At 40.5% G+C, this 131,928-nt stretch overlaps 3 protein-coding genes across 6 annotated transcripts; 2 read left to right on the forward strand and 1 right to left on the reverse strand.

Moving 5' to 3' along the window:
- Window positions 1-2,557: 2,557 nt before the first annotated feature.
- On the forward strand, window positions 2,558-24,545 carry GK5 (glycerol kinase 5). Its single transcript, XM_059479012.1, has 16 exons — window positions 2,558-2,689; window positions 3,755-3,848; window positions 6,842-6,917; window positions 7,334-7,427; window positions 8,422-8,553; window positions 9,561-9,636; window positions 10,277-10,338; window positions 10,426-10,499; window positions 10,819-10,879; window positions 11,987-12,113; window positions 14,799-14,903; window positions 17,243-17,328; window positions 18,543-18,646; window positions 19,968-20,027; window positions 22,222-22,355; window positions 23,430-24,545. Exons 1-16 carry the CDS (start codon window positions 2,558-2,560, stop codon window positions 23,564-23,566), a joined length of 1,554 nt encoding a protein of 517 aa, XP_059334995.1. The 3' UTR covers window positions 23,567-24,545.
- Window positions 24,546-29,489: 4,944 nt separating this feature from the next.
- TFDP2 (transcription factor Dp-2) lies at window positions 29,490-77,491 on the forward strand. Of its 4 annotated transcripts, none has more exons than XM_059479240.1 (13): window positions 29,490-29,721; window positions 40,725-40,818; window positions 46,587-46,653; window positions 53,647-53,750; window positions 56,959-57,080; window positions 59,480-59,527; window positions 60,561-60,723; window positions 61,252-61,395; window positions 63,595-63,663; window positions 65,310-65,461; window positions 69,729-69,895; window positions 75,142-75,247; window positions 76,137-77,491. In XM_059479240.1, the coding sequence occupies exons 2-13, from the start codon at window positions 40,777-40,779 to the stop codon at window positions 76,303-76,305; spliced, it is 1,353 nt and encodes a 450-aa protein (XP_059335223.1). In that variant the 5' UTR covers window positions 29,490-29,721; window positions 40,725-40,776; the 3' UTR covers window positions 76,306-77,491. The 4 variants fall into 4 exon arrangements, with proteins under 4 accessions (XP_059335223.1, XP_059335224.1, XP_059335226.1 ...); XM_059479239.1 differs by having other exon boundaries at window positions 29,491-29,721; window positions 61,249-61,395; XM_059479241.1 differs by lacking the exon at window positions 59,480-59,527 and having other exon boundaries at window positions 61,249-61,395.
- A 13,993-nt stretch (window positions 77,492-91,484) lies between these two features.
- ATP1B3 (ATPase Na+/K+ transporting subunit beta 3) lies at window positions 91,485-115,844 on the reverse strand. The gene is made up of 7 exons (XM_059479697.1): window positions 115,567-115,844; window positions 108,006-108,134; window positions 104,411-104,518; window positions 102,729-102,916; window positions 101,924-101,974; window positions 96,883-96,969; window positions 91,485-93,797 (listed from the first exon to the last, which is right to left on the reverse strand). The coding sequence occupies exons 1-7, from the start codon at window positions 115,673-115,675 to the stop codon at window positions 93,627-93,629; spliced, it is 843 nt and encodes a 280-aa protein (XP_059335680.1). The 5' UTR covers window positions 115,676-115,844; the 3' UTR covers window positions 91,485-93,626.
- Between the last annotated feature and the right edge of the window lie 16,084 nt (window positions 115,845-131,928).

Genomic DNA, 131,928 nt, shown 5'->3' on the forward strand with positions numbered 1-131,928 from the left:
GGGAGTTAGGTGTGCTGGGTATGTGGCAGTTCCATCTCAAGGTCTCTTGCATCATCCTATAAAGTCTATCTATTGCTGACTGAAACATGCCAAGTGTGATGACATTACTTATAAATATTCAGTTATATTCAGTATAAATCATGGTAGGGGTTTTGCTGTCCCTGCTAGCAGTGTAAGATCTTATTGACCCTGATGTTCTGCCATTTGATTGGTTTTACTGAATAACTCTTTCCTTTGCTACAGCATTGTACAGGTCCCTGGAGTGCCTCCACTCCTTCATTTGGTTTGATAAGCCAGTAAAATTAAGACCTGCCATGCTTTTCAGAGAGCAAAGCAGCTGAGGATTTCAGCAGAGAAAATGCAGAAGAATGGGACATGGCTGCTGAGGTACTTGGTATGTGACCCCAGGTGTGCCAGCTCCCTCTCTGAGCAGTGGCACCCCCCTGCCCTCACCCAAGCAGGAGGGCTCAGGGTGCTGGTGGGGGTTATGCAGGCTTGTGACCAGGAAAGTGTCCATGCAGTTTCACTTCAAACTGAATCTTTGTTGCCTGTGCTAAAATGAACTTGAGGCTTTTGTGCATATTAACAATAAGATTTTTCTCTGAGGGTGGCAGAGGTTTTGGATAGACAAAGAGTGCCTTGTGGGAATGAGATTATTTATGACCAATATAAACCAACACAGATAAGTCATGTATGGACATGCTCTGCACATATCAAAGCACATTGTGTCTTTTATTGCATTCCTTTTATGGCATAACAAACACAACAATAAGAAATTTGTATTTCATAAGCCTCTCATAAATTAAGCAATTTTAATACATGCTCTCTATGATTGATGATGACTAACATTATGTATGCATTGACACTTTGCAGGTTGGTTAAGGTTATGTTTTTCCACACATCTAAGTTCTTTGTTAACATATTAAACTGCTAGAAGAAATCAACTTTACATGGCCACTTCCATGCAATCAAAAGGGTAAGTGTTTGTTACATTAGGAGTTTGTGAAAGAAAAAGGTAACCTGCATCCATTTTCTTTTTGAAGTTTTGCTTAATCTTGCTGTGAGGCAGGCCCTGCTTGTATTGATACTGTAAAAGCACAAAGGATACCTTTTTTAGATAGATGCCTTTTTTTCTTAAGGCTTCTTAATTTTTGAATGTTTGTACAGGTTTTAGCCTTTTATACCAGTTACACATGTTGAATCTTATTGAGGTAGCTTTCATCAGAAGTTCTAAGTAATTATTATTATTATGCTGTTAGTTTTGATAAATTAGTTTGAAGAAAAGTACTCTTTGTCAGAATGTGAAGTACTTGGTACCTCTGTGACATACATCTATTAACTGTATGTCAAGAGATAGTCAAAGAGAATAAAAAGTCAAAGAGATTGTGATTTTGTAATGTGTTGTTCCTTAGGGAAGAGAGGTAAAGCGCTTGTTCCTTGGCTTTCTCTCTCATGTGTCTTCACGTCCTCATGATCTGCACCTTTGTCCCAGTGACCTCTGCGACTGCCCATGTGAGGTGAGAAGCCTCTTCTTACTGTGGCTTTCACTGTCAGTAGTATTCCTGGTTTAAAGATCCAGTAATGCCAGACTTATCTCACATAATACTGTTCATACTGCAGCTTTTTTCTAAGAGGGGCCTAACCAGAAGTGCAAGGGGGAAATATTTTCAATGTGGTTTTTTTTTTTCTTTTTCTGCTCTAATTAAATGAGTTTAAACTAATTGACTAGTTCTTCTGATTACATTTGAGTTAAAACAAATTTCTACTGGTACTGCTTTGGGGTTGAGCATTTTGAATTTTATTGGTTTACTGTTAATATTTCTGGTTGTTTCTGTTTGAAAATTACCCACCTAAAATTTTTTAAATTATTTTTAATAATAATAATTTTAATAATTTAAAAATTACTCATCAAGGGCAATACGGGAACATTTCTGTCACAAACTCTGTTTCAGCAGTAGTTTTAGATGCTGTTCCCTCTATAAATCAAACTGATGGCATCAGTGAATTGCTGCAGCTCATGACTTTGTGTAATTATGCGTAATTTGTTCATGGATACTCAGTGCCTTCAGTGACAAATCCCAGGGGAAAACATAGCTCGTTTAGGGTAAGGAGAAGTTGGGGTCAGGCACTGATCACGGGGATCAGCATCGCACCGTGGGCATCTCTCCCCGGGGCGCTCGGGGCTGAATTTGGCAAAGCCCTTTACACTTGGTGTTTAACTAAAAGCCCTTTTTTACGTGCATGTGGCAGATTTTTGTAGAGACTGCACAGACGAAACGCGAGGCTCCGCTTTCGTGTTCTTGCTGTGTCTGTGGGATCCAGGGGCCGGGGCCCGGCCCCCCTGGCCGGTGAGGGCGCGGCGGGCGGGGCCGCACCGCCCGCGCTGCTCCCAGGCCGCGGCCTGGCCGGCCGCCCCCGGCGGCGCCACCTGCCCGCGCGGCGGCCCCGCTGCCTGCCCGCGCCCATAGGCCGCACAGCGCCCGCCCCCGGCCGCCTGTGGCGGGCGCGGCCGCTCGGCCGCCCTCACTCCGCGCTCCGCGCCGGGCCGCGGCGGGCGATGCCGTGCGGGCAGCCCGACAGCGGGGCCGCCGCGGCGCGGTACGTGCTGGGGGTGGACGTGGGCAGCACGGTGGTGAAGTGCCACGTCTACGACCGGGCGGCCGCCGTCAGGGGTTCCAGCCACAGGAAGGTGAGTGCGGGCGGGTTGCGGGGTGCGCCCCGGTCCGGAGCGGGGCCGAGCGGCGGGAGCAGCCGGGGGCAGCACCTGTCTCGGGAGCCGGGAGGGGCCGAGCGTGCTCGTTGTGCCCCGAGCGCTTCCGACCTGCGGGGGGTGCCCGTCGGGGTTCGGCGTTCGCAGGCTCTCCGCCAGCTCGGCTGGTCCCGGTGCGCGGGCATCCCCTGGGGCAGGGCGGACAGGAGCGGCTCCGCCTCCCGAGGGGTGAAAGGAAACTCACAAACCCCGACCCCCGCGGCACCGCCGTAGCTCTCACCCGCCGTTACTTCGGCATTCACCCCCTCCCATCCTTCCCGGTTGCCTTACCTTCGGTCGCTTATCGACTAATCTGTCTGAACAAAACCACTGTTGTTAGTAGGGCATAGCTGAGATTTGTATAGGATTTACGTTTGCACGCGTCCCATCATGTAACAGCGCTGTGTGAAGAAGTGTCAGCATTAGAACGTGAATTTCAGGCTGCTTTTGGTTAGTAGTGGTTGTGATTTTAGGATCACGGCAATCTCCAGAATTAACTTTTTTTACTGTTGCCTATTGCAATGAAAAGCTTGCAGCGAGGAGAAGTGTAAGAAGTCTGATGGATTTCAGAGATGGAAAGGGCTGCTCTCGGTGGAGCTGACCCTCCCTGGCGCTGGAAGCTCGTCTGACAGGTGATCCCTGCTCTGCTGTTCTGCCACTGAGAAGCTCAGAGGCACCGACGTCAGAATTAAGCAATGCAACAGAAACGGCTTTCTGAGACACCTGCTTTCCTTTTTGCAGCTCTGGAAGGGGTTTTACAGGTTCCTTTTTTCCAAGAGGTTGGGACTTCCTTATTTCAAGGGGTTTGAGCTTCTTTATTGCCCCGGAACAGAGGAGGTCTTCTAGAGATCACACACCCACGTTGAACAATGTTTTAAAAGTACACTGTTGTTTCTACTCTTACAGGAGATTCACAAAATGAAGAACAAAACAAAACAACCCAAAGCCAAATGTATTTGCTGATTTCTAGGGATCATAATAAAGCTATTTGTGTTTCCCAAACAGGTAGAATCACTTTATCCTCGTCCTGGATGGGTTGAATTAGATCCTGAAGTGCTATGGAGTCAATTTATTGGTGTAATAAAAGAGGCTGTACAAGGTAAGGGCTTAAATTTGAGAAATTATTTATTTATAAAAATTAGTAAATTTAGTTACTTGGATAATAAAACTATTTTTAGCTGGTACTGAAAATCATCACTGGGCACAGGCCTATAACATGCTTTAAGGCCTATTCAATCATTATGTAAATTAGTGTTCTTCAATTACCTTTTTCCTTTCATTGGGGCCAGATTAGATTTGAAGTAGAAGCAATGTGAATACTTGATTTATGCATCAGTGCCAGCACTTTGTGGCTCCAGCTTTTTGTATATGCATCCTTCCCCAGTGTCTGTTCCTCCAGATGCCGCTGTGCAGGAACAGAGAGCTGGCTTGTTCCCCTTCCAGTGCCCCATTGTTCTACCACCACTTTGTATGTATGAGTGAGAATGAATGCAGGATGCTGCAGAGCTGGGCTCAGTTGATTGCAACCTGATATTCCTCCTTTTACCATTCAAACTTTAAGTGATTCTTACTGTCCTATCCTGTATTACTGTTCTTTTCTATTTGTACTTTAGCCTACAAATTCCTAGTGCTCCACACACTAAATACATACAACTCCTTTTTCTGACAAACCTCTGATGGGTTTTCCCCCTGCTTTTCTGGATGCTGCTCTAACCTAGTTCTTGCTCTCTACAACTTTCACAGCTTTTGTATTAATCTGCCTCCAGTGTTCTGCCATCCATCCTCGATCACCTGTGCCATGTTGATGCTGTAAACCTGTCAACTGGACAGGTTGCCTTCCCACAGTGCCCCATCCTCCTTCGCCTGTGTGTGCACATTGCACCCTTTCATTCAAGTCATTCAATTCCTCCTGTTCAGCCCCTCTTGCTTGGTCTCCAGTGTTGCTCTGCCTTCAGGCTTGGCTCATGGCTAAACTGCTTGTCCCTTCCTTTGGAAGGCTGCCTAAGGAACAGGGAAAGTAAATATCACCAGGTGTAAACTGAAGCTGATTATTTTGGGCTCTTGGTTTGTTCTGTCAGCAGCCACAACTATTTGGTCACAAGAACAGCAATGCCACCTCAGCCCCCAAAGACCTTCCTGTCTTCCTTCATTTCCATTCTGTGGGAAAAGTCAGGAAGCAAGACTTTTCAGCTAGTTTTAAAAAGGGAAGATTTCCTTGTGGCCAAGCTGCACCCATTGTTGGCAAGTCATTTTTAAGTGGGTGTGTAAGTAAGCATAACTCAGTGCTGTCAAAAGAAACAGTGCCACCCCTTTTTTCCAGAGGTCTCCTAGAGCAGGGCAGCTTCCTGAGTGGAATCACTGTCGGGTTGTTTATGCCAGCAGAGCTTCACCAGTGTTTGTGCTGACGCAAGCGAGGGTGTGGTAGCAGGGGCAGGAATGAGTGTCTGGAAGCAGAAGGAGCACAGTGACACTGGGGTTTGCAGAGCTTATGGAGCTAAACGTGATTCCATGCACGTGTGGATGAGCTGCTGCAGTTCAGTACCACCTGGTGGTGGAAACTTCTGGCTGCATGGTCTCAACTCTGTCTCTTACTGTGGCACTCCATCCAGAAGGCAGCTTAACTGAAAAATACCCATGTTTGTCTTTAGGTTTGTTTTTGTCTGTAATGGAAGTCAGCTCCACTTACGTGGGTGTCTCGAGAGTATGATAGCTAACACAGGGAAAGTGGTGGGACCATGCAGATTGTGGAGATGGGAAGGAGTAACACATGCCAGCAGTCCTTAGTGAGCTGTGAAAGTGCTTGAAAGCTCTGCCTTTGCCTGACAAAGAAATAGTGCTGTTCTCAGGCCACCCACTCCCAGGTCCCCCTCCTGTATCCTCCTGCTACCAGCAGCACTTGTGCAGGCAGGTGGAGCAGGTTGCCTTGTGAAAGCGCTGGTTTAATTCCCATCTGATGGAGGAACTGATAGCACTGCTGGCAGGAATGCAAGGAGCCGGTGTAAGGGCAGGGGCAGAAGCACAGGTAGAGTTGGGCAGCACAGATGTGCCCTTTGTCTGTGAAACCCCTTCTGTAATTGTCACTGAGAGGGTGCGGGGTGTAGAGTCTGCAGTACATGCTCACACAAATGAGCAACTTTGCACATGAAAATTAACATGAGAACACGTATGAGCAGGACCTACTTAACCTGGGACTTGTTCAAAGAGCTGGATTGAGAGCCCTTCAGAGTAACAGTACTTAGGACAGGGTGGGTAGACTGTAATTTAAGTGGAAATTTTTTAATGTGTGTTTTCTTGATGTAATTTTGCTTCTGTAAGTATGGCTGGAGGTAATTAGCAAGCTGACCAGAGTTGCTTTGAAAATAGCTATGGACATATTCAATTATTTACACTTATATTAGAAAAAATGTTCTGTAACAGTTACTTGAAGGTAAGGTTTACAGCAAAATTGGTGTGTACATTTTTGTACTTCTGACTTTAAAGTATACTTTGTTGCATTCAGTGGTACCTGATTTAAGCAAGATCTTTCTTAGGAATTTTTTAAACGTTGCTTAAGAAATATTTAAAGTGAGACATGTCATCAGAGTGATGCAAAAAGTTATGATGTATTCATATTTATCTATTTACTGCCTGCAGGATCAATCTAGTTTTGTTTCTTTATAGAAATTCTTTCCCTAAGTCTGTAAAGGTACTTTAATTGGGGCTTTTGCTCACATTCATCCATGTGAAATACACATTTTAATGGATTATGTGGACATGTGTCATCTGCCTGCCTGTCTCTGGGATTGTTCATATAAAGTATCAGCAGGCCTTTCAGAGGGTGGAAAGGGTCTGTGTGCTTTTGCAAAATACATAGGTTTGTTTATCTGCTTTGGAATCAATTGTCTGACTCAGAGCTCTCTAACGTTTCACTGCCCTTAACACTTAGTTGAACTATATGTAGCGATTTATATTCTCTTCTCATAAACTTTTTTCTCATAAATTACTTTCCTAAATAGTCCATAGGTTTTATAGTTATACTGAAGAAGTAATATTTTTCTTTGCTTCTCCAAATAAATTCTTTTTTTGTGATTGTAATTTATTTTTGGTTTTTAGCTGCAGGACTTCACATGAGGCAAATTGCTGGTCTTGGCATCTCCACCCAGAGAGGAACTTTCATCACATGGCACAAGTATGTATGTTGTGTATTCTTTAAAATGAATTTGTATTCATTTGTATTCATAGACCGGATGGCAGCAGGCTGTAGATGTGTTGAACTCAAAAGTAAAACTTGTCAAGTCACTCATGTTCTCTTGTGCTTGCACAGCCACACCTTAGAGCTGTTCAGAACAGATCGTGACTGTGTGGCCTTTTTGTTCTTTATGCATTGGAAGAGATGAATGCATATGTATTTTTAATTCTGGTGAGAAGTCTGACACTCCCAATGTCTGTATGCTGATTTAATAATTCCTCAAATCCACCAGGAGGATATGCAGTTATTATGTGAACTAACCTAGTTTGTTGTCCTGACTGGAAATGGAACATAATGTTGAATGTTTTGGGCAATTTGTGTTCTCTGGCTTTAATCGTTCAAATACTGTTTTTCAGGAAGACAGGGAAACCTTTTCATAATTTCATAAGTTGGCAAGACTTAAGAAGTGCTGAACTTGTGAATTCCTGGAATAACTCCCTTCTGCTGAAGGTAAAACTGCATTAATCTAGATATTGCTTGGATATATTACATCTGTTTAACTCTTATGACAAGTAAGGGCACTATATGGAATACTGCAAGTGTCCTGTTCACATGGTGATGTGATGTGCTGTAGCCATCATTTAACTGAGCAATGAACATTTCACTGAGTAATATTGGCATGGAAGATAGTTCCAAGAAATAAAGTGCAGTACTGGTAGCCTAAAGTAATTATTATGGAAAAAGATACCTGTAGGTCTAAGGCTCATTTTGTTACTTTTTAGTCTGTCATATTAAAACATGGAATGTTGACACCACTACTGCATGGATTGTGGATGTAGTTAGGTCTGGATTGGAAGTGGTTTGGACTTTTGGTTTCTTGGCTTGTTTTTTTCATGTACCCTTTGCTCTGATTATCTATAGGTGATACATTTTATGCTGTTTGTGGCTTGTGCTTCGTACCTTTAGAAGAGAAAGATTTGTGCCAAGTCCAAAACCAGAAGTTAGTTTTCCTCTTAAATGGAAACTAACCAGCGCAGTCACAATAAGAAATTAAATTATAGGGTTTGCCAGTTACTTCTTTTGTGAAAACTTGATTAATGATTAAATTTTGGTAAATCTATTAAGTCATGATTGAGCCTGTCAGCTGTAAGAGAACTTGCCCTGGAATAACAGTGTGTAATGCTGCCATCCACATCATGCATTGTGCTCACAGAGGTGACCAGTGTTGGCAGTGCAGAGCAGTGGCTGTCAGTGCTCCAGCAGAAGGTGCTCAAGCAGCCTTGCTTAGAGCAGCTGCTCTTTCCTGTGGTGTGTGTTGCAGGAAGGCTGTCTGTTGATATGAACATCCTTACATAATCCTGCTCAGGGATCCTCTAAAGGAGTTTTAGCTTTCTGAATGTAATGTCAGTAGCTTTCATCTGTGTTGTCATCCTTTAAAGGTAATTGATCAGTAACCTTTAAAGGGCAAGATGAAAAATTGAGTAACTGTTTTCTTTTGAAACAGGTAATCCATGTTATTTTTACAGTGCTTCATTTCTTGACTGGGAATGATCGATTTTTGGCACCCAGTTTTCTTACTTTTTCAACACATCAAGCTTCCATGAAGTTGTCATGGGTTTTTAAAAACATACATGAGGTAAGCTGGAAAGGGAAAAGCAATAGATTTCTTAATGGCTTGCAACTATGAGGTGTTCAGGGCCAGGCTGGATGGGCTTTGAGTGACCTGGTTTAGTGTAACATGTCTCTGCTCATGGCTGTGGAGTTGGAACTCTTTAAGGTCCCTTCCAGTCCAGGCCATTCCATGACTCTGTGACTATTGGCTGTAATTGCTTCAGTTTTGTCTTGCTCGTTCTTCTCAGAAGAAGCAGGAAGGATTTTTTCTGTGTTAATGTTCAAAGCCTGTCTACCTAAATAGTAACTTACATTTGTACAGATTTTCCCTCTCACTCTGGAAATGCGTAGTAGTAAAAAGCCTTCTTCATACATAAGCAACATAATAAAATCATCTTATTTCACTTGATACATTTATACAGTTAGTGATTGTACTTTGTTTTAAAGCTGTTTGCCCTCTGGTTTTGCATGATGATTTTACTTATTTTCAGTGAGACCTCTTCCCTTTCCATTCTGCATTATTCCAGAATGTTTTGCAGTTTCACAAATAACACCATACTGCACAATTCATTTTGCATTTTGGTGAATTGGAAAATGCATGTGGAATAAGTTGTGCTGGATTAACCTAGTGCACTAATGAGCCCTGATCTATGTGTTGCTATATTCATTGCTCTAATACTCACCATGCAGGACCTTGTTTTCTTTATCTACCACTGTTTCACCACTGTTACAATTGTAACTGTAAGTTTCTTTTCATAAGGCTATGATGCCCCTTCAGTGGAAGATCAATTGCTTTTATTTCCTTAGAAACAGCTGTAAAAAAGTGTTCTTATTTTCTGTTAGGAGCATGAACTTGTAGGATAATTTTAGTTAAATAGCCAACTCAGCCTTTTTAGAAGAAGAGTTTACAATCAGAGACTTATTTTCTGAGGACATTCTGATTTATCATGAAGACAATAATAAAAGAAATCAATAAATATTCTTCTCTTATTATACCCAGTTGTAATTTTTTATCATATATTTTTTTCCCAGGCTGAAGAAGCTGCCAGAAAAAACAACTGCTGCTTTGGAACGGTTGACACGTGGTTACTGTATAGATTGACTAAAGGTGAACATTACAGTTCCTCTTAAATATCAGTAAAACACACTGGAATCTAAGAAATTATGTTCATTACTTGTCATTTATATATCCTAGAATAGATACTTTTTTTGCAATTTGTGCTTTTGTATGTTCAATAAAAATTGTAATGTATTTCCTGTTACAAAAAGAACTTCTGAATAAATTATTCTTTGGGCCTGTTGGAAGGGAAATATTTATTCAGTGTAATCAGCCTTCTAAGAGTATAAGATTTAAAGAGGACTAACAGAGCTAATTGGTGTTGATTGAAGAAAAGTACCTGTGAAAGCAGAAGAACAAAGAATTGTTAAAAATGTGGAAGAATTACAAGTTTCTATTCTGAGTACTAATGCCTGAGAAATCCCATTGTGACTGTGATGCAGTTGGTGTGGTGCTGTTGGCTGTTCTAGACAGGTTCATGAGAGGAAACAAGGTAATTAATGTGTGCACAGTGTAGTGAGCAGCAGGTAAAATCTCTGTGCTCATTGTATCACGGTGATTTTGCTCATTCACACTTGATTTATATTTCATGGGAGTCAGTGAGCTATTTAAATATCTCATTGATTCCCATGAAATATCTTAAATATTTGGATGTCTAAAAATCTTTCTTTGTTCTCTGTTTTCATGCTAGGTTCTGTGTATGCTACAGATTACTCAAATGCCAGTTCCACAGGCATTTTTGAGCCCTTTACGGTATGTGCTGTCCCAAAGAATGTCTCTGCTATTTATTGTGCTTCTCAGATGCTTCCTAATGTTTTTACTTTTTCCATTTCACTTCAGAAATGTTGGAATCCCACTTTGTGTAATCTACTTTCTATTCCAATGTCTATTTATCCACCAGTGAGAGACACAAGGTAACTATGAAGACATAATTAAAAGAATATTATAACTGTTAAATTAATTGCTAAATTAATTATGATTAATTATTAAATACTAAATATTCTGCACAGGCCAAATACTACACACGTACACAAAAAATATTTTTACATGTAGTTATACCTTATAAGTATATGAAGTCCAAAACTTTTTTACTATGTTTCTTAAAGTGATAGTTTTAATGTTTTGCTTAAAATAAGTCAGTAGCATTACCTTTTATGTGTGACCCAGACCCAAGCTGTATGTACCTAGATTTCATTTTTACAAAAAGGTCATTTTAATGTAATTTGTTTTAAGCTTCAACTTCGGATCAACTGACTCTGAAATATTTGGGGTACCTATTCCAATAATGGCAGTGGTAAGTGAAAATATTTTCTTACATCTGTGTGTTTATATTCTGTTTATTTGGCTTTGATTTAGTACTTGCTTCTTTCATTAATATTCTCTATTGATTCTCTGTGATTTAGCTACAATAGAATTGATGGTTGAATTTTTCTCCAAAAACCCAGTCTACAACCTTAGGGAGAAGGAGGAGAAAGGAGCAAGAAGGGATTTCTAGAGGTTGAGGTCCACTAAGGTTGTGTGGCCACATGATTAAATTCTGAATGTAGGACTCTAAACTCTGGTAATGTGTGTATCTGGCTTAAAATCAGTTGTTCTGTGTAAAGTTATGCAAGAGTCCATTCTGGCTTGACTTCAGTGAGACCAAACTACTGTAGGAGTGTTTGCTAATAGATCCACTTGTGGTACCTTCTATGCCTTTTTTATTTTTTGCTAAAAATTAGTGGCAAATAACATGCTCTTTCCTCAGTAGTTAGAATTTGGATAAGAAAACCTAAAGTGATGATTTGGAGCAAAATCTGCTTGAATTGAGCTAAATGAAAAAATGTCCCCTAGCTAACATGAATTTGTCTTGTTTTAAAGGACTGTGGACTAAATCTAGCTGTAAATTTACTGTTTCACCAATGCAAAAACATAAGTAAAAATATTTAATAACCATAATCATGGTTGAAAAATGGAGCACAGAATAATTTGGTAGAGGAGGGGTATCAAGGAGAAAAGAAGGCAAGACTTCAATACTTCAACTTTCTATTTGGAGAAAAAGGAATTCAGGCCAAGCTACTCTGTTCTGCTCCTTGGGATTGCAACTGCCTGGTTTATCCTTGTTAAATATTAAACCACAAAATACTTCTTTTGTTTCCATAATGTTTTTCAGTGTTGCAAGGAGTCCTTCAGATACTTCACACTGTGAAACTTGGTGTAATTTGATGCCAGTGATAAAATTGACTGTTGTAATGGCTGCAATTGCTTAAGAAATTGTAAATGAGTCCTGTCTGAGTGCCCAGTTCCTGAGTGGTCACTTATATTCAGAACTCCAAAGTGTTTGCAGAGATATTTTCAAACCCAGCATTGCAGGTTGGTGGTGGGTAGCTAACTTGTCCCGTTGTTTTTGTTGGATTGACAGGTAGCTGATCAGCAGTCAGCCATGTTTGGAGAATGCTGCTTTCACCCAGGAGATGTTAAACTGACAATGGGAACAGGTGGCTTCTGGAATGTCAATACTGGAGAGCATCTCTTTGCAGCACGGGGAAGTAAGACTGAAGTTTTGGTTTCAGGGGATTTTATTCTTTCAGCTGTTCCTTGATAGCTGCTACTGCTGAGGATACACAAAAGAATAGCACAGAGCTGTGCTTTTCCTTCAGTCTATAAGTGTTCAAAAACAGCTTGGGAGTTCTTTAAGAAGGGAAGACTGTGGAAAGTTTGAATTTTGAATTCATTTTACATGAAGCAATGTAAATTTTGGTTATCCTAAAGTAAGCTTCTCAGGAAGAGAACTTAATTAGCATCATTAGTAATTATATCTGCTACCTGCATCCCTCCTGTTTTTTTTTTCCTTCACCTGTTCTTCATAGCAGTATTGTACAGGATAGGAGAAAAAAGGGATTGGTACTCTGGCTTCTCACATCACAATGTTGCAGTGAATCATTGCACGTTCCTCCCCTTGAGCCCTTAAGCATTGAAGCACATGCAAGGAGCTAATGCAGGGTTAGAAGCTATAGGTTTTCTTTTAAAATGGGCACCCCAGTGTGTTTCTAGTGTTTAAAACTTTGTCATTCTGAACATCTGTGGTCTGTCAAGTAATTTGTCAGAGATAGCTATTTGTCATGAGAGCAAACACTGAAGATGACACTGAAGTACATTTGCCTACAGTCTCTCTCTGTCTGTCATATTTTTAAAGAGTTACTAATTTCAGGATGTCTGCTGCTTAAAATGGAGTGAGGCTGGGGAGGAGGACAGCAGTGTGATAAAGAGAATTTCACCAGCTCAAGTCTTGAAGGACATTGGCAAATACATGAGATGTGTCATGTATAGGCATTCAATTGAACTGAATAGCATAGGCATTCAATTCTCTATGAATGCAAATGCTTTTTATGCTAATTAATTATGTCATTATTATGATATTTTTACTTAGGAAATAATACGTATGTAGTCTGTTAAAATGTAATAGCAAAAAACTTGCTGTAGAGTTTTTCTGTTTAGCTATGGTATTCTGATAGGAGTTAACATCTAAGGCAGTGCTGTGAAACTTTTACTGCTTTAGGCTGTTACTTTTGTTAAAATTATTTTCCCTAAGTTCTCTGGCTGTTGTGGGGTGTGGTTAGTGGGACAAGTTAAGTGCCTGCCTTTCTCAGTGCCCTGGGCATGAAATGTAATGTGTTCAATCTTTAAAGCTGATATATGTATTTAAGACTGCAAGATGAATCCCTGCAGCATCCTTGTGCAAGCTATTCATTAGCTGCTGTTCTAGTTCCTGGTCTACATTTAGCTCCTACATATAACAGTTCAAAAAAAAGAAAAATAAAGTAGTTCCTTCAAGGCCAGTCTGTCTCACAATTCAATGATGGAATCATGTTGTATAGGTTTAAAGCTCCCTCTGGTAGTCTGAGGGTTCTTAATACCTCTGGTCATGCCAAGTGTCATGGGGATCCCTTCTCTAGAGGCAGGGTTATGTTACCCTGCTAGAGACTCTGGTGTGAGCATCCTTAGGGAGGCCACATGATGTCTCTGTCCCCAATTAGCTGCTTTTCTTTAGGATCTTCAGCTCAATTAATTTTTTGGGCTTTTTTCTTTGTGGCTTTACTTTTAGTAAGAAGTAAAGATTTCAAGGGACACCTGCACCAGGATGATCTGGAGTTTTATATATATATATATATATATATATATATATATATATATATATATATATATATATATATATATAATATATATATATATATATATATATACACACACATTTCCCCTTCAAGAGACAAGTACAGACTCTAATCAGTGCTGCTGATTGTTCCTGCAGTTTCACTGGGACTCGCACACAACTCATTTGGACACATGCAAGCAAGCTGGAAATGATTCTGTGAGGAACACAAACATCAGCAAAGTCACTTTGAGAAAGCAGAGAGAGCCCCTAGATCCTTGTGGTGCTTTTCTGGTCCTTGTAGAGGTACAATGGGACTTGTTTATCTTTGTTGCATTTTCCATGATCTCTGAGTCCTCAGCAGGTCTCCATTAAGTATGGGCACTTCCTTCACTCCAACAGTTACTGTGCCTGATTGGGTGAGGTTGTTGCAGTGACCACTGACTACTGGGCTTCTTATCTAGTGACCTGAAAAGCCAGTTCTCTAGCTGAAGTGTAGGTGAAACTTGTTTTCTTTTTTGCTTTCTGTTTGAGGAAGCATTGCATATTAAACAGGGAATTTAAAAGTACATCACTTTCATCCTCTTCTGTGAATAAGATCTGTACTCCGAGTTTGTGTTACTTTTTTTGTGTGTATATGTCTGTTTCAGTTTTGTGTTTCCCATCTGAGAGACAAGCCCTCATGCTTTATCTTTTGGGGGAGAACACTCTTCCTTTTTAGAAACCCTTGGGGAAAGTTGGATGGACTTAAATAGAAAAACACTGATAAATTTTTAGGTATGCACGATTTCTTATATAAAAAATAAAAGGCACAGATAGATCTTCAGTTTAAAGGTGTTTTTTGGTAATTTGATAGCAATTTTTTAAGTTAACTTTGGTCTAACAACCTGTTACTCTGTTCTCTTGTTATCCCATCACTAAAGTTTTAAACAGTATATTTAACCTCTACCAGTGACTTCTTTAGTTTGAATTCTACAAAGAAATTGACATTTTCTAGGTGGGTTTATTGTGAGAGATGTTTGTGTATGTTATTCTGGAAATATTTATTTTAACTGAATGTTTTGTTTCCTGGAAAATAATGAAGGTCTTTATCCACTGATCGGTTGGAAGATTGGGGAAGAAGTTGTTTATTTGACCGAAGGCTCCATATCGGACGTTGGCACTGCCATAAAATGGGCTCTGGATATAGGTAACTTCTGTCATTTTACAGAGGGTGACATGTATAACTGCTTAAGCTGTTTTATGGGTTCATAGTTGTGTTACTGGATTTGATTTATTATTCATAAGAAAAGGAAGTAACCTTCATGCTTTGGACAGCAGAAATGCAGAGTCTTTTTAGTAAGCAATCTACTGAGGGTGTTTGCTGCAGGGAGTTGGGTTTGCACAATCATCTGCAGTCTCTACCTCAGACCATCCTACCTAACTAGGCTTTTATTTTCCTGAAACATTTTACTCCTCACTTGCTTTTGAGAGGGCTTGAGCTATACATCTCATAGCTAATAACAGGTTTGATTTATATGAAAATAACATGAAGAACTTTGCAAGTAACTGTTGCTTCATGTGGAAGTAATGTGCCTTTTGGCTGTTACTATTTTGTAATGAAAGGTTTTGCATTCCAGTTTAATGACAGACTATGAAAATACTAGCTATGTAGTAGGTGATGTTCAAACTTACTGATTGTTTATAGAACTACTGTTCTCAGTATTCTAATTCAAGCTTCAAAATTTACTTGACTTACTTAGAAACAGGGTATTTTTTACTAGGATGAGAAATAAGTGATTAATGTCTCAAACTTTGGACTGTCTGGGAAGGGTTTTCCTCACCACAAGATTCCACATTTCTCGAAGCTTTAGATGCATGTGTACATCTATGTGCTCTGGTATGTGCCCCTAAGGGTTAAGTGTGACTCAGATTGGTCCTCACATCTTGATCCAACGTTTGACTAAGCCTAGAGAGTAAAGCCACTAGGCTTTGGAGGAAGTGACTCAGTTCAGTACACAGTTCAGTGCTGCAGACTCCAGTGTCAGTGCTACATATATATAAGCTTGCTACTTCAGATTCCGTAATTAAAATGGGTAATTATCCATATGGAACTTATCTGTACTTAAAATGGATATTATTGGTATACGCAGAAGTATAAAGGATTTTTAGCTAGTCAGTAGAAAAATGATCATGACCTACAGTTGCTACTGTAGGAAAAAAAGGGGGGGAAGTTTTAGAGATGGGATAAATGAAAGGCAGGCTGCTTTAAACTCTGTAACAAGTAAGGCCTTTATTTTCTGAAAATATTGTTGCAGAGAAGCAGAATTCAGAAACTTTTATCAGCTTTAGAGAATGGAAAAACTTTAGCTCTACAGAAGGAATTGGGCGAAAACACAAGGTAAGCTAATGGCCTCAATAAGGGTGGTGAGGCCCAACATGGATGAAGATGAGACACAATAGTGGTAAAGGTTTGGAAATAGTAATTTCTGCAGCAAGGCAAACTTAATTTAGTAGACTTCGTTTAGTGGAATCCTATAACTTCTAAGAATTTTTAAGAAGTAGTAGTTTGTGGAATTTCAGCATGAAGTCAGTCTTAGTTACTTTTTGATTTTCTGTCCAGGCATAGAGGTACTATGTGTATAATTCAATAATAGCAAAGACATCAAGAAGAAAAAAATGTGATTTAGATTTATTAGTCTGAGCTCAGTAGAATCTATAGTTTTCCCACAAATTCATAAAGGTTACAAAGGTAAATTGAAACTCCTGATAAATTACCAAGATGGGCTTTTCAAAGGTAAGTTGAGCTAGATTAAACTAATTTACCTTTAATAGGAAAATTCATGTTTTTTAGACAAGAAAAAGCAATATCTCTCATGTACAGAAGACCTCTAATTTTCTGTAAAATCATGTTATGTGGCCGCATAAGGACATAATTTCTTAAAACTGTGGAAGAGGGATGTTAGTACAAGAGTTTCATGTGGGTGAAGAACAAGCTAAAAAGAAATGTCTGTAGAGTTATGAAAGGAGTCATCTGGCTGGACAGAGAATAAAAGCAGTGTTTATCCAAGAGGCATTATTGTGATAAGAGGTGATGTATTACCTCATGTGTCACTTGTAAAGATACTAAGAGTGCTGATAAAATATGGGTATTAAGGACTTTCTGTGTAGTTGTTAGGTGGTTGGACTGACAGTAACAACATGGGGGGTGGAAAATATGTTCTATGAATCTAAGGTTTTAGCACTCTTAGGTGCCATTATCATTCTTAATTCCCATTTATGTCTTGAAGATAAAAAGGCTACAGCACAGCAGATAGGAGAGGATCCTTTTGAGTTTAGTCTTCATCTGAATTTGGGATTCAATAATCTGAGTTTCGGATTATTGATGTGACTGGTGGACATGAAATAGAGAAGAGATTGTCTCCCTTAAAACATGTAGTTTGAAAACATTTAAAAGGAGTAATCTGACTCTAAATGTTTTTTCTTAGTGAAACAAAATGAAGAAATTGAAGGAAATAATAACATCCTACCACCTGTGTATCTTTACAGAACTTTTCACCAATGTAGATGAAACAGCAGAAATGGCACAGAGTACTGCTGATTCTCAAGGTGTTTGTTTCATTCCAGGTTTTCAGGTAAAAGTATTATTAATAAAATCAAGATTATATTTTAATAACCCAATTAGAAATTATTTTTTTACATTTTAAAGGTAATAATTTACATCTTATCACGGTATTTATTCTGTACTGTTGAGGTTCTTATTGTCTGTTGCTCATCACAATATGTGAAGGCCATTGTCATATCAGAATGGTTAAATGCCATTCCTCCCCTTGAGAAAAACCAAATATGAAAATCAGTGATGAACAGATAGACTGAATTATTTTCCCATAGTAACACAGACAACGCCTGCACACAAAACAATGACACAAAACAATGTCACAGCTTTTCTGCTATGAAGGGCAGAGCTTTCATTGAGACAATACTTCTAATCACTGTTACAAAATAATTTATTTTATTCTGCCTTTTTTCAAGGTGTAGATTTGTAATTCATCAGAATATTTTATAGTATCTAAATATTAGCAAGATTGCAAGTCCTGGTGTTATGAAAAGCAAAGATAATACTGTAGCCCTTCCCTGGGGATGATCCAGCTCAGTATAAGAGATTTCTCTCTTAGAAGTCTTAGTAACTGTTTGGCTTCAATGATACGAGCTCATCTCAGTGTGTTGCTGAAAGTTTGAATTAAGCAAGGTCAGTTTGATCATTCCCAGGACTAGTGGTTTTTTATGAAGAACCTTAACATCTTTACCTTACCTTTGTCTAAGTTCTGTGTGCTAATGGAACAGAGCAAAGAATTTTATTTATTCTTCAGATAGCCCAGCTTCCTTCAGTGTCACTGATAACAGGCTGTAGTATACATCAATAAAAGGTATTATTGTCCTTTCCAGTATTAGTTTTAAAAGTCAGTTCATCTTTTTTTCAGGAGTTCAGGAGGGGGCATGTGTGAAATCTTGTTAGAGAACAGCAATATGAGTAATATGAGTGTGCCCTGTCCTAGACAATTGGTGTACATTTTAAATGTATTTTAAAGGGAAATTGTGTGGATTAGTCTTTTCTAGTTTGTTTTATTTGGAAGAAGTCACTTAAATGTTTTGCTGTTGAAAGAAGCAATTTAAACTGTTTGCTGAGTAAGCCAAAATAACACTACATGCCTCTTACATATTGTTTTCAATTTTCTTCTTCCACTGCTGCCTGTAATTGTCGTAAGTTATTTTTTTCTTACTCTTTTACTTCTTTCACAAAAGCCTACAAATATTATTCACTGAATTCATGGTGACATCTTTTCTGCAGGTTTCTGGGGATGACCCATATTTATGTGCCTCTTTTATGGGGCTGAAACCTTCCACTAACAGGAACCACCTTGTTCGAGCTATATTGGAATCTGTAGCTTTCAGGTACTGCTTGCTAAATTATCTGGCTTCTGTTTTCTTATCTTTGCTTTTATTTAGATCAGCAGTGTTAAGTGGATACATGGGCTTTTGCAGTTTGTACAATACAAGTACACTGGAAAGGAGTTTTAGCTGCTTCCTTTTTTTAACACTTTACAAATAAATTTTTGTATATTTGTTAGTTTAGAGTTTTTGTCATTAAGTAACCATATCGAGATTCTTAAATAATGTTGTTTTCTGCATGTTTTGAAAGTGTTTTCTGTTTAAAGTTTGTCCTTCCTCACCTGACAGTGTTTTGTCAGAAACCGTAGTCCTCTCCAGCTGTGTTTAAAGTATCCTTGAAGCTGAAAGTTTTATATCAGCTTTTGTTTAAAGTTTGAAATTTTGGTGTTTTATAAAACAAAGTAATAGGCCTCTTAAAAGTTTTAAAATATGTGAATGGACAGCAGCTTCCAGATCTGTGAAGGCTAAAGATGTCACTGCTGGTCACTGCTGATGCCACATCAGTATGTCACTGCTTTGCCATCCCCCAGCATGGATTGAGCCTGGCTCACATTGTGCTGTGGCCAGTTAGGGAGCACTGATTGATTCCTTCCATGTAGTCAACAGCTTTGCTTTTGATGCCTTAGAGGCATCACTTTGAGCTTAAAAATCTCCTGCAAAGAGCTCAGAAAAGATGTCTGGAGCAGGACAGTATTCTGAATTGCTGCAGCTGGTTTCTAATGGATTTTCCTTCTGCATTATAAGCCTGAACATGAGATGCTAGATGTAATTTCTGAATTAACTTATGGGTGTCTTGAAAAGGATGTTAAGAATTTGTCTATCTGATTCAAATACTGCATACAAATAACTGGGAAAAAAGTAGAGATCCTTTGTGTGTAGATTTTCTCCCATTAAATGAAATGGTTTCTGGAAAAAGTCAGCTTGGAGGCTTCAGATATTCCCCTTACAGAATAACTGGATAAACTCCAGTTAGCACTGTTGGCCTACTTTCCTCACTCTAAGCCACTTGTTACACATCAACAATTGCATCTCTAGAAACCTATCAGTAACTTTCAGTGGGGAAAATGAACCTTCTACAGTGACTTGCTATAAAATGGGCCATGATTTAGCCATACTTTGCCTTTGCAACAGTGACAAAGACCAAACATCAATTTCGTTGGCTTTGGGTTTTTCATTTATGCATTCTAGAAATGTTCAGCTATTGCAGCAATTCTAACAGAACTGAGAGGCCTTTCTTGCCTTGCATTTATTTTCTGACTACGCAGATACTGAAAACACTTTATGGGATATATAATGCTTAATTCAACTAAATATTTTTTTAAAGGAACAAACTGCTTTATGATATCATTGTGAGGAAGGTGCACATTCCTCTTCGAACTATTCGGTGAGTTCCCCAGAACTTTTAAATTCAATATGTGAGAGTTTGATTTGAAACAGGTTTGAACTTCATTATGCATCTTCTCTTACTGTAAAAATTCTGCTATTTAGAAGTAGATGATTTCCAAGTCAAATGTTAATGTAACTTAAGCAGCAGTAGAGTGTACCCACAGCTATTGGCATTGGTGATGGTTAGTGGGGGAGTAATGAACTGCTCTAATTATTAAAACAAAAATTAAAAAGAAGGTATATCCATGTTTTCAGGTAGCACTACAGTGCTTATAGCAATGCCTACCACAAAGGTCATTCTACCCTTTGTCATCATTCTTTCATACTGACATTTTCTGTGCTAGGTCTTTCACATGCAATTTTTGAAGACTTTGGTTAGAACTGGTTCCTTTTGTGAGGGAAAGAGAGAGATTAGTTTTAGACATCAGTTTTCCTTTAATCTTTGAAGATCTATATCAAATTTAGTGAGGCAGCTGTAATCCCTAGAAAATGCTTGCACATTTAGCTGAATTAAACATTGCTGGAAGACCACATTTCACATTTTGGTAGGGACCTTCTCTGAGCACACGTTGTCAGAAGCTCCGGCCCTCTGAGGCTCAGAAAGCTCTGCAACAAAATTCCTTCCTCGGGCAGCCAGGGGTCAGCATGGCACTGCAGTCAGGAGCAGAGGTGAGCGTTCCCATCCCTCCTGTGCCTCTGCAAGGAAGGCATGTCAGAATCAGGCTCTCAGAGGGAAAAAAGCAAGAATACAGAAGTGGGAGGAGAAAAAAGTTTCTGCTTTCCATTGCGTATTGGGAGAGACAAGGCAAAGGTGAAAAAACAGCCAGGATTAGGGGTTTAATGAAAAGATGAAAAGTACCAGAACTTTGATTACTTAGGAAGCTTTTTAACATAGAAAATTGCATCAAAGAATTGAAAAGTCACATTAAAAGTGCAAACTCTTAAAAAACTCTTGAAATATGGGAATTATGGAAATACAAACTAGGGAGCATTAGAATTCTGATTCCATTTACCTTGCGAAATTAACCTTAAATTGTATGACCATGTTATTTTTTATTCATGGATATAAAATTGCAGTTTTATATAGTGTCTGTATTACTTAACTAAAAGCAGTAGCAATTTAGCTTGTGGATTAAATATTAAAACATAATGAGACGCACTCATTATGTGTGTGGGGTTCTCAGTAGGGTTGCAAACTGCTCTGCCATCCTTATGTCCACACATCTTTTGCATCTATCAATTACCTTTGATTTTTTGTTGTTGCTTTTATCCCATAAACTTATTAATTTCTTTTTTGGCTGTTTTCCTGTATTCCTTGTTCCTTCCTGATTTCTGGGCATTGTTTTGATTAGTCCTCAACAGGTTTCTGTTACTTCTCTTTGCTTGTCTCAACACCATCAAGGAAAGCTCAGAGAAGGAGCCCTCAGTCTTAATCCACATGTCCTATAACTAAAGAGTTTTATTACCTAGCACTTTCTACAGCAATAAACACTAGAGGTCTTCTCTGCACCACATTTGATAGAACAGCAGCTCCATACATGGCTGGTACTGGAGTACAAGAGCATAATGAATCTATCTAGGACATTTCAAAGATTGCATTTTGTTAGACTTATTTTATTTGCAAGAGTAATTACTTCGAAATCTCAGATGATTAAAGACCAGCACTGATAAGTTCTCGTTTTCCCCATTAAATTGGTCTCAAAGCAGGAAAATAGACAGATGGAAGCCTCATTCTGAACTTCCTCTTAAAAAGAAGCAACTGTGAAGGCATCTTAGGTAACTAATACAAAGATTTAGTATTGAGGAGAACTGTACTTTTCCAGATCTGAGAACACATGAAAGGTTTGTTTGATGTTGTCATATTGTGGTGGTAACTGTGTAAAGGATCTGTTATAAACCCTAATATTTCAGCCAAGATGATGCATAGTTTTAAAAGACAGAACTTTGAGAGCTTTTGATAGAGTCCTGTGTCCCTGTTTGCCTACCATTCCTCTCTAAGTTTATAAACTTCTTTTTTCTTTTTTTAGCACCTTGTTCTGTCCTCTAAATTTACCCATAAAGTGGAAATGCATTTGTGCATGAGTGACAGGAAGATTCATGCATAAGTGTGAAATACCAAACGTTGTTTTCTGAAATGCTGGCAATAAGCACTTAACACATTTTTTTAACTACTTCTTCCCTTCTCCCTGTAGAGCTGATGGAGGTGTCAGTAATAATAGTTTTGTCATGCAGATGACATCAGATTTAATTAATAAGAAAATAGAAAAACCTGCAAACACAGAAATGTCTAGTCTTGGTGCAGCTTTTCTAGCAGGCCTTGCTTCAGGTACGTAGACATCAAAAATACTTTTTTCCCCTATATAATGCATGTTGTAAACACAATAGAAAAGAGATCACACAAAAAAAAGGCATAACTTCAAATAATTGTAACCCCCCCCAAAGGATTACTTTAGCCATTTTGGTAGGAATCTAAGGTAAATGGTGTTTATGTTTCTCTGTACAATACCATTAGAAGGATGTATTGCTAGAGAAGAAGGGTGAGCCCTGTCTTTGCTGCCTCCTCTTCCTTGACTCAGACATTCCATGTCCATCCCCATACTGGTGCTGGCTGGGGAAGGACCTTGTGGCCAGGGAGCCACCGTGCTCACCTGCAGCTCTGTCACTCCCACTGAGGCTGTCTCCTGTGCTCTGTGAGCACTGCCTTTATCCTCTGAGGCTCTCACAGAAATGGAAGTACAAAATTAATTATTAACAGGAAAAACAGCTCTACCCACACAGAATTGTTTCATATTGTTAACCAGACTGAAAGCTATAAAGTGTTGACAGTTTTGCTTAATATGCACCTACAAAACATGTTTTTGTTGAAGTGCTTTGATCTGTAAATAATGCAAATGAAGGTAAAAACTATGTGCTTCAATAAGACTTATTCAGCAATTAAAAGTGCAAGAAAGCTGAGACCCTTGATAGACAAGAATGATTTAATAACATCAATTGATATGAATCTGTAACACCAGCTGTTTCTTGCTATTGATACAATTTTGAAGACAGTAGGAAAGCAGCTAAGTCTTGGTTTCTGTGGCCCTTCTTCATTGAGAAGGACCTGCAACCAAAAGCACTTTGTGGATGAAACCTAAGGGAGCTTCAGTGTACCAGAGCTGTTCTTTGGAAACCATCCCAGTTAAGCAGATGCGCTGTTGTCAGGATTCCAAACAAATGGATCCTACTGGAAAGGATTTTCACAATATTAAAAATATGCTTCTCTCTGAGAAAGTTGCTGGTAGAGTAAAAAGAAAAGTTGTCATTATTTCTTACTGTGTTTCTGCTTTGGATCTCTCAGATTAAAACAACTCAAAAATAACATATTTGCAGTTGAGCTGGAGAATGAATTTTCTATTTATAGGATTTTGGACAGACAAAAAACAACTGAAGAAGCTGAGGCGAGTAGAAGCAGTGTTTGAGCCCCAAAAGGATTCAGAGGAATACAGACCTGCTATGGATGCATGGCTGCAAGCAATGAAACACTCACCACACCGGTAGAAATTTGTATTTTAATTTTAGAAGAATTAAGACAGTTTAATCATATTTTATAACATCTTGACATGAACAGGACAGTAAAAAACCATAACTGAAATTTGTGATGGTGTATTATAAGTCGTGTGGTATTTCAGTTCCCCCCCTGCTGCTGGATTATTTACCATACTGTACTGAACCTTCCCATCATCCCTGTGGCAGCTGTGGTCCAGCTGCAGCATTTGTGTCCCTTCAGTGACCTCCTTTGGGTGGCCCAGCTGCTCAAATCCTACCATGTACTGCCCATGGGCCGTTCCAGCTGGGATGGGTTTTTCACTGAGCAGCTCCCCTCCCTTCAGATCTTTAAAATCTTGCTTGTGTTCATCATCCAGGAAGGCTAAAAGGCACATTGACTCCCCTAGGCATTGCTAAGAAACAACATGATTGTTGGGGCTGGGTTGTGAGGAATTCAATCGTGTACAAAGACATTGTTTGGCAGTAGCCTGTTACCACCTTTTGGTTGACACTGGGTGCTGTGATCACATTATTTGTGCACTAGATCAAGATGAAATACAAAAGCAAATAGGCTTTTAACACTCCATTTAAAAAATCCAGGATTTTTGTAGCTGATACTTTGTAGCTAGCTTGTAGCTCAATTTTTAAAAATTTTATAAAGACCAAAAGTAATTTTATCTGCAGTGGCCAGCACAGATACATTAAAACTAGTTCCAGGTATTCTAACTGGTAAATATCTGTACTGTTAGTATCTTCAAGGCCATTTTAAAATCCTATTATTAATAGCTAAAAGGGAGTAAAAAGTCTATTTTTGATGCTATAAATTACTTTTGTATTTTTTAAACGAATAAAATATAATTAAAGAAATGTGTAGTTAAATATTCTTATATAATTGCTTATTTCAAATACTTAATTATTGTAATTTTCTCAGGGTTATGTGTAAATCAGCTTCCAAAATGTAAAATGATTAAACATTTTAATTTCATAATAATACCAAGTTCAAGCTGTGGGTGATTTATTCCATAGACACTGGAGATAAGAAATGTTTACAGATTTAACATCATTGAAAGAGGGCTGAAGAACTATAATTCATTTTCTTGTGCTGATACACAGAAGGTCAAATCAGACACTATTTCCTTAGTTTCCTTCAACCATGTACCCTGAGTTGGAGCATCTCCTCTAGCTGTGTTCAGCCTCCATCTCATTTACTTGCCAGCCTTAGCTTAACGTGCCATTTTTCTTGTTCTTCTGTTACATTCTGCCCTTCAACCTGTGCTACATCTTGGCAATTTTCTTTTCTCGGGGTATCTTTCCAATTCTCCTTAACCTTCTTTAATGTGAATCCTTAAATGAAACACAGAAGTGTGTCTGCTGATATCTAGTAATATGCCAGGCTGCAGTGCCAAGACTCCAGTATTAAGTCCTTCAAAGAGATTCCCTCCACTCCTCCTCCTGCTGTAAGGTAAGATTCTGCAGTTACAGGATATGTGAAACAATTGGTTTGCTTTAACACCTGTATTCAGCTTGGGATTTTGCTCTGCCATCGCAAAGTCACTGCTAAAGAAAATGCTCATCAGCAGGAAGGCTCTCTCTCTTCAAGGCCAAGAAGGAAGGCTTTAAGTCTGGCACTCCAGGCAGAAGTTTGTGCCTCAGTCACTGCTATTCTACATTTTGTTCTTACTTCTCAGGGAGTTTAGTTTCATCAACATCTGCCTTTGATCACCTACTGCCCTTTTGTGGAAGGCTCCTTGATTAGGTTCTCTTGATAGCCTGGAGGTTTAGCTGGGCTGAGCAGGCAGTGCTGCAGTGCTCCCAGACAGAGCTCTGACAGGAGCTGAACCTGATCCTGTTCAAATCACTGCTGGAGGCAACTCTGCACCATGTGCCTGATGCTTCACTTCCATGTGGTCGTGGTTTTCACCCTGGACATGGCACAGCTGGAGAGAGAAGATATCCAACACATTATATATTCCTCTTGCTCCAGGTGGTATCCTAGAGGACGCACTCTGGATAACCATTTTACCACTGTCACTGTTTAATTTGAAGCAGGAATTTAAGCTGTTTTTCTTTCACTACCCTCAAATTTACAGGAGGGAAACTTCACTACAAATTAAGGATGTGGAAAGGCCTTGGTGTATTTACCAGCTGAACCTTTCAAATGGCCTGCAGAGCTGTGAGTTCTGTTGTGGAGAGGTTCAAAGTAGGGAGTAAAGCTTTGGAACAGAGGGGTGTCTGGAAGTCTCCCATGATGGACCCCCCTTTGGAGATCAGAGCATTTGCCACGGCTTGTGACGTGAAGTTGCCCAAGGACTGAGCAGACAAACTGACATTTTGAAGAAATTTGATTACTGATCAAAGTCTTTTGCTTATCTTTTACAAGAAAAATTTATTTATCTTCCCAGGAAGTCCTTAATGTGATATTATCTAAAAGTGGTACCGATTAATTGATAATGGATTTGTAATAAGCTTTGGATATATTTTTACAGGTGCTGTGCTGTCCCAATTTTTGCTGCACAGAAGGGGATTAAAACCATTTTAGAACCTCACTCATACTAACTTTTATTAAAAATATGACAGCTTTTACTGCTGTCTTTTTGCTTGTATGTAATTTTTTGTCTCAAGGTTTTTTTTCATCAGTTTGGAAAGTATATGCAATTTTACATTTTCTCTCAGCTGAGTTTGATAGTAAAGGTAACAATACAAAATTACAAATATTAACTAGTGTGCAGTTTTGTCATTTTAAGATACTCAATTGAGATTTAATGTTGTACTTGGATTGGACAGCAGTGCAGCTCATTGGCATGTGAAGTTTGGCAATTAGTTGAGATGTGTTAATGATCTCTGGGCATTCTGCCTTCACAGATCCCACCATGCTGATAGCAGATAACGTCATATCAGTTTGGCAGTTCATTCATAACATAGAGCTCTAGTAAATATGTGTGGACTGTGTGGCATGAAAAGTGATGCCTCATAATAATCCCTCTGTTGTTGGAGGAATCTTGCTACTATTAGATTAATTGCTGTATATTGAGAGAAAGGGCAGATGCAAAAGTCTCCAGATAGTTGAAAATACTATCAGCAGCTGTATGAATTTTGTTACATAGCTAAAAAAAAAAAATCAAGTCAGCTGTATTTAAAAGCTTGACCAACATTTTTGAGTACTGTTTTCTTTTAAGCAGTATTTTCTGCTCTACTCTAACAGCTAATTTTATGTAAAATTAATTCAGTTGCTCTCATTGGTTTTTAACAAGAGCATTTAGACTTGCTTTCTTGTCAGGAGAAAGTAAAAAAAGCAAAATACTGAGTTGCTGAAAGCCTGATACCTTCTACTGGCATAATCTCTGTAGCAAGATCCTTCAACTAGTCCTACTATTTCCAGGCTCGGGGCACAGCACAGGAGGCTCACCAGTTGAAGAGAAAGGTTAGAACCATTTCCTGCCAGTCTGTGGGGCTGTTTCTGGTCTGAGCTAAAGAGTACAAAGGTGTGAGCCCCTCTTGGCACAGAGGTGTGACAGTGAGTCACGGAATCAGCAGTGCTCTGACCCAGAGGTTGGGCAGTGTGTTAGTTTAAGGCTTCAAGGGGAGTCAGGGCAGGCTGAGCAGGAGAAAAGGGATGGTGGTGGAGGGGGAGCCTGTTTTGGGTTAATGTTTGTGCAGGTTATCACAGAGACCTGTGGGCTGGCAGGAAAGCAGTAAAACTAGCAAACACTGAAAAGTGATGTACTGTGAAAGGGAAAAGAGATGGCATCTAGGAGGGATCTGACTGGCCACGGGGAGCAAGATGTGTTCTAGGGCTGGGACACCAGATGGATTCTGGAGGGAGACACGAGAGCTTACTGCAGGGCAGGCGTAGCTGCTCAACCCACACCTTAGTGTGCCTAAAATCCCAATTCTAAGGTTTTTTTTTTCAATGCAGCCTTCATTCTAGGGTAAAATGTGGGATTTGTGAAAGTTCTGAAAGACTGTGCATCGGTTTGGAATGTTACATAAGTAGCATACTTACACTCATGCAAGTTGGTCATTGTTTCACCACCTTCAAACTCAACTGTGTGTGAATATATATGTATAGATGTGTGTATACAGAGTTAGTCTGCAATTTGCTGCTGAAAGCAAATGCAAACTACAGCACTGACCTTCCTTCTGTTTCTCCCTTTGGGGGCTATTTTTCATGTTCACAATCAGCTCCAGTATCTGACTTCAGCTCATCAGTGTTTCTTGCAAAGAAGTAAATAAACCAGTGAACCAAAAAGAGTTCTGTGAAGCCCAAGTGTCTTTATTGAGGCTGGGTTCAAGTATTTGTTTAGCTGTGGTAACTAATAATAGTGCAGTAAACCAGCCAACCTGGTTGTTTCTGGTTTGCTTCCTTTGGAAGGCAGTGTGTGCCTTCTGTCAGGGCGTGTGTCATGTTAGTGCCTGTGGCTGTACCTGTTAGAGGGGGCTCCAAGAGAATACACAATAGCTTGCATATTTCTGTTGCTTTTGTGAATGTATCTTGCTTTACACTGCCAAATATTGAGAAAAGGTCTTGTTACATGTCATGGAAGTGTTTTATAGAGGATGAAAAGAAATTAAAATCACAATCTGCAAATTCCTAGGCACATCCAAGATTTTCAGTTGTAAACTGCCCCATTGCAATAAATACAAAGGTCTTGTTTGCTAATATTGCTAATATTCCTTAGACTGACATTTAGGAACTTGATTTTATAGGCTGAACACCTGGTTTTTTTTGATGTTCCTTCCTTTTTTAGTGAAGGGGACAGGATTAAAAATGTCTTTCTAGAGCATTTAATGTCTGTAATGCAAGAAAAACAGAAGTTTATCATGTTTGATCTTGTATATGTATGATCTGCAGGGATCTAAAGCACATAAATAGTGTTTGTGTCGCCATAAAACTTTTGCTCAGCTTGCTCAGTGGCGTTAAGCTGCATTTATGTTAGAGAAGCATGCAAAGTGGGTAATGCGCGCCTTGGATGTGTGCCTGGCTGCACTCGAGAAGACTTAACAAATGTTGCATCGTTGCGTTGAATGGAACTAGTGCCGAGTTTATTTTTTTGCTCCCAGAAGTGCTTTCTATTTATATGGTCCTCTGTAAGAAGGCGTAACCCTGCTTCGTTGAAACGGTTTTTTTAGAGCGCTAAGGAAACGTTGAAATCAAACACTTGTCAAGGCTTTTCCAAGGCGCCGAGCGGGGCCTGGGTTTCTGCGGCGGCGGCTCCCGGCTCCGGCAGGGCGGAGGTGCGAGGGCGCGGTCGCTGCTCGCCGGCCCCGCCGCGCTTTGTTGTCCCGGGCCCTTTGTTCGCAGGGGGAGAGCAGCAGGAGCCGGGCCCGGTGCACGGGCGGCCCTGGCCTCGCTCTGCCGCCGGCTCCCGCGCCGGGCCGGACGTTCCTGCAGCGCCCGCGGCGCCGAGCCCGCGGCGGGGCTGAACTTTGCATCCCGGGAGCAGCCCCAGCAGCTCCTCGCAGATAAGCGGCACGGCCGGCGGCCGCCGCCAGCGCGGCGCCGCGCGCTGTGTGTAAATACAGCCAGTCTATATTTCTGTGTTTGTGTGTTTGTACGCTCCGCACCGCCCGCAGCACCTGGGCGCCGCCGGGACAGGTGCGGCCGCCGGGAGCCCTCGCGGGGATCGAACCCGCGTCCTAACAGCGGCCGGCGCGCGCTGCGAGGGAGAGGCGGCGGCCGCGGGTCCGGGCCGGCCACGCCCTTCCGCCCCGCCCTCCCCGGCCTCGGCCCGGTGGATTGGCGAGCGGTGTGTGTACACACACGGGTCCGGGCCAATGGCGCGGGGAGGGCGCCTGACGTCACGCGTCGCGGCAGCCAATGGGCGCTCCCGGCCGGCAGACGCCGCCAAGCTTGTGCGGGGGAGCAGGACCGGGTAGCGCTCGGCGCGGGGCGGGCGCGGGGGGGCGGCGGGGCCGGGCCGGGGGCGCTGCGGGCGCTGCTGCCGCCACGCACCGGGGGCCGCCCGGGGGTCCCGGCTCCGGGGCCTCCGCGCCAGCGGCGAGTGCGCGGCGCCGGCCCGGCCGAGAGGCGTCGTCGGCGCGACTGGATCGCTCCTTGCCGCGGCGGCTGCCAAGGGACCGTCGCCGTCTCGTCGCCTCAGCGTCGCTGTCTGGGCCCAGCCCGCGCTGCCGCCCGCCTTACCTTCCGTCCCTGTTCGGGCCTGCGGGTGAGCGGGGAGCGGGGGGCGGGTGTGGGGGGCCGTGAGGGGGAAGGGCAGCGCCTTTCTTCGGCGATCGGTGGCCGCCGCCCCCCCGTGCCCCGGGCGGCGCGGTCCCGCCGGCCCTGCCGCCCCCTCCCCGGTGCCCCGGGCAGCGCGGGCTCGCCCCACCTCGTCCCCCCCCGGTGCCTCAGGCCGGGCGGACCCGGGAGGCCGGGAGCCGGTGCCCGACACCTGCGGGCGGGCCCGGGCGGCGGTGACAGCCGGGGCGCCTCCTCCATTGTGGGGCTGGGCCGCGGCGGGCTGTGCGGGCTGCGGAGCGAGCGGCGGCCCGGCCGCGGCCCCGGGGCGGGAAGGCACCGGCCGGGAGCCCGGCCCTGCTCGGCCGTGCCCCAACTTCGTGTCGGGGCGGTTCTCACCCGCCGCTCTTATGGGGACAGGGTCAGTCCGGCACAACAACAACAAAACTTCCCTGCCTGCCTCTTCCTGGGAGTTCCAGGCCTGCCCGGGCTTCCAGCGGTAAAGGGCTCCGCGGCAGAGGTGAACCCAGTGTAAACACCGGCTGCTGCAGCTCAGCATACAAACAATGGCAGGAAAATACGGAATAAGCAAACTTCCTTGAAATGTGGAAGAAAACCGCAAATGAGAGCGTGCTCCCTCATTGAGTAAAGGGGGATGCCGAGCTGTGTATCACAGCTTGTGCTGCTCTCCTCTGGAGAAAGGACTTTGGGTTTCATTTTCTCTCTAAGTTCTTGATTTGACAGAGAAAATGAATAGTTTTAATTTATATGATATAATATGCCGGGTAAACATTTTTTGCAAATTATTTCTTGGTCAGTTTTCGTAATTCTGAAAGCAGTTCTATTCTTTTTTTGACTCTTAATTAATATGGCTCACAGTGACTGTTTTCAATTTCTATCACTGATGTAGCTTAATTATGTTGACTAAAGGTAGTAAAATGTTGGAGATTGTGTAGTGCTGTAACAAATTGCAACTTGATACAATCTTTGATTCAGAAATAATGTTATGCTGGTAAAAATGGATGCTGTTAAAAAAGAAATTAATATATTTTCTCTATTCCTTTACCCTTCCCAAATTCACCTCAGTTCTTTTGATTATATTATATCCTGTCATACACAAAAATGAATCTATATAAGTGTGGTGAGGACTGAGAGGACCAGTGTTCCAGGGCAAATGCAGACCTGTGTTTCACAGCCCATATTTATGCCAATGCTCTGTATACTCACCAGTGGTTTTTATGCAGTGAAGTATTGAATTTCAGGAACTTCTGATCAAACTAATGTGGAGGGTGTTAAATATAGCACTTTGAAAAATACATGGAGGACTAGGGAGAAGTTTGTGTTATAGAAAAGACTGCTGGAGAGGTGATCAAGAGGGAAAAAAGTCAACTTTTCTTTTGAAAAGTGTCTTACTGTGAAGCGAGTCTAGTGCCTCTAGAAGAGGACAGAGTAACAGGTCAAATGATTTAGTTCTATACTAGAAGAAAAAAATTATTAAATATTAATAGGATTGTCTCATGGGTGAATTCAAGAGTGATCTTATATTACTGTCAAATTATTTGGCTTTCTTTTAACCACTTCCTCTTTGCATAGCAAAAAGAAACCATTTGACTTGTACTATCTTAATAGAATTAATTTTACAGAAGACACACCAGTGAGAGGAATGCTGTTGATTGCTGCAGAGGGCTCTGGCTGGTGGGCTCCCTTTACAAATGGGAAGGTGCAGTTTTCAGAAGAGCATCTTGGCAGCAGCCCTTCAGTGTGAAAGGCACAGGCCAGTACCCAGCTGGGCAGCAGCAGTGCAGTTCTGCAGGGGGTGGCAGCAGGACAAGAGCATTCCTTATCTCTGGCTGCTCTTGTCTGTGCTGGACAGCACTGCAGAGACCTCTGGTGCATCTGGACACACTTCCTGAGCAGTTGTGAGCACCCTCCCAGTGAAGATCTTTCAGTAGCTTTGGCTAAAATTGTTAAAGGTTTAGTGAAGAAACAGGGACCCAAATTCCAGCATTCCATCCTCTTCAGGGTGTATGATGTTGGTGTAGATGTGCAGACCCTGCCACTGTGCCTTTGAAGGCTGAATGTGTCTCTCTAAATGCAATATAGAGTATAGAATACAGTGACTTGCATGGTATGAAGGGAAGCTCCTGCAGCCCATCCTGTGTAGAGAGAAATATTTAAATTTCTGTATCCTCATGTGGAGCAGAATGAGTTCTAGTCATAGCCAGTCTAATTCAGTTCTTGGAATTGCATTTCTTCTGGTGTGCTACCTTAATATAATGTTCTTAGGGCTGTCTCTAAAGAGTGATAATTTCTTTAATTGTTGGTTTTTTCGTGTTTTGAGTGTAATGGTGTAAGACTTTCTCCACTGCTTTTCCAGTTATATTCACTGTACATGCCTCTTGATGCACCAACAGTGAATCTTAAAATAGGGAAAATCAGCTGTCTGTTCTGCTGCAAGGAAATACACTTGTGGATTTTTTTGTGCATAAAGCCAAGAAACCACTGGAATCAGATGGGTTGGTCACAAAACTTTAGGTATTAAGTGAAAAACAGCCCCAATGTCTTGGTGTGGCAATGGGACACAACATGGTGGAGCTGAGGGCACAAATCCCACAATGTCTGTGGTGGGATCTGAGAAACCAGGAATATGCAAGGGAATATTGTAAGAGGAGCAGGTGTGCTAGGGAGAGAGAGTTTTGTAGAACTTCCTGGATTGATTCTTCATGTTGTTTGTAACATCCAGTATTAGAATGAAGTGAATTCTTTTTCCCCCCATTATTTGATTTGTAGACCATGACTCTTCTGCAAGGGTCTGAGGCAGTAGTAAGTGATCTTATTTTCATAGTTTCATTAAAGGAGCTCCTTTGCTCCTTGGTCTGATGTCCTGTGTGATAGTTTCCAATAAAGGGCTTTACAGACTGCTCAAATTTACTTTTATGCTTTTCAGTATTTATAGCATAAAAATCAATCTAAGCAAAACTGCAGGCCTACAATAGTTCAGTTTGTAAGACCACTGTAATGGAACAAAAGCACAGCTTTGTAGGATATCCTACTTCTGGTGAAATACAGAACAGTAATTAAATGAAAAAAGATGATGTTTGAAAATAATTTGAGGTCCAGCTATTCACTTAGTACTGTTGAAGAAACTCTGCCTTTCAGAACACGGTTTGCAAAATCCACAGCCTCCTGTGAAGCCATTTGTGAGGATATTTGTATTTACTGAAACCTAAAGCAACTCCTGGGTTTTTGTAGCACGTGAAAAATAATGCTTTAGCCAGCTCACATCCAGAATTGGCTGTCACTGTGGAGCCTGAAACCAAGCTGGGAAAAGATGAGTGGTTGGTTTTGTGAGTGTGCTTGGTTGTGAACTGCAGCAATTCAGGTGTTGGCACAGTTCCATTCTTTCTGACTTGATAATGTCCAAAAGAGAAGGCAACTTGATTTTTGGTAACTTCCCAAATCATTTAGATGGGGTTAGAAGGGGTTGTTTAGAGGTATCTTTGAAGGCATTATCCAGAATTGTCACAGCACTGGGATCTTCTTGGTTTACAGTCCATAGGATATTTGACTGACATGACCAGCCAGGTTTTAACATGACCTGTAGAAATCATCCACTTTATAAAGGTGATGTTGGCTTCACTGGTTTTGTGTTTTTTCAGTCAGTGGATGTGCCCTGACCACCAGGTTTTACACAAACAGGGGTCAGAGGAAGCAGTGATGGCAGCTGAGATTGCTTCTGTTCCTCTTTGCTAGCAGTGAATGGAGTGCCCAGGTCCAAACCATGGAATTTTTATTAACATCTAGAGACCAAACTCCATTTGGGAATGTAATTCTGGTCTTGCAGCTCAATTTATTTTTTCCTGTGGAGCTTAGAGTATGCTCCTGTTTGTTTTGTGTTTGGCAAGGCAGGTTTCTCCTGTTCCATCAGGTTCCTGCTGCTGCCAGATTCGTGTTGGTTTGGGTGGGAATAGCAGGTGATTCAGTTGTGGCTCACAACCTCTTTAGTGCTTTGTTGAGTCCCTCACTGACCTCTCTTGGGTGATTGTAACATCTGGCTGGGTGTATGGGAAGGTTAATTTGATAGGAATTCATAATCCATTTACCCATGGGTGGTGTACACAAATATGTTCTGTGTGAATAAGGGACCATTTTAATTTACTGTTTTCTTACTTCAGATTTCAGGGTGGGAAAAAAGAAAAAGTCAGAAAGAAATTAGCAGGCTGCAACAGGTACTCAGTGTCTTTAGGGCTGTGAATTTTAGTTGTGTAGAGGAATTCTTTGATTTGGTAGCAGCTATTATAATGCTGTTTGTGGGAATTAAAGCCAATATATCAGTAGCTGCTCATTAAGGCTTGTAAATGCCAATGCATTGACATACTGAAAGTCACTTGTGAACTGTAATGGTCATCCAAGAATATATGGTGGTAACATGACCAGTAATTATGGATGAGATTAGAAACTGCAAGTGAAAGTGAGCTTATGTCCTCAGAGTGAAATAAGAAACCGTGTGTGCATGGGCTCTCCATTTCTGGGAAGGAAGGAGTTAGGTAACTTCCTTTTGTTATGAACTTGACCTTGAGATTTGAGGAATGTGAGAAATATATTGCTGTTCTCTTGAAGGTGCAATCAGCTTATTGTAAATTTCAGTTTATTTAAAATTCGACTTGCAATTGCAAATACATTCCAACATTTTTTAGATCAATAAATTCATACCAACAACTAATAAAATTTCAAGCTGTGTATTGATTTGGTATAACAGCAGACTTCTGCTCTCTGTCAAAAGCAAATTATTAATCCTGCTTCTTGCTGAATAAGAAATTGAGGAAGCTGTGATCTGGAGACAAAAATATCCCCCTTCCTAATGAATTTTTGAAGCATGCGCACACCCCAGTGAATTCTTCAAAAGCACACAGTAGTCTTCATATGAACAAGCCATATGCAACCTGTTGTCACATTTCAATCCATAAGTAAACTTTGAGGGATCGTGAATGCTTTTTTCCAGAAATGAACTGGTCAGTCAGTGGCCAGGTCTGAGGGTGGGTCCTGTCCTGTGCACAGCCTGAGGTGGCCCTGGGAGCTCTCAGGGCTCACAGCATTTGGAAAACTTTCCCGTAGCCCCTGTCAGCCCCACTGTTGGAGTTGTGGCAATGTTGGAGCTGAGGGGGCTCACTGAGGGGGCCAGGCAGCCATGGGAGCTGCTGAGGGTGCAGCACTGGGAAGGAGCGGAAGGTGGAACAAGTGGGTAAAGGTGGAAGGTCCCTTGTAGCAGGGGTGGGGTCTCAGAGCAGTGCAGTATATTTCATTGAACTGTGCCCTTCAGGTAACATTGTGTGCTGTAATCAGTATTTGTGAGCTTGTTCATCACCAGAAAAATCCCTTTTTGCCTTTCTACCAAATTATTATTAAAGAAGTATGAAATTTTAGTAACTTTTACCCTTTGATGTACACTGTTAAAATCTTTGACCCATGCAAGAGTAGAGTTAAATAACGGCATTAAACTAGAGTAAAGCTTCTAGCAAACTATGAGGAAAATGGAAGAAATAGCTACTAAGTCTTCATAATCAAGTTTTTTGTTGCCATATAACTTGGTGATTTTTAATTAAATGCAAATGTCAAATTATCTTCTGTTCATTGAATGTTAAGATCCTTCCAGCTGCACAGTGTAGCCAAAAGTAGATCTCAACAGTGTGGTTAAACATTTCCATATATTTGTCAATACACTGGTAATTCTGGAAAATTTTAAATATCAAAATTAAAACTTACAAAACCAGGTTAATATCTAGAGCATTGTCTAGAGCATATCATACAGGGTATGGGCTGGTGTTAGGAAGAAGCTGGTGTGAATCTCAGTAGACAAAAAGATGTTGTTTTAAGCTGAGCTTGATTGAAAGAGGAGCCAATGTATTCTTGGCAATGCACAAAGACCATCTTACCATGGCATTTTACAGTCATCACATAAATCACTACATTTTTTTTCAAATGTCAATCCATTGTGAAAATGAAATTTCTTCAGGCAAAAATGTGTTTGTGAAAATACAGTGTGCTGTTTATTCTGAAAGGAAACTGTACCTGCTTCTTACTACTGAAGCAGGAGACTCCCAAGTGTTGTGCCTGTGTAGTAGTCAGCTATGGGCTAGGAACCCAGTGAGAGACCAAAAAATGAACTTATAGAATAGATTGTCTGCTTAAAAAAAAAAAACCCTGCAGCTAAATTTCTCCTAATTCCAAATTTATCTTGGTAGTGATAAAAGTTGTCTATAAATCTCAAAAAGACATTTTAGATCATGCTTGAAGTGTGCATGAGTGTTCCCCCCTGTGCTGATGTCCGGCCCTGTGTACTCTGTCTTGAATGACAGTAAGCTGGTTTGGGGAATTAAAGGAGCCTTCAAAGGTTCAAGTGCTTGGGAATTATTCCACATGTTTAATGAAAGTTCTCCTTATTTGGACAGTAAGAGACCTGCTCCACGCCCCTGATTTAGAAGGAAGCCGTGGGTGCTGCCCCTGTTGTTGGTCCTGTAGCTCAGTGCTGGAGCGAGCCTGAGGAGCAGCCAGCCCAGGCTGGAAATGGGACCCAGCACTGGGCAAGCCGCAGAGCTTGAGGGTCAGCATGCAGTTGAATGAATGGAGACCTTGAGCACTTTCAGCTAGGACAGGGTTTGAATCCAGCTTTGGATTTTCTTCCCATGTTACATGTTCTTGCTCAGACCTGTCTTCATTGCTGGGGTTCAGGATATTGAGTAGCCTCCATCAAACAGTGCTTCTTCTAGTCATGTATACATGTACAGTCATATACTGTGTGCATTGGTAGTAAATAATAGGTACAACAGTGAGTAAATACAATAAATAGTGGCACTAATTGGGCTGTAGCATTTGGGATCCACTCTGAGTCCCGAATGGGATCTGATTCATTTGTTGCCTCAGTATTTGCTACATTAAGTCCTTGAGGGGACATTTGCTTTTAGCAAACCACACGGGTTGGTGGATCTCCCTCATGGGGCTGAAGTGCTACAGTTTATACTCATTGAACTTGCAGGAATGCCTGCTCTGCTTTTCCAAGTTCTTTGTGCTGCGTAAACTTGAGTCATAACTACTGCTGTTGCCAGGAAGTGTCAGTTAATTTTTTCTGATGATACATTGGCATTTTTCTCGATCTTAACTACATGATGAGATCTTCACTTTCAGTTTGGGTTCAGGTAGTTTTATCTTTCATTTGGATCTAGGTTTGAAGCAGTAATGCTCATTTCCTTTTTGTGTAGTATAGTTGGGACAGCTGTGTTTTGGATTCACAGGCTGCAGCCTTTTAACTCAAGGTGATTAAACAATGACACTTAAACTGAATACTCTTCTCAAATTTTTTTATTTTTGTTAAAATTTTGTAATATCCTTCAGTGGTCAAGTCAGACTTGCTTTGCTCAGTCTCTCTAATCACCTTGTCTGTTATATACTAGCACTGTTTTGAAGGCATATGGTTCCTCACAGTAAAGGCTGGAAAAATAAGTTGTGATACCTGCCAGACCTTCATCATGCACGTCATGGTGGGAGTTCCTTTCAAGGGCTTCCTTAGAGCTACTTTCTAATGTTATTTTCAAAATAAAAATTACTGTGTGACAGCTGAAGGCGGTGACTTATTTCCCATCCTGTGTATGTGACTTGTTGAATAAATACCTTGGTTGGCTTTTTTGAAGAGCTTCATTGAGTGACAAGCTGGATGTTATATGGCATTCCTGTCTTGGTTTTTTTTAGGGATTTTTTTTTTTTTTTAAAGGAGTTAGATATTGAAACATGTTTTAGGAACAAGCTGGAGAAACACGTCCTGGGAGCAGGTGGATTTCTGATAAGTACTTAATAATTCTGAAATTTTACTGATCTGAAAACTTGAGACACACTGAAGCAGCATATGTGTAACAGGTGGTCTAAGCCATGGAGATGCTGTGCATAAATTAGTGGTTTAAAACTGAGCCTGTACTGATTAATAAGGAGTCTTTTTGTTACTGCTGTCTTCTGAAATCAGCCTTGTAATAGTTGAAAGTTAGTACTATGGAGAGGGATATGAAGACTATAAATTGCTTTCTTGTGGGAAGACTGGTGTTATACAGGTTTCTTTTTCTTGAAACTCATCACACTTTTCTCTCAGCTGACCCAGTTACCTGGAATAATTTTCACTTTGCAATACTGTTTATCAGGTAAATGAGGAAAGGCGCTCCTTAGTGGTGATAAAAATCATTCTGGTATACTAAAATATCTCTTTTTTCAAACCTTTCATGTGTTCTGTAAAGACTTTTCATCATAACAATTAAGGTGATTGTCCAATAGTTGTCTTCATTTGTAGATGTTTATACTGATGTAATATTACATAAATGGCACTTTCTGTGGGAACTGGCCTCTGGAGGAGAATCTGGCCAAAGAGGAGAATCTTTGCATGGTGCTGGTCCAGGTGAGGGTGTGACTTGTACTGATCAAATTTTAGAAGAGAAACCAGGGTAAGTTTGGTAAAGCAGAGAACAGACTGTTATGTTATGGGGTAATTTAAAAATAACACTGGACAATAGATAGAAAATAAACATAAAAAAGAATGCAATGTTATTCTGCAAATAACTGTTTTCTGTTTTGCACTTTGTTGTGCTGGGATTCAGCTTCAAAATCACCAAAACATCAGAATAGATTTGGCATTTAACTCGTAGCTAGAGTAGGTACAGATAAAACTCCTGTACTGTTTTGCTGTAACTAGAGCTTGATTACCTGGGCTTCTGTAAATTTCATGCTCAAACTGGCTTTTTAATATCAGTGGCATAAGTGATTAGAAAATATGTTCTAAAAGAAGCTACAGCTCAGAGTTTACAAAGTCAGGCAGTTTGATTGGCTCCTTGTACCATACAATATGTGACCAAAAGGCAGTTTTATGGGAGTGGATTATAAACCAAGACTTAGCTTATGAAGGGACAAATGTAGTTCAAAAAAAGCAATCTTTGTGTCTCATGTGCTCTGGGCTCTGTCTTTATGCACTTCATTTCAGTAGAAACCAGCTAAAGAAGAAAAAAGGTTGAGTTTTATGTTTTTCTGTCTGTGTGGTGCATGCACATGCAGCAACTGGGAATGAAGAAAATCTCCATTTTGAGGCCATCTGTGTCGGTTCTTTTGTCTGAACCTGACAAGAGGTCATGGCAGATGGTGGGGTCACAAAGTCTGGCTGCTGGGGCTTGACAAAATGTGTTCATAAAGCTGGAAGAATCCCAACTGTTCTTACTGGCTGAGGAGCATTGTGGCAAAGGACTGTAATAGTTTATGGACAATACCTTCTGCATCATTAGGCTTGACAGCAAATAACTTGTCATGATGAACCTAGTTTGCTTATCTGCAAATAAGTTAAAACTGCTCAGCAATTATGTTCTTAACTACATTTTATTGGAGTGAATTACTTGTAAAGCCTCTTAAAGAGAGGGAGGTCAGACTGCAACGGGAATTTTGGCCAGAGCTCCAGATGATGGATTTGGAGAGTTCATCTGCAGGGGTCAGAAATGTGAAAAAAGAACAGGCACCAAAGATCATAATTTTCAGATGCATTGCAAGAATTCAGTATTTGCTCCTTGCCATGACCTCTGTAGTTTATGGCTTCAGGTTTCAGGATTACTGCAGATCCAGTAGCTCCTTTCCCCAGGGTGGGAATAGATACCTCTTTGTAGTATCTTCTCTAAAGCCAGAGAAAAATTGGTATTATTTTTTTGGATGTTTTGTGGTGAAACTAAAATGTCCAACTTTTCACAGGAGAATGTCTTAGTAGATTTGTGTGGTGTTCACATGCTGGAGTAACTGCTTAATTATGGCTGCAATAAAGGGAGGCACCAAGGAAGATAAGTACAACTCGGGCAACAGGAAGTGGAGGACGCCTCTAAGTTGAATAAAATTATTTTCCACTAACAATTTAATTGATGTGATGTCTGAATAAACCAAGAAATGTGTAGAAACAAACAGCCTAGAATTTAAAATTCTCTGGGTTATCCAAAACTACTAAAGCAGTGATGGGAAGTGATGGTAGAGTTCCTCATTGGTTGCACACACTACTGGAACAACCCCTGGCACTTTCCTGGAGGGAGATGAAGGCACTGGCCATTCTCAAACTTGACATAGGTTAAAATACAGAGGAAATGGCATAAATTGCATCCTACTTATGTAGCTGGTGAGTTCTGCTGTAAATGGTCATGAATCCTCTTTGATAAGTGGTTCAGGTGTCTTCCTAATTTTACTGAATTGATTCCACACTTCAAAGTGTGAGCAGTTCTCTCTCTCTCTCATTCATCCAAATGCAATTCAAATGTCTTTTGTAGTCCATTTTTAAACTGCAAGTAATACTTATAAAGTACTTTCAAGGTACCTGAACAATTTATCAAGTTAATTCTATCTTTAAGATGGTTTGTGTTGACAACATTGATTTGTAACTTTTCTTCTGTTTGCTGTAAGGCTTCTGGAAGCTTTCATTTAAAAAATAAGTCACTTTAAACTATTTTTGGTGTACCAAATTTTTTATCTTTTCCTGGAATTCTAATATTATAATTCTAACTACACAGGCTTAATAAAAAAGCATGAAAATATTTAAAAGATTATTTAGAGCTGAATTCTTTTTTCTTGCGTGTTTCCTAAAAATTCTGAATGTTTTCTGTTTTTTTCTACACATATATTTGATTAAAAGCCTTCTCTGTTGTTGGCTAAAGAGACAGTGGAGAGAAGTAATTCACTTCACTTTTTAAAGCCAATCTGCATTAAATGCAAAAATTGCATGGTTTTAATTATAAAACTCTAGTAATGATATAACATGGTTTGCTAGCACATTAATGTAGTTCAGGCCTTTATGTAAGTTGGGCCTTATATATAGGATTTCATCTCTGCCTGTTCCAAGCAATGACTATTTTCAGAATCTCTGCAGAACCTGACTATTGTGGTGATTATTTTCTCAGAAGCTTGGGTTTCAACTAAGGTATTTCATTAACTGTCTTACAGGATGTTCATTTTAAAGATTCTGTGAGGATGAAAAAGGATCTCTTATGGCTTTATGAAATATAGAGCAATACTGTCTGACATGACGGCAAAAAATGTAAGTATGATCTTCCACATGTGTTACTGTTCATGTTGGCATTCTGCCACTCACTGCTGACTTTCAGAATTGTGTGCACAAATATAAGAAATCAATCACAAAGACCTTCAAGTTCAGAAATCCTATCTGATTTTTGTATACCACAAATATGTACCCATCATCTTCTGCAGTATTTTGATAAATCTATACTGGGTAGAAGCTCTTGAGCATGTGGAGTTTAGTTGGTCAGATTGATAACTGAGGCAATGTTTTATGCTGTTTCCATATTGATCCATGCAGGTCCCTTCCAACTTGAGATATTTTGTGTGTCTGTGATCTCTCTAACATTTCTTCAAACTTATGTGAAAGCTGCACATTTTGTTGAATCTTCTCACCTTTGCACCTCTGTAAAATCCTTCCACTGAGTCTGAATCTCAGATCTGAAGAAAAAATGGAAGGACTGCATATTATTTAGCTGCTGTTGGTACACTCTTGGTTTCTAGAAGGCTGGAGGCCTTCTGGTTCCTTTGCCTGCTCATTACCCAGCCTGCAGTGGTGTCTCAGGCTCTATATTTGACTCCTCTATCCTGAGTTCTGAGGAAGCTTATGAAATGTCTTAACATCCTGACCTTAATTTTCTGCCTAATTAGCTGTGCTTCCTGAGGTACACAGCTTGTGTAGAGAACAGTTCTGGTTAATCCTGGTGATCAGTGAGTTGAGGGTGACTTTGGGCCCTGGGCAATTTGCCTGTTGATATCCTGCATTCTGTTAAATCTGAGTGGGTTTAGGAGCCAGCACCACCAAAGAAGTGCCCCACAGTGAAAGTGCAGGTAGCCCAGGATTGTGCTCTGTTCAGTACCTGCAAAAGCTTTTGTGCATATTGGGTTAGATTGGTGCCAATGATATAGTTTGGTTAAATTAATTCTCAAGTGTTGGAAATTTCTGTTGGTTTTATTAAAAGCTTCATTTGGTGTGTGGTTCCAGACTTTGAGGTGTCTTATATCTCACTTTTTGACTCAAGTTTACCAAGACATAAAATAAACTGATGTGTATATTCAAAGCCCTTTGCTCATTATTTCATAGGTCATATTTATCTCTAGTCCAAATAAATAATTCTACTGATGTATGTGGGACAGCTGCACAAATCCAGGTCATTTGTGGCTTTGACCTTTTGTTTGATGCAGTCAAAGGATAAATACCAATCCAAATAAAATCCATGGAGTGCTGTGTAATAGTCATGGAGCGGCTGGAAGGGATTTCAGGAGCCCATCTACTCTGGGGTTTGTGTAAAGCTCTTTGACACTGAACCCAACTCCTTGGTGCTTTGCTCAGGCTCCATCAGGGCTTTGGGGTCTGAAAACCTACGAGGAGAGACGTGACATTCACTCTGGGTAACCTACTCTTGTTCTGAGTACAGAAATACAATTTTGTTGTTTACTTCAGTACAATGCTATGGTTACTTTAGAGGAGGAATATTTTATTGGTATGCATACTTTGAAATTTTGCATGTCAAAATGATGCAAACATAGTCAGATACCTAATATTTATGGGTTTATGTTTAAAAAAATCAGCTGCTGTGGTACAGATGGATGTAGGACTCAGTTTTCATGTTTACCTGTTCATGTGGTGGTCCTATGCTTTCTGTCATTGGCAGCACTTCTTAGGGTTTTCCCAACCTTGGTTACTCAGAATGGCTGTGGTTACTCAGAACAGTGCCAGCCCTGGTGTTTCCTGGTGCTGTTAGAAGGTCACAATGCTTCTGAATTTGCCGAGTTGCAGGGGTTAGATTCTGTATATGCCTGGGGGTTTCTGCAGCTCAAAATCTGTTTCAAATGTGAGGTTAATATTTGTTAGTGTCAGAAATTATCTGCAGAGTTGAGGGAGAGAGCTTCCTTCTGAGAGTACTTCCATAATTTTCCTTTATGTTGAAGCATCAAGGAAAGGAAATTTTAAAGTACTGGAATTTGAGCATCTTTCAGGAAACTCTTGAAGGGTTTCTGTCAAATGTGGAAGCTGCCACCTCTGCATTCTGCAATCACTGCAGGCTCAGCTGGGCATGTGTGTGCTCCTGCTGCATCCCAGCAGTGCAGTGAGCTGTGCCTGGAATGCCACAGCTGGAATTTCCACCTTGCAAGAAGCTGTGTTGAACAATCTCCTGTCCAGCCAGCTTGTGCTTCAAGCACATGCCAGAATGTTCCTGGAGACTGGATGTGTGTGCAAGATGAAAAACCTTCCCCATCACTGCTTTTCCTTCCTAACTCTGAGCATGTGGTGGGAAAATTATCCAGGCTGAGCTCACTGCTCATTTTCTTTAAACACCGGACCCTTTCTGGTAACTGTTTGTGGAATATTGTTTGTGGGGAATTTGACCTTCCTTAGAAAACTAATCCAACCAAAGAAAAGATGAATAATAAAATGCTGAATAAAAGTTCTCTTGGAAAAAAAGATGTTTATATGCTTACCATATACATTGTACCCAGATGTAATTCACATCACCCTGTCCAACTGGGTTATTTCATTCTTTACTAATATAAGAAAATGTGGGTTTTTTTCTTGCCTGTTTTGTATCTCCTTTCCCATTGGTCCTTCAGGTAAAAAGACACTAAAACAGTATTAACAAATGGAGGGAAAAAAAGAGCAAATACTGGTGGTAAATTTTAGTTTAGTTTACTCAAACAAATGAGTGGTATAACTTCAGCAAGTTTTTTGAATAAGACTGTTGGTTATTGATTATGAAGTTATTTGTCAGTGCTTCTCAGAGGGTGGCTCTTGCCGTAGATGAGGTCAGTGAAATGGCTGTGATGTTCTCCTTGGCACATTCAGCATGGAGGGAGGTTTCACTGCTGAGGGTGCTCACAGAGACTGCCCAGCCAGGCAGTGGAGAGGGCTGAGCTGCACGGGCTGCTTGTGGCAGCTGGCCCCTCCAAGACTCTCTTCCTTTCCCCTCGCCCTGTTTGGAAACTTAGTCACCTAACAGGAAAGGCAAACCCACCTCTAAGATATTTAGTAGTGTGCAAAGGCCTGCCAGGTCCTTTCTTCATCTTCCATCGTGGCTGGGTTCCATGGCAGAGTCCAGCTCCCACCATGCCCAGTATTCCAGGCACTCTGGGCCAGTGTTATAAAGTAGAAATATCACAGGAGCAGTACAAAAAGTAACAAATGATTCCAGTTAAGCATTGGATTGTGTACTGGTTTCAGTTTAGGAGTTGTTACAGTTCAAGATTCCCAAAAGCAATGTGTGGTCTGTCTCAGATAACAACGTGGCCTGAGACCTCTTGAACACTGAGATGGAATCCTATGAAGGTCTTGCTGTGCTGCAGTATTAGAATGTTCCATCACACATTGCTTCTTCTGAGGACTTAGGATCATTCTTCTGCAGGAGAAACAAATTCCTGTAGATCTGCCACATTTCTCACTTCAGTTCTCATAAAATTCAAGTTTGTTTTCAAGCTCTTCTCAACTTAGATACAAGGATTATAAAATTGAGAAAAGTGCTGCTCTTTATAAATGTGCTACTAGGATCATTGTAATGAAAACAACATATTTCTGTGCAAACTGAAGTTCTGTAACTTTGTGTCATTTGGATCACTGAAGTACAACATACACACAAAATCTTTCAGAGAATTAAATGTGGAAGTTACAATTTTTATTCTGACACTGTATATGTATGTCATCTTCAGTGTTTGATTAAAACACTGATCTGAATTAATAGGGAAATGTACAGTTGTAGATCTAGAGTGAATGTTCAATTGTGAACACATTCCAGTGCTGTCTTTGAAGATGTTCCTTTTAATCCCTTCTCTTGGAATGAGTTGAGGCCCATAATCTAACATGATATTTATCCCTGTGGACCCCTATTCTTTCCCTGAATTTAAAATTTCTCCTATTGGTGTTCTGGTTGCTGCAGAGGCAGGCAGGGCTCCTGGGAGAAGCTGACACTGTTGTTGCTGTGAAGGCAGCAGAGGTGTGAGCCAGCAGTGCAGCCTCTTGCCCTGGCTGGGCCTTGCAGAGCTTTCCCCTGTGCAGTTCCCAGCTGTGCCAAGCTCTGCTAAACATCTCCTCAAGAGCACATCCTCAGGGAGGAGCCTCAGTGGCCTCTCACCACACAAGGAGTGTTCTTGTGCCCATCACAGGAAATCCTGGAGTGCTGCTCTTCTCCTGGATGTGCTGCCAAACCTGCTAAGGAGACGTTGTGGGGTTTTTTTGTGTCTTCCTCCCCTTGCCCTGCTGCATCACTGCTGCACCGGTGCCACCTGCTGGGAGGCAGCCCTGCCGTGGAGGGACAGTGGGACAGCCTGTGACACAGCCCCTGGGGACAGCACAGAGAGTGGGACAGCCTGTGACACGGCCCCTGGGGACAGCTCAGAGAGTGGGACAGCCTGTGACACAGCCCCTGGGGACAGCTCAGAGAGTGGGACAGCCTGTGACACGGCCCCTGGGGACAGCTCAGAGAGTGGGACAGCCTGTGACACGGCCCCTGGGGACAGCTCAGAGAGTGGGACAGCCTGTGACACAGCCCCTGGGGACAGCTCAGAGAGTGGGACAGCCTGTGACACGGCCCCTGGGGACAGCTCAGAGAGTGGGACAGCCTGTGACACGGCCCCTGGGGACAGCTCAGCAGCCCAAGCTGGGAGTGAGGAGGCTCTGGCTGGGTGTGCCAGGAAGGGCAGGGAAGGGGCACTCTGACAGTGACAATGCCTGAGATAAACTGAGGGCTGTACTGAGCATCTCGAGGGGTTTGTTTATGGGAGCCATCGCTGAGCTCATTTGGGCAGTGTTCTACTATCAGAGTAGTGCAGCAACAGTTCATCTTCTCACATGTCTCCTGATGGGGAAAAATTTTAGTAGAAGTATTTTCAAGAGTGTCACAAAGCAGTGTGTGCAGATATTCCCCTACAAAAATTATCTGCTGAATACTGAGAGACTGAATGCTCATAGGAGATATTCTTTTGTCTTGTGTAGTTTATTTCAGTTAAGTTTAATTTACCTAAAATTAAATTATGCTCTGACAGGAGTATATTAAAATTCTTCAAGTGGCCCTAGCATAGGTTCCATTATTGCTACATACATCTGTAAAATAAAGCAAAATGTTTGATCCTTCATTATATGATTGCCTTCTTTTAACTTGGATAGTGGAACCCTTTGTCCCAATGATTTACAGAAGTACTCAAATTTTATAATATTTTAAAAAGAGGTTGGGATATGAAGGATTTCCCATCTCTTCCTTCCTCATCCAGGATGATCTTGTATTTTTCTGTACAAACTACACCTTCCTATGCTTTGTGTGCATGCTGAAGTCTGAGTTGCACTATTCTGTATCAGCTTGAAGTTTTCCATGTCTCCAGTAACTTCCCCTCAGTAAATCAGTGTATCTCTGAAGTTGGGAATGTGTTTAGAATGCATCAATAGTCACATCTCATACCTGTAGGCTGTGCAGCTTGGTACTGAGCAATTGGACATGGGCACATTTCTGCTGTTAGGGGTGGCAGCTGCTCCCTTGCACTTGCAGGGGATGGTGCCTTACACCATCATAGCCAGAATGGCTGCTTGGGTCATATGTAGTACACAGAATATTCAGGGTGGTTTTTAGGTAACAGCTTAGTTAAAAGCAGACTTTCCAAATGTCCTGGATACCTTGCCTTGAGTCTCATGCACTTGTTAGACTCTGCTGTCCATAGCATTATGCTGTTTCATTATGCAGAAAGTTGCTTTCATAATATTGTTAGTTTCATGTTAGAAAACATAGAAAGGTTTATCATATTTTAATACTTCAAAAATGTTTTATTCAGGTTGGTGTGACTTCCACAAATGGAGACTTGAAAGGATTTATAGATCAGAACCAGAGTCCAACAAAAGGTAAGAGAATTCTATTTGATACAGACATTAAGACTTATTTCACTGCAATATATGATTGATTCACATTTGGGTTACTCAGAATTTAAATGTTCAAAATATATTTCATACATCCCCACCTGTAGTTGTTTAATATCAACATGTAAGTGTCAGTAGCAAAGATGGGAAGGTCTTCAGGATTTCAGAGGGGAAAATAAGGTTTAGTAAAAATAATAAGAGGATAACATAAACCCTTTTTTTCATTCCTTGATGGTGAATAATATGCTGAATTTCCCAATTTCTAGCCCACCCTTAAAGTTTGCTTAATCTGTTGTAGTCAAAATGACAGAGAAGGCTAAGCATGATGTCATACTTCTTTCTAAATGTTCTGCACAATTTACAATAATAATTATGTTTTGTCCTGTCCTGTTTTATCTTAGCACTTGTAGATTAATCACTTTTGACTCAAAAACAATTTATGATCAGTCATAACAGCTATGGTATTGCAGTAAAATAAACCCCTTATCTATATTAGAAAACTCAAGGATTTGCAGTTCAGGAAACATTTCAATCAACCTTTCCAAGTAAATACTGGTGTGCTGTTATCCACTGCAATAATCCAATGCATGTAGTAGCAGGAAGGTTGACTTCTGGCTGATGCCATCAAACCTAAGAGACTGAAAAATTGAGACAACTAAACAGAAAATGGCTGGAACTACAGTATCTTCCTCGTTTTCTAAATTTTGCAGAACATGACAGACTGGTGGAGGCCTTTGAGAATTATTTATTGCACATTGTGCTTTATTGTTTTGTGATTATTGTGCTATGATGCTAGGGAAAAAGACTAAGTGCAACATTTTCAATAATTTCTGAAGCAAGCAATTGATTTGTCCAGAAAATAACTGAATAACTTTATAAAGTGTGGGTCATTACTGTTAGGAATATCCCATTCTTTGTCAGATTTTGCTTCTGGGATGATGGATGCATTATTACCTCCATTTTTGTATATTTTTAAAATGTTATGATCTAATGATTTTTTTTAACCTTGAGGTATAGTTAGAAATTGTTGCCACCTCTATTGAAATAAAATATCTTGTTCACAATGGATTACTCTTCTTAGAACATCAAATATTCCATAAAATCTGGAGAAACTTGTACAGGTACAGCCAGTATCTAAGCTGTCTCTTACTTTCAGTTTAAAATATCCTTTACTTCTTTTGGCATGTCCACTCTTGAACTCTGGAAATTAGGGAGGGGGAGAAAAACCCCAAACAGGCATTCAGGTCCCCTGTCTCTTTGTGAGCTTCCCAGTGAAGGCACTTTGGTTTCTTTGGGGTTTTGGTGGTGGTGGGTTTTTGTTTGTTTCTTTTTGGGGGTTTTTTTGTTGTTTTTTTAAATATACATTATTTAAATTAAATAATTTGCTGTAATAAGAATAAAGGTAATTTATTGCTACATGTCTGGGCCCGTTTATAATGTGCCTTCATAACAACCTTAGACTGAGGTGTGGTACATTTGTGATATGTTCAAAAACAAAGGAGAAGAGGGCATTTACTCTACTGAAAACCTTCTTGAAAGCATCAGATTCCAAGGACTAGAAATTTTTGCTCAAAAACAAGTTGCATTTTTCTTTTCTCTCCAAGAAGATAACTGGTGTGTGTTTGTTGTTTGCCCTGCCCAGCAGAGGGGGCCTGGGGGGAGCAGCTCAGTGAAATCCCAGAGCCCGGCTGGATGCCAGGGCACAGCCATGGGCACCCAGAACTGGGCACATCTGCTGCTGCTGCTGGGCCATGGCTACACATTCCTACCTTAGAGTGGCTGAGGAATTTTGCTGTCCTTAGTTAACACTTCTTTGTTACTGTACTCCCAGTTCCTATGAGTCGATGTGTTGTTCTTTGTTTCCTGCTGTGGAGGGAAAAGGGAGTCCAGGCACAGAGCACCAATCCTGCAGCAGGCTCCATGAGGGAGCAGCCGTTAATCACATCATAATTGTGGAGGCCTTGCTTTGGGTGGGAATCTGCACCTCCAAGACAACTTCACTGAACTTCATTTCAGTGCATCTTTCTATTACATAGTACCTATCTTTTACTAAGTCCTGACAGGGCTGGTGTTTTAAAAACTTGGTGCACAGGGCTGCTGTAAGAGAAGCACTTCATTGTATGCTTGAAGAGATCTGCCAAAATGACCAAGACATCAGCAGCAGTAATCCATAGCCTGTGCCTGGTGCTTTCAGATTCATACAGCTGTTAACTCCTGTAGATTTGTCTCTAATTGGACACTAAAAGGCTGAAATTGTACTGCTCAGTGTAAGCCTGAAGTACATTGAAAAACTGTCTGCCCCATTTTATTTATTTCTTTTCTACAGATCTCTTTGATTTCATCTCTGTGGAATTTTTAGAGTTAGGTTTGTAGCCCAGTAATTTGGTGCAATGCACAAATGAAGAAATGTACCAAGAAAATACTTGTGTACTAGTAATGCAATAATAATTCCATTTTTTCTATATGTTTTTATCATACTGATCTTGGAGATCAGTAAATTTACTGATCTTAGTGTAATAGAGAACCCTGAGGACACATGACATATATTATTCCAAAATATCCCAATGGGCTGCTGAAATCTCACAGCTCTGAGCTGGGGTTTTTGCCATCATTGTCAAGCTGTAGGCTGTATTATTAAAAATGGCTGTCATTGAGACACTTTTAAAAAGTGGACATTTGTTCAGAGCTCTGAATATGAAATCCAAATTACCACCACTTCCCTGGTGTTTTGTTTGAAGATTCAATGGGGTTTTTTGTTGCTGTATGCTTTGTGTGTAACCCCAGCTGGTTGGGCTATGCTCCCCATCAGCCATGGTCTCCTTCAAACTGGCTGTGACAGATTCTATAGATTCTCCAGTTGACATTGTTTCTGATTATCTTTGCAACTGAGCTGCAGACCTAACACATTTAGTTATACAGGAAAAAAAAATCATTAAAATTTATTCAGCTTCATATTTGTATAGGAGTGCATGTTGTTTATGAAATTAGACTATTTAGGGTGGCACATAATGATTTAAACTGAGTTTGGTGAGCTGCTTTGTGTGTGCATGTGAGCATACATGTACATAAACATGAATAACTTTATCTGTGACTGCTTGAAGCTAAAGATCATTTAAATTGATTTTTTCTTTTTGTGCACCATAAAATTATTGCACAAATGCCAGGAAGAATAATAGTTATGTAGCAATGATGGTTTTTTAAAATATGAAATTACAGCAAGACTGGTTTCTCTCCCTGAGAAGCAACAATAGTGGTGACTGAAGAATGGAAGAATAATTTATGTAGAAGCAAAGTGCTTTTGTTCTGAGAGAAACATACATATATATATATATATATATATATATATCCATTGGCAGATTCTTATTCTGATTTGCTTCAGTGCTAAGGAGGCTCAGTTTGGGATGGCTCTCTGTGTATTGCAGCTAAAGCCTCCCTATGAGAGTTGTAAGTGGGTTTCTTTCCCACGTGCTTGGTTTTCCATAGGTAAATGGGAATAATGACACTGACCTCCTTTGTGCCTTGAAAGTACTGCTGAGAAACATTATATAAGAATTGAGTATTATTATACAAATCATTCCAGTTTGATCCATCTGTGCTGACCTTTTCCTGCATGCAGTGAGATTACCGTGACTCAGGGCTGATGGGGCTCATTGTGTTCAGCTTATCACTGTACTCACTGCTCTTGTGCCCTGGGACATAAATCAGCGTAATCTTTTTTGTCCCCAAATGATGGGTGTTATTAAGACTTGGCATTTATTTAGAATTTGGTCATGTTTAAAGCCTTTGCAGTTGCTTTATGATAGTGTATATAGTTAGTTTGATGATATTTCTGCTTTCAGTTGAATACCAAAATCTGTTGAATGTTTTGTCACATCTACTTCCTCCTAAATATAATGATATAATAATAATCTTTGAAGCAATTGAGGTTACAGGAGTATTGGGACCATTATTCTATTTGGAAAAAAAGAAAATGGTAGGGAGGAATATTTTATTTGTAATTGATAAAACTTTACTATTTTTTCAACTGCTGACAAACACAAAAAGCAACCTCTTACTGTGAAGAATTTGGTTGTTCTTTTTTTCTGGCCACTGTGGATAAGAAATACCTCACTTATAAAAACAAACTGGTGTTTTTATATCTATCTGTATTTTAAAATCTACATATCCACATATTTATATTTGCCAGTGAAGAAAATTAAAGTTAGAACAAGGGCAGGGAAACATTTATTTGAAAACTTGGTCAATCCTTAAGATTGTTTTGACAGTACTGCTGGCAAATGAGGGATTTGTGTAGGGATTAGAAGATGAAAATCTTTTTTATTGACAGTAACTCTGGCCAAAAAGGCATTTAAACACACACCATATGTAAGCAAATGTCTTTTTAAAATCAAGATCAGGTCATTTGAATGACCCTTGTATTTACTGAAGTTACCCAGTGGTGCCAGTGTTCCATTATGCAGGGAGCCTTGTAAATGAAGGCACAGTGCAGCGGTAGCTGCTAATTAGTGCTTTATTAGTGCTTTTTCCCAGGCTGCTCAGTAAATCTGGTGGGTTTGTGTGGCTTTGGCCATGGGTCTGCATGTGTGTGTGAGGGAACATCCCTGCAATGTTCTCAGCAGTCACAGGTGCAGCTGGATGCCAGGGGTGTCACGGGTGTCAGGGGTGTCAGTCTGTGTGGCTGTGCCCAGTGCTGGCTGTGCCCAGGGTGTGCTGGGTGGCCCTGAGCCTTGTCCAGGGCTGTGAGCCCCACAAGGCCACTGTGGCAGGGACAAATGTGACAGCCCAGCGCCTCCTGCAGGCTGGCATCTGCAGCTGGAGGCAGCCCTGTGCTGGAGCCCTGTGGTGGGAGAGCTGGGAGCCAAAGCCCACATTTCACAATTTTACTGCACTTGGCCGTGTGACCTTACGCTGTCAACACCAGAGAAAGGAATTTATTTCTTTTCCCTGGTAAGAAAAGGGACAAGGAGAAATAATATGAGAGCTGATCATGGAGGTAGTGGGGTCAAAAGTTTCAGTTGCAGCAGAGAAGAGGAAAATTCCTACAGCAGTACTGGGAAGTGACACGTCATTGATGGCACCAGCCCGGAATGAGGGGACAGACGAGGTGTTGATGGAATATGCTGGCACAGCTTGGGAAATCCTGGGCAAAATCCTCTAGCAAAAGTAAAACTGGCAAGTGAGAGAACTCTTTTGAGCTCAGCATGGGAACACAGAGTATGTAAATCATTAATTACTGTCTTGTACTCTCTGGCACTACCTCACAAAAGATTTTTCATAACAGAGCAGATTTACTGGAGGGGGTGGGTTTGCAAGTGTGGGAGGTTTATATTTGTTTTTGTAGGTGAGTTACATGACTGAGTAATTTATTCATTTTATTGACTAGAGGTGCAAGCTGCTTCTGAAGATGTTTTCAGATACAGATTTGCCTTTTGGAAAATTAATATTTAGTACTAGTATTACTCCAGATGCCAAAAGAATCTACACAGAACATTAGAATATCCTAGTGTCAATTTGTTTGTATTTGTCATATATCTGTTGAACATTTCTTATGAAGGTGAGACTTGGCATAAATCTACATATTTTCTACTGCTCTGCTGTAAGATCCTTTTTCCTCTCAGTTGTGTTGCTTCTGCTTCCTGTTGCAGAGAAGTTAATTTGTTGAATTTATCATTTTTCAGTAACCTTATGGAAAAACAGGTATATTAAAATAAAATGTAAAAAAAGACACCATGATTCAGGACCAAGTGAGGAAAGAAAATTGGGCAGTGGAGGTGAAGAGGTGATGTGAGAAAAGACAGGGGAGCAGGGAGGTGTAACACCCCTGAGTCAGCTCGGGCCATGTGGGCTGAGCTGAGTGCTGGCTGGCTCCTGGGGGAGGAGGGCTGGTGCTGTGCTGCTCTGAAGGGAGCCGTCACCTCACATGCCTCAGCTGCTGGCTGCAGTGCCAGAGAACATCAGGAGCTCTCCAGGAACCTCTCGTTGTCCTCATGACCCCAGCCAGGGCCAGGCTGACTCTGGATTACCAGGCAGGGGCCTCAGAGCCGCCCTCCCCACGCTGGGCAGGCTGGTGCAGGAACAGGGGCTGGTGTTTGATTGATGGGCTCCCAGCTCTCCTGCTCTGAAACTGCCACAGAGAAAGGAGCTGCTGCCACCACAGTGGCTGTCTGGATAAGCCAATGTGCTCAGGGCTTGGAGAGGCTTGTGCACAGCAGTTTGAACACACAAGGAGTAGCAGTGGTGCTGCAACAGTTTTGATTTAAACTTTAATTCCAAATAATCGAAATACAAGATGCAATTTGGGATAGAGGAGGAGCAGGAGTATTTTGGGGCTGTCAGCACAGAGCTGCTCTTCTCTGTGGAAGGCAGGATGATTTAGATCCATAAGCAGTTTGGGATCACAGAGATGATAAACATCTTGGGAGGAGAACACCCTGCACTGGAGAAGGAATGGGAGACTTTATTGTGACATGCAGCTGCCTGTGACTTTAGGTGTGTTGTAAAGGCATCCCTTACTCCATCTGTGCAGTGGCTGGCTTACATCAGCAATGACTGTGGAATGCTCTGGGACAGTCAGATGAGGAATGGTTAAGGCTTTGAAGATTTATGGATGTATATTTCTTACACATGACTATGATTGTAAGTAGGATTTGTATGTTGGCTTCTTTTAGAAGTATTCTCATTAATTTTCACTTCTAATGCTGAGGAATGTCAGGCTGTGTGCTCTTTGTCTTAAGTAAGAATAAATTGTTTCTGGAAATAAAAGACATGTAATTTTAAAAGTAAAATAGTGAAGGTGTAGTTTTTTGAGGTGTCCTTGTGACATCTGCTGAGAGGTCTGGAGCTTACCTGAGGGTGTGTTCACAGCAAATAAAACAAAGCCAACCTGATTCCAGAGTGTTAGAATGGTGTGAGCATTTGCCAAAGTGTTTTTCACAGGTTACTAAGGAAGTAATTTAAAACTTTTACCATTTTTTTTAGGTAATATTTCAGTAATCGCATTGCCAGTTTCCAGCACCAACTCTCCCACTAAGATTTTGCCAAAAACCTTGGGACCAATCAATGTGAATGTTGGACCCCAAATGGTAAGTTTTGCAACCCCAGTAGTGCCAGCTTGTGTAACTGGCTGTGACTTCCTGGTGGTGTAAGACAGGAACTGCTGCCTCCTGCCTCAGCCACAGAGTGCCCCAGCCGTGTGGGAGGGAGCTGACCTGGGGGCGCAGCAGGCCTGGCCTGCCAGAAGTGCCACTCCCAGCAGTGCTTTTGGATGTGCCCTTAGGGGGTACCTATCTTCTGGGCTTTGGGTGGAAATTGAAACAGCTTTACCAGCTGACACTTAAACTATTACTCAAATGTGTATGAAGAAAATCCCCTCATTGTTGATATTCTTTGAATGATTTAAGTCATGTTCTCACCAGTAAATCTCCAGAATTGTCAGAGAATGTCTTTGATGTGTTGGTAGAAATTCTAAACTTGTTGAAACTACTCTTCTTAAAACTCTCTTTTCCTGTGCATGATAACTGTATTTGTATATTGATGTTCCAGGAATTTTGGATCTAGTTTTGAGAAAAAAATTAGATTTTCTGGTGGCCAGAGAGCTAAATAGGCAATACTGTGAACAGTTTCTAGTAACCTGATACCTCCTTGCCAAGCACTCAGCCTGAGAACAGAACCATTTGATGTGTTTCATAAAAATGGTTTTGGGCCTTTGTCACCTGAGCAGTGTTCAGTGGGGTTTGTCCCAGCTGGGCAGAGGGGCACACACCCCACAGCCACCCCCGTGGCACTCCCAGCTGGCAGAGCTCTGCCCCCAGCATTGGCCAGGGGCTGCCTGCCAGGAACAGCTGAGAACATCAGCGCTGATGTCTCACAGGCCTGTGCCCTGTGGCACTGCCTTGGAACATTCTGCCACTGAGGATGTGCCCTGGCAGTGCAATAAATAGCCCACAACAGGGAGAGCTCTCACTTAATGCACTTCCTACTCTTGTGACGGACTTCTCAAGCCCTGCTTTTGCTTTCAGTGAGCCCTGCTTGCACTTTAGGGTCTATGGCAGGTAGAAGTGGCAAAAGCTACCGTGTGATGTGAGACACACCATCTGTATTCTTTTTTTTATTTTTTATTCTTTTATTCTGCTGTATTCAGAAAACATTTTCTTAATGAAATGCCATTAATGCAGGCTTTCTAAGAGATCCAGCATACAGCTGTGCTGTGCCAGGCTGTTTGAAAGCAAACGAATGCTCCTGAGCTCTCAGCAGTGGCAATTTTAGCGCTCCCTCACCACCTGCCTGTGTCAGCAACACCCTGCTTGATGAATTAATTAATTCATGTAGGCCTTGTTTCCCCTCCGCGGGTTGCAGGCCCCGGTGCCGCTGCGGCTCCTTGGAGCAGCGCGGAGGCTCCGGCGCGCAGCCGAGCCCGGGGCTGCCCGCGGTGGCTCCGGGGCCGCTCGGCGCGGGCACGAGCGCTGCAGGAGCGGCCGGGAGCCGCCAGAGGGCGGCGCGGGCCGGGCCGGGCTGTGCCGAGCCCGGGGCCGTTGGCAGCCCCGGCCGCAGCCGCTCCTTGCAGCGAGCCCCGGAACACCGAGCGGCCCCTGACAGCTCTGCCCCAAACACCGAGCGGCCCCTGACAGCTCTGCCCCGAAACACCGAGCGGCCCCTCACAGCTCTGCCCCCAAAACACCGAGCGGCCCCTCACAGCTCTGCCCCCAAAACACCGAGCGGCCCCTCACAGCTCTGCCCCCAAAACACCGAACGGCCCCTGACACCCCTGCCCCAAACACCGAGCGGCCCCTCACAGCTCTGCCCCCAAAACACCGAGCGGCCCCTCACAGCTCTGCCCCAAACACCGAGCGGCCCCTCACAGCTCTGCCCCCAAAACACCGAACGGCCCCTGACACCCCTGCCCCAAACACCGAGCGGCCCCTCACAGCTCTGCCCCAGGCCGGAGCAGCAGCCAGGTGACAGGATTGACACCTGTCCTGTGCCTGCCTGCAGTGGGTAAAGGCACCTTTGGTTCTCCAGTACCAACAGGAAATAAATACATACCTGCACCTGTGCTTTGGTTTCTCAAAAATTCTCTTTTTCCTTGGTTCTGTCAAGCTGTACATTTGCAAACAATAAATGAGATAAATTTATGTCTTTAAGACAAAAAAGACGTGTATGTATTCACAACGTGGTACCAGGGGGGATGTGAAGTAAAGCTCAATAAGCTAAGGAAATGGGGAATTCTTCACATACCATTTTTCTACTTGTCTAAACAATAGTGATTGATACCAAACAAATGCTGTATACTTATCTCGAGTTTATATATATATGCATATATATGTACGCACTTGCAGTACCTATATATCTGCTCTATACTTACAGCATATGCTTACAACAGTTAGTTACCTGAGTGCCTTGGGAGGCTTTCACAGCTGTTGGATAAGTTAAATAGTAAAGGAAACCACAAAGTTTAGTACAGTCACTACTCCAAATGTCACTAATAAATGGAGTAAAGTAAAACAAAGTTTAAAATATTAGGTAAGGTATAAAAGTAGAAAGCACTGTCCAATAAGGTTTGATTTGAATCTTACCATAATGCAATCAAAATAATTAAATTTGGTTTATTTTAAAGATAAGCTTTATCAATACTGTTTCATTTTAAAATATTATTTAAATTATTCTGGTGACCTACTTTGAAAAATTAACCTGGATGTGATTTAAATGTTGAGACTAGGTGTTGGTGTTAACCAGTGTACCTACAATTTCACCAGGTTTGCATAAATGTAAATTCTATCTATACCATAAAGACTTTACATTGAATTCTGTAGGTACAATTAGTTGCCAGAGTGCCTTGGGATCTTGTGATTGCTAGAAACTGCAGGGAATGCTTTGCCTGCAGCTCAGATTGTCTTTTGTATAGACAATTACAAGAGACAAACCCATTGGAAAGAAAGAAGGCTGTATTGATTACATTGATCAAGAAGTTGCCTAGATGTACTCATGAAGAAACAGTTGGGTGTCTATAGGTACAGATCTCTGTGCCATACCTTGGAATTACTTGGAATCATTTGTCTGGTTCTTGTCCATGTGAATAATGCAGTAATATGGTACAACTAATAGGGAACTTGGCAGCACTGTAATGGCTTTGCTCTATGAAGATCTTCTGGTGCCATCTCTTCTGTGTACTGTGACTGCTTCTGGTACAGAATCATTATTACTTTTCTTAGTGCAATGCTTAGTATGGATTTTGGGCTGTATTTACCTCTGTTTTCTTTAGAGAGCTGTGGTTTTTCTTGCTAAATTTTACAGATCATAAGCACCCCCCAAAGACTGGCCAGCTCAGGGAGTGTTCTGATCGGGAGTCCGTACACCCCAGCTCCAACCATGGTCACACAGACACACATCACAGAGGCGTCTGCCTGGGGCCCAGGGTAAGGCTTTGGTCTCTTTGAGGTGTCTGAGCACCTCTTCTCATCTTTTCCATTATTTATACTGTTGAATCTATGCTGGCTTACAGTTTCTACTTCTTGCACAACTAAATGGAGTATGGCATGTGCTTTTCAGACTGGGAGACACTTCTGATGTCTGGAGCATATGAACACAAATTATAAGCACCAGTTACTTCACTGTCTGGTTCCTGGTGAAAATGGAGGATCACAAGGACTCCTGTTAAAAGAAGTCTTTATTTTTTCCTGAAGTTCATGGTGCATCCATGTAGCGCTGCTGTTCAGCACAGCAGCAGGTGCCTACAAGGGGAGAGACTATCAAAACACTTCAACAGGCATTTAAGAATAAACTCTTAATAGAACACTTTGAATATAATCAGTGTGCTATTTTTATTACTATTCTACATTAACAACAAGTTTCATGGGGTTCTGAGGTGCTCCAGCCAAACATGACTTTCTTTATCTCATCTAATTAAATCTGGTCTTTACATTGTTTCTTGGTATTTTGTTTTAATATCAGTACTGCTGAGCTTAGCTGTCTGAAAACAGAAATGTAGTGCTTTGCCACTGAAAAAGTAATACATTTCTGCATCTAGATTAATTTTTCTAATCAGTGATGAATGTCAATATTACCTTTTCAACAGTAAAGATGGGAAATGGAACATCTAGGAGAGCAGGAATGAGAGTGCAATATTTGTGCCTTGACTTTTCTCCATTTTACTGTGTAAGCAAGGTCTGTCATAGGTTGTACTTCCCAATTACTGTATTCCTCCCCAGAGAGTCAATAAACTGCAGGCCCAGCACACAGTTTTTAGGCTGATTTTTTTTTTCCTAGCTGAGTGTTCATTTCCTGAAATACCTACACTTAGTTCTGATTTTATTTGAGAAAGTAGTTGTCAAAGATCACTTTTTTCTGCACATTTTATGAAAAGTGGAGGCCAGACAGAGGTTCTTTTCAGTACCCAGAAGAGGGACAAACTCTGCTGTCTGGTCACAGCTTGCTGAACCAGAGAATTGACAGCCCTCACTGCCGTGCAGTGGAGAGCATTCCCAGGGCAGCCTTGGGCAGTGCATCAGCCACCACCACCAGGCAGCACCGTCCTGTTTGTGTGCTGCCCAAGTCCACACACGGGATTTCCAGTGAGCCTCATCCACTAAAAGGCTCGAGCTGACTCCAGACAGAGCAGTCAGTAGTGATACATGCAGGAGTCCATACAATGGGCCGTATTTTCATTTGAGGAACAGAGCTAAGGAAGGGTCTGTGGTATTCCTGAACTGAGATAGCAAGCCATTGCTGAAGACACTTCAGAAGACAGCTTGCTTTACCTATTGTTTACTTCACAGACTCCAAATTATTTCCAAAAGGAGAGGAGCAGGTTCACTGGCAGGACTCAGCACAGGCTCTGGCAGCCTGGTGTGCAGAGCAGGGCACAGCTCTCACTCACTCCCTGCTGTCCCAGGCCCGTGCCCAGGGCAGCCCCCAGCCCAGCTGCTCAGCCCCCAGTTAAGCACCATGGACAGAAATCCCTTTGGTGCTGCTGAGGGAGGGGCCTGGTTGTGCACTCTGGATCACACAGCCAAAGTGTGCTGGCTCTCAAGCCCAGCTTTTCAAACCCCTCATTTTTGTTTAGCTGCCTTCCCAGCAGTGGCAGGTGTTGAGCTGTAGGTCTGTGCTGGGAGCCCAGCTTTGGAAAGCACAGGGACACAGCGTTTCCCAGCTCAGCACAGCTCTTGGGCACTGCCTGGGGCTGCTGCAGGGAAAGGCAGGGCTGGAGAGCAGCTCCTGCTTGCTGTGGGGAATAAACTGGAGGAAAAGAATGGCCAGTGATTGCAGACTGCTGCTGCTGCTGCTGTTCAAAATTCATAGCAGCTGCTTCTTCAGAGTCTTTCTCCAGCTCTGTATGCATCAGCTCTAACAGGAATATGTTTAGTGTTTTACCCTGGGTTTTGTTTAAAGATTCCTAAACATTCACTGGCTTGAAAATATAAGATGTATCTTATGCACTGTTTCAAGACATTTTTCTTCCATATGGAGGAATTTTAAATAGGAATTTTCAAAGGAGCCCAGCTTTTTCTTTTTGATGGACTTTGGACATCAAGCTCACACAGCACTTCCTGTAGTTCCAGGTGAAGTGACTTCCCTCAATGCCTGTGGGCAAAGCATGGTAAAATTTGGAATAGAATTTGTCTGGCAGTGTGCTCTGACAACTTCCTCCACAAGTCCTAACCACCTTCCCTCAAATTTTGTCAAGCTCTGTGTGTTGTATTTTTCCCTTTCAGTAAACATGTAACAGCAAACACTAGAACCAGCTAGGTCCCATATACAGTGATTTTAGTGGTCCATAATGTTATTTTCAACCTAAGTTTGAATTGTCTTGTCTTAGGGAGCGAAAACGGACTCAAGAAATTATAGAGTCAGATTTTTCAGAAAGGTGAGTGTTACTGAATGTGTATGTTGTGTATGGAGTCATACCTGCTTTACTTCAGATTTGCCTTTCATAAAGATAAGTGCCCAGTTCCTGCTTTCAGCAGTTTTCACTCCTTCACATCAAAAGTGTGTTGTGGTTTTTTTTTTTAGTCTGCTGATGTTCCTTTTTATTCTTTTTTGTTCATTTTACCTGTATTCTGTTTTCTTTGGTACATTCACAATTTTGAAAACCATTCTTGTTTTTTTAATAGTTTCTTTAGCTTTTTACTGCTGATGGGGGCCCTTTTTCTGTAAAATAACAGCTCTCCCTGGAGCACATTGTCAAATGAAACCATGAGACTGATTAAAAATAAAAGGAAAAAAGAAACAAAAACAGCACAGCTGAACTTTTTAAAGGCTTCTATTGAATTACATATCCAGATCTAGTTTGTGTGATAAAAACAACTGCTCTTTCTATTACCATTACCTTTTCTGGAAGAAGGTGAATGGCAAATAACCCTGACAGTTTGCCAGTTCTTAATTTAGCACCTTAAAATCCAATGACTATGTACTTACTCTGCACAAAAGAGATTCTTGTGTCTGTTCTATGATGGATGCATCATAGAATAGATGGATGTATAGGTCTATATACTGTGATGTATATGTGTGGATATATTCTATGATGGACACATTTTAATTCCCTCAATGACCAAGTTTAGTATCTCCTGCTGTATATTACACAGGGAGGTTTGAGCCTTTCTATTTTAGGCACACACATGAGAGCTCCACATAGACATAGCTCCCAGGTACATAAGCACCCTGGGAGATTCTCCTCTTTTTTTTGGTTGTTCTTCTGTGAGACTACCTGGAGATGAATTACAAATCCATTTTAAGCATCTTCCCAGCAGCATGTGTTCAAATGCTACCAGTGTAGAAATAGTCAATTTATTTTTCATTTACATAGTCCAGATTTCTGTTACAAAGTGCAGACCTTTTGCTGTGTAACAAAGTACCTTATTAACATTCAATGTATTAAAATAATACTTTTCTCTTTTCAGTAAGAGAAGCAAGAAAGGAGATAAAAATGGGAAGGGTCTGAGGCATTTTTCAATGAAAGTTTGTGAAAAAGTTCAACGTAAAGGAACAACTTCATACAATGAAGTCGCTGACGAGCTGGTATCAGAATTCACAAATTCTAACAGCCACCTAGCAACAGATTCAGTAAGCAAATATGTGTTGAATTTTGTTATACCAATACAGGTTTGTCTGTTTTATCATGGAATTCTGTTTCTGCACTGTCCTGCCACAGTCCATACTCTCCTTCACTTAACTAGTTCTCAAATATAAAGACTTACCATTTGAAATCTCAAAATACAGAATTAAGGTGAAGAATTGAACTCCCTCTAAATTATAAACAAAGTAGAAGAATCTGACAAAATAACTAACTTTAAGAAAAGGCTACTCTTGTACATGTGGTCTTGTCAGGCTTTTCAACTGTGCCAGACTTACCATGATGGAATTTCCTGCAGAGGTGCTTCAGGAAGACTTGAAACTTCCATTTGCAACCAAGCATGCTCATGTGGTGTCAAGGGGTATCACAGGTGAAGGATTGTGGTTTAACACCACTCTGACCAGAACTGCCATTCACCATTTGAGCTGCTCCATGTCTGTGGAGGATGTGTTCAATTGCTTTTCCTTTTTTATTTCAATTCTTTTGTGGTAATTAGTGTTGTATTGTTTTCTTAGCAGGCTTATGATCAGAAGAACATTAGACGGAGAGTTTACGATGCGCTCAACGTCCTGATGGCAATGAACATCATTTCAAAGGAGAAGAAGGAAATCCGATGGATCGGCCTTCCCACAAACTCAGCTCAGGAGTGTCAGAATCTAGAGGTACATGGGAAATTCTGGCTTGTTCCCGTGTTCTGATAATTGACTTGCTCTTCTTTAGAAGAGGGATTTTTTTTCTTAATTTGAACCTGATTGGTTTTGATGCTTGTGCACTATGGAAATACAAATTCTGATATTGGAATAAACTGAAAAAATATGTTTGTGTATGCTTAGTTCGGTTTCATTTAGTATACATTATATTTAGTTTTTTTAAAAAGCCAAGCTGTTTACCTTACAAAAATGGTCATTGGTGAAATCAGGGATTATTTTTAAGATTAAAGTCTGTCATACCTTGAAATAACCAGAAGAAAGTAAAAAGAATTTATGGTTCAGTTATGCGTACAAAATGGTTTCCATTTAAAATGAGACCAATTCTCTGTTAATGTCTGTACTGGGAAATATAATTCAAAGGGAATTAAATTGAAAAAAATTCCTGCTGGAATGTCAGATACTAGTTATGATCTGCCAGAGAAAGCAAGAAGAAGTTTTACTTATCAGTTATTTTCATTATTTTTCCAGCAGACTAAGAGTTACAGTGTTTTTTGCAGGGATGCCAGAATTTATGTGCACAAATGTTGCCTGTCCTTCAGGCCAAATGTGCTATAAATAAAAAGCACAAATCACTGAATTTACTGCAGCCTGCTGTAATGGCTGTCTGCAAGTACATCTCTATTTGTGACACTTGGACATTAGGTATCTTAAAAGGTGGGTGGGTGCCTCTGCAGTACAGAACAGTTCTTTTTGTGCAGGGTCATTTACATCAATTGTCTTTCTAGATGTGGTAAGAGAAAAGCTTTTACTGTCGTTTTCCATTACAGTGACTTGAAAAATACATCCACATCCAAGGAGAATGCATGTGTTCAATCATTATGCTCCAAGATGTTTTTTTTAATTCTAGATAAATCTACATTTTGCATGCATTCATGTGAATGCATTGTCTCCAGTATAGGCTATTGTTACAAATATGGAACTTGAGTTTCATTGTCTCATCTTCAAGAATCATATGCAATTCACTGTTTCAAGCTGTAATTACACATGCACAAATTGGAAGCCAGCCATGTTTTTCAAAAAATGTTGCTTCCTCTGACATAATAGAAAAGAATGTAAAACAAAGTTGCATTTTCATGGTGAAATCAGAATTAATTTTGCTTTTAAGGCTGTATAAAGTGGCAACTGCTCTTACAATGTAAATCTGTAATAAGATTACCAGTACAAAAATCACTGCAAAAGAGCTTGTTATATAGGAACCATGCCTGAATGAGAGCTGTACTGCTCACTGGTTTTAAGAGTCACAGCACAGAAAGCCAACTGAAGGATGCATTTTAAACATTAAAATGTGTGAGGAGGAAACCACCACAGAGCAACCTTGCAAATAAGATAGAGAGGAGTTTGGGCCAGCTAAGATTTAAAATACCACATTTTTTAGTTTCAGAGCTTGAATGAAAAGGTAATTTAAGAGTTTAGTATTTTGGGAGCCAGAGATACAGAGATGGCACCAAAGAGGATGATGAGCAAAAAGCCCTTTCAGCCCCAGTGACTGTTGTCCAGTTCTTCAGCATTGCCCCAGAGGACGCTGCCAAACACTGCTGTACCTGCAGGGTGAGCTCTGCCCTGTCCCAGCCCTGCATGTCCCAGGTACAGCAGCCTGCCCACATCAACCAGCAGTAACTGAACTGCTGCAGGAGCTGTGCTCCCACAGAAAATGCCCTTTTTGTTGCTGCAGTCTTGTCAGTTTAGTCAAGTCTCAAACAAAAAGGGGAGGTCACTGGGAGGATATAGGTGATCATAAGCCCAGCCTCCATGTATTTATGTCTAGTGGTTTGCAGCTAGGAGAACAGTGGGACATGCACAATTCCAAAAGAGTGGAGAGCAAAACGGCACCAAATTGGCACCAGATTGGCACCAAATCAAATACTTGCTCATCCTCTTGAGCAAGTGTTTGATTTGGTGCCAGTTTGCACTCAGTGCAACACAGAAGAGGCAGAATGGGAGGGACATAAAAGTCTCTTGTAATAATTAAATCTTTACTGGACTTAAAACTGTTGACAAAGAAAGACCTTTCAGTCTGCCAGACCTGTTTAATGGAGAAACTCTTATGTCCATGCAATTTGCCCCCATTTGCAGAGAAAACCAGTTCAGTTTGGCACAAGGGAGTGGACAAGGTAATTAAGGATCTTGATGCATTTACATTTATCTTTTAAGATAGAAAAGCAGAAGCGGATTGAAAGGATAAAACAGAAGCGAGCCCAACTGCAAGAACTGCTACTGCAGGTATGTTTAATTTTAATTTTTTTCCCCATAAATGAAAATATCAAGTGTAAATCCAACATGTTAGACCTTCTGAAGTTCTTTCTAGATTTAACTAACAGCTGTGACACACTAAGGAGAAAAGTTTGACCGGTGTGACCTTTCTGGATTCTGGTAGGGGACCTCCTGCTGACACTCTGTGGTTCAGTTTTGCCTGCTGTAAATCAGCACACTCCATCTGTGTGCCACAAGCTTTCCTAGGTGTTCTGCTGAAGCCCTGCCAACCTCAGTGGGAATAGGAATAAGTCACAAGTCCCCTTTGTTGACTCTAAGTTCCCTCAGAGCTACCCTGAGTCATTATCCAAATTTTCTCTTTGGTCTAAGCTATGAAGTTCACAACAGAACTTGTGTAAATGTGTGCAGAGTTGTTTTGGGGAACGTAGACATTTCTGGATCTTGAGTGGAAGGCTGGCAAATCCAACACCTTTACTTTCTGCCCCATACCTTTGAGATTACTTTTAGGTTTAATTGCTGAAATATATTTCAAATGCATCTTGTTTATAAAGTAACATTTTATAAATATAGTTATGAGCATTCCTTAACATTCTAGTCTGTGCTGACTTTTAGTAATTTAAATGTAATCAAATGATTTTATGAGATTTCAGGCAACAAGGCTACACTTTATTGCTAGTCAACTACAGTGATACAGTTTTCATGTAATTGATACTCACTGAAACTTTCAAATATCTGATGCTTTTCTTTGTTGGTCACTAAAAGCTGTTTCTCCACTTAGGGTACAATTGGGATTCTATCATCTGTCTGACCCAATACAGCAGCAGTTCCTCCAACAATAACATGAAATTACACTAGTGAAAATAAGGCACCTCAGGCCCTCTTAACTTTTAGTCCAAATATTGACAGAGTTGATTTCCTTACTTTTCACAACTGTCATTATTGCCCTGATTGTGTTGATTGCCAAAGGATTTGCTAGTCCTTTGGGATTGTGGCTATCCATCTTTTTCCCCTTAAATGGAATAAGCAGTGCCTCAGGTGGGTAAGTTCACTGACTTTTAGTCCCTCAAATAACCTAAAATAATTTCCTAAACGCACACATTTTCATACATGTGCAGTCAGATATAAGAAACCAGCAGGCAGAGAGTGGTGTCACAAACAGCATCTGCTTAATACCTTCCAGAGGAGAGAGAATTCTTTTGAGAGGGAGAAAAAGGTGATGGATGAGAAGGGAAAGAGAATAAAAATACAGATATGGGAAGTGGGGGAACTTCTGTTTCAGTGTAGGTATCTCCTACCCTGAGGCAATTACACAAAAAAAGTACCAGAGAAGACCTCTGACTCCAGAGCCTTTTCAAAGGCATTGGGGAAGCATTCTCCAGCATGCCTTAGTGCTCCTTTCTTGTTTCTTCTCCAGGGAATATGAGGGGAAGCAGTCAATAATAAATGTGTGCAAAAATTGAGTTTAACTTCTGCTCCTGGTGAACTTCACTAGTGCCAAGAGAAAGTAAGGCCACAACTCACTTTTGACAAAAAATTAGTGAAGGTATTGAGAGTTGGTAAATAAGACATTATGGTATAAGGTTTCATTTCCTGGAAACACTGATGTCTGCTCTTTTATTGTCAGTGATCATTTTTTTCTTTCTTTTATTTTACAGCAAATAGCATTTAAAAACTTGGTACAAAGAAATCAGCAAAATGAACAGCAAAATCAAGGCCCTCCATCTTTGACCTCCACAATACAGCTGCCTTTCTTAATAGTCAACACTAGCAAAAGAACAATTATAGACTGCAGCATATCAAGTGATAAGTGAGTGTTTGTGAAATTAATTTTTATTATTTTATTTTCTTTGTGGACTGGAATTTTTCCTCAAACAAGTGAGGGAAATTTTTCTCGTTTACTAGAAGTAATTATTGCATTTACGTTTGCAGCCGTCACTTCAGGGGGTTGCTTGTTGTTGTTTTCAATATTTAATGCAACTGCAGTAATAATATGGATGAGTTTATTAACACTGCCTTACAATCTCTAGTTAAAACAGGCTGACTTTTACTATTGTAAAAGGCACTTCAGGCTGACATTTCAAAGAGCATTCCCTGCACAGAAGAAATAACTGAATGAAACTGTTTACTAGGAGAGCACTACCTTTTAAAGCAGCCATGTGAATTCTTACTCTTAGTATGCCATAAAAATGTACACAGTCAGAAATACAAGGTTACCCATGTGACACAAAAGTAACATACTCCAGGTGATGATAACAACTTTGAAAATGTTTTTTAACAGCAAAAAGTTCTTTGAAGGAAAAGATACAGAGATTTGTAATGCTTTGTGAGCAAACTGCTACAGTTGCATTCACATTCATCTAAAAATCTTCCAGTTACATAATTGTGGGTGTTTGTGCTTTTCATCCTGTGAAAATATGGCTGAAGTTTGAGGTGCTGTTACCTTAACTGGTAATCTGCTCACAATCAGTTTATTAGCTGGAAATAGCTGGCTTTGCTCTAATACTGTAGATTACAGATTTCTCTCTGTGGTATGCAAATCCTGTACTGAACTTCAAGTCAATTACACAGCAAAAATAGACAGACTCTAGTAACCCATGCACCAGCATGCAAAACAGCAATTAAAAGCTGATTTTTTGTAGAAAATTCAATGAAGTTCAGTATATTCTATCACAAAACTTGTGGAATGCTCCCAAGAGCACTGCAGTTCAGCAAGTTGGGAACTTTAGGATCATTTTTGATTTAGTATAATTATACCCTTATTCTGTAGTCTCATTTTAAAGGTCTTCCTGCTCTTTTAAACAGGACTCTACATTTAGGTTTGAAGTTGTTAAAGAGTTGAACAATTTCATACTGACACTTCAGAACTGCTGTTTTGAGCTGTCAGAGATTAATCTGGCATTTGGGATCCAGAGCAGTGTAACGCGCTTCTGTGCTCTCCAGCTGTGTGAAAACACTCCCTACTAAAAGTGAGCACACCAAAATTATTGTTGTTGATACTTCAGTTTATATAACTCAGCTGTGGTAGTGTGTCACCTGGAGGTCATTAAGTGTACAACCCAAATTAAGCCAACTTTCCACTGGGGTTATTATTTGTGCAACTAATTAGTGGCAGCAGTAATAGGTAAACAGTGCCAGAAGCTGCTCTGTTTTAACCACTGTTACACTGATCTGCTAAATAAGGCAGTTAGCAAAGGTGGTTTGGTGATTTCCCAGTCTGTAGTTAATTGGGGAGTGTTTCTGCTGCCTGACTCCATCACTGGTCAGCTTGAGGGCTTGCTCTGCACTTGGTTCCAGACTGAATCCTTTTTTTAAGGGGCTTCCATTTTCCTTTCTTCTCCAAATAACATTTATATAAAGTACTGCTGTTAGTAAGTCCAATGAAGAGCCAAGCTCACAGCATTAGCTACTCAAAACTGTAGAGGAATTACAAAATTACAGAGGAACTTCTACAGAAAGTAATTGCTTTGAAATGTCGTACATATAAGGGTGATACAGTATCAGAAGGAAAATAGGTGTGTGTCCTCTAAGTGTTTTCCTATGCAAGAACAGCCAAAACAGAGCAAAATGTCTCACAAATAAATTAAAAAAAAAAAAAAGAGAGAGAAGTTATTGGGCAAGTTTTGTTTAGGGTTTGAGAAGGCAGATGGGTGCCAAGCAGCATGCTGGGAATGGCATTTCTGAAGCTGGAGCGGGAAAAGCAAAGTCTTCAGGTAATAAGGAAGTAGTTAAGAACTAATTTTAAAGATGAGGCACCTGAACAAGTAAGTCCCATTTAAACAGGAAAAATTTATTTAGTGTATATGGTACTTCTGTATAAATGCTGTTGGTCCTAGAAAAAAAAAAAAAAGAAAAAGTAGCCAGAATACCTTGTTGTAAAGAAGCATTCAGACACAATAGATGTATCAGAAACTTGGAAAATTAGAACATCTCTAAGAGGAAATGCAGATTTTGTACAGCACTGGAGATACAGTGCTGTATATTAGCAAGAACATGTAGGAAGTGGCCTCTTGTACCCTTACAGAAAGAATTGCCTGTAGCAGCAGAAAATCCAGATTAAAATCACTGGTGATCAAATTTGCACTTATCATGGGAAAGGGGCTGGAAGTGTACCCAAATTTTGTATACACAGTATTAATGGCCTCTGGACCTGCCTTGTATCACTGAATAATAACATGGTAGCCCAGCAGATAATTCCTGTGAGAACAAAAGTCGATTTCTCAGTAACAACTGAAATCATGCTGGGAATTACCAGGAAAACCAGCAAGGACTACAGTGTAAAGTTAGATGCATGTAGTGCTTTATATCTGGAATACTACACTCTCATGTTCTTGGGACAAGTATGGCATAACCAAGAGAGACAGGAGGGCAGCAAGAAGGGCTGAGGCTGTGGAAGGGCTTTGACAGAAGGAGCAGATGGGCTCTTTGGCCTAGAGAGGAGAGGACAGTGCATTCCCAGGTGTCTCAAAAGTCATGAGTGATATGGGAACATGTATAGAGAACAGCTGCACACAGTTGCTTATTAAATTGAGAGACATTAAGAGAAGAAACCAGGTGATGACAAAAAGGTTTTTGTAACACTCTATGCAAGTAGTAATATTTGATTTTGTTCATGGTAAAAGTTTATAGTTCAGAAGAGGATCATGTTAAGTGCCTGAAAGAAAATCTTCAAAAAGCTGTTAACAGCAAAATGGAAGTGTAGGGATTTCCTGTATCAGTGACTGCAGGCTGCTGGAAACTAAACTGGGGAAATACTGAAGACTGTAAATTTCTCAGTTTGGAAACTTGCTGGCAAAGGCAAATAAGTTGCCTTCCTTTCTGACATCCAGTATTTGGCCACAGCACATGGGAGAAGAATTGCAGAGCTATCAATAAATGCAGCTTTTGATGCTGTGCCATAAATTGGAATTGAGTTATGAGTCAGTAATTACAGCTTGCTGGTGGTAGCTTGGTATGACACCGAGCTGTGCCAGTTTAGGCAGCAGCGATGTAATTGTACAGGTTGAAATGAAAATGGCACATCTTATTTTCCTTCTTAATGTGATTATGCTGAAATAAATAAAGGTACATAAACAATAGGTTTAACAAGTAATATGGTATGAGTAACAGAAGAAATGCTGTGTATAACTGATAATTACACCCAGCACAAAACATTATATTACAAATTAAAAATTCTGTGTATAAACTCAAGAACTGTAAAGCTTCCAAGTTTCCTGGTTCAGGTATAAGAAAATCAGTATTAGAAAACAACCTAGCAAGAAAATTGACATGTGACATGAGCTTGGAGAGATAATGGAAGACCCACCAGTGAGTTATCTTTTAAAGACTGTATCTCACAGATGAGTTGCTTTTCCAAGGATAAAGGTTTTGTTGGCAGGACAGGAGGTACTGGGAACTGAGCCTTATTTTACAGACCAGAACTGTCCAGGCTTTTAATACCTGTGATGACAGTGTAAGACCAGCCTAAATGCCCCTGCATTTCTTAAAGCTGTCTGAAGTTTATATCTCAATTTCCATTTTTATATGCAGTTAAAAACACTTTAAAAGTCCTGCAGCAGAAACAGTGGATTGTGAACACATATGACTCTGAACAGACTGCTTTTCTAGCTGCATCCAAAGAAGCAAAATTATACCAAAGTAAATAGGTCAGTTCACAGGAGGAGTGTTGCACATTAGAACAGAAAGTGAAATGTGAAAGCAGAAAAACAAAATAGTTATTTTGGTGACAGGGCTTCAGGTGACCTTATTGGCTTTAGTGCAAGTGAAGGTTCATGTTTAATTAAGGCCTCCCTCTTCTCCTTTGAATCTACTTAATGAGGTAGAAAATTTTAAACTTTGTTCCTGCAATGGTGAAGTTACTTTAATTGAGAATGTGCCATTTTAAACCTGTAGGCATGCCAGTCACAGAAAAGAGAAAGCATTTCTTGCACTTCTCTTTCCTTGAGGACCCCTTACAGAAAACCAGGACTTCAGGTGCTTACTTTAGTACATGCCAAAACCATCAGAGAAAGAATAGGCAAGAAGAGCGCAGCTGTGCTCTTTTCAGAACCATCTCACTTTTAATTTTTTCCATGCAGATTTGAATACCTCTTTAATTTCGATAATACTTTTGAGATTCATGATGACAGCGAGGTGCTGAAAAGAATGGGAATGTCCTTTGGGCTCGAAGCAGGCAAATGCTCAGCTGAGGACCTGAGAACTGCAAAATCACTGGTGCCAAAAGCTTTGGAAGGCTACATCACAGGTAAGTGAAATATTGTTTCTGACCAAATCCATAACCTTACTAAACTGAAGCAAATTTAATTATATTAACTTACATATGTAAATTTCAGGGTTTGTGGGATTTAGTAGGGTTGATACATGAACCAGTTGTTTTGCTGTTAATTTTGGAAGGTTTATCTTAATTGTCCTTAATGCACACTGATTTATAACAGTGTGATGTGTGAGCTGCATTATGAAGAAATTATTTTTTAAATAACTAAGTTGACACCAAGAACAAATTTTTATGTTAGTATTAATTCTGAGTAACTGAATGTATGGAGGAGCAAACTGGAAGAAGGCAGCTCTTCCCAAGCTGAGGAAAAGGAAAGAAAAAAGAGCACCTTGAGCTGGTTGGGTGTAATCCCTCAGAAGCCAGCAGGTGCCACCTGAGAACTGAGCTTCTCTAAATAAAGCAGGTCCAAAGCCTTCAGGACAGGTGTCCCAGGCAGGGGCTTTTACCTGCCCTGTTTGAACAGTCGTGCTTAGACACAAGACCAGAACTCCTTCAGTCCATCCCTGGACTAGAGCTGCCACAATTGGCTGTCACTTCCTATAGTTACTGTCACTGTGTCCTTGCTGCACTCCAGCTTTAACTTAGCCCAGCATTTTCTCAAGTTTACATTTTAAATGGCTTAACATTTCAAACTACATCAGATGTGCTTATGTTTATTAACATTTATCTGTATTTTCCTGGTTCTCTTGTCCTGTGGGTTTTAAAACTAAAATTTCCTATTTTATTTTTGATCAATTTTGAAATTGCACCTGAAGTCTTTATAAAATGGCATTCACAACAAAAAGAGAAGTTGAAAGAATTCTTGATTTGTTCCTCACAGGTTCACTCAACTCAACATTATTTATCAGCATGTGATTTATCAGCAGTGTGAAAAAGGGGAAAGGAGCAGAACCCATGTCCTTTAATAGTGTTGCAATGTTGAAGTTACTTAATTGCTCCCATGTGTTGAGGATCAAACTAAAATTCCTTTTTCATTTTAAGCCTGCATTAATTTACCTCCAGGGAATAGGGTTTCCTTACATTTGCAAAAAACCCAGTGTCATGACACTGTTTACTGAGTACTTCCCTAGTAGCAAACCAGCAGCCTGGTACCTGTATAGAGTTTAAATCATAGGAAATGCATTGATTTTATTTTTTACTCAAAAATCATAAAGGCAAGTAATGTACTCTTCATACATGGGTTACATTCAGCTGTTTCAGCCTCTGTAAAAATTAGCTTAGAAGTATTCCTACTAGTATATGTACTTTAAAAAAAAGGTACTTTATTTTACATACCAGTACATGTATTAATTTTAAATGTTGATTCTATCTGTTCCTTATTACGTAATTGTGCTACACAAATCTACAGTTAAGAGTATGAATTGCCTAGTGGTGGTTTCTAATTGCAGTAAGTGACCAATAAAAGAAACAGATTTAAATGTTTTGCACAATATATGAAAAGCCAGCATTTACCTGATAACATTTTTTTGTTATCATCCCATATTAACCTTGGGAGGCTTTAGACATTTTCTTACACAGCAAGAGTAGGGAAATAGAAGGGTCATCCCTGGTTTCTAGAATTCATGGTTACTTCTACATTGCCATGATGGCTCTTCCAAGGACAGTGGCTTCAGTTACCACTATACCGGGAGAACAGATCCAGGTCTCTTACTGACTCACTGAGTAAATATATTGCAATCAAGATTCATTATGATCCCAGGAGCTGCTCTAGACAGCCAGTCTAGACAGACACACAACTGCTCTAGAAGCCAGTCCTGTTCTAACATGTCCAAATAGGTGAATTATTTCCTGTACAATATCAGTTTGACCTTAGCCTGGACATTATTTCAGGTAATTCCTGACTTCTAAACACTGACAATAGTTTGCACTACAATGCTTACCAGTAGGACTAGAGAAGCAGTTGGAAGAATCCTAAGTGTAAACCAGATAAACTAAAGAAACTTTTACTTGACAAAAAATGTTGGATCATCTCAGCTTTGAAAAGCAGTAACTTTCTATTTGCATTGAACAGGCACATAAAATGCTTGGAACTGCTGAACTGATGATGTGCACATCAAAGCTTTATTGGTGGATTTTCTTTTGAAGAGGATTGTGTGAATTCAGCCATTCTTCTAGTGCCCAAATTTCATAAAAGTAGTGTCTTCTAGGTTTGCTAGTTTCACCATGTTTTAGCAAATAAATGTATTTTTGTAATATGCATTTTAAATATTACATTGGTGTGATTCCCAGGTATGCCTGCCACTGAAATCAGCAGAAGCTGAGGCATATTGACCTCCAAGAGAAAAAGATTCTGTGTATCTTACATTATTTTTGTAACACATTTTTCTGTTGCTTGTCATAACTGACAATGTCTAGTCTAAAACATGACACTTGCCCCAGCTTAAGAGGACATCCCCCAAGGACATAATCCTAATTATACATTCCTGCCCATTTCGGCATTTTGACCCAGGTGATTTCCCATGTGCTCTCCCTGAGCTGGTTCCTGGTACTAAAGTGCAGGCTTTGTCTGGCAGACAAGTTTGCATCAATTAAACAATTAAACAAAAGAACTATGTAGCAAAGGGCTCCAGCCAGAACAGCTCAAGTGCAAAGGGGGCAGTGAGGTTGCTGGGTGAGCAGAAACACTCCTGGGACAAGCATCAACTCGGACAACAGCAGCCAGAGTAACATCTCTCTTTTTTGGGCTGTACACTTCCTACAGGCACTTACCACAAAACTAAGTCCCACTTTTGTTAGTTGAGTTGTGACTACTAGAAATGAGGCTGCAGATTTTAAAAAATGCAGGAAATAAGGTTTCTGAGGCACTAACAGTTGAGGTAACAACATCTTACCTTATGTATCCCACTAAGGCAGTGAGCAAAGTGGTGCAGTTTAGGACTTGGTTTTTTAACCTGTGTGAAGAAGTGCTCTGCTGTTTACCTGTGTAATTATCCATGACTGGAAGATGGGCTGGAGATGGAACTAAAGAGCTAAGAGCACCCACTGCCTGAGCAAGTTTGTTCAGATGTCAAGAACACTCCCATGCAGCATTTGTACATTAACTGCTAAACTATTGAGGGCATTGCTTTAGAGCCGTCTCAAATAAAGTATAAATTTCTACCAAGAGTATCTGCTACAAGATATGCCTAGTATATAACAATGCCACTATGGATTGGACTGCACCACCTTGGGAAGGTTTATTCAGATTGCTTTCCCTGGTTTTAGGTATAGCTATTAGTAATTGATCTACACAGCCAGAAGAAATGTCTTTTCATTGTAGGCACACTTCTGTTTTGACAGACTTTAACCATACTGGAAATGGCTTCAACTCCCCACCTTTCACAAACTTCTTATCCCTTGCTCCTCAGAGCCCACTGGAAAATTGAAATACATATTATATTATTGAAATATATATAATATTTAGAAATATGAGACAATTAAAATTCAAGGCAGGGATATGCTTTTATGAATCACCTTTCTGCCATGCTTCTACTTTGCTCTTCAAAAGGAAGACTAACGAGCCATTATCCAGAAATGTTTATAAACCACAAGATTACCAGCAGTGTCTTGTAATTCTTCTGAAATATTAAACATGTACACACAGGTACAGTACTTCAAAATACAGGGAACAACACTGTGGTACAGCTCTATTAGTCTAAATACAATGCAGTCATTCCAAATGATTTAGCCTCCTCCTGCACAGACAGGAGGAAGCTGTGAGAACATGTTCTCTGTAACATGAAACCTGCATTCAGGGCAATCTTGATGAAAGACATCAAGCTCCAGCCGCCCTTAACTGTTCTCATCTATTCTGTCCTCACACATCACCCTAAAACTGCCACTTAGCAACATTTGCTATCATGTTCCAAGGACTGCTGCCAGGAACACCACCCTTGCTAGCCTTGCTTGGTACCATGACATTTAAATACCTTGCTGCAACAGCACAAACCAAGGTAGCCTGTGAAGCCAATGTAACATGGCTGTGTCAGCCTGCTTCAGACAGTCCCTGTGCTAGGCAGCACTGCCAAATCTAGAGGAACCAAAGCTTGACAAGGACACAGGACAAATGAGAATGTGTGTGTAACAAACACAGTTATTTCTCTTACCTGCTGTTATAGAACAACTCGAGATAATTATGAGTAGTACAGTCCCAGTTACTGCCACTGTGCTGTCTAAAACAGAGGCTTGGTTAGGCACAGAGTTTAACAGTAAGGACTCTAACTTCTGATTTAATGCATCCAGCTGGAACCAGATGCAAGTGCCATAGAAAAGAACTAGACAGTCTTGGTAACTTTGTTTTGATGTTAACTTTGTGTTGAGATAGAATTTGGGTAGGTGAATAGAAATGCCTTATCTAAAAAACAAATTAGAAACACAAAAAAAATCCATAAATGTAAGTGGGTCAGTAGACTTGGTTTGGTGATTATCTTGGCAGAAATGTACATAACTGGAAACAACTGACAGGCATAACTACTTCTTAGGGAATTTGAAAACAAGTATTGTGGGGGTTGTTAGTAACCTCTTCACATCTCTCAGGGGGTTTTTAACAAACTGCCTAAAGAAACTTGGCATTATTGCCAGACCATTTTAATGGTCTTAACGCCCCCATTTCCTGTCCCTAGGGAGGACAGTGCCTTTCATGTCTCATGTGCAGTGTACAACAGGCTCTCTCTTCCATTCTTGGCACCAGCCCTTTGCCATGTCCACAGCTGCTGCCCAGCTCTGGCTGGGGGGCACAGTGGCTGAGGAGGCTGCCCCACAGCCAGCCATGAGAGCACCAGGCTGAAACTGCCTGAAACAGCAACACAGAGACTGCCTGGGTGGCTTCACTGCACTGTCTCAAACCCAAATAAATACAATTCCTTTTGTACCTCACCAAGTGGGGCAGCCAAGGCTTGGAGCTGTCTGGGCATTTCACAGGGTCAGGCTGTGGCAGTAAGTTTCCATGAAGGACTCCAGAACTCATTTCAGGTACCTGTGATTGCATACAGTCACCAGCCAGGTGAATCTTCTTCAGACAGAGGGAAAAGCTGAGTGCAAGGCTTAAGTGAATCCACAAACACAGGATATCATTTCATCTTGATTAAACAGGACACATGTACAGTATAAAACTCAAGCTACTGGTACCTTCTAAACTAAATTAAGGGATCCTAATTGCAAAGAGAATGCAAAGTTTAAAAATGTAAAAGAAAGAAAAAATGTAAGTAACTATCATAAATAGTTATGCTTTCTTCTAGATATGTCTGCGGGATTTTCATGGGTAAACCAAGGGTTAATTTCAAGTTCAGCACAAGCAGTTTCCCATTTTGAGGCAGCTGGAAGCACATATGGTGCTAAATCAAGGTAAATAAAATTATTTTTTATTCAAGAATAGTTATATATGCTTGTGGTACTTTAGTAACCTTGCTATTTCATACCATTTGCATGCAGGAATTGAGATATTATCATGGCTGATTTTGATGGTGAAAAAGTCTCTGTCTTCCTTGAAGGAAAATTATGTTTGAGAGGTCAAATCAACATGCTTTGAACATTGACCATACCAGCTATTTTGTACCTATGTTTCATAAGAATAGAATCACTTCCAAGCCCCTTTTCCTGATTAACCCTAAATTCCTGCCTGGGCATGACTACAGACAGATAATTACATGTGGATAAAAGCCTGGTAATATTTCTGAAGATTGCACAAAAATGTCTGCTCTCTAAATGCACTGCTATTTAAGCTTTCATGAAAGAAGTTTAGTCCACACAACTTAATAAGAATTTAAAATTAAAAACCAACAACCAAACAAAAAAACACCATGAGCAAAACCCCAACCTTAAATACACCTCAGCAGCAGACTTTGCTTGGAGGTTACCTGTACCACAAAAAATGGAAATAGGGATTAATGTTTTGCAGCAGGCTCTTTCTCATAACAATTAACAGCTTCATTTTATATTGCAAACATTTCTGTGTATTAAAGAAACTGAAATGGATTTCCTTTTTTTTCTTCAGCTTAAGCAATTCTATTAGTTGATTATGAAAAAAAAGGAAGTCACCCAATATTCTTTTTTTATGCAGTTTTCCAATGTTTTATCAACTCTCCTAACTAATAGATGTGTTTACTGTAACACTTTGGGATTTTTCCTTGTTGGTAGCATTTCTCTGACTAAAGGAAAAGCTGAGGCCAAAAAGAAAAAGCTTAAAACCTCCTGAGAAGCCCTCTAAACTTGCCCCTTTCTGTTGTCTTGCTAGTGAGAATGCAGGGTTGTGTTTGGATGCTGAAGTGGCCTTAGCAACGGGGCAGCTGCTTGCCCCTAGCAGCCAGCAGTCCAGCAGCGCAGCGTCCCGGGGGGAGACGCCCTGCTCCTTCAACGAGGAAGATGAAGAGGATGAAGATGAGGATTCTTCCTCCCCAGAATGAGGACAGGAGAAAATGGAATATACAAAATGCTGCTCAGATATTCTTAATGGGAGTTCCTGTTTGGATTTTACTGGTTTCTTGCCTTGGTTTGCACTGTGTTTGGTGGACTAAAATGGAAGCTTCAAAACAAGTTTATCCGTAGCTGAAATTGAAGAATTGTGTAACTGAACACAGAGTGACATGCAGAGACAAAGTGGGTTTTATAAACTATAAATGAGGAAAAGAACAAAGTCCCTGGAGATTTAGCAAAGTAAACCTTAAGATCATCTTTTCCATTTTGGGACTCGAGTATCTGTCTTCCCCTTGTCTTTTTCAGATGGAGGAGAAAACAGTCAGTCAGTAAAAGCTGATTCTTGTATTGTCTTTTGGCTGTTCTGCCTTTAGAAAAAGGGGGAGAGAGCACACACAAATGTGCTAAAATCATTATTTAAAACTATCTTGTATGAAAGTGGTTATAGGGAAAAGGGACTGTTAAAATGTTTGCTTTTTTCTGTTCAACTTGCTGTATAGAAGATTCTTAAAGTAATATAAATTGCAAGTGATTAAATGAATCTTGAAATAGTTTATATCCATTTTAGATACTCTAAAAGTAACAGGAAGCATTAGTATAAAAGGTTCATGTGTTCATTTATATTGCAGGCCTAATTTATTTTAAGTGATTATTCTTAGCCATTATTAAAACAGTCAGGAAAAAAACCAGTATTCTCTGCACCAGCTTTTTTCAAGGAAAATAAGTTTAAAAATTGTATTTCTAGATTACAGCGTATTCAGTGTAGCTTCTCCTTTATTGTTCTAACTTTATATAATCCCTTTGATATTAGAAAAAAGGCCTCCCACTATGTTAAGGATCTCAGGCAGTGTGTTTTCAAGGCAGTCTTTTCAAATTTGGGGTGGGCAGGTCACATAACTTTTAAAGTCATAGGCTGAGGTTGTTAGGGAAAAAATTAATTTCAACAATACATTGTTTCATGTTTTGCATTCTGACAGACTTTCTTATCAGTAACTTCAGTTGCACTCACTTTGATGCACCTTTGAAAGTTGTGTCAAACCATGTAAAATGCTCTGTGGCTCAAGTTACCCAGCCCATATCCCATGTGAACTGTTAAACTCAGACTTGCAGCAGGAGGCTGTGTTTTCCATTGTTAACATCACATCCAATCATAAAGACCTTTTAAAAAAACCAAAACCTTGAATATCAATGTAAAATACACTGTAGATGTACTCTTCCCATGGTGTTCCAGTGCCCAGGACTTTGCCTAGCTCTAAGGTAACTGTTTTTCATGAGGTCAATCTTGCCAGTTTTTCCACTGTCTGCAGGGGCTGTCCCATGTCCCCGCTGTCTGGGGCAGCTGTCCTGGCTGTGTTCTGCTCTGGGGGGTGGGTGAGGTCCCTTGTGCTGCTGCTCACTGAGCAATGGCAGCAGCTGCCCTGGGCTGCTGCAGCAGCACTCTCACAGCCTGGGCTGTGTCCACATCACCTTCTACAGCCAAACCTGCACTCACTCCAAAAGCACCAAGCCTGAGCTACAGAGACAAAAAGAGGCCCCAGCTCAAGAGCTGCCTGGCTGTGTGCAGGAGTTAGCCCAGGGCTGTCAGCCGCAGGTAAAACTGTGAGGCATACACAAGCACCACCCACACGTTTCCATTACAAACAGAAGCATCCAGATAGGAACTTCTCACAGACATTCAAATTCCTGCACCTGAGGAGTGCCTGAGGGCAGCACCAGTACTAGCCATGGCTTTTGACTGAGCTGTTTTACAAATGAATAGCAAATGCACAAACTGAAATGCCTACTATGATACTCACCCTCGGGGCAAGACTGTTCAGCCCATCCCGTGCTCGTGGCTCACAGGCAGCAGCAGACCGAGGGCTTCACACCCCCTCACTTCCACCGAATCTGTAACGCTACCTCCATACCAGAAAAGCTTTACAGACACAAAAAATATTCTTGCTGAGAGTCAGTGCATTGAGCCAAGTGGCTCACTTTTAAAATGGGGGGAGAAAGGAACAGGTACTTCACACATACTACTATGGAATTGTCAGCTTCGTGATTGACATTTCATTTAAACAGATCATCACTTTCATTGTTAAAAAACACATTGCTTTTTCAAAAGTGCCCTGTCAGTAGGCTTTCATTGGAAAGGACATATCAAAGGTAACTTACATACGCATGAGCCTAAGCAATTCTTTACAAGGGAAATATCTTCCAGAGTAGTTATACCACCCTCTCCCCAGCAATACATTAGGGACACATTTTACTTTACACTTTCTTCACATTTCCCACTCAAGATTGATGTAAAAAGAAAAAACAGCAAAACACTAAGCAGTTCCTGAAGAGCAGCACTTTGAACTATAAGAACCTGGCAAAAAAAAAGGCTTCCAGCCCAGAAATGGAATGTATTTTATTAGCAGCCAGTCTGCTTTACAGGGGGAAGGAAGATCTTCAGTGACACCTTCCCTCCACTGATGTCTGTGCCCTTCAAAGCTGCAGCCTGCACAGCTGCTTGCTTTCTGGCAAACATCGAACTATCAAATTTAAAGATAAAAAATATGGGCACACATAACATTTATTAGACAGTTGAACCAAGACTTCAAAAGTTATTTTTCCTGGACTAGTTGAATACAAAGGACAAAACAAGTTAGAACATTTAGAAGAGACTTCAAAAGTAAATCTTTCCTTGGGCTTCTTTGTACCAGTTGAGGATGAAGTTCAACTGAAGCACTGCAGTCTTGTGGCCACACTCAAGTCTGGGAACTAGGAGAATTTGGGACCTGATCCAGCCACAGTCACCTGCATGATCTCAGGCAAACTTTTCAATCATTCCTGGTGGTCTTAGCTGCCACAGTTAAAAAAAACACAAAAACCACAAACCAAAGCAGGTAAATGCAAGACCTCACCAAAGGCAGCTGCTGCAATTGTGAGTAACAAGGAGCTTGAGAATATTAACAAACCACAGAGCTCTCACTGAGCTCATGGCAGTGCTTCAACACAGAGGCCCTCCCTCCTGCTGAGAGCCAGCAAACACTTTCCACAATAAAATGGTCCTGACCAAGCCTGGTTTTCCCATTTTCTATTCAGTTCCACCATCATCTCCTGTCTCATGCAATACCCCTGACATTCATTGACAGGAATCAAGCAGCAACTGGTACTAGGTTATACTTCATATGAGAAAAAGTTAGCACTTAGATTTTCATTATTAAAATCTATTTCATCATTCAAATTTTCATTATCAAATTTATCTTATATTTAAGGTAAATTTAAGTGATGTTTTTGTGTCTTGGAACACTCTCTCTTGGTTATGGATTCAGGAGGCACTTGACTGCAAGCAATATAATGCTGTATGTAAATGCCTTTATAGCTATTGTGCACTAAACTTTATTTCTGGACTAACTTTGTGGTGCTTGAAAAATCTAAATTTGATTTAGAAAAACTTGTCAGCTCCACTACCTAGATGAAAAACTACGAGTGGGAGACAGCATTTTTCCATTATGTGGAAATATAACAAAATATTTGTGGATTTTGGTATTTAAAATTGTATTAAAGTGCACCAGTTTTCACATTTCCACACTGGAATTAATGCCAACTTAATCTCAGAAAGGGTGTGTCTCTAGCAAATAAGACCAGTTCAACTGAAGGTATGACTTCAACTAACACCATAAACCCAGTAAAAGCCCTGTTGTAGGTGTTTCCATTTTGGTTAAGGGGTTTTAATGTTTAAACCACAGCTTGCAAATACCCCTAAATCCTTTTGAGTAGCTAGAAATTGCTGAGGATACAGAATTCCCACAGAAGGGCTTCTGCTGATCAACTATGTCAGCCTGAAGTAACATTATGTAAAAAGGCCTAATAACCACATTTTAATCCTTTTGGTTTTTTAAAGAAAAATGAGGCCTTCAAGTTCATGTTCACACATGAAATGATGCTTGAATTTACAATTCCACAGTTAAGGTTTAAAATTTCAAGTGCTCTTTTTTTTTTTACCAAATCCACTATTTTAATTCAAGAGTATGGCTGAAACTTAACCACATTTGAACTCTGGGCAATACTCCTTTTTGTAGTTAACTGGGCCTTTTCAGCTGAAAATAATCAGGCAGTTGATGGTAAAGACTTTCCCTTTAGCAAGTTAAAGATGTTTGGGGTTTAGATTCATTTAAAACCAAAGCCAGCACCACAGGGGATGGTGTAGAGAAAACAAACCAAAGCAAGCTATCTTCCTGCCTGACCCACCTCACTTATATCTTTTCATTCCAGGAATCTCTCATGGGCATCATTACATTAAATAACCAGATGTAATGGGCTGGGGAAAGACTATGTGTGCTTTTTTAATTTGTGATTTAAAAAATTCTGGTAGTAGCCATACTTGGAGGTGACATCCTTCTGCTGCACTGGGTCCATGAGGCTGCAGGTGTCTCAGGTGCCTCTTGCAGCATTAGATGAGCAGGGGAGGGAGAAGCCAAGGACCCATTTATGGAGGTTTGTTGTTTAAAATGTGCCACTGCTTGAATCCTGGCCTCTGTCTGCAAGCAATGCACCAGTGAATCTTTGTGATGTTGTGGACAGCACACACCTACCTGAGCACATGAAAAACTCTAAATACCTAATTTTCTGCTGGCAGGTGTTCACACAACCCAATCCTGATACCATAAAACTTCATGAAACTCAGTCCTTAGAGTTAACAAAATTCCCAAATCAGATTATTTCTTTCCTGTTTAACTGTTAGGATTTTGTCTGGTGAGTATTTTTAAGAGGCTGTGAGTAAATCTTCTCTCCCCAGTCCAGGTATATTGCCAAAAACCACCCATAAGCAATGTTACTCCCATTTGTTCATTCCCTCTGCCAAGGATTATTGTCCTTGCAAGTCACTGCAGAGCTGTGTGTGCCAGAGCCCCTCAGCTCCTTCAGTCTGAGTGCCTGAGGGGGCATCCCTGGATCCCTCCCCAGCTGGCACTGAAGGGAGGGGAGGGAATGCTCAGCACACACAGCAGTGTGCCAGGAATAACTGCAAGGGCTGTTCATCACAGCTGTACAGTCACTCTCCACCTTTAATACACCTACCCTGTCTGCCCACCCAGAGATCAGACAAAACCAAAATGTTCTCTTTTCTGCTTCCATATTTTTGAGAGTACTGAAGAATGCAACATTGAGGACATCCACCTAAACTGCAGGACACCAAAAATCCTTGCTCAAAATTGGTCAGAAGTAACATCTGAGATCTAACCATCCAAATCCCAAGGGAAAGCCTCCTACTTAGGACTAATATGGAGCAAATAAATACTTTTGCATTTACCTAAGAAGAAAAGCAGACTGACCTGGTTGAGGTCAGTATCTGTAACACAGCCATTATCATTCCAAGCAGACACAGGAACATCCCAGAAGCACAAACTTGCATCTCTATGATTATTAGTTTTCTGTATTGGCTAGAAAAGTGCAATCACTTAAATCTGATTTCTCTAAATGCCATTCTTAAGTACTCAACATTCTCCAGGCATGGGTACTTTAGAAATATGGCCAGCATGGGATAGCAGGATACAGCAATGTTAAATTTAAACCCAGTTGTAGCTGCAAATCAAACTCATCTATGCAGAAACTTTCCAAGACAAATCGAGTTGGCTTTAGCCCATTCTCCTCTCCATGAGTGAAACACTTGTCCCTCACACTGCCTGGTTCCTGTGCTGCCCATGCTGCCCACCCACACCAGCCAGGCAGCCAGAGAGGGAAGAACATCACACATCCACAGCCCTTCCTGCTGACGTTTTCAGGTCACACACAACTATTCTGAATGCTCACAAAAGTTAAAACTATCAGAAAAGGTAAAGTCCACAAAACCAGTCTCCAGGCTTTTTGATGGGTTTGTTCAATTGCTATTGTAATTGCTTTAACAATTAGTAGATTTGGTCATACTAATGCAGGGATGAAGTGGATCTCCCAGAATTTCCCCAGGAAAACACCAGCTGAATCACAACCCATCATACGAGTTTCTAAAACAGTCCCTTGTCCTAAAGGCCATGAGAAATCCTTCAGAGAAGCATAGGCAAGTGTTATGACACTGTATCTCACAAGCACCTACTGTGAAACAAATGAATCCTGCTTTGAACAAACCTGTAAGAAGCAGGATGTGAGCCTGTCCTCGTTCCTCAGGCCCTGACTGCAAAGCATGCCCTGGCACCAAGGCACAACTTTGTGTTTGCATATCTTACTGAGCATCAGCAGAAACTGGCCAGCAAGCACAGGCAGAGTTTTACACCAGGACTTGTTTGCTGCACCTGGGGCACAATCTGGCAGTGGATGAGTCCTTGGCAAGGAGCACTGTTGCTGAATTCTGAACGCTCGTGTGCCATCAGCCCATGTTCTGAAGGTGCTACAACTTGCAGCAAGGGGTAGACAAGGCAGGTCTGGCCCTCCTCCCCACCCTTACAGTAGCACTTTTTAATGTCCACTATATTCTACATGGAAGTAATTGTAGAGACACTTCCTTTTTATATTTAAAATGCAGAAACCACTTGAAAGTCTATTAACTTTTAAATTAAACTTTTTTTAAGAACAAGGCCAGTCATGGACAAAGCTACTTAATGACCTCCAATGCTGAACTGAAAGCAGGGTTTTGTAAACATGGTGGGTGGGAAGAGACAAATCCAATTACAAGCATGCTAATTATATGGGATTTGAAGTTTTAATAATTTTTTTAATCTACTCATCTTGCTCTCCCAAGATGTGTATTGGCACAAAGGGTCACACAAACACTTTGGTGGAAAAATTTTCTCCCATTTCTTGTGCTAAGCTCTTGTATCTTCAGGAAAGCTCAAGTTTCCCATTCATCTTCATTTGCTGCATATTTTTGAATTCTCCACAGATTTCTCTCTTTCCAAATACCTATAAATTATAAACTAAAGTTTTATTTTTGCAGAAAGTCTGCTATTAAGCTATGCTGATTTTTTGTCCTGAACAAATAGTGTTAATTTACACTACCACATTGTATGTGGCTAGGAGTAGTGTAAAAAAATGTGGTAGTGTTTTATGTGCTTTAAACACTGACAAAGATATAAAGAAAAGTGCATATACAAAGTTTTACTTTCCTAATAGGAACACTGGCATTAGCAAATAGTATATTTGAACCAATAGGAAATATTACTTTGTAGTAGCAAACACTTTGTAAATAAATACTTGTTATTTTTTTAATGGAAATTTTATAGAAGCTTTTTCTGTATACTCAATTGATCCCATGTTTACTGAAGATGCTGCAAGTGGGAATTGTACATTGTAAATGGGGGTGGGGAGCAGACAGTCAGGCTGAGGTGAAAGCTGTGTATGCTTTGGAGAAGAACAACCAGTTTTCTGTGAACTGAAGTGTAAACCTTAACTGTAGAAGAACTGAATAAAAGAATTTCAAGGCAACAGGACTGAGCTTGTCTTTGAGAAGAACGCTGGTTGCTCAAGGTTAACACTGCCAGTCTGTGCACCTCGTTAGGAAAACAAGGAACTGCCCTGCTTTACATGGGAAATATTGCATCCTCTGGTTACTGAAAACACCACAGTCTAGCAACTGCATCCTCCTTGGCTGCTCCTTCAGAGAAACATCCTATGTCCTTATCCAGGGAGAGGTGCTGGACTTCTGAAATGGTGACATTTTGATAATCACAACATGTTTAGGGGTATTGTTGTCCCTATCCATTCAAGACACACAGGTAATCTGTACCTAAGAGAGGGCCCAGAAACAGGGTGTTTTCCCCCAGTTTCATGCTAGATCTATCCTGCTGAACCCCCTTCAAACACCTGTAGACTCTGAACGTACATCCTTCCATACACCATCCTATTTTGATAGCAAGAACCCAAATGACAGGAATTTAGGCAGCATTAGATGCAGTCCCTCTTCATCCTGTGTTGGTTTTCCAACTCTGCCAAACATGAAAACATCAAGTAATGTCACAGTGCTTGCTTTTCTCCATGTGCACAGAAGACCCATGACTCACTATTTTTAATCTCAAACCAGCTAAAAGTAAAGGTTAAAGACAATAGCAAAGACTTGCAAAACTGTAAGTTCATTCTTGTGTAACAAATAGAAACTCTACCACAAACTCCTTACATCTAAAATGCAATGGCCTATTTGAGAAAGCATTTTCACTAAGAGATTTGGCAAATAACCACCTAAGAACTCTTGCAAAGTCTTTTTTATGGGCAAGAAACACGACTGCAGAAATGAGAGGATGTTAGGGTATAATCTTTATACCAACAATAAAGATATTCAGGGCTTATTTATGCTTCTTTAAAAAAAAAAAAAAAAGTCTAAAAATCCTTACCTTCTTTTGTGTCAGTGCTCCATAATCAGAATGACTCTGAAACATAAAGCTGATGGTGAACCTGGTTAGAATAAATACTCTCCTCTAAAGAATCCTTAGTTCTTTGTGCTGTGTTTTCAGCTAGGGATCTCCTCCCCAAGAACCCAACAAAGCAACTGAGGAGATGTGAAAGCATAAAAGCCCATTTCATCTTTTCTAAGAAGTACTCAGCATGGATCTCTAAGAAATCTGCAAATAGTGCTCTCTGAAATTACAAATACTTCTGGTTAGAGTTTCTCTGTCCTACCAGATACCATCATATTAACTAGTCTATGTTTTTCTTCACCTAAGTAAATCTGTATGTTTCCTAAAACAAGAAATCAAGCAATGGTAACTGCTGCAGAATTAAGGTGCTCTGTGCTAAGAATGGAAACATTAAGACAACAACAAATATTGTCCTTGGTTAAAAATAACACTATTTGAAACTGTATCTTGTTGAATTCCATACATTCTGTTAGAAAGCAAAAATATCTGGAAACATTCAGGAAAACCAGAAAACCTCCAAATTTGTGTAGGTTTCTTATTCATTAAACTCTGTCTGAAGCCCAAGTGTAGGATAGGAGATCGATGTGAACAATCGTTCGTTGTCCAGCGCCGTGTCACGAGTGCTGCCCTGAGCCGTGTGATCCGTGTAGGTTGCTGCTGAGGAGGCTGAGCCCGGCTGCAGTGCCCGTCCCTCGCCTGCCGGGGGTCCCACACAGAACCGAACTCCTGTTCTGCTCCTCCGACTGCACATCGTTCAAAAGGCTGGAAACCTGATGGCACTGGGACTGCTTGCTGAGCCACAGTTCAGGGTAACAAAATAGAACAAACTGTTCCTGTACATTTCACAGAACTTCCCATCTGTCCCAAAGAATAAATCAAGTCCCAAGTTGTTGAAGGCACTGCTGCCCACTGGTTCTCACAGCCACCCCCTGGACAGCTCATTGCAGGCTCAGTTTTGTAACATTTCAGCCATCTCTCACTCAACTCACAGAGCCGTTAAAAAACTGAAAACCACTGTCCCAGGCAAAGCTGCACAGGAAATGAGAGAAAAGCCTACAACAATGGGATGACACCAAAAGGAAGAAGTAAGCAAAAAGAACAGAAGGCTTTGTGTTCTTCCAGCCTAAGGCGGCAAACAGAGCTACAAAATGGCAAAATTGTCAAAGCACCTTTCTTGTACCACACATGAAACCACACAGCCAATCCCTTGGTTCAAATGACCTGTGCTAACTCAAGTTTTCATCATCCTGACATTAAAGTCCAGGTTATGAAGCAAAGACAATATTACATACAAATATTACATTCAATTAATCTGCCACCATTAACTGAACATTATTTTTCAAATATTAAATAACAAAAATTACATTTAACGCCATATTATGTAAAAAGCAGCAAACTGCATTTTTACAGCAACTGCTGGCATAAGCAAGACAGTTATTTGTAATAAATAAGCACCATGTATGTTTTGGTACATTTAGAAGTTAAAAAACGTTTCAAATGAGTAAACCCCGGGAAAATGTCCTAGCATTGACCTGTGTATAATTTAAGTCTCCGGCTCTGCAGAGTGAAATTAAAGCAGCAAGCAGAGCTCCCAGTGACAGGACTGGGCTGAGCGCATGGAGAACAAGTTGGTGCAAGGAAAGGCAGGCTGTGAGCGCAGCAGCCAGCCCGCGGTGCCTGCCCACACCGCGCCCACGCTGCTCCGCGGGAAAGGTAAGAGTTATTTTTTAAAGAGGGTAAAAAAGAAACCTGTGGAGCTTCCACATCTGCCAGCATGCTTTAAGGCCACACCTCAGTTAAGCATCAGAAAAAGAGGCGTTTGCATGTTCATGCGTTTTGTTAAGAGGCAGTTCTTGTGCTGGTTTGGGATGACAGCTTTGGACCACAACACCTTTCCAAGGAATTGCATCCCTGTCTCGAGGGCCCGGCCGGTATTTGCCGAGTTCCCACGTGTGCCCGTGTGCGTTGCACTGCTGGGGGCACTGCGCTCCGGCCCGCTCGGCGATGCCTCAGCCTGGGCCGCTCTCCGCGCTCGCTGCCATGCACAGCCTCCCCTCCTCTCTCCCCGCCACGGCCCCGCAGCTCCCTCACGCCCTCCGCGCTCCGAAGCGGGGCCCCGCGCCCAGCGCCTTCCCCTCCCCTGCTCCAGGGGCACGGACGGGCCGGGACCCGCCCCGGCACCCGCGGGGCCGAGCCCAGGCGGGCCGGCGGCCTTTGGCTCCGGTACCGCGGAGCACCGCACCCGCTCCGCCGCCGGCCCGGCCGCGCCGGCTGCCCCTGCCCTGGCCTGCCCACCCACGGTCCTGCGTCCCGCCCACGGTTCCTGCGCTGCCCGCCCGGGGTACCTGCCCGGGTTCCTGCCCGCGGTACCTGCGCTGCTCGCCCGGGGTTCCTGCCCGCGGTTCCTGCGCTGCCCGCCCGGGGTTCCTGCCCGCGGTTCCTGCGTCCCGGGCGCCGCTCGGTGCCCTGAGGGGCCGCGCTCGCGCCCTGCCCTCACGGTAACGGCCCGCGCGCGCGCTCCGATCACGCCGCGCCCCGCGCTCCTCCGCGGGCCTGGCCGCCGGGAGCCTGCGGGAACGCCGCTGCTAAAGCCACCTGTTCGTAAACATTCCTGATTTCTGGAGTCTGGGATTAGCATCTTAGCACGAAGATAACACTTCCACATTAGCATAAGCAAGTAACTAAGTACAGTTAATACTAAATTAACCAAGTTGTAGAAAAGGCTGCTGTAACTGCTAAGATGCAGGTTAACACAGCTGCTGGCTCTTTGCAATCGGAATGGCCAGGCTGATGTAAGCCCCGTGAAAGCCCAGGTTTTTATTGTTATTACTTTCAAACTTCTCACTTTTTGTATTTTCTCATCATCTCATTAGCATGACTAAAGCCAAGTTCTAGACATTCTATCTAGGCTGAAAAACTTCTACTTAATGCTCTGCCAAGCTTCTACCTAGCGTTTTCTGTCATCAGGCAATGCATTAATTCTATTAAATCAAGATTGGATGCGATAGGGCTACTCTGTCTAGAGGCCAATGCCAAATGACTGAGTCAACTGTATCAGAGCATTTATCAGACAACTATTTGTTGGCCGTGAGGCAGCAAAAGGAGGAGCAGAAGCTTTGGGACTGGCAGAGACCTGCTGAGGTTTGTACATTAACTGCAGACCCTTCCAGCACATCTAACTGTACAACCGTGTGTGTGTTCCTGAGATGGTTGGTATTGACCCTCTATGTATCTGTAGGGAATGGGTGACTGGCATGATGACAAATGGGCACATACACCACCACAGATGCAACAATTCCAGGAAATAAAGCAGTCCTGGATGGTGAAGATTTTTCAGAAATAACTGCAAATTCATTTCATGGAGGAGTGCCCATATTTCAAATCTTTGTAAAATGTATCACCAAGCAGTATATTTTCTGACTAATGATCCATTCAGCGTTTAAAAATATACTGAACTAAAAGATGATTTAAAAATATAATTATAATTTTAAAATATATTTGCAGTCAAATATACCCTAGTCTGATTATTAATAGATATAATCCCCCTAACTGGGAGTTCTCTTGTTTCTATTCAACTGGTTAAACTTGTGTTAGAAAAGTTTATATGAAAATATCAGTAGCAAAAAAAAAGCCCCGATAAAACAGGAGACTGTCCTTTCCAGTGTTCAAATTCTTAAAAGATAAAAAACCTGAAAGTAAAATGTAGTGAAGTCCAAGGGCATGGAAAAGAGTGGGTCATCAGACATTCCTAACCAAGTGGGTTTGGTTTCATGGGCACAGGATGCACATCCAGCAGAACAAGCAGGCACCCTGAGGAGTGACTAAGATACTTCCAGAATTATTTTTTTCCTTCCCCACTAGCATGTTTTTGTAACTATATATCGGGGGTAAAATACTGTATGAATTGGATACCCAGGAATGTGCTAAAGCTCTGACACTGCTTTGGAAGAGAGAAAATGCACATGTTGTACCCTGCTCACTGCTCCCCGGGGTTGGTGGTGTTAAACTGAACAGAGAAACTGCAGAGAGCTGTGTGTGCACTGAGCCCCACACTGCCCTGGCCCTTACTGATCACCAGCGACCCCTCAGTCAGTGGAGGAGCTGCTCCGATTCTTGCCCTTACAGGACTGGCTGTGTGCTGGGTGCTCTCAAGGAGCCCGGCCAGCAGGGGAACACAGAACGCATTTTGTGCGGTGCAGAAGGAGTTAAGGAGCCGTGTGCCTTGAGTTCCCTGCAGATAAGAACAATGTGAGCCCCCCTGACAAGCCAGGCAGGCAGCTCTGGCTCAGCAGATAGCAGGAACATGAACTGAAGGGGCAAAGACATCTCACAATTCCAACAGCCATTCATATCCTCGGGAGATTTCAGAGAGCTCTCTTGACATGTTTTAAGCCATGGCTGCATTTCTCTTTGTCAGAGTGCATTTGCCAGTTGCACTGCTGAGTTTTCATATGCAAGTCAGCCTACAGCAGTTTCCAGTAATGGCATCTTATGCAATTTCTGACCTACTTTAACACATTGGGGCATTTGGAAACATGAGATCCACTGCAGCAGCCTTCTGCTTGACAATGTGACACTGCAGCAGGAAGCCCAAGTCTTTAGACGAACACATGGATCCACTAAAATACAGGAGACAGACTGTAATTTTCAAGGTATTTGTCAAGCCATTAGCAGCATGCAGATCAATCATCATCTGTATAATTTTTTACCTAGAGATCCTGCACGTTATTTCAAAAAGATCAAATGGCCAGGTCAGTAAGCTGTTCATAGGCACTGACCTGCATTGCGCTCTCTTGGCCCTTCTAGGCTGCCCTTCCTGAAGAACACCTCAAATGAGAGCAGTGTGTTACTGATGATAAACCATGACCTGGGTAGCAGTACAGAGATCCTGTCTCTGGGCCCACCAGCCAGCTGTGCTCAGAAGAAATGTGTCGTCTTCTACACATCCTCCAGACACCAGCAATCTCAGAGAACTAAAAGTTTTATCAAAGGAGATCTTTGATACACTTTCATTAATTCCACTACCAAATGTAACCTAACTACTAACAGGGACCTAACACTACTAAAGCTTTTTCACATTCACAAGATCGCATAAAATGTTAAGAGAACTTGGTACTAAATAAAAGCCATTAAAATATTTATGGTGTTAAGTGCATCTGTCCCATTTGTAATTAGGAGTGAAGTGGCAGTTTCTGAGGTTAGAATCTGCAGCCCAGCAGGTTTAAGAGAGACCTTGTTAGGGACAATAAACCCTGGAGGAGTTAGCACTGTAGGGGCTCTCTTGTGTCAGAAAAACAGAAATAGCATAAAATGCTCACAAGTCACATAACATTTGGGTACTGGAAGGACACATTTTTGTTCCATACAAGTGTAAAGCAAATTCAAAATAAGATAATCCTCTCTAACACATGATATACATAGCTAAGTAAACTTTCTATACTTGAATATGAAAATTTTTTGTTCCAAATACATTGATGACCATGAGCTTTTTACAGTAGAAGGGAAGTCAAAGCTCTGAATACTTGCAAAAATCTGTTAGATTAAAGCTTTGAGCATTCTGTGGTTTTTAAATCCACACTCAGGGCTGCCCACATACTCTTAGCATCCAGGATTTTTCCAGAAATCCTTAAATTATGCAGTTTCCTCCATCACAGGCAACCTACCTCATTTTTTACGACGACCAAAGTGTACCTTCTGATGCAAAGCTCTTGTTCCACTTCAAGCTCTATTTAACTCAATCTCTCCAAAAATAATGATGAATAAACTTCACAGAGAGGTAAACTTAAATAGGGCAATTCCAGGTTCAGTTCCAGGCTCCTGAGAACACTGCATTTAAAGAGTTGTATGAAATCATTCAGCAGGACTTGGTGCTGAGAAATATATTTTTCCTTTCCAAATCTCCTACTGAGAAAGAGGCAGGGTGCAGGGGATTAAAAACACAAAAAACAATACCCACCCTCCCCACTCTTGTTTTTGTTTCCATACTGATTCACAACTCCTTTAGTCTACAACTATTCCTTCTATTTTCAATTTCCATCCAGATTTTCTCTCCAGTGCTGGGGAACTTCTATAGCAGACATTTCAGTACAAAAGGAAGTTTTCTTTACTGCTGTTCTACAAGCAGCATCATCCCCAGCTGAAAGTAATTACTGGTCAGTGCTAAATGGCATCTGTCCTTAAGGGATCATCTCACCTTCTGCAGGCGGGATGTAAATAAAGCCTTGCAGCTCATTTTGTCTTTGACTAGCTTCTCCTCAGCCTCCCCTGTAACCCTGTGTGTGCTCACCTGGGGGGTGGCAGGGGGAGTGGGGCATGGCAAGGAGAAGGAACCTCAGCTGATTTGGACACACACAGTGGCCATTTTACAGCTTTGAAATTAAAGGTCCTTGCTCCACATTTGAAGCCACTAAAAGTTACCTAGTAAGAATTTACCAGTATAAAAGTTAAACATTTCAGGTTTCTGATTTTTCAAATCAGCTACATGGTAGCTAATTTAAATCTTTATTCATAATTTAAAATGAAGGCTAAGAAACCTTTACTCTGAAGTTCATATGAAGGAAAATGGTAATTTTATCCTATCCTAATAGTCTGTACACCTCTTTACAGATAATTGCTGTACCCTTTACCTACTCAAGACAAAGAAATAAAAATTAGAAATAGTTCAGTTTAATTAAACAGCTTAACACTAGACTTAATACTCATATACTATTTACATGCTTATTTTGATATTTACATGCTTATTTTGAACCCTTCCAAAAGTTGTGGTTTTTTCTTTCTCCCCTCCTCCCCCCAAGTGACAATCTTTACATGTTTAAATTTAAAAAAAAAACCCAAAAAACAAAAAACACTTGTACAGAATCTAGGGAGAACAGGAGTTTATTGAGTTTTACCTGTCTGAAAAGTGCTGGTGAAAAGTTGCCATTTCATGCTTTGTCTATAGACAAGATAAGTCAAAAGAGAAATTGTTGCAAAAAACAAGCTCATTTGAAAACTGAGTGTTTCTCCAGAACTTCTTACCATTCCTAAGTGAACACAAATGTGAGAAGTTTTTACATGAAGCTAGTCCTTTTCATTGTCAGATGCAACATCTACACTTAAGGTCCCTCACAACTATTAAAATACTTTCAGGCAGTATTAATACACGGAGAAGCAATTAGTCATATCTTCAAGAAGCCAGGTATCCCAGCTCTAAAAGTGCATCATTTAAAACATTAGTAATGGAATATTTTGAAAGAACATCTCATTCAGTATTAATGCATGCCATTATTACAAAAATATTCATTGCCTATTGTAGGAACAACAACCTTTTTTTGTAGACAACAAAAAGCATGCAGAATGGTATCAGATCAATATAAATCTATTTTTAATGAGGTTTAAGACACTGTTCAAGTCCCATTAAGAGCAGCTTCCTTCAACTGTGCATCAGTGTAGGCTTGCACAGCTGTTAAAAGTTTCACTAATGTGGCTTAGACTGGCCCCAAACATAAAGCAGGGCATTAAGACTGGATTGTGAATTTTAGAAATCCTTCATTTAATTTGTTTAAATAAAATATTAAAAACCACTGTAATAATTAGGTATAAAAGTTGTTAAGTAACAAATTTGGGCCTAACTAGTACAACATACAGGTATTTACACAAATGCAGATTTGCTGTGGTCTTTAATATTGGGAAGACATCAAAATGTGAACCATGAGCTCAAGCCCACCCCCCCCAAGACTGAAAGACACAAAAACCTTGGGGAAGAGTAATATAAATTGCATGTCAGCTCAACTGCCCAAGTCAGCCCCATAGCATGGCTCAGCCTGGCTCAGTGAGCAGTCACAAGTGAACCAGTCTGGCTGTGGTCATTTTAGCAGCTGCACTTTAAGTTACATTGCAAGTAACGAGCCCCAAGTCAACAAGGTATTTCTACAAAGCAGTTGATGACACCAATTTTCTAATGGATGACGATGAAATACATAGAAAGTTCAAGATGAAAGAGCAGATGAAGACGTGAGATGTTAAAATGATGCGACAAAACAGATATATAAATTAAACATGAATGTTTAATCAAGACAATCCTTTCTTTTTCCTTTTTTTTTCCTTAAACAGAGGTTCTTCCAGAATTTTTTTCATTGGAAAATCAAAGCCTATTCCCACAATAGTGAGGCCACTTCTTTCAAGCAGCTCTGTTGTACAACTGTTACCAGGATCCTAAACTATTTAAATTGTTTTCTATTGGTATTTCTGAACTAAAAAGTCTCAAAATATTGTAGATTTTATTTGTGCTCCACATATTACAAGCAATTAACAACACAAAGAAAGGTTCAATTCCTCAGCTAGAACACCAAACTCTATCCCAAGTATTACATGTACACAATACTTGCACAGTGACAAGCACAAGAAAGTACTAGTTGAGCACTTACTTTCAGATATTCATACCAACTCTTAAAATCCACCACTTCAGTTCTCCCATGCCACCCAGTCTACAATTTAAGGCATCTCCACACAGCCATCCATCCACTGACCCACCCACTCCCACACACACGATTTATGTTGGAGGTGTTTACTCTTACAAAGAAATCACTATGTCAATCAGGTACCATTTATTATTTATCCCTCTAACTGTGTCAGCATTGAGATATGACAGTTAAACCAGTGTTAAATCAATACAATATTTACAGAGCACAGCACATTAAGCTTGAGACACTCACTTGGAGGATAAAACCACATTTTAGAGCAGGACAAAGGTCACCATTATTATGTGTTTGAAAACAGCTATTTACAGGTCCCTATGACATAACTATAGTCTGTACACTGTTCCAACAGGGCAGGCAAAAAGCAGGATAGGCATTTATTTTAAGGGAATTTAAACATACAATTTGGAAGCATATTATTATGCTACCCTGAACGCCATGAACCACCTTAACATTCTTCAAGGTGGTCTCATATCCTAGAATGGCATGTCCAGCTGATACAAACAGACAACACAACATTTACTTGGTGGAGAGTGCTTACTCCAGCTATTCAGACATCATGACTTCGAAGGCAATTCGTCCCAGGAACTTGTCACGGTCATCTTGATTTTTTAAGTTAGGTGAGCCGTGGATCTTACACTCAATTGTTATTTCTTCTTTGGTAGCGTTGGGGGCAATGGTTAGCTGAACAGCCACTAGAGGCTGCAAATAGTGAGCCTAGGAAACAGAAAGAGGGGGGAAATGTTTGAGAGATCAGAGTAAGTTGGCATTAAATTAACACTTAATCCATCAGAACAGTTAAGAAAAAGCTAATTAGGAACCCAACTTTTCAAAGTCCAATCTGATTCCAGTAAGAAACTTCATTTTCCCAGGTCAGAAATACCTTCATAGCATTTCTTAACTAATATATTCAACATCATTTGAGTCACAGACAGATGCATATGAATTTCTACTTTTTTTAGTTCCAATTCTTCGAGGAACCTTCAATGACAGAACGTCAGAAATCAGTGTCTTCCACTCTTCTGCTTGTTTTGGGTTTGTTTGGCAGGGTGCATGTAATCTGCTACAGAATGCAACTTTTCTACCAGGGTTTAAAGTGTTGGTTTTTTTTCAAAAGCCTGGCTCAACAAATACTAACAAACCAGCTTCCCTTCTCCCCTATCCCATTTACCTTTTCAGCAACAAACCATTCTGAAAGGTGTTATCTGTTTAAAAGCTTTATACAGAAATCTTTCCTTGAACATCCTGACAGCATCCTTCCTGGTCAGTTATATTTGGTGGACCAATTACAACTTGTGACTACTGTAAAAATTAAAACTTAAGAATGAGAGCAGAATCAATTCCATTCTTTTGCCAACTCAATATTGTACCTCACATCCAATTCAGTAAGAACTTTCATTCTCTTGTGAAGTGCCTATGAATTAAATAAGAGCCTATACCCTGTTAAGGCAGCATTTATGCAATGTTCATGAAGCATTTCCATAATTTATTAATATTTTTAGGTTAGTACTGCTGACTGATGATTATGCAAAATTCTTTTCCAGGTAAAAATTCATGTAAGTCAGTGGACTAAATACAACATTACAGTATTGTGTAAGTATAAACCTTGAAATTTAATTGAACAAGTCTGTGTTAAGACTTTTTCCATCCTCATCAACTTAAAAGACTTAAATACATTTCTGTTGGTTTTAGGCTATCTTCTCTACACTAGAGAATACCCAAAGTCTCATTTATGATGATGTCATGGAAGTAGATGTGCTAAAATCTTCAATATTAAGTACTAGTAAGAAACAGACTGAAGTAGCTGCTTTCATTGCATAATGGTTTCACTAGATCAGAAATTTTCCTGTGCTCCCATAAACTTCAGACTGAGAGGGAAGAAATGCAGCTAGGCAAGACTCCCTCAAAACTTCCCAGTTCTAAGGGTGATACCACACTTAGAGTTTTCTAAAACTCAGAACTAAAATTCTGATGTTTCCTCAGGAGAGAAGTCTTCTCACCATCAAGGTTTTTCCAAAGGGGCACACAAATTTCTATGTTTTGAAAAGAGATGATACCAGAATGGACTTTTACTCAGTATAAAATTTGGAGGAGGAGGGAAGAGAGGCAGCATCCTCATTAACTATGTCAGATCATCTGAAAAAGGGAACATTCCCGAAGGTCAGAGTTGGGCTCGTTGTACTAAGCAGCAAAAGACAAGAACCATCCTGGACCACAAAACTGTAGATATTAATATTTTTCTGGTTGCTACCTGAACAAGAGCAGCAAGTTTGTTCAAATCTTCTTAACTCCTTTACAGAATAAAGTAATTTAACAGTTCCACACTGATATAATATAAAAATTCTGTTGCAGAGCCAAGGAATCTATCCAGACCCTTGAGATGCAAACACTCAAACTTCCCACAACTCTTCTTATTTCTCACTATGCTAATATTAGGAGAATTAGGCCTTACATAAGCAAGAATGCCTAAAACCAAAGCCCCTGTTCCATATGAAAAAGAACATTAAAAATAATAATTAAAAAAGTTTTTTCTAAATCACCTAATTCAAGCAAGGAACAGCACTGTGTTTTGCCTATCATGAGTGTCTTTTCATAATCTTCCATTTTCCATCAGTATAGCAGCAAGATGGGAATTTTGTTAGTAAAGCTCTTCATCCCATCCTTGGTACAAACTGGGTCTTGACATGTCAAGATGCACAGATGCTGTATTTTACATTTCTTAGGGAAGCAGTGCTCTCTTTCCCTATTCTTTCATTCCAAGAACAGGACAGAGTCTGTACCAACTCCAGCTGTTGGAAGCACAGGCAATCTCTCTTTAATTTGCATGCCTAAATGGGGTACCAATTCATAACATAGCAACAAAATGGAAAATACAGAATTACCCAGAAGTAACATGAAAGCACATGTTGGAGGAAAAAAAAGCTCCTTCCACATTAGTAAAAGTCATGGGAGGTTAAAAAAAGTCATGGAACTGCTGCAAGTATAGAATACACTGGAAAAGTAACTGAGAAAGGAGTAATTTGATAAAAAAATAACTTTGGTGTAATTACAACCACTCACCATGGTACACTATGAATCTAATAGATTTATGTTTGAAAAAGTACCTTTATCTTCAATGATGAACAGTGTTTAGTAGACTAAATGACTTGGTCAGTAAGAGGCAATATGATTTTCTGTTTTATAGAACGTACAGATTTTCTGCATACAGTGATCACAAATTGATGCAAGAAAATATTTCAAAAGAAAAACTGGAGTTTTAATTTTACATGTACTGTGTTCATAAAGTAGTGAATTTAGGGTTTTTACAACAATAATTTTAGAAAACCCCAAATGTATCTGCTGCATTGAAGTCCTCCTTTATAAAACAGGGCAAATAGAAAGTATAGCATGCAGAGCCACAAAAAATATAATCAAGAATACCATAAGGGCTTATGAGCTTAACATCCTATACAGAAACACCAAGGATTAACTACTAGAAGTGTATTTAACATGAAGACAGTTTACTTCTCCTGCCTGTCCCTGCAGTCAAAAAGACTCCAAAAGATTTCAATGAGCAAAAAAGAGCAGTGGCTCTCCAGACTGCTGGTGTACAGCCACTCTCCATGAGGACAATGCCCAGTTTGTTCATGGCTGCCAAAGCACGTCTCAGTCTCTCTGAGCGCCGTGCAACGTCTGCATCTGCAATATTCCTTAGCAGCACCTCATTACAAAGTTCAAACTTCAGAATTAATCTGCTACTAGCAACTGGAAATGCACACAGAAACAGAACACAAAGTGAAGACCATCATTAAGGGATACTTACATGCAAGTTTTTCCCATAGTACGGGAAGTACATCAAGTCCATTGCGCCATTACGAGGAAAATAATTTATGCTAACCATGCCTTCTTCCTGTAATTGCAGACAGCAAGGAAAGCAGAAATTAACATCTGCTTGCATAAAAATGAACACAAAATTAAAATGATAATCCAATGATGAACTGCAAGAAACCTAAAAAAAGGCAACTGACTTACAAACTCAAAATAATTCAAACCAGATTTCTTTTGGCTAACAGTCACATGCTGCACACATCTGCTGCGTTAAGGATGAGCAGTACTTAAATTAGCAGTCGAGTCAAAGACAGCCTGCCTTCACACTTATGAGTCAAAGAAATGGGGAAGGGGGTATGTTCATTGTAACGAGTAATTTAACAACCCAACCCCCCATATAGAGTTTAAATCCCAAGTATCTCCAAGCAAGCCTGGGTATTTTTGGTCAATCGTGCTGTTTAAAGCCAGGTTTTTAAACCTCTGAAGCTTGTAATGATACAAGCCTTCACAGAGAACCACAGACACCTCTCTGCAACAGTGCCATTCCTAACATGAGGTACCCTCTATCCTTCAAGTACAGGCCAGATATGAAGAAACCCAAACTGTTAAATGGTGATGCTGCCGGAGTTGTATCACCACCTCAGAGGAACAATGTATACAGATGCAGGCCTTATCACTCCACTGGCCCCTGCAACCTAAAATCCTGGAATAAGAATAAGCTACCTACAAAGCTGCTGCCTAATTTCTGACTAAGGAGTCAGTCAACCCATAAAATATACAAAATATGTCTGTATGATGGAGCTGTCCAGACACAGGTTATCAGTATAGCAATACACAAACACCTCTCCCTATACACAACATTCTTCAAGACTGTATATCCTGGCAGAATAACAAGCTGCTCCAAGTTTACACCACTAGGAAATGCCCACATCTGTAACCTTCTGTAATAAATTAATTTATTACCATAACCAAGAGAAATGTCATTAAAACAACCACCCAAAATGCTAAATGCAAGTTCAGAACATCACTATTTGTTCCATGTAATTCACAAGTTCAAAATTAATTAGCAAGTTTCATTGTTGTTTCTCTATTACCATATACAACAGCTGTAATTTTAAACAGATCCCTACAGAATTCAGAAGACAACTGCAGTAAGATCAAAACATATTTAAGAACAAGCCACAGCTCAAGGTTACCTTCTTTTCACCTCCTCAAAACAGCATACAGTAGTTTTTTAGGATATAGCCACATTCTCATTCCTTTGCAGTCTAAATTACTGCAATCATCAATATAAATTTATTAAGTACTTTGGACCTTGAGCTTGTGTATAACTATTAAGAAGGAATATGTTGATTTTCACCATTATTGTTTATTTTATTTAAAGCTCATGCAGCTGAAAATACTTACTTTTCAAATATATTGCTGAAATAATGGTTAAATAATCAGCATATGGAATAACATAGGCAAAGTAAGCAGGAGTAGTGCTTTCTGGAGCAGCTGGGTACAAGGCATGCATGCAGTCATCACTATACATTAAATCTATGCATTAGGCTCTCAGTGCAGTAGCAGGGAGCTTCTGGGACATGCAGCTGCCTATCTAATGCAACTGCTGGGGGGGTTCCAGATAGTCCTGAATAAACAATCCTAATTAATATCCCTACACAATTAAATAAAAGCAAAAAACTAAAAAACACCTAAATAAGCTGTATTTACTGAAGAACTTCAAGAATCTGTCCATTAGTGAGTGTCACTTTTTCTGCTTATCATGTAGTTTCCATGAAGAGCTGGTGACAGTCAGCAAATCTAAAAATTGGACAACGTAGCTGGACAGACAGATTTCCATCTCTAACTGGGTCTTAATTAAGACTAGTTTAGAAAGAAGAGTTTACCAGATGTTGAAATAATATGCTAAAGAAATAATATAAGAAAGACCCAAGGAAATAATTTAGGAAGGAATGATCTATAATGACTTGAGAAGAAGAAATGGAGAAGATAAAGAGCAGTATTCATTAGCAGAAACTGTAAAACAACAGATTTCTATCACAAAAAAGATAACTCAGATCCTGAGTATGCTGACAAAAGCAAGGCACACAGAATGTCATTCATACAGCCATTCTTCATTCTTGTCAACCACAAAGTGATACCTCACATGAAGTCAAGATGGTCAATAAAGAGCAGAAAAAGATGTATTTTGGAATTAAGGCTTTTCTTTTCTCTAGTTAAAAAAAAAAAAAAAAAAAAAAAACAAAACAAAACAAACAAAAAAAACCCATGAAATTTACCAGTTTTCAGTAAAGGCTGTTTTAACTTGAAATAAATACTGCAAGATGTTCTAGCACTTGTGAAACTGCACAACTCTGGCCCCAAACTAAAGACCTAAAATGCTGATCTTCTTGGAGGCAGAATCTTTTTGTTGATTTGTTTCTCTTTCTGGGGATTCTCAACACTGCAGCAGATTAGTTCCTACAGGGGGCAGGAGGAAGAACCAGCTGCAATGAGTGTCTGACACTGCAAACACTCACATCCCTCATCTACAGAAGTTACAGTGATGACAGCTTCATCTACATGAGGGTACAGGGGGAAGCATCCCCCAGCTATAAGTGTGCTGACTCTGAAATTTTTCCATTAAAAAAACCCCACCATATAAAAAGTGCAGGAAGAATAAAGAAGATTCACCTCACAGAAGAATACCTGAATAACACAAATTTCACACTGAAAAACTTAGAATGATGTTTCAGGTGGCCAAAACTGGCAGGATGTGCAGACTGAAGCTACTGAACAAATTTTGTATTTGAGAGACTTGTAAAAGCAAAAAAACCATCTAAAAGTCAGATGGTGTGTTTGTTACGTCCAGGCAGACACTTCTCCAAATGGCTCTCAGCATATGTAGGATTGATGCACAGAAGTTCCATCTGAGCATCAAGAAGAACCTTTTTCCTGGGCAGTAACTGGGCACTGGAATACACTGCCCAGAGAGTGTGTGGAGTCTCCCTCACTGGAGATATTCCAGAACTGTCTGGATACAACTCTGTGCCATGGGTTCTAGAATAAACTTTCTTTGAGCAGGAAGGTGGGACCAGATGACTACTGTGGTCCCATCCAACCTTATCCACTCTGTGACTCTTAATTGTAAGAAATATTTAAAAACAAAGATGAAAGGGAGATAAAAAGCAGCGAGCAGTAAATCTACAGGACCAATTCCAACTGGTACCTAAGCTTTCCTAAGCAAGTAAATTATTATGAGCTAGGGTGAGAATAGGCTAACAAAAATAGATGCATTCAAAGTAGCAAAACCTGACAAATACTTCCCTGGAAGTCACTAAAGAACTACTAAGATGAATAATTGTAAAAATCATACCCATCACACTTGTGTAGATGACAAAAATTTTAAGAGGATGCAGTAGCAGAACTTGGTACTTAAGAGAAAGATGATGCAAGAAAACACACACAAATCACTCCTGTTTATCCCAAAGGGTAAAAAAACCAGCAAAAAATGCCACCATGATCAACCAAGTTGTTATTAAGGTTACTGTTTTGCTAGTGAAACCAGTTAAGAGGGTAAGAAGTATCTGTTTAGTATAGTTTTTACTACTGTCTCATAGAGCATCCACAGACAAAAGTTGAAGAAATACATCGTAAAATAGGACTGCCATCCATCAATATTTTGTAAATCACTTGAACATTAGTACTCAACACTTCACAAGGCATTTCTGGTGGAAATGGAGATGACTGCTCTGAATCCTATTCCATGTTTCAGTAAGGACTTGAGAGGCAAACCCAAGTTCATTCATTGATGGCACCAAGCTAAGTAGTGCAAAACACTTCAAAGAACTTGATCCCATTAAAATGATCACAAAAAATGACAGAGGAGGGCCAAAAACAGCCCTATGAAATTCAAAGCTGTGAACTATGAGAAATCACATCTATAAATACAGACTGGGAAATAACCAGAAGAATGATTTAAATAGTAAAACAATTAAAGACTAGTGTATTACAAACAGCAAATTCACCTTGCTTTCAATGTGATCACAAAGGGAGAAATGCTGCCACTAACAATACCTCAGCTAGAGGCAAACTTCTATCTAGTTTGGAATATCACATTGCAAAAAATTATACATTAGACAAGTCAAAAGAATACTAGTAGAAGGAGCTTAATTCCTTTATTCTGTTCAACAGAACATGGGGTTTGTGAATGGAAGCAAATTAGTCTCAAGTAGGAGGAAGAATCACCTTTGTTTGCTATGGGCTGTCCTGGAGAGACCAAAACTTTCAAAGACCCAACAAAAATAAAGTATTAAAATCTGTGCCTACCACAGGTATCTAGGATCAAGGCAGAAACCCTTACAAGTGTTTGTCTCATTAACTACTAATATTTCCCAGCCTACACTTTACAAGTCACCAGAAGCTAAAAGCCAGGACTCTGCCCCTTGCTCAAGCTACAAACTTACCAACTCTTTCACTGCTCCCCAAGAAGTCTAGGAAAAACACCCATAAGTCAAAGTAATTATTATAATTGCAATAAAACATTCAGTGTAAATCCATTGGTACATAACAAATATGCAAAGATTAGCTGTTATTATAAGTAGTTGATACTTCACTTGAAGGCAACTTTTACTTGAGTGGTAACATTAGTTTTCACACACAGTTGTCTTACCCATCATTTATAAAATTGTCTAAGGTGCACTTGCAGCATGGAGAAAAAATAAAAATAGAGGTTATGAAATGGGAAAACAAAAATATAACTCACAATAAATAAATAAACAAGACCACAAATACACATGTATGCATTTTCCTCAAATCTAAACCAAATCAGGTAGTTCAAACATCTAAGGATGAAAGAAGAACCAAAGAATGTTTCTATAGGTACACTGAGGAAATTAAAGACACTAAAACTAAATGAGACATACAGTAAGATGAAAAACACAAACAAAAGCACAAAATCTCTAAGAAGGGAAGAGTGAAATAAACTACTTCATTATTCATCATAATCACAAGGAAAATCAACAACACATTTATTTCTTACATTCTGAACTGACCTTAGGGTTACACTGTATATGTGGCTCTCCTTCAGGCTTTAATCCAATTATCTAAAGGAGACAAAGGTAAAATATTTACAGATCTCTTCCGCACTTTCAATTTTTACAGACTGAAATTGAACTTTTCCCTCACTAAATATGAGTTCATACAGGGAATAAGTGTATCTAGTGTAATTTTCATCTGAACACAATTTTAAACTAGGACTAAGATTTAAAGCATTGTTAAATTAAATAGCTTACTCAACTCAAAATAATTACAGAAGGAACAGAAAGTACTGTTTTCTTATTTTACATTTAGCATGTAATTTTAATGGCTCAAACCAATTAGCAATTCAAGTAACAGGTACATCATTCACCAATCAGTAACAGGACATCACTGAAAAGTCAAATACATTGTAGTTTTCCTCACCTTTCATAGTTTAAGAGTTACAGAATGCACTAGATTAGAGTTATTACATTAGAGATCTGGAACACAGACATGAAGTACAACACTTTGCAGAGTGGTCTAGAATCTGTTTCACAGAACAGTTAAGGGGGGGGCAAAGCAAAGAACAATATACTTCTGAAAACAAGATTCAGATATTTTGGTTCAAGTTATCTAAGCCAATACTGGTAAGTATTAGAATGCTTAAAAAGCTTACTCTCTGGAATTGCTTAATGTTTCAGTAAATTACACTATTAAAGAAATGCAAATATCTTGAGTAGCAAACTGAACACATATTTCAGTCCTTTCCACAGTAATCTTTTCATACAGCAGTAGCTGGGAGCACTTGTACTAAGAGCTAGAAGATAAGCAGGCACTTACTCTATTCATTTTCACAAGCACGCAGGGAGTTCCTTTAGAGTAGCCAAAATTGGCATCCTCCTTGCCAGAGCAGGGTCCCAGGTCAGAGAGGTTGAAGCGACAAGCCTTTTTAACAGCAGCCTCGCTCTGGTCAAAGATCTTTCCCCGGGTACAGTCTATGTTCTGGGACTGCTTGGAATCATTATATGCTATCAAAGAAAAACAGCTTGTAAATCAATGGTATAAAGCACATAACCAGCCAAAGCCTGCAGATGCCTATATAAATAATTATCCTGTTACTTCCCTAAGAGTTTCCTCAAAGAAGTATTTTCAGAGCACTGTATCTTACATCCATCTTAACAAACACTTTTTCAAAGCCTACAGACAAGTAGCAGTTTACTTGAATAAAAGAGTATTATAGAAGAATGAACACTTTCCTGCTTTTAAAATTGTAACAATAATCACAACTTCATAAATTTCTGTACATAAACTAACTACATATGCTAAGCCAATAATGTATTGATTGTTTGTATCTGGAAACTCAATCAGTTTTCCCTTCGCACATGTTTCTTTTACAAACAAACAGGAAACTTGAAAGTATTCCAATAATTAATATTAAATTGCCTCTACAATTACATCAGCTTGTATAATTTATGTTATACTAACATCTCAAGTTGTTTCTCACTTTCTTGTGTTTCTGAAGTGCACAGAGCATACTGTCACAAGTGTGAAATGACTCCCATTTAAGACACTTTGTGGTTTCTTCTCCTCCCTTACACTGCAGCTCCCAGCTAATAAGGTAAAATGGAGAAAGGGAAAGTTCATCCTGATGCAAAACCACAGAAGTGCAGGAGAGGCAGGTAGTCATGAAATGCAGCATTGCTCTCAGGAACCCCTGGCAGAGCTCTGAAAGAAAAGCCTACTCACAGAAGCTTTTAGTAGGCACCAAAACTGAATATGGAGAGATTCAAGCATAGCTGGAGCTAACAAAGCAACTCATGCACACAGGTGAGATTTCACAGCACCTTCCTCATTCTGACTTACAACTTCTGAGGGGTTAAACTTATTAATATTTTAAATTGATTTCCATGTTATTAGAATAAGTGTACATGTAGGCACACATGTAAAATAATGTATGACAAACCAGTGATTTTTCCACCCTTCAGATTTGCCCTGTATTAGCTTTTCTTCATGTTCTAAATTCAGTGTTTTAATATTTCTGTGTGTAAATACTGTGTATCAGAGTGAAAAATCAATAAATTTCAATTAATTTAATCTTTGTGTGCCTCATTTTCCAAAGAGACACCTAAGTTCTTCAGACTAAAGTACTCTCACCCAGTTACCAAATCATTTAGATTGAGACTAATCAGATAACACAGGTCTTGTATGTTATTTTAAATTAAATTATTTTGGCATATGTAATTTCTACATCTTACAGTATTTTTAAATAACCACATCACCCAAAACTCTCCATTATGTACTGCACTGTTTCTCATGCTCACTGTCCAATATAGACATTTTACTCACCATTTTCTGTAAAATAGAGACTTTTATAACACACATATCTACAGTAACCCTGAACTTGTAACCCTGAACTTGCTTTAGTAAGTTGGCATTGGCAATTAGTAGCTAAAAGCAAGAAATGAAATAATGTACTCAAGATTAAGACCCCTAAATTACTTGGGCAATTGTAAGTAACTTACATTCAAGGAAGTTCTGAAGTGTAGTAACATATTCTGCATATGATTGGCTGTCACTCTTATTGAAGTGAAATTCCAATGCAGTGTCTGGCTTTGGTGAAATCATAAGTCCTTAAAAAGAAAAAGTTTAAGTTAGGAACTAAGCAACTTATCTTTCCTTCACCACTCTAACCCTTACTCAAGCATCCATAAATTGGAAAATGTCTATTATCTGTAAAGAAACATTAATGTTACCCCTATATTCTACAGTAATGGAAGGTACTTTGTGTTTGAAGCCAGCAATCAAAATCAGCATTACATTAATTAACATTTAAATCCAACCCAATGTACAACTGCAATTCACAAACCAAACCAAGTGATTAGGAAAAGCAAAATCAGCAGTTTAATCACTTTCAATCAAAGATTTTTATTGATCCACTTTCCACACTCAGCAAGTTAAGCTTTAAAAATAACTGAAAAAATACCCAAAAGCACACCCACAAAACCTTCACTTTAAGCAACAGTCCAAAGCTTTAGGCAATACACAGTGAAGCTATGATGGTATTATTCTCACAGAAACCCAGGAAAAAAAAAAATAAAATTGGATTATACATAAAGGCGGCTTGAAAGTTACCCCAGTCAAAACAGACAAGTCAAATTAGTATTCAGTCTTCTCCTCCATCTGCTCTAACAAAGCTGAGGTGCCACCTGTCCCAGGGAGGACAGGAGACACCTTACAGAGCCCCAGGGCACGGCTCAGCCCATGCTCCAGAGCTGCCCCTCAGTGTCCTGGGGGAGCTCCAGCTCCTCCTGCTGCCTCTGGGGGCTCTGGGCAGCAACCAGAGCTGCAGGAGGTACCAGCCCATGGATCACCAAAGGCTGGACCCAGCCCCAGCTGGAGGATGGGCAAGGCACACAGGGAGTGAGGTGAGCATGGCCCTCTCAAGAGCTGAGCTGCCCCTGCTTCCCAGAAAGCTGCAGAGCTCAATCTCAGGGATTTCTGTGGAGCAGGTGAAAGCAAAAGGGACACTGAGCAGGCAATCACACAGGTACCTGATGGCAACACCCCTTCGCCCACAACAAAAAAAAATAAAAAACAGGACATCTTCATAAAAAATGAACATCTAAGAAAGTAAGATAAAGTTAGGCTACTGTAGTTAACCATCACAGTAAGGTTCAGAAAAGTATACCAAGAGCGTTTTTCAGCAGCCCAGGTCTATTAAGGATTTACCTATGGAAATGGCCAAGCTTCTCATCCAAAGGCAGAAACTATTTACAAATACTTGCAACTTGCAAATAATAAACATCTATACTAGAAACTCATCACCAACAAATATTCTTCAGCTTTAAAAAAAACCCAGGTACAAGTTAATGTATTTTATTCCAGGTCTTTTATAGGATTCCAAATAAATCAAAAATCCTCTTTTTTGCAATAACAGCAGTTAAATTATTTCCATGGAAGCCATCAAGTAAAGGCCTTAATGACTAACAGTCCCTATTTTGACTGCAGACAACTCTGCATCATTACAGTAATTTTCTGGCCTTCACAGTGAACTGGGATTCAACAAAATAAAAGGCAATTAGTAGCAGGGCTGAAAAATCACTGGAGGGGTTTTACACATTAGGAGCTTTCAGCAGATAAGAATTTATTATCTACAAAACTATAATGTAAATGAAGGATTTAAATGGTATTTTTCAAAAGGTATATGACACAATAACTAAACTAGTCATCAATGAAGGAAAAAATAATTTGAAGAGATTTACTGCTTCAGGGGAATGTCAGAAACATCCCATGAAGAGGGGACTGCTCCACTTCCAGTGGATTACATTCTGCCTAAAAACTATGGTATAAATTCTACAGAAGAAGCTATTTTAAGGACTGATGCATAGACTGTGAGAAATGCAGGATTTGAGCACTTCTAGAGGAACAGAATTAACAGCCTCAGCACAGGATCACATCTAGGATTGTAGAAGAGATTACATTATTTTACAATTCCAGGAGGGATTTAACAGAAGAGGTTTTAAAATCATCTGGATTTGATTTATACTATTATATCCCAGTGTACAAAGCAATTCAGGTATCAATTATAAAATAAATCAATTGTGAGATTTCCAAGTACATTTAATGTAAGAGGAGAACCTTTGACCTACGGCATCCAGGTTTTGTGTGTAGATTTTAGGTTTTTTAAAAGAATTTAAGTTTACAGCCAGGAACATTACATGTCTCACTGCAAATGAAAAACAACAGAGTTAAGGAGAAACATTAAAACAGAAACAAGCAACTTGATTAACTTTAATGTATGAGTTACTAAAGACATGGTTAATAAAGATATTTAATTCAGAAATGTTACAGGAATTCTTCAATTAAAAACCTAATGCAGCATATACTTTTAAAAACAAACATCCCTTCAAAGCCAAGGAAAATTAATATCCTGAACTACATGAGAGAAGAAATGTCACTCAAGCCCAGCATTAAGCTACCCACAGCTTCATCCACTACAATGCTTCTGACTGCCACAACAGACACAATGGAAATGGGGAGAAATGGTCAACTAAGCCACCTCTTTCTTCCCTCCTTTATTTTTCTTCTAGTTTTTTTTTTTTAATAATTCTTTCGAGCATCTAGCCCATTCTTAGCTTGAAAACACAGCAGAAATCCTCAAAATCCCTGACAATATGACACTTGTTAGAGAAGCCAGAACACTACACCAAAACAAATTTTGTTCATACTGGCCCAACTGCAGCTTGCTCTACAAAGATCACTGCACCATCTTAAGTGTGGATACAGCTGCAAGGTGATGTTCCATTTTAAGAGTTTTACATTCAACAAAAGGAAAACAGTATTTTAAAAAATAACATCGTCTTACTTCCCTCCATATATTATTATATTGGTGAAGACAACCACCTTATTATTCATTCTTATTTGCACAAGGTTTTTTTAACATACAATTAGTTCCTTGAAGCAGACCACAGTGAGGCAGGAGGGCAGCACATAAAGGAAGCAGGACAGCACTTTCAGTGTTACATGGACTTAGCGTCATCATAAACAGGGCCCTTACTCCAGTGGATCCCTATCCCTACAATCCCTAAAATCCACAGACTTTCCATGTCAGTTGGGAACTATCTAATGCTGTAATAAAAACTCTGCAAAGGCCTCTATCCCACAGCCCTTACATGCTCTTGAGCAGATCACACCCACAGTAGAGCTTTCCTGTACCTTCTGCAAAGTATCAAACACTAATCAAGGTGGCCTTCCACCTGATCCAAGAGAACTGGTTTCAAGTAGCTTTATAGCAATTTGATTAAATTATAAACCAACTTCTACATCAGCATGCTGTGTGGATCTGCAGGCAAAATTGTGGTCTACATGACAAATTCAACTGACAGGAGCTTAAAGGAAAAACCAGCAAAATTTAGCAAAAAAACCCACACAAAAAGGTATTGCCTGAATTTGTGCTATAAACATAGAACTTGCCTTACACCGAGTTGTACCTTTGCAACCTGCAAGTAACTGAATAATGATGATTTCCCATAAGAGGTTAATTACTTCAAAAGAGCTCTCAATGAAACTCAGTTGTTAAAGCAGGCAGAGTTAATGAAGAAATAAATACAGCGTTACCTGGACTAGAAATGCGGTCCCGGTACTTGGGTATATCATTGCTCAGGGTCTGAAGCATAACCCACAGGGTGAATGTGAACAGGGCTGCTAGGAAGCCATAGAATACCAGATAGAATAGCAAGATCAATCCTGTAAAGGAAAAGATAAAATTACAATTTTTGTTTCATCTAATTCCATTACCTATTTTGAAAATCAGAAATGGGAAATTAGCAATACAATGTTTGTAGTCATAAATATGCCCCTAGCATACACATGTAATGCACAGTGCACAATAATGCAAACAAAGAGGTTTTCTTAATACTTTCTGATTCTTAAAGCTTATAGACCATTTTGGCATCTCTGTTTTTAAGAGAGAAGCATTAAAAACCACTCTTCAGGCTATACAGGAAAGCTAGCAAAAATTACTAAGCAGTGCATTACAAAAAAATAAACTGTCACTTGTTTACTAGAATTTTAGCTTTGTATCTGGTTCTTGGGAAGATAAAAGAACTGAGGGAAAGATAAAATTATTACACTGGATCCAGACCAGGGAGGAAGCCATTGTTGCGTTTAATAACATAGTTGATATTTGAGGGAACTCCACACAAGAGCAGTTCTTCACAAACGTCCAGTTACAAGATACTTTCTCAGGGTGAAAGTGCTTTTTGCCACATGTGTTTGAAAACAAACTAAACCTTCTCTCCAGATTTATCCAGCCTAACACACACACACACACCTGCTTTACCAATCTACCCCAGAGACACAGCAAATTCACCAAATTCACCAAATACACAGATTATTACCAGCTTCAACTTGTTTCACTAACTGAGCACTCAATACCAACCTAAATAAATGTGTGGGATTCTGTTTTAAGACAAGCTTAAGGACATATGCAGAGAATTTGTCAAAAAGAATGGGAGCTATTAAAAGTACTGAGGGGACTGGATGCTTGGACTGAGAGCCATCTTTAAAACCATTCTAATTCAAAAACATAACCAAATGTTAACACAAATTCAACTGTTATTGGATATTCTAGCCATAAGGGCACTCTCAGGAGCCAGATATGCAACTTGGGTATGAAGAAATGTACTTCAAAACCATTATGCAACATCCTACCACTGACAATTGACAGAACCAAGTGCAGAACTTTCTAACCTTTCACAGAAAAGAGCAAAAGTAAACACAACTGTACCCCAGTGCTATGTAGTGTCCACTGGAATAAGACAGAAGGAAGCCTAAGCCCTGGCTCCTGTCCCACAAATCATGCTTGCATTTTGCACTGAAATAGTCTCTAGTATAGTATGGTACCCAGAAACCCATGACTGCTAAAAATCCAAGCACCCATTTAACTTTTCCCAAAAGAATTCTGTGTACATCTATTAAAATAATGACATGGTTTCCAAATTCTTTAAGTAAAGTTCTCAACAGCAACCAGCTGAATGTCAGTGGATTCTCCATTTGGTCTTAGTTTTCTATCTGACACATTGATGAAGATACCTACCAATCTGCAATGACCCGAAAATGATCAGCTATTTAAAACACTTGAAAGCACCAAGATGTAGGATTCTATGCAGCAATTAGAAGTAGCAAAGTATGCAAACACAAAAACAAGACTACTCTATAATGAACAAGACAGCTGGACATCTATTGTGAATGATTGCTAAGGTTATTTAGAAGCTATTTAGCTGCTAAAATGACAACATAAAACCAAACAGAAATTCTAGTCAACAAAGCCATTACAGGAGTTGTATCTGTATTTGGCACAGCAGCAATGGGTTTTACCTAAAAGCTTGTAATTGCCTTAACTGGATTTAAAGCAGAATGAGGATCTTCTGATTAATATCCACCGTGTTCTGGGTGTTATAAAATCAACCAAACAAAAAAGCTTCCTTACAAAACCTCTGGTCAGCTCTCATTTTGATCCATACAAGTTAATCAACTAGTGGATACTTCCCTCAAACTCCCTAGACAGTACACTTTCCATCAAGTGACCGAGATGTTCACCAAACAGTCCCAATGGAACAGAAGAACTTGACATGTAAGACAAGCAGCTGCTGTGGCAAGTAGAGTAAAATTAAGAAAACCAGGGAATTATTTCAGAATACACTCGTATTTAATTTCTAAAACAATATGCCAAACTTCATTGGAAAAGGAAAAAATTGATGAGCATAACACGGGCACTCAGAGCAGCATGGAGTGCAGCTCCAAGCAGACACGGCCCTAGGAAGAGCCCTGCTTTGGGCCAGCAGCACCACATGCCCTGCACTCCTGACCCTGAAGGGCAGTGCCACAGGGGCAGCTCTCCCCCAGGGGTGCCAGGTGTCCCACCCAGCTGCACAGCCCCTCACCCCAGCAGGGCTGGCAGAGCTGGGACCCCTCTCAGCCTGGAGGGAGCACCAGGACAGGGCTAACAGGGGTCCCCACTCCATGATGGAGACTGCAGTGACAGCAGCACCTCCCCCAGCCCCACTCCTCCAGCAGCAGCCCAGCCACCAGGGATGGGCAGCAGAGCTCGGCTGGAAAGGCTGTTTGTATTCACAGCTCTGAAGCTCCACCAGCCTCCCCCAGCCCAACAAAGTTTAATCTTTATTTTAATACAGCTTGTAAATTCTTTGCAGAACGCTGACCACTCAACTGACCCATTTATGTTACTTTGCCACATTAAAAAGAGGGAAAAAACAAACAACAAAAATCCCCTCTGCAACTTCCAACCGCTCCAAACTGAGTAAGGTGCTCTTTGTGAGCCTATTAGTACTAATTATCCTTAGCTAATCACAGTGAGCAAGCCATAACCTGTCAAGAAACTCTGCCAAAATAACTTCACATCACACTGGATTTCTTGTCAGGAAACAAGATGTACCCAAGTAACAGTGAAAAGCTATCTTCCATATTTCCTCCTAACAAAGTCCAGCTTCCACAGCTAACATGCAACCCAATTCAACTGTTGTACAACATCTCATACACCAAAACGATAACACAAGAAAAACTCAAACCCAAAATTCTGCATTACAGTTTACCTAGTTGTTTTAGTTTGCTTTTCTTTTTGCAGGGCATCACAGCACCAAAACCACTTCTTCACATCCTAACCACATCAACAAGCAAGTCAAATCTGGAAGACTTCAATTTCTGAACCAACATGTTCATACTGTCATTAGCTGGAATTCATTTGCAGGAATCAAAACACTTCTCCACTGTGAAAATTAGAATTTCTGACTCTGGTGAATGCAAGTTATCACATATCTGGCCATCACTTCCATGGAATACAAGCTTTCCAAACTTTACATGGCAAAAGCAATGAAAACTCAGGCATACACCAGACTGACAAATCTACCTGTACGTAATGCTTAGTTAGATATACAAAGGTATCAATACAAACACTCCCACAAACAGGGTAGCAACTATACAACATTACTTGCAACAACAAAAATGAAATTGTTTTTATAGTTTGTTGGATTCCATGCTGCACTGATCCTATCACCTGCATGACTGTCCTTCAGAATCTTTAACAAATGGGATTTAAACACTCGAGTGATCTTCCTACAGACTGATACCAGGAACATCAAGGAGTTTTAGTCAACCTGCAAAAGATTTCCTTACTTTAACCTATCTATCCACATTAAATAATCACTAACCATGTTTCAATCTTTTTTCTTGGACACTCAAGAAATACTGCTTTCCAGATTTGGATGACAGCAGAAGGAGGAAGAAAAAGATGAGTTAGAAATACAACCTCAGTCCCATGTTATATTTTATGTTACAATAAGCCAGGGCTCCACGCAGAAAATGACTAAACCTCAGGAGACAACAAAAACTGTCAAGTGCAACACTTGCAAAGAATCCAAAAAGCCAGGGTCTAATGCCATGATTAAGAATTTAGAACACCCCACCATCACCATAAAATACACTCACTGTACTACTAGAGCATACTGCTATCTGTTACAAGACAAAGCAAGATGCCTTTTTTCAGAGTGCTCTGAGCCAAGGAAAATAAAATGCTCTACTGCAATGGCAGACAGTGATGCTAGAATGTTTAATATTACACTACTCATAAAGAAAGCTAAATGACAATAAATCTCTGCTCAAAACACCAATAAAGAAGACAGAATAACCATGTCAGAAAAGCAGTTAAAAGTCTGACAGCACTTTTTTTGTCTTCACTGAATTCCAACCAGTGAAGACAAAAAAAGAAGCAAAGCAGGATCCTTTGTCATGGTGGCCAACAAGAGTGTGTTTCCATTGACATGGTGGAAAGCTTTCCCAGAAATGAGGTGTTGGGTTTGGTTGGTGGGTCTTTGTTTGTTTGTAGTTATAACCATGTATCTGTGCCCCAAAAAATACAACTAAGCATTCAAAAGAAAATTCAGTAGGGCCTAATTTCTGTGCACTTCAAGGCAATGCCACCTCTACCTCGAACACCCTGACACAACCAGGCTTACAGAAAGGCTTAAATACCTTGACATGACATCTAGTGTGACCAGAGATGAAGTACTGCTACAGCCTATATTGCCCCTCTTTTTTGGCACAAATTATTTTTTTATTAAGCTTATGTGAATAGAATTAACTCGTAAGAATAGAATTAACCTCGTAAGACAGTGCACACACCAGAGTATGCAGTGAGCATCTCAACACAAGCCGTTCATGCTGACCTCACTCCATCCCCGCAGCACCTCGCCCTTACAGGCAGAGACTGAGGCTGATCCTCCTTTCACTCGCAGAAGGCCCCACCCAGCAGCCGCCGAGCGCTCCTCGCTCTGCCCCACCTGATTAAACGCTGCGGGCAGCCCAGACCCACCCTGTGCCCATCACCTCTTCGAGGACTATCGGCGCCCCTCAGCCTTGCTGCTGAGAACAGCACAGCCTCAATCAGCAGTTTTTCCCAGTAGTTTCTGTCTCTTTTAATACAACAAATGACTATGCTAAGTAATTAAAAATAGAAGAGTTTGGGGGAGAGTGTGTGTAGGTTTGGGTATCAACTTGTGAAAGATTCAAACTGAAGTACCCCTCAAGTCTGAAAAAAAATAAGGTGAAAATCCAGTTTTCTTCTGCAGGAGACATCCAGTTTTCACCAAGGTGTAAAAAGCAACTCTTTACCAAACTCTAAATTGCAACCTCTGTTACATGACAAATGACTACATAATCACTTGTGTCTGATCTTTTCACTAACGCTGAACTGGAAACGGCAGATAGAGGAGTACTCCAATGCCACAGCATTGGCATTCACAGAGAATCACTGCCCTGCAGTTACCATTTACATAAGCCCCCCAGACTATGTCAGACTAGGCAAAACATGCACATACTGTGAATAATTACTTAAAAGGCTTCTCTACTGCTTCTGTCTCATTTCTGTGAGGAAGCTGTCTTGAGACAAGAGAAATACGCACAGAAGAACCAGAGCCAGCTGAATTCTCATCGTGCTGTCCCTGGAGACAGGACAACCCAGCAGGCTGGCAACCAGAGCTCCCCTCCCCTGTGTCCTCGCCTTTCAGCCCAGAAACCAGCAACAGAAAAGCAACTGTAAGTCGGTGAGAGAGCTCTAAGCTCACACCTCGACTGCAGGAGCAGGAGACCTAACCCTGCATATTCTTCTGTGCCAACAGAGCCACCCACTTAGTGTCCTGCCATCAAAAAGTTAAACTAAACAGAAAGCCACACACCACGCCCCAAAATAGTCAGATTATAATTAAATTAAATAAGCACAGTATATTAATCATGGAATGCCAAAACAAACGAAACACTGAAAATATGGTGATTCTGAACATTCACTTCCTAATGCCCAGACTGAGGAAATGGTATACAGTAGTAACCACATGCCAATCACCTAAACTACTAAACAAGTAGTTATTATAACTATTATTAGTTATAATTTTTCTTCTTAAGGAAGTAAAATTATTCAAACTGTCTGTAGATACTTTCTCAAGCAACTGTGGAAACTCAGTTACCAACTAAGTCATCTCAACTTCAAATGTTATCTATTGGCCTTGGTCTAACATGAACTAGTAACATCCTAGGTGACTAATCCCACTAGACAGGTTTAAACAGAGAAGATGGTTTCATCTTCCACTTCAAAAAAGAAAAAAACAACCAAAAAACTTGCAAGCTATTTCTAACATATCTACAGTCTGTGCAGCTGAGACTCATGACACAGCCAGACTTCTGCAATCCACACACCCAGCCCACGCACTTGAGGAAACCTGCCTGTACAGAAAGATCACTAGACAACAGCATAGTGGAAATTTCCTATCCTTTGCTATTCAACTGGCAGAGTGGCTGCAAGCTCTTATTTCCATCTGAATGGAGGGGAACTCCTGTCAGAGCTCGGGCCCTCTCCTGACAGACAGAAGACACTGGCACGGCAGAGAAAGCACACCCCAAGCACTGTCCGCCTAAAGCTCCTCCTCGCTATTTCAACATCAGCGTTCATTGAGATCGTGTCAAGGCCAAGGATGTATTGGCCTGTTCCTTCACACCACGCTGAGAGCCTTGTTGGTTTTGTAAGCACAACTATTAAGTATCCCAACTACATCCAAGTTTTGGGAGGAGACGCAGCATTTTCTGAAGTCAGTAAATATGTCCCATGAGGGCAGAAGAAACATACTAATATTAAGCATTTGTACAACTGTTTAATATGAGAAAACACACTCGGAAAATCAAAATATTTTTACTGGAAGAAACCAGATTACGATAACATGCTTTCCAGCTCAGAAGAAAGCAATAGGATGACTACCTGAAAATAGGAAAATAAACACTGCCTTCACAGGCTTTAATGGAGAGCCTTCATTTAAAGCTTCCTTTAAGAAAATAAAAGGCCCAGAAGACCTACGCTGGAACAAATTTAGCACGATGACGCACAACCACACACAACGATCACTTTCTGGAATTGGGGCTCATGAACTTTTGGGGAGGGGGGTTGGGGATTTTCCTTTCCTCTCCCGAAGCGCGGCTCCAAGCACACGGGCAATCCGCGCTCATTCATTCCGGGTTCCGTGCGCCGCGGGAGCGCGGGGGGGCCTCGGGCACGGCCGGCGCGGGGGAGCTGCCCCGGCACGCGCAGGCTGCGGGCGGCGCGGGCGATGCCGCGGGCGGGGCCGGCCCGCACCTCGCGGCGGAAACCCGTCACGGCCGCACCGCGGCGGCCCCCGGGGCGCCCCCGGCAGAGCAGGCGGGAGAGGAGCCCACGGGCCCGCACCGGTTGCGGGGCGGGCGCTGAGTCATCTCGGGACGCGCCCCGGGAACTCCCCCTTCCCCCGACCCCCACCCCCGCTGTCACGGACGGAGCTATTTTTAGACCGGCGGTTGTAACGGGCACCGGGGTGCGTGCGCCGCCGCGACCGCGCGGGGCCGCCTCACCTGGTGCGCGCCGCCCCCGCATCCCCGCGGGGAGCCTGCCGCATCCCGTCCCCTCAGCCCGGCGGGGGCCCTCCAGCCCATCCCCGCGGGGGGCCCTCCCGCATCCCGTCCCCGCATCCCCGCGGGGGCCCTCCCGCATCCCGCCCCCGCACCCCCACCTCCCGCGCTCGGCCCCGCTCCCCGCCGCCCCTCGGCTTCGCCTCACCCCGCCCTCGTCCCCCGCGGCAGCCCTTACCCCAGCTCTTCGCCGTGCGCCCCAGGAACTCGCCGCTGTTGGGGTTGTAGATGAACTGCCGCCACTCGGCCATGCTCTGGCGGAAGGGCTTCGTCGTTTCCTTAGCCATGGCGAGGCGAGGAGCGGCTGCGTCGCGCACTCCGGCGGCAGACCCTCCCCGGCAAAGAAAGCCACAGGCAGCGCCCGCTCCCAACCGCTAAGTAACTGCGGCCGCGGCGCCCGGCGGGAGAGCGGGCGGGGGCCGGGCACGCCGGGACCTTCCCCAATCCCGCCCTCCTTCCCTCTTCGCGCCCCCGCGCCGGGCGGGCCCCGCCGCGCTCCGCCCACACGCGCTCCCCGCTGCCGCGCGCGCGCGCCCCCTGCCGGCCAGCGCCGCCCTGCTGCGGGCACGCGGCCCGGCCTGGCGGAGCGGCGGCGCCGAGCGCGGGCAGAGCGCGGGGCCCGCCAGGCCCGGCCCGGCCCGGCCCCGCTCCCCGGCACCACCGGGCGCCTCCCAGCCCGGCTCCGGGCACCCGTGACCCCGCATGTGCCCGGCCGTGCAGCGCGGGGATGTTGCGCGGCGGGGCGGGCCCTGATGCACAACCATCTTAGAGAGGTGCCGGGGGCGGAAGGGCTCGCAAGTGTAACCCGCATCTCGGCGCTCTCCGCGATCCTGCACCGCCCTGAACACGAATGTGCCGAGATGCTACAGAAGGGCTGATGGAAAGGTGACTCCTGGAGCATAGCGGCTCCAAAGCTCCGTTGCTGTGGCGCTGCTGATGGTCCGTGTGAGGACGCACCCCCTCTCCCATCCCCCGGCTGGCAGCACAGCAGCAGCCTCCATTTACTGTGGCACGGATCAGGAGGCGGAATTCTCTTTCCCCAGTACGGAGCGGAGCAGCCGCAGCCCCCGCGCACCCCCAGCCCCAGTGTGCTCTCCCTCAGAGCTCTCAGCCAGCGGCGGTAATGGCATTAACTGGGGACTTCGCAAAACTCACGTGTGACAGGACAGCTCCTACATCAAAGAAGTTCTTAAAAATAGCAAGAGACCAAACCCGAGTGAAAAAGCTACACCAGACTACGTCTTAAAATTTTAACACACAATTTAAGAGATGTCTTATGAGCAATTACATATTTATCAGCATGATTAGTTCAAATCATTACAATGATTGCAATATTGCCAGAAAGCAGTAAACATAAAGAATAAAATAGAATAAACCTATTTGCCTCTTGAACGTCTGATTCCAATAGTCTCTACTGTTACAGTACATCAACTAAATCATTCTGTTGGCTGTAGAACAACAACAGAAAATAACGTATCACTCACTAATTACTCCTTGTCACACTGCTCAGCTAATACATTCCATTTCAGGCCAGAAATAAGCCATCTCCATTTTTATTCTTCTTTTAAATGTCACCAAGCAAAAGACTGACTGTCATTCCATTTTAACATCTGCTTTGCTGAACTATTTTTCCCAGTTTATTTAAAGAGGTATCCTACACTATTAGGGAATAACATGCCAGCAAAATGCACCTATATCAATCTTTTTGGACTGGGCACCATATGGGTTCAATAACAGTAAAGTTTACTAGATGGAAAGAACTGTGGAAATTAATAAAGATTTAAAAATACAGATTGTCTCTAAGGAAGGACCAATCCCTACATTATGCAATGACATATCAACAGCTAAATATATTAATTTTTTTAATTAAAGAAATTGTAAACTTAAGTATTAGAAGAAGCAGTATTATCCGGCATCACCAAAACTCTCCAGTCTGCACAACCTCAAACATTGGAATCATTTTGTACTCTGCTCCAGTGAGTTTCAGAGGCTCAGTTTTACTCTACTAACTATTATGCTCATTTTTAAAATCATCCATCTCCTGCAGCCCAGCCTGACTTGGATGAGACAGTGGATCCTCACCCCCATTGAAAATCAAACTGTTTGTGAGAAGGAGGAGGGTCAGTGTCCTGACTCATGGGCATATAAACCCATGAGATACACACTGCTGCCAGGTAAAATAATGGAAGGGTCCCTCCAGCCTCCAGTGAACACAAAGTGCTGAATGAGGACAGCCTGATCTGCCACATGGTTCCTGTGAGAGTCCAGGCCCAGCCATCAGTCCCAGAATGAGCATTAAACTTGTCTTCTAGAAAGCAGACATTTGCACACATTGGTGAAGAAATGGTACAAAAACACCTGCAGCCACTTCTGATATTTACAATAGCAGGGAAATATTAGTGATAGTTCAAAGAGTACTGAAAAATTATCCAGAGAGCAGACAACAAGCTAACATAGAATATGAAGCTTCCACAATTCAGCTTATTTAGTTTCTGAAAGAAAAAACACCTGACAAAAGACTGGATTACTTTGAAAAGGTACTTAAATACAGGAAAGAGATCTCGATAGTATAACCTTTTCAACCTGGCTGACAAAGGCAATGCTGTCCATTTGCTGGAAACTGAAGCAAGACAAACCTAATGTTGACATTTCTCAACTGTGAGGGCAATTAAACATTTAAATAGTTTATATCAGCAGAGATAGTGGCTATACATTTGCTTGGGTTTTAAACATGAGATTAGATATACTTTTTAAAGATAGATTTTAACTCAGGTTTGGAAGAAATCCAGTCATGTGTATCAGGTGGTTACTGAAACACTTGAGCTGGTTCCACAGAGAGAAATGAGGGAGTGGTACTGGTGGTCCTGAATATGGGTGTCTGAACATTGTCAAGTGTAGGCTCATCTCACAGACCGTTCAGCACTGAGTGCTCCTCAACTTACAATTTCTTGTTTCTCTGGAGAGGCAGCTTTATCTGATCTTTGTAATGGTGTCATCAGTAATACTTACTTCCCAGAGCACAACAGGAAGAAAACCACCTTGAAAATAAGATATGATGATGATAAAACTGTAAATCATATAACACAAAAAATTCCAAACTTTAAAAATATTGCCTAAGCATACCTGCTAAGTTCTTTTTAAAAATTGTCATGTAGAACTCTGGGGAAAAAATAAAATATGATAGGAGGCAAGATTGTAATTGTTAACAATACAGAAACTCCCGTAGAGGGCAGTTCTTCAGCACAAGGGGATTTTTTTGTGTGTGTTGCTAAAGGGAATTTCACTTTGGCCCATTGGAGAATTCCTGAAAAGTAAAAAGCTATCCCCTTGTTTTCTAGTTTGGGTCTAGGGTGGACCACAGCCTGACACAACTTTGGCACGACTTGGATAGTTCCCTGGGGCTGCTGGAACTTCCAGAGGAGCCTGCCCAGTCTCGTTTGAAAGCAGCTTTTGAATTGCAGGAGACGTACACATCAGGCTCAAATCTGCTTCTTTACCTTCAGCTCAGTTTAAACTGGAATTAGAAGATACACAATAAACTCAGGAAGGAACAACTTCAAAAATATTGTGACTGAAAAATATTTTCTGCTTCATTGTACAAAATACCAAGACACACGTTTTCATGAGAAAAATACGTACAAAAGACTTCCCACTAAAAATGAAAAAGAAAATGTGTGTCATTGTGAGAGTAGAAAGACTACAGAAACAGTTCTTGTGTTTGGGAGTTTGCCAATGAATCAGAAAGGGCTGGTAAAAATACATTCATTGTGCAGAGCCCCCTCACTCTGGAAAGAACTCCTTTATTCACAGAGACAGGATTCTGCTCTCATATATAGCACGATAACTCCTGTGAAGTCAATGGGAGCTGACTTGCATTACGCAGAGATTTTTGCCCAGATATTCAGCATTTGTTTACAGTAGGAACAAGAGACTCTAACTATTGTTGAAAACTATTTCACTGCTTATTTTTAATACAAAGGGTTCAAAGTGAGGAAAGCTCAATTTGTAGGAATTTCATAACTATCAGGGGTTTTATCCATTTTATAACATGTTGTCAGAGTTCAGATTTTTTTCATGGACAAGTAAAAGACCTTCTTAATGAAAACTGGTCTGAAAAGAGATTATAAAAATTAGGTATCTTAATTGGTAAAGCATTTTCTATCCTCTCAAGCTAATACTTTGTAAACAGCAATTGAGTGAGGGACCACAGGTGCTTACTGGCAAAGTCTGTCTACAAGACATCAGTGAAGTACAGGTCTGACACATTAAAAAAAGGGAGCTGGGCAAGACAGCTGGCATTAGTTCATGGATATCTCTGGGATTGGAGCAGAAAGGGCAGGGACAAATGGGAAGGAAGAGGGGCTAAAGGGGGAAAATGAAGCACAAGAGAGGCAGAGTGAGAAGTTTGGAGCCGGAAATTCAGTTTAATGATGAAACTCACATTAATTATCAAGTGCTGCTGAAAGAGGTGGTCCCTCCTCTCCCTATTTCACTGTCTCCAACCCTGGCTGTGATTTTTAGCATTGGTGCTCATTTTACCCCATAATGACCTGATTCAGAGAGCTGAACTGAAAGAAAAGGAACTATACAAGTTTAGTTTCTGACTCAGCTCACAAGGGAGACCAGGACAGACAGTAGGAGGAACGGGACGGACTACCCCTTTCAGTAGCAGCCCACAATTAGATTGGCAGAACCACATCCTGAGTTCAGCAGGGGACTCAGGCAGCAAGCCAAGGAGAAAGCCAGCACTGGCTAAGTCAGGAGACTGAGGCTGAAATGAAGAGTCTATGAGGACAAAACACTGTTGAAAAATTGATGTTGGAGGGAATGAAAGGCCTGGAGAAGTGAGGTCAGGTTTGGAAGGAGGAAGAGGATAGAAAGAAATTGCAGGAGTTTGTCCTTGCTGCAGCATTATGTTCTGCCCTTGAAAATACATTAGAAAATACTAAATTTCACTATTCCTTTGCCACCAAATTTTCTGATGCAAATGATGAGCCAATGTGCATATGTCATTGCCTTCTGCTGTCATAGATAATGACAACTCTTATCAGTAACCAATACAGGCAGCAGGGAAGTCTTTTGCAGTCATCTAATCTTACTGATAAAAGCAGTGGTATCATACCAGCATGGCAGTACTGACATGTCTCTAGGTCATTAAAAAAACAGGAAAAAAAATAAACAAAACCAAAGCAAAACAAGAGAAATTAACTTTGAACACCTGTAAGGCTACAAAATACAGTTTTTAAAAGTTGACTCATACATGGCTAAAGACAAGCAAGAAAGACCAATTTTTTCTCTAAAAGAAATACCTACAAATTCAAAAATCTTTGGCAGACAAAACTTGATTTAAACTGGTTTCAGTCTGGTATGTCTGTTAAGATATCTGTCACATAAAAGTGTTCAGCTTTTTCATTCAGTTTTCCTTCTGTATCTGCATTTCCGTACTGATGTAAATTTTGTCTATACAATGCAGCAGTTTGTACAGATGACTCTGAAATACAATAGCTGCCCCTCTAATTTACTTAAATGGTACTGAGAAATCCCACCATGGGAACTAGAATTTTCAGTTTTCCCAGTCCAGCTTTCTTACCCCAGTTGAGTCACTGAATCCCTTAGTGATCTTGAACAAATAATTTGATTTAATTGCACCCGAATCAAGCCAACGGGACAAGTAAAGTAAAGGGCAGCTCTTCCCTGCAAACCAAACCCCTGCCTGCAGTGGGCCTTCCCCAGCAACCAGCCACGAGTGAAAGTAACACATTTCCCCTTGGGACTACTCTGAGGGACTCAAGCATTCCATATGTGTTTCAAAACCAAGAAGATGGGTTCAAATTTGGTCTTGAAAGATATTTTTGCTAATCCAGTAATTAACATGATGGTTTTGTGTAGAATAAAGAATCTTAAATATTTAGAAGCATATGATTATAGTGTTTTTAAAAGAGTCACTATTACTTAAAACATATTAATTTTCTTGTTCACTTCAAACAGACTAGATCTCAAATGTTACATTTTTTAAACTCTGGTGGCTTACTTAATGAATGCTTGTGACTCATAAGGCCTATTATTAGTCCTTCTGAGCATACATTAGCAAAAAAAAAATTATAGCAAACCAGCTTTTATGTACTGTTTAGCAGAATGTTCACAGTATTATACAGACCATTGCAATGTAGTTCCCCTTTAACTACTAAAATGTGTTGTAATCTACTCCTTTGGGTATGATCCATTTTACTTCCTAATCCAAATAATGTGTGTTACAGATATACACCTTAGTGATGGTGGCATCAAACTGAAGTTATAAAAATGTTGAACCAGCTGCTACACAGGAACAGCTCCTGACTGATATTTTTATCTGGGCTTATTTACTAAGTCTTTGTGAGTATGTCTGCCCCTCAGTGAGAACTAGATTTGTAAAAAAGCCAACCACCTTCCTCTCTCATTAACCACAAATGATACTGCAGATGCTTAGCATTTTTTCCATGAAGTCCTACATCCATCTGTTCCTGATAAATTCACTTGTAGGGAGTATCCCTATAGTAAGTACAATTGTGGAACGCCCACACAAAGTCACAAGGCTTACAAATTGAGATAATATCCCCTTTTCATGCTAGGAAGTTAATCTGTTTATTTATATGATTTTTTGAAAAGGAAAGTGAAAAAAGAGAACTTTGAAAATGAAAAATCAAAGTCAGCATTTTCCTTCTAGTCTGAATTCCACCATTAGTCTATTTTTGGTCTGACTTTTTTACAGCATTTTTGGTAAGACTGTGCTATCCTTGCAGCAAATTATTAAATCATCTTAGAATGATAAACTCTCAGCAATTGATTTTTGTTGATTTTTAACTATCTGTGGTTGTGAAAAGGCAGTAGATACACCACAGTCTATAGCAGAATTTTATTAGAAAGTATTATAGGACTAATAGAAAATAATTGGAATTACATAGGATCTGTGTGCCCATTTCTTTTAGGTTCTGCAGGCTCCTGCATCTTTCATTCCCAGTAAATGCTAGCAGGTTTTTTCCAACAGGGCCACCAATAAAGGCTGTTAATTATTTTTATTTGTATTTTCCAAATTCTCTCACATTTGAAAAAGCACGTACAACCAGCCTCCCTTTCCATTGCTTCCTAATCATAATACAATCTAAAAATGTTTCTTCTACCTCCAGTTGCCAGATGCAATCCTTTGAAAGGAAGGAAATTATCCTTAAACAGAACTTTTAACTTATCTCTATCTACTTTAAGGGCAACAGTGGTTACTACAAGAGGATGGGAAAATAGAAATTTTTTTAAAACATGGCAGCTTGGGAAAGTTTTTTTTAGATTCATACTGCAGACAAAACCAACAAAAATCCACACTTGAGTGCTCACATAATCAGCAAAGCTGCTGTATCTCCTCCCATGCTGGGAGAGATACTTGCCATACACGAATGGAAGTGGTTGAGCAGGAGGAGCAGGATCTAGTTCACTGAAAAATCAAAAGAAAACCCTGTCAAAATGTGATCTGCTATAATCTCAGAGCCTATGAGGAAATCAAATCTTAAACTACAAACAAACCCTGAGTATTAAAAAAGACTCAAATGTTCTACATCCTTGTTATTGCAGATCTCTGCTGCTGTAATTGTAATGGGCACTTTGTTCTAATACCATCAATCTTCATTTTTTATTTATTTGCTAAATTGTTTGCTAACATGAGAAAAAGAAGATAATTTATAATAAAAATCCATCTGCATAGATTTGTGCAAATATAATTGCACATTCTAATGCTCAGACAAGGATGTATTGATTACACCTGAGATCTATTTGTTAACAAATCTGGGGCCATAGAAATGTATTTTTAAAAGTAATTCCACAAGAGATAAAATAAAGTACTAACAGCCATGCTCAGGAGTAAACCTGGTTGTGATTTCTGGCAGAAATCATAGTGCAGCTTCCAGGTGTGGAAGATAATTTATGAGACAGATGAAGGAACTGTGTTTCATAAGAGCTGTGAAGAGCAGAGCTGTGTCCTCAGCATTCAAACACAAACAAAGCACAGCTGGCCACTGCACTGAGCACATCTGGAGTGCTGAGGCTGCTGCACAGCTGCTGTCCTTGCACTGCATGTCAGCATGGACTGCTCAAATTTGGCACATAGAAAAGGTCATTAGCAAGCTTATTAGAGCTTATTAACCAATACTTGAGAGGCATTACTTCCATGTGTAACAGAAAAATACAAAGTTAATCACATTGAAAACACTGAAGTGGCTGCAGAGAAAATGGTTGTCGAGATCACAAGCAATGAATTCATACTCAAGTCCATTATATATTGCCCCAAACAGTGTTCAAATAAATACTACATCAGGAAATACTAAACATCTATCTTAAATTTGACCATGAAATACAATTATAGCTGTCTCCCCCTCCTTGGTAATTGCCAAGTGGTTGGATGAGCTCACTAAGAGCAGATTTTTTTGTTAGATCTTCAACCACTGTCAGGACCCACAGTGGAGTCCAGGTAGGGCAGCTGTAATATGTGTCTTGTAGGTATGTGTTCTGTATTTTAAAATATTCTTAGAAGGAGACCCAATTTCAAAACTTGGTTTTCAATTAGGTCTCTTCATTTAATCATTAAGGATTCATACCACCAAGATCCAAACCCAGTTCATCTTATCTTTGTATACATACCCTTAAGTAAACTGGGAGGCACGTGAGCCACTCACTGGAAACTGTATTTAGGTTGGAGGAGGAATTGTTTATACAGCATAAGGAATTGTCAGCAATTCTTGCTAAATAATGTTCATGAACACAGACCTAAGAAATTCTGGATTTAGGGGAAGCCAGTGAGGATTCAGGTTTTGCCACGAGTGCCATTTCAATAGCAGAAAGACACAAACCCTCATTTGCAGTCCTCAGCCATTGACTTTGAAAAAGCTTGTAACTCTTGCAAAAAATCATAATTTAATTTTAATTTCCTGCATTGTATTAAATTACAAAGGTGTAAGTATTTTACTTTTATTATTGTTGTCTTTCCATTTTAATAAATTTGGGACAGACTTCTTAACCTGGTATTGATGCACAGGTGGAAAATAACAAGTTAATGATGGGACAAAGACTGTATTTATTTTAGTAGCTTTTTTAGTAGCTTTTGCTTTGCTTCTGGCTTATGCAGAGATTCTGAGTGCATTTACAGAGATTTCCAGGGCTGCTTCTGAGCTTTTACCCTGTGAGATACATAACTCTGCTGTTTCCTAGACAAAAGATTTTTACTTATTTTGGGTCAAATAATACATAATAAATCAGTTTGTAGAGACAATGATCTGATAAGGATTCCTATTAAATAAAAAATCCCTTCTTCCATGGTACTTTTCTAAGTTTGTGTTCAGCTTGAGTCAAGTAGTGCAGGGTTCAGTACACTACTTGTTTTGCTTTTCAACAACTAATCTCAGAAGAAATCATTTTGGCACCTCGAAATCTGAATTATTCTTTTATTAGAACTCATGTCTGTTGCTCAAGTCAGAAAAGAAGGACAATGTGTTTTCATAAGGGTGTGTCCTACCATATAGTTAAAATAGGTTTTTTTCTTTCTCTAAGACATTTCCCTGTTCTAAAAAGGGTTAATATAAAGCATAAAGTAAATAAAAATGCTGCAGTCTGAACTTGAAGCAGCAGAATAACCCAAAAAATCCTTAGGGTGTCACTTAGTACTACACAGATAAGCATCTGTGACCACAGAGACCCTTATAAAAAACAAGTATTTTTAATTGAGTTCTTCTGGGCACATATACTGTGCTCTCAAGCTGTTTCCTTGGCTCTCCTTGTGTCTCCCTCCCCATTGCTTTGCTTCTCCAGTGAAATAAAAGCCCTTTATGTTGACAAAACCATTTGTGTTGTCACTAGAAACAGAAATTATACAAATGACTGCGCAGTAATCTATAAATTGTAACTTGAGCAACTGAGAAATTGGTAGGTAAACCATCCCTCTAGAGATGGGTACACAAAAGTTCATTGCAGTTGCTTTGTATGTACAATTACTTTAGGTGCCCTGGCCTTTGCCTGCTGGTTGTAGGCTTCAGGAGAGTTTTCACTTACTGTAAAAAATAAATACATTTCTTCTAAACAGTCCAAATATTTTCATCTAGGTGACCCATAGATGTGTGGCAAAGTCTGAAACATTTATTCATTCTTATCTATCAGTTCTGCTGGAACATGCATTAATTGCAGTCTGCTAGCTATATAAAGGAAAAAACAAATTAATATAGAGGGTTGTTCACTTGATTTACTATAAATCAGAAAGTATTTCCAAGGAGAAAAGAAAGATTCATGCAGTATTTGCTCTGTTGCCATTGTAAAAAAAAAAAAAAAAAAAAAAAAAGGGCATTGTTCATTTAAAAGAATAGCTTTTACAGAATGAGTCTATTTTTCTCCTTACCGGAAGATTGCAGGAACAGAACACAATTAATGCATTTACTGCCACTCCTGATTAAAGTGAAGATTTAAGCTCCTGCATATCCTGTCTTAAACTGATTTCAAAATGACTTTTTTTCAGATAATATCAATATGATGGTCATTTCAGAACTATACTTTACAGTCTGGAACATTGACCATTACATGGATCTCAGAATTACAAATTATCCTTGTGTCCATCCAGACAAAAACTGGAATATGTTTGTTAATACAGCTCACAAATTACAACTTTCTCCCCTCAAAATTAGTATTTTCATTACTGTTTTAATTTACAGTTCTCCAATTAAAAATTTTCCCTCTGTTTTACTCTCAGCTAAAGACTAAACAGATACCTGTAGATGATTAAGTCCTCAATTAATTAGCCCTGCATAATATGATTGGGACAACACGCTGAAGGGCGTGCAAGATTTGTACTCTATTACTACACAGAAGATAATTTCATCACACATATCTGGTCTTAGGTCTATTAGCATAATAAAACTAAAAACCTTGTCATATGGTAGCCATGGCCAGCCTTTGACTTCAGACTTTACCAAACATCTTCATCATCTTGCTCTTCTCACTGAAAAAGGAATAGTGAAATATCTAAGAACTTGTGCTGCATATCTGCTTAGAGAGTGCACTGAAATCACAACTACAACCACTGAGGATATGGTGTAACTACAATAACTAACTCAACAGTTTTAAAGGAGATTAAGTTTCAGAACTGATGCATTCACTTCAAAGGAGTTCAGTTTCTTAAATTTAGTAAATCTCAGCTTTTTTTTTTTTTTTAATACAGAGGATATGGAATCCTGAAATCAGGGATTTACAGAAGGTAGGGAATCCTGAAAATCAATAGCAAAAGCAATAAAGTAATTCCCCGTGCAATAAGAGATCAACATTCACAAAGCCAGTAACTTTGATGCACTTGGAGAAAAAAGTAAAATTTGCTTACAGATCATCTGAGGTGATTCATTGCTTAGAATTGTGTTTTCAGGTTCATATCAAAATTGGAAAGTGAATCTGTCCCTACATAAACTAGGGCAGATTCTTAGTGTTGCCATTCTGCAGAGCCTGTTTCTTTCACAGCACTTGGCTTTACAGATGAAAAGGAGCTGTTTAAGGTGAGGAAACTGTTGGCAGCAAAATAAACTAGCTTGGCAAAAGATCAGGAGGTTTCAATCTCTTGGCAAGAAATCAAAGTTTCCTTCCTTTCTTTGTTTAAAACACTTGATCTGCCATTCTCTGAACAAAGCATATGGAAAATTCTGAAGAGATTGTCCATTTCTTTATTCCTTTCCCTGCCTGGAACTGAAGTAACCTAAGAGCCTTTAGAAAGCCCAAATATAAAAATACATACTTAGTTTTGGTTCTCATGGGTAGTAGATCCTGGATTAGAGTTATGAATTCATGAATTATAGGACTTTTCATCCAGGATCTCTCACCACATTTTCATTCACACCAAAAAGAATGTAACATCTTGATTTAGTATTGGCACAGAAAGATGTGGAGAGGAGCTGTGAACTGCAGAAATGAGAAAAATCTTTTGGGGTGGTGGAATTTAGGAAAGCCAGTATTTGAACATTTATCCATTTCTTGATTTAACAGAGTAGAACTCTCATTATAGGATTTCTTAAACTAAAATGAAAGCATGAAAATTCTTAGGTTGCATCAGACAATATCATTATCAGCTTATTTTAAGCAGCATACAAAGTATCCTTACAATTTAGTAAGAGCACATTTTCTGATTTCTTCCTCTGTACTTGATGAAAAGATGCAGTTGAGCATTACAACTACAGAACAAAACTTCCCACATTTCTTCAAAAAGTACTGAGAATGTTGCTGTTTTCACTATTTATTAAATAAAATCAGATGTATCAAGAGATGCATAACTGTAGAATCATTACACCTTCTCACGACCTCTCAGAGAATTCATCCTCTTTAATGCAATACCTTAAATTTGAAATTTTCAGCTATCCTAATCAAACATCCAGAATGATGTCTTTGCCTTCACTCTATGCAGCAAGATATTTATAGGTCTCTTCAAACCTTACTTAATATTAGGATGAATGCTTCTATGTGGATGCTGATTAAAATAGCCTGCAACAGTGATACAGTTTATTTACAGACATGGACAATAGTGGTACAAAGGAACTGATGGATATCTCCTTTTTGCTTAAGAAAATATTCCTTAAACTACAGTCTAATTTTCAATATATAATTATTTCCTATTTCTCATCTTTTTGGACACCAGATAATTACTGATGTATCATTATCTTCTCCAGGTAGCTCTGTTTTTACCAACTTTGTCACAGTTTTGGGGTCAAAAATGGCCTCTCACATGTGTTTGCAAAATTGCATGAATGTATCACGTCCTAGTAGGGAATAGGATAGAAATTAGCCTGGAGGAAGGGATGAAACCTTTCAAAGAACAGAAAGAAAAAATTCTTCTATTCTTCAGAAAAACACTTTGCCTAATGATAGTTGTCAAACCAGATTCACAGTTCTTGCATAAGTAGGATAGAATACAACAGATTTAGACCAGATGCCATATTTGAGATTACTATTCTGTTAACTCGTCCTGTACAAGTTCACCAGACAGTTTCCTCCTCTTGTTCATGACATCCTGTTGTCATGAACAAGACATTGTTCATGGTGTTTGTTGTTTAAGGTATTATGTTTTGGAAACAGAAGCAGAATTCTTTTGCCTTGTTTGTAAATCAGGCCTCTTTCAAGTTGCTGCAGAGTAACAGGCTAAATTGGAAATTGGTGCAAGCAATTCTTCTTTATGATCCTGGTCTTATTATTTCTAGTAATTATAATAATTATCCATACTTCTTATTATGAATTTAATTCCTTCCTACAAGGAAATGCACTAACAGGAAGGCTTTAGAGCCTTCCTGTTTGGTCCTGTTGTAGACATTCTCTCACTGGTTCTACTCCAATCATCCATTTTTATCAAGAAATAGCTGTACTGTCAGTCTAGAGAAGCCATTCCTAACATGGGACTGAAGTGACTCCATGCATTATGAAAATGACTTCCTTCTGCCCACTTTCATACTCCCAAAGCCACTCCTGCTTTCCATGCTGCTGATGGCAGCAGCAGCCTCAAGCCCTCGTACCACTACAGTGCTGTGCTCTGCTCTGTGTCCTCTGAGAAGTCCCAAGAGATAGGAATCATTTCCCTCTTTGTAGTTCCATCGATGTATTTGCACCCACTGAGCACTGCAGAGCAGCACTGGAGTTAAAAGACAGCTTCCAAGGCTGTCCAAAAGGTGTGCAGAGGGAACAGAATGTATTGCTGCAGGAATGTTTGCAGGGAGGAGTGATTCACAAATCTGCTCTTCCTTGCGGTAGCCCTTTTACCCCAGCCATTCAAAAGTCACGAGACATGTCTAGCACATCCCATGTCATGCCTGCTTGAAGGCTTGCAAAGCAAACATAATTAAACATTCCTGTACAATAGCTGTTTTTTTAAACTGTTACTTCACTATTGTTAACTGAACTACAAGTTATGACAAGTGATGTATCCATAGTCATCCCTTTGGCATTCCTTATAAAAACATGAATCACGGAAACATTCATCATGAGGAACTCCCATCATAAGGACATGTACACAGTGTGTCGTTCAGCCTGGCTGTATCTTTCCACTCTGTAAAATGTAACTGTCAGAACAACTTCAATGAATTGTACAGGCCAACATGTAAGTTTGGTAAAGAACAACTGTTAAAACACATGTCAGAATCCATTAGTTATGTTTAACTTCGAGTAATGCTTGTGTACAGAAGAAAAATGAAATTTTTCTTTCTTTGTAAGTCATTCTACCAAACACTGTAATAGCACCATATTAGTGTACATTAACCAGAAAACAAAACACTGGGAAGAACTGGCCAACTAACAAAGGTCAGACATTGTAAAACATGGATAAAGAGCATCAAGAGGATAAAAGAACTACTAAACGAGATTGTGCTTGAGCTTGGTCAACAGGAAAGGGAGGAATTAACCACTGCAGCTGCCCCAAAATTGTCAAAAGGAAAGGAATAGACCTAACATATCCAGAAGCTCTTTCAAAAATACTCACAGGGGTTTTTTCCCATGTTTTTCCCCACAAAAGCCTTTCAGCACTTTGGGTCAGTGCTAAATAGTACTGACAGCTGTTGTTTATGGTACCTTTAGCCTGCCCAAGATACAGAAGTAACAGTAAGTTTCCCTGAAAACTGAAATGGCTTCATTCACAATTGTGCCAGTTTTCTGCAGGTGACAGGTGAGGATACACAATGGGGTAAATATAAGGACCATCTTTTATGCCATATAAAAGGAAAGGAACTCAGGAGAAGGGTGCTACCTACAGACATCAGTAGGCATGTTTTCCCATGGATAAAGGTACTTGCATTCCAAGAGACACAGTGACACCCTCTGTGCTCTTACTCTTCTACTTTTCTAGGCAAGAGGTGCCAAAAAGTTTTCCACTCCCCAAGGAAGAGTGCTAACTGGTAAGAATTTTACACTAGCTCTGCTCAGGTTCACACAGTTATATAAGTGAAACTCAAGAGAAACACCAAGCAATGATTTCCTAAGAAACATTATTCTTTTGGTCTATTTTTTAAAATTTAAATACCAGATCAAGTGTTCCTTGCTGTAATGAGGCAGTGCTGAATCATAAAATGTCCTGTGCTGAATTGAGCTGGTTTGCAGTGTCTGTCCATGCACTCCTCACTGTGCCCATGCAGCTCCCCAAGGCTGCTGTGACACCAAGTTCCAAATGCACTCCCTGAGCTGCCCTGACCACAGGGGACCTTTACCCAAACATTACACATCAGGTCTCAAACTGGAAAGCACCAGTACCTTCATTCAAAATGGATGTGTCTAACACAGGAAAAACGTACACTTTCCTTTTAGCAGAAGTCCCAGAACTGGAAGGATTTTCAGTGCTCTATAGAGCTGTGAGCCATAGTTGCTAAGAACTTATTTAAAATCCTATTATGGAGGAAAAAACATTGTCTATAATAAAAATACTTCTACAATTCATTACAGCATAAAGAGATTAAATGTTTTGGCATTAAAAACTAATGATAAAAAGATAAGAACTATTGTCATAACATTAAGTAAGCAATTTATACTTTTTAAGGTAAATAACATCAGCATACTTACTTATCCTCATTATAGATGTGGATATTCAGATCAGAAAAATGTTAGATATATGATTAAAAGCTGTAAAAGTGACAATATTTTAAATACAGTATTATAAGCATTTTGTTTCTTAAAAAATGCTGATATTTAAAGTATATAAAACCATGCATCACTTTATAACTACAACTGTACAATTTCAGGCATCTGCTCTAAGTACAGATCTCATCTTACTTCTGTATTGGCATTAGTTTATAGTTGGAGAAATAACTATCTCAAGTATTATATTTGTTATGATGCTCTTAGCTTAATGTAAAGCTGCCTTCCCTAATAAAGATGCCACTTTGAAGATGTGCCAGGAATTTGTACACAGGTTCCTATTACTAAATCTATTTCATACTGGAATATAAATGTGAACTACTTGCTGCAGCACAAGGTGTTTATTAAGCCTATGTGATGAAACAACTGAAGGTACTCAGTGCCACTGAGAAATAATCTCTGTGAACAATGATTTCATTAGGTTAATATTATAATAACAAGCATCATTTTGTCCCTGTGCTCAGTGAAATGAGGGGAGTAATGGTAAGGGGAACAGAGGTTGCATCAAAGAAAATCTGGACTTGAGATACAAGGGAAAGGTCTTTCTCTTATACCTTTCAGAGGCAGCAGGAGTGTTGTTGAACTTTAAATGATGTTCCTGTAAGAACACATCAACCGCTTGCTACAGTCAGAGTTACCAAACTGTTCCAGCAGCTGGGCTGAGAAAAACATGGCATCAAAGTCAGCACTGTTTGTACAATGCCTGCAGAGTGGCCAGGGCACCCTGGAACCTGTCACAAATGGCATTTAATGCAATAGAGTTCACAATTCAGTATTTTAGATTATATTAGCACTCAAATGCATCCTGTCTGCTGGAAAACGAGGCAGCCGAGTGAGACACCACAATATTGGCAAAGCAGGAAAAAGGGAGACAGCTAGAAGAAAAAAAGTG

The sequence above is a fragment of the Ammospiza nelsoni genome, chromosome 10 (assembly GCF_027579445.1).
Source record: "Ammospiza nelsoni isolate bAmmNel1 chromosome 10, bAmmNel1.pri, whole genome shotgun sequence".
Lineage (NCBI taxonomy): Eukaryota > Metazoa > Chordata > Aves > Passeriformes > Passerellidae > Ammospiza > Ammospiza nelsoni.

Coding starts and splice junctions, on each gene's coding strand:
- GK5 (XM_059479012.1), top strand. CDS start 2,558: ATGCCGTGCGGGCAGCCCGACAGCGGGGCCGCCGCGGCGCGGTACGTG. Junction 6,918..7,333: donor ACTTTCATCACATGGCACAA/GTATGTATGTTG, acceptor ACTGTTTTTCAG/GAAGACAGGGAAACCTTTTC. Junction 9,637..10,276: donor ACTGTATAGATTGACTAAAG/GTGAACATTACA, acceptor TTTTCATGCTAG/GTTCTGTGTATGCTACAGAT.
- TFDP2 (XM_059479239.1), top strand. CDS start 40,777: ATGAAATATAGAGCAATACTGTCTGACATGACGGCAAAAAAT. Junction 40,819..46,586: donor CTGACATGACGGCAAAAAAT/GTAAGTATGATC, acceptor TGTTTTATTCAG/GTTGGTGTGACTTCCACAAA. Junction 46,654..53,646: donor GAACCAGAGTCCAACAAAAG/GTAAGAGAATTC, acceptor CATTTTTTTTAG/GTAATATTTCAGTAATCGCA.
- ATP1B3 (XM_059479697.1), bottom strand. CDS start 115,675: ATGGCTAAGGAAACGACGAAGCCCTTCCGCCAGAGCATGGCCGAGTGG. Junction 104,519..108,005: donor GGACCGCATTTCTAGTCCAG/GTAACGCTGTAT, acceptor TTTCTTTTTAAG/GACTTATGATTTCACCAAAG. Junction 93,798..96,882: donor ACTATGGGAAAAACTTGCAT/GTAAGTATCCCT, acceptor TCTGTTTCCTAG/GCTCACTATTTGCAGCCTCT.